A 125,528-nucleotide genomic window follows, 5' to 3' on the forward strand; every position below is an offset into this window, starting at 1 on the left:
TTTTTTCCGCTGAAATCCTTGTAAACCCCATGGATCCGTTCTCCAGCCCCAAAAACAAGCTGCACTCTTTGGTAGATTCATTTATTTATTTTTGTAACAAATACAAAAAAAAACAGAAATACTGCATTTGTACTTTGTTTTACCTTGATTGAATTTGCTGCATATCTTTCTGCCTGTTGGCATGAAATATGCAAAATAGATATCACAAGAGTACAAATTAACAGTAAATCTCAGTGCTTATAAAATTGGAAGGATTCATTTAGATATTCTCAAATTCAACATTATTTGATGACACACAAAGAATGGGACAATATTAAAGAAGCTTCGACTAATTTTGAACAATATTGGACTGAGATAGTTGAGAACAAAATGAACATTAAAAATACAACATCACATATATATGGCAGGATACGTATGGACACTTCACTGGACACACTGGATGTGAAAGCTAAGTGGGAACTGGAATCTAAGTTCCTGGTTGCCCTGGCAACAATGTTTAAGCAGCCCAACATGGGGGGAGTTCAGCTGGACGTTAAGAATATTTTAAACCTCCCTTGATAATAGCTTCTTATGATAATAACTGTTCTCCCCTGTGTTGGAGGGGCTGTGGCATAATTTTTTGGGACTGCCCTAAACTGATGAAACTCTGGGAAGAGGTAAAAAAACAAATAAGTGAGATTTTGAAATGAAACGGACCAATTGATCCAAAATAATTTATTATGGGAGCAGCAGCAACAAGCGATTTAAGGAAAAAACAGCTGTTTTCGCTTTGAGTTCTTCTATTAATTGCACATAAAATGATCCCAGTAAACTGGCTCGAACCCCACCAGCCTACTGGACCAGCAGCATCAGAGGCTTCAGGATGGAAACTGCATGGACTTCAGACACACCTGTATCTTGACAAATGGTCGTCCATTAAAATATACTTGGAGAGTTGAATATATTATCTCTATTTGACTGAGCTAGATGTTTTTTTTTTAATTTTTAAAAAATTTTTTATTTTATTTTTCTACTTCTTCTACAGCTTGCGACCTTTGCATAGTTAGTCGCCCCTTCAGTCACGATCGATGTTGCCTTGTCGTAGTGCTTAGCGAGATCTCTGATAGCAACACCCTTCTCGCGTTTGGCTCATATTTCCTTCAGATGCACCGGAATGCTTAACCTCTTCTTACCACCACAAGCTCCAACACTGTTTTTAAATTCAAATACTAGAGGACCACATATGTAAACAACATGGAGTAGCATGCAAAACTGCCGCTACACTACCAGACCATAATGGCAAAAAGCCTGCCAGTTTCTTCATTTGGGTCCTCATGCACTGAGACTTGTTCAGAAATAGATTCAAAATTGGATTGCAAACGTATAAAATACAAAATGAATGTCCAAAATGAAAAAAACAAGTAACAATAGGCAGCACAGCTTCAGGAACAAGGGGGTTCAGTTCGAGGTACTCGGGGTTTGCAGTTGCCCTTCTACATCGGTTCCTGACTGTTGCGAAGAGCCTGGCTCTTCAACTCCCTGCCAGCGACTCTTGACCCAGTTTATGAACACGATGACCACGATGACCACGATGACCACGATGACCACGATGACCACGATGACAATGGTGATTTTTTTGGACTTGCCAGTGGTGGTGTTGGTGGTTGTGGTGATGCTATTTTTTGCCGTCCCCTCATACGCTGACTCTGGAACTACGAGAAAAGCTGTGTTATCAAAGGGAACGACAGTCTGGAAAGCACCTGTCTGGTCATGTGACAATAACTACATTGTGCAGAAAAAACAAACTGGAGAGACACGATATTTTGGCAGGATTAGCTAACGGGGGTAAATGATGACTCACCGCCGGTCAGTTGAACTCCGTCAAAACTGGAGAGGCACTCGCAATAGTACGTTCCGATGTCTTGTAGTGTCACATTGCAGATATACAACGAGAAGAGGCCTCCAGAAATCTTAATGGAGGTCCTGTGTTGCCACTTCTCTTGGATTTCAGGGTTATGACCTTTCTGATAGATGACGTTGTCTCTTGGGTCACTACACATAAGCTCATTTGTAGCACTGGAACATTTGGACGGCAGAGTGAAGCATCCAGCGACCGGGACAGACACCGGCACCTCGCCTTCAGGGGAGAAAGAAGAAATGTTTTGGTGTCGATCTGTTCCTCTGCTGCGACCAGCATACCAGTCCTGTTCCGAGCTCCAGGCCCCAAAAAAAGAAGCAGAAAACATTGACCGACTCTCTGTTAGCGCAGCAACACAGTTGCCTCAGCGAACACCTTTACCAACTCTTTCCTCTCGGCAGATTCGTTGCTCTTCATCTTCAAGCTCGTTCCCACTTGGGAGTTCACCTCCGCCCCCCCGACACGCTTAGCCCCGATGCTAACCCTGTCAACCCTGTGACGTCGCTGCAGACGGCGTTGCGTCTTAAGCAATAATGGTGGCCGACGAGCGAAAAGTTTTTTTTTTCATTTGTATACAAACATCGAGAGACTTAATTAGCGGTTTCATGTGAACCGTTTGCCCTCCGACAACCAAATTTTGACTCCAAATCAAAACTCACTTGTCCAAACTTGCCCGCTCACGCTAAGAGCCGCTGCCTGCGCCGCCTTTCACCTGCCGCTTCATGTGGACTTTATCCGTTGCCGTTCCATCTGATGCTGTTCTCTCTTTTGTCAAAGAGCCGTCGAGTTTTAAGAAAGGCGCTCAGAAATACGAGGTACCGTTACTACCGGAGTGGTCGAAGGTGCCGAACTCCGCCGTTTCCACCTGAACCCCCTCGAGGCACCAGGCACTGATTTCCAAATCTGGGAGATGTTTTGAGAGACTCTAACTAGCGTAAAGCTGCTGCGCCGGACCATCGACATGCCTGGTGGAGGCCCTCGGGCCAAGGCCTGGCCGGACCCTCGACGGCAGAGCCCGATTTACCGGTCGATCGCAAATGCCGCTCAAAATACGTTCAAAAAACACGGTGAAGTCATGTCGGCGAGACTTACCGGCTCCGTGCGACACCAGAGTTGCCGCCAAAAGGACGGCGCAGGCCAACGAGGTCCAACGAGAGCACATGATCAGGGGAAAAGAGGCGGAGGAGCAGGTGGTACAGCTTTTCTATGCGGATCAGCTCCGCCCTACGGAAGGTGCAAGAACAAGCAAGAACACGTGTTTCCACTTCCGGCACCCATGGTTGTCTTCTGGCTCACCTTCCAGTTTGTGGAAGGAAATGAGTTCCCAGGTCCGCTTTCAAGCCATAAAGATAAATAGAAGAGCAAAGAAAGAAAGAAAAACAAAGAGCAAATGTAAACATTTAAACAAGTAAGAGCAACAGTTTAGTAAAGGCTTAAGTTATCCCCGTTAGCACTAATTTACTTGTGTTAGCATGGATTTCAGCTGTGATTGTTTAAACTGTATGCGGTGCAAGGAGAAGTTGTGAAGACCGGTAGGACCGTGACCAGGTTTCAAGCAGCCGTAGCACAGTTTGTTGTTCTTGGCACGGGTCCTCCTACATTCCAGTGTCTCTTTCAGGAAGTCAGGGCATTTGCAGAGCAGAGGATTATTATTCTGACATAAAAAAAATCCTTTCCCTGTGATAGACGGACAGTTACTTGGCGGTTCCACCGAGATGCTAACCCACACTTAATCCAGCACAGGTGGAAAACTATCGCCCTGTCTCACTCCTTCCATTCCTTTCAAAAATCCTGGAAAGGGCAGCTGCAAAACAGGTCACCAACTTTTTAAATCAGACTGGACCCGAAACAATCTGGCTTCAAAAGTGGGCATTCAACCGAAACTGCGTTACCGGCAGTAACAGAAGCTCTGAGGACGGCAAGAACCGAAGGACGATCATCTGTCCTCGTCCTACTAGACTTATCAGCTGCCTTTGACACAGTCAACCACAGAATTCTCCGCAAGATACTCACATCCATGGGAATCACTGGTGCCGTCCACTCCTGGTTCCACTCCTGGCTCCACTCCTGGTTCCACTCCTGGCTCCACTCCTGGTTCCACTCCTGGTTCCACTCCTGGTTCCACTCCTGGTTCCACTCCTTCCTCTCTGGACGCTCCTTCAAGGTGTCACGGCAAGGGAAATTACCTTCAGCTCTCACCCTCACCACCGGGGTACCCCAAGGATCAGTGGGGCCCCTTCTCTTCACAATGTACACCACCTCACTGGGACATGTCATTAGAACACATGGTTTCTCCTATCACTGCTCTGCCGACGACACACAGCTGCACCCGTCCTTCCACCCGGATGATGCCACGGTTTCGACCGGCATCACAGCCTGCCGCTCCGAACCGTCATCATGGATGAAAGAACGCCACCTACAGTTGAACTGGTCCAAGACTGAACTCCTGGTGATCCCTGCCAAAGAGACAATTCATCACAACATCAGCCTCAAGATGGGCTCCACCACAGAGGCCCCTAACAAAGTGGCAAAAAACCATCGACGATCGGCTGTCATTCTCCAACCGTATCACTTCGACTGCCTGCAGATTTGTGCCGTACAACATTCAGAAAATCAGACCCCACCTGACCCAACAGTCGGCACAGCTATTGGTTCAGGCTACGTTCATCTCCCGCCTGGACGACTGCGATTCCCTCCTCGCTGGACGACCTGCTCGTGCAATAAAACCACTGCAGATGGTCCAGAATGCTGCAGCACGGTTGGTATTCACTCAACCCAGAAGGGCTCATGTTGCACCTCTGCTCATCCGGTAGCTGCCAGGATCAAGCACAAGGTCCTGACCCTGGCCTTCAAAACCACCTCAGGAACAGGTCCAGCATATCTGAACCAAATGATAAGGCCTTATGTTCCTCTAATACAAACCTACTAGCAGCACCTTCTGCTCGCTCTAAGCGATCTCAGGCCAAACTGTTCTCAGTTCTACTACCTCAGTGGTGGAACAAACTTTCAGAAGCAACAAGACCAGCATCATCTCTCTCAACCTTCAAGAAACAGGTAAAAACTCTTCTCTTTCAGGACTTTTTAATGCGCTGATGCCCCAGATCAGGTCAGGCAGCAAGTTAGGCTATGCAGTGTGTGTGTGTGTGTGTCCAAAAAAAAAAAAAAACCCTCGCTAACCCCAGCTTACTGTTCTGTATATTTCCTGTGCATCTTGTATTTGCAAGTGTATTTGCAGTCCTTATGTCCTCTATTGTAAGTCGCTTTGGATAAAAGCGTCTGCCAAATGTAATGTAATGTAATGCAATGTAACCATTCAGGCAGTTTCCTTTTCAACTTCTGATTTTCCTCACAATCATTTAGGATATTCAAACCCCTTACATGAGGCATGGCCTGCAAACAAGCATTTAAGAAATCAGAGAAATGTCTCAGTCCTTCAGCATCCTTTCCCAGGATTTCAGGCCAGTTGGATAACCTTTCTCGGAAGGCCCTTTGAATGATAAAGGTCCGGCCGTATCTCTGGTCGAGTTTTTTCCAGGCATCACCGTAGGCTGCATCATCACTGCGATAGAAAGTACCTTCTAAACACTTCTGAACCGAGCCCACCACATACCGTTTGAGATAATGCAGCTTATCAGCAGAGGGAATATTTTTTCTATCTATGAGTGCTTTAAATGCGGCCTTCCACTCAATGAAGTCAATTGGGTTGCCGTTAAATACAGTGGGTTCTGGTGTTGGCAACCTGTTGATAGCGATGCTGTCCTGGACAGCTTGTGCCAGGCAGGAGATGTCGATGGGAGAAGATGGAGCAACAACTTGGTGAAGCTTGGTGAAAGACAAGGATTTAATTTTTTTAATTAAATGCAATGTAAGATTTTTCCGCTAGGATGCGCACTATTTTGCTCAGAGTAGACGACAATCTGCATGACTGAGACGGACCAATCAGCAGACGGTATCAATGTACCACCTGCTGCTTGTTATGATGTTGTTTCCACCCTGTTCTCCACCTCCTGCTACGCCCTCATCAGCCAAAATGTCATTATCAAAATAGAGAAAAGTAGTTAAAGAGTGTAGAATTTACAAAGAAAAACGGCCTACGTCCTATTTATTTACGGAGATGCAGGGAAACCTTCGTGCTCGGCGTGTTTGCAACAAGTTTCGGTATTTAAAGAATATAATATTCTGCGCCGCTACGTGACTCATCAAAGTGAAAAATATGGCGGCTTGCAAAGAAACAGGAGAGATAAGATCAACCGATCACAGGCAGGTCTGAGGAAACAGCGTCCACTTTCCCAAATAGCAGTGAAAGCAGAGAAGCTGCGGCAAAAGCCAGCTGGCTACTTGCCAGCGAAAATCTGCAATTTAATGTCGGTCAGCAGGTTCACTACAAACGAGTATGATGGAATTCTACTGTTCATGCAACTCCATGCATTTTCAGTACGTGTTGTATATGTATTTATGTTTCCTGGATGAAGTTTACACATTTACAGGTGAGCACTTTCTTCCTTACACATTTAATAGCACTCTTTTTAGTTTGTAAGGTGAAGGCAGGGATTCAATTTAGATTTTATATGCACATGTGGAAATGGTTTAAAAATCCCTTTCTTTATGAGTCTCATTTAATCTTAAAGTACATTATTATATTTTTCAATACCAATTACTTGTTAAAGGTTTGTGCCTTTGTACGATCAGTGGGATCAAATGATCACATGATTGCAATTCAAACATGTCAATGATAAAAGTAAATCGCACTTTTGTCGAAGGAAATATGAGGTGTTTCATTGTCAGAATATTCCGTTATAATACCTCGTGTTTGCACGCATTTGTTGTATTTACTTATTTTTTGCAGTCCTTGTGTGACGTGGGGACGCTCACGTCAAGAGAGGGACTTGCAAAATCTCCTACGTCAAATGATAGAATCTCCAACCTCACATCATTATTTCGCTATCAATTGCAAAGACTGTAAAATGTAACTGCGAGACCCCATCATGTAAGGTGAAGGAATGCGCTTCCCTGCTGTTCCAATGACACCCCGGGGATAATCGACTAGAGCCAGGGGTCGGAGGAAGTCATTATCAGGACTTCTTCCGAACCGCGACTTCGATCAAAGCACGGTTTTACACAACCCAGGTGCTCATATTCCAAGAGAGCGTAAACCAGGGGTCCAACAGCTCTGATCGAAGCGCAGTTTACGAGGCCCCGCAGCCCAGATGGTCGCACTCCTAGAGAGCGTAAAACCGGGGGGGGTCGGGGAAGCCATTGTCAGGACTTCCTCCGACCCTTTTGGCCAAAAGGTATAAAATGAGCCTGATCCTTTGGATCGGGGCCAGAACTTCTTCATCTACACATTCGACCGGACGCGTCTCAGCGGGTGTCTGGAGGAGCCCAACGATCCTTGCGGGGTGACATTCATTCTGGCCCGGGATATCTCCTAAGTGTATTTTCCTGACTTTGAATAAACCATTCTTGCTTGATTAGTTCCTGGCCGTTGTGACGTTTTTCCCTGAATGATAATCTGAACACACCGGGACAACAAAGTCCGGTCCCGTGGCAGGAGCCACAAAAACGGACAAATTGGTGACCCCGACGTGATTATCAAATGTGATGGTCAACCGGTGTGGTCTTCCCGACGGGATTTCTCAGCGGGAAAAAAGCAGGCTCGAAGGTATTCGAGGACGGAAACTGTCGATTCCAAACAGCGCGCGCAACTAAAGGTAAGCGGTTTCCTTTTCCAAAAACTGTGATTGGATATTATAAATTACTGGAATCGACGGGTGACCGTAATCTGATACAGAGTAGAGCCTGGAATTGGGAAAAAACTAAAAACCGAAATTTGAAAATAAATCGGGAAAACAAGAGACGGAGAGGAACTAATCGATCAAAGTGGGGAGTCAGAGGGTTATTGTGTGGGATCCCAAGTGAAGTGAAGTTGAGGTTGAGAGAGAACCTCCGGAGGAGTCGAGGACTCCTGGAGAACGGTGATCAATCCATAACCAGTCGAGGTCAGGAGAACCTCTGAGACGCTGTGAAAGAAGACAGCGGGAGCCGGAAACTCCACCTCGTGGATCAGCGGAACTGATCGCGCCGTGTGGATCGCTAGTGTTCAAAATACCGTTCCCATTATTTATTTTTATTTTTGTTTTGGTAACCAAAAATAATTAAATAATATAGAAAATTTATGGCGGCTGAGTCTGAGACCAGTCGAGATGAAGGAAATCTCTGAGACACCGGCAATAAAGCGCAGTGGGGGTTTTACGACCCCACCTAACAGGGCAGTTATCACTCCGTGCTGACTGTTAGTGTTCAAAAAGCCAAAGAAAGACAAAAAACAATGGAATATTAGGAAGACAAAAAACAATAGAACATCAGAAAAAAAAAAAAAGGGGGGGGGGAAATAAGGGTAAGGGTTATAATATACATATATTGAATTCTGTGTGTGAATGCTGTGCCGGATGGCTGAAGCAGCAGTGTCAGTGGAAACCTAAGGGTGCAAACGTAAACTGGCAGCCTGTTGAAGTAGGCGTGAAAGTGCAGATCGATGTGTGAATGACAAGGAAAACTGATTGTAAGATGGTGCTGGCGGAGGAGGGTAAAGGTGGTTCCCCCACCTTCGCCGATAGATGGAATATGATTGTAGAAACGCTCACGTCCGGGGTGTACACCACCACCCCCAGATGATGACCGTAAAACTTAAACAATTTGAAAAACATGAGAAAAAGCGAACTTATTGGCCAAAACCAGATTACACCGGACCTTTAACAAGAATGTTTAAGACACAGTTATTAAGCGGAAAAATGGAAATATCTTATTGTAAAGCCAGGCGGGAGGAAGAATGTAGCGTGCCTAAATGGAGGCGCAACACTGGGAAGTGGGCCAAGAAAGGTGATATTGCCTCAGAACGAGTAAGTATGTTATCACATATTGCAAACCTGGTGGCAAAAATGGAGGGACAAACAGAGGGCTGCACTGTAGGCGCAGCTGTCACCACCACCCCGACCGCATGTTCAGGAAAGGCAAAACATCAAACTCAGATGAGACGGCAACTCCACCCCAGCCTGCCTCCTCCTTACTCCACCCCCAGCTACTTTAACTCGTCTCCTCCCCATGTTTCAAATTACCGGGACAGTAAAGGGGAGGGGACAACTCCTCCCAACGGACGATGAAGACACTGATAATGAGGGCCGGACGTGAAGAACAGAGCAAGAGAGATGGTCATGCCGTCTGCCCCTCCTTCAGAACCAAGTAGCACTACCCAAAAAGAGAAGAGGAAGTGAATGCAGCATTTCTGTCTTCTCGTAGGCCTGGACCAGACAACGAAAAACCGGACCGAAACGACGAGGCTCTCGACTGGGTGTATGTGAAGAGGTTCAAGAGCGGCCGGTGGACGCCAAGGTGGTACGGCCCCCTCAGAGTGCAACGGCGGACATCGCGCAGCCTACAGGTAGAGGGCCATAAGACGTGGTTCCACCTCAACCACTGCGCCAAGGCAGTTCCCCCTCCTCGGAACATCGCGTTACCAGCAGAAGACTGGACCTCCAAGCAAAAGCAAAGACGAAGAAGAAGAGTCGAAAGGGGCGGTCGGAGACACACCTCCGGCTGTCTGAAGAAAAACACTTATAGAAAAAAGTCGGTGAGGCACGTGTGCACCTCTGCACTCACCGCAACACGATCCTGACGCACAACACGAAGAAGGCACCTGACAGAGGACCAAACATACAGAAAGATCGCAAGGCTAAAACAATCACACAATTAAGAACACTAGAATGATGAAGTCTACACCCTGGCATACTGTACTAGGCCACTCTCAGGAGTTGTGGTGTGACAAAGTCACACCAAGAGAGGGATTGTCAGAATATTCCGTTATAATACCTTGTGTTTGCACGCATTTGTTGTATTTACTTATTTTTTGTAGTCCTTGTGTGACGTGGGGACGCTCACGTCAAGAGAGGGACTTGCAAAATCTCCTACGTCAAATGATAGAATCTCCAACCTCACATCATTATTTCGCTATCAATTGCAAAGACTGTAAAATGTAACTGCGAGACCCCATCATGTAAGGTGAAGGAATGCGCTTCCCTGCTGTTCCAATGACACCCCGGGGATAATCGACTAGAGCCAGGGGTCGGAGGAAGTCATTATCAGGACTTCTTCCGAACCGCGACTTCGATCAAAGCACGGTTTTACACAACCCAGGTGCTCACAGTCCAAGAGAGCGTAAACCAGGGGTCGGAGGAAGTTTATCAAAACTTCCTTCGACCAACAGCTCTGATCGAAGCGCAGTTTACGAGGCCCCGCAGCCCAGATGGTCGCACTCCTAGAGAGCGTAAAACCGGGGGGGGTCGGGGAAGCCATTGTCAGGACTTCCTCCGACCCTTTTGGCCAAAAGGTATAAAATGAGCCTGATCCTTTGGATCGGGGCCAGAACTTCTTCATCTACACATTCGACCGGACGCGTCTCAGCGGGTGTCTGGAGGAGCCCAACGATCCTCGCGGGGTGACATTCATTCTGGCCCGGGATATCTCCTAAGTGTATTTTCCTGACTTTGAATAAACCATTCTTGCTTGATTAGTTCCTGGCCGTTGTGACGTTTTTCCCTGAATGATAATCTGAACACACCGGGACGACAAAGTCCGGTCCCGTGGCCACAAAAACGGACATTTCATGACATGTTTTGTAAAAGGATTGTGCATGAAATTCCAAGATTGTCTAATGTTCTTGTACTTCTTTACACCAAAACAGAGGAAAGACATGATATTTTGGTTATTTATCGCTGAGAATGCCATTATTTTAACGGTCCGGCCCACTTGACATCTACCTCGGCCGAATGTGGCCGCGATAAGAAATGAGTTTGACACCTCTGATCTACATCATATTCACCATCTATGCCATCTAGAGCCTTCCACTGATCATAGCGGTTGATAAGTTTCTTTTCCTTTCTACTCTGTTCTTCTTTACTGTATATAAGCATTTTTTCAGTGGGAATTCGGCAAAATCGCTTTAAGTTCTTGGCTAACATAGCTTGGCTAACATAGCTTGGCTAACATAGCTTGGCTAACATAGCTTGGCTAACATCGCCCCTTTCTGCTTTCCCTCCGAAACATTTCCTTGTCCACTATTTTCCTTCCAAGTGAAGGATCTGCCCCTCCTTATGTGCTCTACGTGGATTAGCATCGCCCTCCATCATTTTCATTTATATATTTACTTACCCTTAATCCTCGGCGTCCTCACCACATCGTCTTCCACTAACCTCCGTAGCCTCGCTTAGAGATTCCGCTTCCTCGCGTAAGCGCCAACGCGATACAACCGTTTTTTCCGGCGGAAGTAAGAAAATAAAATCCTCTTAAAATCTCCGCGAAATCCTCTTCATCAGCTCGGCGGCTGCGGGAGCCTCCATGGTGCGGGGGGCGCGGCCGAAAACACCGGGGACGCTTTAAGATAGAGGAGACCAGAAACGGAAGTAGGTCCGGCGGGGAATGTCGTCCGGGCGGAAACGAGAAAAGTTCCGGGGTTCCGGGGATTCATAGGAACGAGAGGAACTCGGGTGGAACGGTGAGGCTACAGGGAGTGGAGATCAAGAAGCTGGAGGATTTCAGGTACTTGGGGTCAACAGTCCAGAGCGTAGGAGAGTGTGGAGAAGAGGTGAAGAGACGGTCCAAGCAGGTTGGAGTGGGTGGAGAAAAGTGTCAGGGGTACCAAGAGATAGAAGAACATCAGCCAGAATAAAAAGAAAGGTGTACAAGACAGTGGTGAGACCAGCGATGATGTTTGGACTAGAAACTGTTCCAATGACCAAAAGACAGCAGGCAGAACTAGAGGTTGCAGAGATGAAGATGTTGAGGTTCTCTTTGGGAGTGACCAGGATGGAGAGGATCAGGAATGAGTCTATCAGAGGAACGGCACATGTTAGATGTTTTGGAGAGAAGGTCAGAGAAGCCAGACTGAGATGGTTGGGTCATGGACAGAGAAGAGATAGTGAATATATTGGTAGACGGATGCTGGAATTGGAGCTGCCAGGCAGGAGGTCTGGAGGAAGACCAAAGAGAAGATTTATGGATGTAGTGAGAGAAGATATGAAGGTAGTTGGTGTGAGAGAGGAAGATACAGAGAATAGGGTTAGATGGAGAAAGTGGACTCGCTGTGGCGACACCTGACGGGAAAAGCCGAAAGAAGAAGAAGAAATAAATTCCAGATTATTTTAGGTGAGATTACCAAAATAACTGGAAAACAGAGGTTTATTTCTAGGAGATTGTCTGATCTATTTGAAATTATTCAAATCTATTTTGATTCTAAATAACATCTTATGTTCAATCACCCTGTGACCTCAGAGTCCCAAAGGGTATCTGTTAGAGAGAGATCCTAATTCGTGCCGGTCTAAGTTGAAGCCTGTAAAGAGGAGACCGAGGTTATCACAAGAAATAACACAGACAAGTGACTATTCTTCTGAGCTCTGCAGAGGGGGAGACTCAGCGCTCTTTGGAGGCAAGATCCAGAGAATCCCACCGAGTTCCTCCTTGCTCAGCCTTTTATCGTGTGAATGTGTGTTGGTGGTGTTGACAAGATCATATACAGGGAGAGGGTGATTCCTGTTTCCATTCAGGGGGGTAAGTTCCTTATCAGGGGGTAGGTTGCCGTTTGCTTTGCAGTCATTTTGCAGACGCTTTCATCCGACGCCACACAGTGGAGGTGCTGAGGATTGAACCCGGGACCTCATGCTTGCGCTCTACCACTGAGCTGCAACACCTTCATGCTGACTTGAATATACAATCATGGGTGCAGGTTCCTGTTTGAGGACAAAGGCCATTTGTGCTCACACGTCTGGCTGTCTTCATGTGAGTAGTGGAAATAACATCGCTATGAATATAGAGAGAAAACTCGAACATTTCCCTCCTGTTTATGAGACTACGAACAATGTTAAACACTTCGGCATCATCACACCATGTTAGTACAAAGTTTAGAGATAACACTTCATACAACATCATCGTCGTCTTCCACAGTCGAATTATTGCAGTTATGTTTTTCTAACTCACTCACAGGCAGTTGCTCATATGTTTGTCCAGTGTAGTGAGTCCTTGGTCGGGTCTGCACTGCTATCATCGCCATCTGGACAAAGGCTGCGGAAGCCATTTTAGCAATCATGCTTCTCGAACACGGAATAATGCACATAGTGAACAAACAAAACTGGATAAGAATCACAATTACAGGTGTAAGGCATTTTAAAGTTATTTGAGACCAAGTTCCGTTTACAATCCATCCAAGAGGGTCAAACTGTGGAAATGGTGTTAAAGTATCACTGTCCTCTTTACCCTCCAGCTGGTTCTTCACCATTTTGAGATGGTCCTTCTTTCTCCTCAGACTTGTCATCGTTTGTCTCTGCCTTCTCCTGCTGGGTCGGGTTCTCTTGTTTTGTCGGCTCATCCTGGATCCCTCCAAGCTAGACGGCTCGGGATCCGGTGGTTTCTTCACTGACACAGCCGATGCCTTGAGACGAGTAAGACTGTCCTTCTTGCTCCCCTTTGTAGTCAGCCTTCCCCACCAGCCAGTGTCGGTGGGATCCACAGGGAGTACCTTACAGTGGGATCGATGAGTCCAAGTGGATCCTTCCGCAATTTTCACTGCGGTCGGTGTGGTTAGAAGAACTTGGAACGATCCTTCCCGGCGTGCTGAACTCCGACAGCTTCTCTTTATGACTTTCACAAAGATCCAATCACCAACTCGGACCTTCACCTGTGGAGCAGTTTGAGATTCAGGCAGATCATTTGTGTCTGTTACATCTCGTTATCTTTGTGTTTTTCCATTTTTTCTACCATGTATTCCACTATGGAGTCTTCTGTGAGGGCCGTCTCTAGGTCTGGATGTGTAATCAGTAACTTGAATGGTCGACCATGTATTATTTCAAAAGGATATTGTGGATCTGGAAACCCTCCTTTCTTTGGCCTTAAGTTTTCTTGAGCATTATGTTTAACGCATGTTATACATTGTGCACAAAAATGTCCTAAATAGTAATTTAGGTTAATTGTATAGAAGTGTTGTGATATAAGTACCTCCATCCCTCCTGTTGACACATGGCAAGGCCCATGAGTCAAAATAAGAGCTGCTGTTTTAGATAATGATTTCGGTAGGATGGGTTTTTCATTTATCACCAAAATTCCACTGAGGTCTGTTGCTCCTCTCTTGAGCCAGGATGGTCTTTCAGCAGCTGATGCATTCTCCTGAGCATCCTTTAGTACGTCACTGTCAATTAATGATGGTGTGGAAGGTGTTTGTTTTGCTGCTTTCTTTGCTATTTTGTCAGCGAAGGTATTTGCTTTTGTAACACCGTCTGTTCCTGATTGATTTTATTACTGCTAATTTTTGTGGGAGCAGAATAGCTTCTTCTTCTTCTTCTTCTTCTTTTTATTTTTTTATTTTTTTTGTATACTTTGTGTTCGTATAGTGGCTTGTTCTATCCATTTTTCAACTTTTCTTACTTTGTCAAGTTTTTTGTTGCTGTTTTTCTCGTTTTTGCATTTTTGTGTTCATCTATAAGTTTGTCTTGTATTATTTTTAATGATGCCAATCTTAATTTTTCATCCCAATTTGTATTTCTTTTTCCATTTTCTTACATATTTTACATTATCTGGATCCAATCTGTGCATGTATTTCACATCCCCTTCCAGGTCTTGTTCATTTTCTTCTGGAAGAGTTTCCCATTTTACACCACAGGTTGTTGTGGTTAACGATCAGTCACAATGTTCACAGAGATCATCAACTGTCGAGCTTCTACAGAACCTGGTGTTCTGCGGACACAGCCGTCACTGCAAACCAACTTTCTCAATTTTAACCACAACCAAAAAAAACAAAAAAAAACAAAAATAAAAATCAAACTTACTTCAGAGACTGACTCTAATCAGTATAAAAATCTCTTTGAAGTAACAACACACACACACACACCCCAGTGCACTCTACTATACTTTCTTTAATCGGACAAAAGTATAAACCATAACAATCACACACATGTATCAGTCACAGACACACAAACACATACACACACTCACACACACAATCACTCTGCTGTACTTTCTTTTAGTGGACAAAAGTATAAACCACATGTACTTTCTTTAGCGGACAAAAGTATAAACCATCACAATCACACACATGTATCAGTCACACACACACATACAAACCAGTCACTCTGCTGTACTTTCTTTTAGTGGACAAAAGCATAAACCATATCTACTTTCTTTTAGTGGACAAAAGTATAAACCATACTCAGTCTGATAATTTGGTGTTTCCTCCTCGGCCTCCTCGGTCCGTTCAGATCCCGTCAATCCAGCGATGGCAGGTGTGAGGAGGAAGTTCTAACCACCGGCCAGGTAGAGAATTCACTCTCCGGGTCTTTGTCTCAGATCACTAGATCTGGCCGTCGACGGGCTTCGGCGTGTCCTCCTCCACCGGCCACTTGTTGGATGTGTTGGGATCCGGGTCACGGCGCCACACGTCTGGCTGTCTTCATGTGAGTAGTGGAAATAACATCGCTATGAATATATAGAGAAAACTCTAACAGTATCTTCACCAACCTCTTTGTTCCCCACAGACAGGACAGATAATATATTGTTGCAAATCAAATGATTTGAATTCAAACACATATACATATATACATATGAGCTCAGTATTCACCATCAATTAGTTGTTGGTCGAGATTGCTCAGCACATTCATCAGGTTTTTACAGGCTTTCTTTGGCGGGATCTTCCATGTCAGGGCTCGCTTATCGTCATTACTGGAAAAGCAGAAGCATATTGTGAACTTTGACGGGGCAAAGAGGCCAAACACAACATGCACCACAGTCTGGCCAGGGGAGCTCAGACCACCCGGTGTCTGGGTGGTGGGAGGGCTAAAAATGATGTGAACCATTACTGAGCTTACCTGACAAACCAGAAAATTGTATTCTCTACATATTAAAACAAGTCTGACACTACAAAAATAACCATTTCCACCCTAGCGCCAGGAAAGTAACCTAGTCTCTAAACTTAACCATTTAATCTGGCAGTTCTGTGGTGGGAGAACAAAGATATAATGATGTGCATCCCATGTTTAAGCTCCCTGATACTCGCATTCGTGTTGCACCTGGCTGCCTTAAAGTTACCCATTGTAAAGGTCAATGGAGAAGATAAGTGAGATAAAGTTCAGCCAAGGTGTCAGTGTGTTGAATTTCATTCCTTGCACAATCTACTTGACTTGAATACTAGTGAGGAGCCATGGAATGCTATGGAAATTGCACTCACTGGAAGATGGTGTTTGTGTCTAGGTCAACACAGCTGACCTCTGGTGGGGGGTCATGAAGGTCAAAGTAGCGAGAGTCCACTCCACAATGAATGGGCATGGGGCGCTCAATACATCAGCCAGTGCCAGGAGGCACAGGGGAATATCCGGGCATGGCCAGTGGAAAGGAAAGATCATCTGAGAGGGAGGATAAAGAGGTAGTTATAACTTGCTGTATTGCATTGATTTTGTTTTGTTTTTTGCTATTTCCAGCAAAAACTAAACTGTTTTATTTATGGAAATCAATCTAGTTTGTAGAAAATGTACTAGAGAAAAAATGGTATATGGCTATCATGATTTTCATATGTTATTTCATTTCTGTTAACTCTGATTGTTACTATAAACTATCATTGACAAAACAAAAAGTATGTATTAACAAATGCAAAGAGCAGCACGAAGGTCATTAAGTTGTACGTTGAAGGTGGGATAAGCCCCTCGGGATGGCATTCAAACAACAGTAACTTACAGACACCAAAGCTTCTCTGACGCTGGTTAGAACTGCAGGTCGCAACGAGTGAACCAGGATCTTCTGCTCGGTGACAGCAAAGACCAGCAGGGTGACAGCATTCTCTGGCCCAAGGTTCTGCGGCAATGTGGAGAACCGTCCACCACTAGACGGACACACAATGAAGTGATTTATGATTTCACAAAACAATTGAAAAAAAAAACAAACTTCATGATCATTTTTTTGTTTGTTTTTTAACTTCAAATCAAAGTGTCATCACGTGAAAATGCCCATATTTTGTATAACAACTCCATCTAATGTAATTGCTTCTTAGCCATACACAAAATGGACTGAAATTTATTATTCTCACAAATATAGTGTATGATCTCTAACACAGATGTTTATACCTGAGTGGTAAAGGAGATGAACTGGCTGGCTCAGCATCAAACTGTCATGAGGGGAAAGCTGCAGAAAAGCTGGACTGTGAGACAAAACTGATCAAGCAAAACAGGACTTTCATCAAATGATTCCATCATTTATATCATGATGTGAAGAAAATATTGACAGAGCAATTAAACAACTATTATGTCAAACTTGAAATTCCCTCCCAAAATGAAAAAACTAAACTATGCCAACCTTTGCTATACAGTACTTCTATATATCTATATATATATAGAGAGAGAAATAGATAGATAGATAGATAGACAGATAGATAGATAGATAGATAGATAGATAGATAGATAGATAGATAGATAGATAGATAGATAGATAGATAGATAGATAGATAGATAGATAGATAGATAGATAGATTGATTGATTGATTACTTTGCTGGTAATTTAATTTAATTCCCAGAGAAACCTGGTAGCCACGGTTGGCTCTACTCATCCCGTTGTGCAAGAGGACTAACTAACTTACTAATTTAATTTGGCTTAAAAAGGAACAATTAAAACTTTCACCCGTAGCAGAGAAATCAGTGCAGCAGCGGTAAAAGCCAGCTCGTTAATTGCTAGTGAAAATGTGCAATTTAACGTTAGTCACCAGCTTCACTACTAAAGAGTATGTTGGAATTCTACTGTTCATGCAACTTCAGTGTGTATTGTGTGTGTGTTTGCATGTTTCATGGATGAAGTTTACACATTTAGATTACAGGTGAACACTTTCTTCCTTACATATTTAATAGCACTCTTTTTAGTTTGTAAGGTGTAGGCAGGGATTCAATTTAGATTTTATATGCACATGTGGAAATGGTTTAAAAAAAAATTAAGACTTTTTAAGAGGAATTAAAAAGTCTAATAGCCTCTGTAAATAACCACCTGACATGTTTTATTATTTTAGGTAAATTGTTTGATTGTGTTTTCCGAATTTGATACTTAGAGGATTTTATTTTCTTACTTCTGCCGGAAAAAACGGTTGTATCGCGTGGGCGCTTACTGCAGGAAGTGACATCATGAAACAGAATGAAAGTGAGTCACAGCAAGACAGAATATATGTGTGTGAATGAGAGGAACTCGTGTTTGAATGTTTACGTTTGCTCTTTGTTTTTCTTTGTTCTTCTATTTATCTGACCTGGGAACTCATTTCCTTCCACAAACTGTAAAGTCAGCCGGAGGACAACCATGGGTGCCGGAAGCGGAAACACGTGTCCTAGCTTGTTCTAGCACCTTCCATAGGGCGGAGCTGATCCGGAAAAAAAAGCTGTACTAGCTGCTTCTCCGCTCCTCCTCCCCTGATCATGCGCTTTCTTTGGACCTCGTTGGCCTGCGACGTCATTTTGGCAGCAACTCTGGTGTCGCACGGAGCTGGTAAGTCTCGCCGACGTGACTTCACCGTGTTTTTTGAACGTATTTTGAGCAGCATTTGCGATCGACCGGTAAATCAGGCTCTGCCGTCGAGGGTCCGGCCAGGCCTTGGCCCGAGGGCCTCCACCAGGCGTGTCGATGGTGATTTCCCAGATTTGGAAAGTAACAGTAGTAACAGTAGTAACAGTACCTCGTATTTCTGAGCGCCTTTCTTAAAAGACAAAGTCCACATGAAGCGGCAGGTGAAAGGCGGCGCAGGCAGCGGCTCTTAGCGTGAGCGGGCAAGTTTGGACAAGTGAGTTTTGATTTGGAGTCAAAATTTGGTTGTCGGAGGGCAAACGGTTCACATGAAACCGCTAATAAAGTCTCTCGATGTTTGTATACAAATGAAAGAAACAACTTTTCGCTCGTCGGCCGCCATTATTGCTTAAGACGCAACGCCGTCTGCAGCGACGTCACAGGGTTGACAGGGTTAGCATCGGGGCTAAGCGTGTCGGGGGGGCGGAGGTGAACTCCCAAGTGGGAACGAGCTTGAAGATGAAGAGCAACGAATCTGCCGAGAGGAAAGAGTCGGTAAAGGTGTTCGCTGAGGCAACTGTGTTGCTGCGCTAACAGAGAGTCGGTCAATGTTTTCTGCTTCTTTTTTTGGGGCCTGGAGCTCGGAACAGGACTGGTATGCTGGTCGCAGCAGAGGAACAGATCGACACCAAAACGTTTCTTCTTTCTCCCCTGAAGGCGAGGTGTCGGTGACTGTCCCGGTCGCTGGATGCTTCACTCTGCCGTCCAAATGTTCCAGTGCTACAAATGAGCTTATGTGTTGTGACCCAGGAGACAACGTCATCTATCGGAAAGGTCATTCCCGTGCCCGGGAATTCCCGTAAGTGTATTTCTTGACCTCTAATGAACCACTCATCGCTTAAACAGTTCCTGACAGAACTGAGAAAGAAGAACAGAGTAGAAAGGAAAAGAAGCTTATTAACCGCTGTGATCAGTGGAAGGCTCGAGCTCAGACCTGGGCATTTTACGGCCCGCGGGCCACATCCGGCCCATTTAGCTTTTTTATACGGCCCGCCGAACTATTTTCTTTTAATACCGTATTTTCACGACCATAAAGCGCACCTTACTTAAAGGCGCAATCTCGGTTATGTGTGCCATTATTGTATTTCACACACACATAAGGCGGACCAAATGATAGGGCGCGGGTTTTATATTCAATCCACGCCCACGCTTCCCCCCTTTAACGTTCTCATGGTGTCCTCTACTACTTCCGCCTTACAGCAACACACACACACACACACACACACACACACACACACACACACACACAAGGCGCACTGAACGGTAGGGCACACCGCACGTTTTGAAGAAAATCTTTGACTTATATGTGCGCCTTATGGTCGTGAAAACACGGTATTTTAAGAAGTATTCTCAATCAATATTGGAATTAGAAACTCCTTATTTTTTCCCCTTTGTTTAATTTTGTATGGATGATTACATATAAAATAATGTCGGTACATTTATATGATCATTCATGATTCTGAAGTAAAAAAAGAAATAAAATGCCAAAAAATGTAAATAATTAAAATGAAATTTTCATTTTGTTCGATTTACATGGTACCGAGTTGGCCCGCGCGTAAAAATGAAATAAGACGTGCGGCCCACCAGCCAAAATAATTGCCCACCCCTGGTTAAGAAGGTACTTTCTATAGCAGTGATGATGCAGCCTACGGTGATGCCTGGAAAAAACTCGATCAGAGATACGGCCGGACCTTTATCATTCAAAGGGCCTTCCGAGAAAGGTTATCCAACTGGCCTGAAATCCTGGGAAAGGATGCTGAAGGACTGAGACATTTCTCTGATTTCTTAAATGCTTGTTTGCAGGCCATGCCTCATGTAAGGGGTTTGAATATCCTAAATGATTGTGAGGAAAATCAGAAGTTGAAAAGGAAACTGCCTGAATGGTTACATTGCATTACATTACATTACATTACATTTGGCAGACGCTTTTATCCAAAGCGACTTACAATAGAGGACATAAGGACTGCAAATACACTTGCAAATACAAGATGCACAGGAAATATACAGAACAGTAAGCTGGGGTTAGTGAGTTGTTTTTTTTTTGGACAAAGACGTACACAAACGTACACACACACACACACACACACACTGCATAGCCTAACTTGCTGCCTAACCTGATCTGGGGCATCAGCGCAGTAAAAAATCCTGAAAGAGAAAAGTTTTTACCTGTTTCTTGAAGGTTGAGAGAGATGATGCTCGTCTTGTTGCTTCTGAAAGTTTGTTCCACCACTGAGGTAGTAGAAGTGAGAACAGTTTGGCCTGAGATCGCTTAGAGCGAGCAGAAGGTGCTGCTAGTAGGTTTGTATTAGAGGAACATAAGGCCTTATCATTTGGTTCAGATATGCTGGACCTGTTCCTGAGGTGGTTTTGAAGGCCAGGGTCAGGACCTTGTGCTTGATCCTGGCAGCTACCGGATGAGCAGAGGTGCAACATGAGCCCTTCTGGGTTGAGTGAATACCAACCGTGCTGCAGCATTCTGGACCATCTGCGGTGGTTTTATTGCACGAGCAGGTCGTCCAGCGAGGAGGGAATCGCAGTCGTCCAGGCGGGAGATGAACGTGGCCCGAACTGATAGCTGTGCCGACTGTTGGGTCAGGAGAGGTCTGATTTTCTGAATGTTGTACGGCACAAATCTGCAGGTCCGGGCAGTCGAAGTGATACGGTTGGAGAACGACAGCCGATCGTCAATGGTTTTTTGCAACTTTGTTAGGGGCCACTGTGGTGGAGCCCATCTTGAGGCTGATGTTGTGATGAATTGTCTCTTTGGCAGGGATCACCAGGAGTTCAGTCTTGGACCAGTTCAACTGTAGGTGGCGTTCTTTCATCCATGATGACGGTTCGGAGCGGCAGGCTGTGATGCCGGTCGAAACCGTGGCATCATCCGGGTGGAAGGACGGGTGCAGCTGTGTGTCGTCGGCAGAGCAGTGATAGGAGAAACCATGTGTTCTAATGACATGTCCCAGTGAGGTGGTGTACATTGTGAAGAGAAGGGGCCCCACTGATCCTTGGGGTACCCTGGTGGTGAGGGTGAGAGCTGAAGGTAATTTCCCTTGCCGTGACACCTTGAAGGAGCGTCCAGAGAGGAAGGAGTGGAACCAGGAGTGGAACCAGGAGTGGAGCCAGGAGTGGAACCAGGAGTGGACGGCACCAGTGATTCCCATGGATTTGAGTATCTTGCGGAGAATTCTGTGGTTGACTGTGTCAAAGGCAGCTGATAAGTCTAGTAGGACGAGGACAGATGATCGTCCTTCGGTTCTTGCCGTCCTCAGAGCTTCTGTTACTGCCGGTAACGCAGTTTCGGTTGAATGCCCACTTTTGAAGCCAGATTGTTTCGGGTCCAGTCTGATTTAAAAAGTTGGTGACCTGTTTTGCAGCTGCCCTTTCCAGGATTATTGAAAGGAATGGAAGGAGTGAGACAGGGCGATAGTTTTCCACCTGTGCTGGATTAAGTGTGGGTTAGCATCTCGGTGGAACCGCCAAGTAACTGTCCGTCTATCACAGGGAAAGGATTTTTTTTATGTCAGAATAATAATCCTCTGCTCTGCAAATGCCCTGACTTCCTGAAAGAGACACTGGAATGTAGGAAGACCCGTGCCAAGAACAACAAACTGTGCTACGGCTGCTTGAAACCTGGTCACGGTCCTACCGGTCTTCACAACTTCTCCTTGCACCGCATACAGTTTAAACAATCACAGCTGAAATCCATGCTAACACAAGTAAATTAGTGCTAACGGGGATAACTTAAGCCTTTACTAAACTGTTGCTCTTGTTTAAATGTTTACATTTGCTCTTTGTTTTTCTTTGCTCTTCTATTTATCTGACCTGGGAACTCATTTCCTTCCACAAACTGTAAGGTGAGCCAGAAGACAACCATTGGTGCCGGAAGCGGAAACACGTGTTCAAGCTTGTTCTAGCACCTTCCGTAGGGCGGAGCTGATCTGCATATAAAAGCTGTACCACCTGCTCCTCCGCCTCTTTTCCCCTGATCATGGGCTCTCGTAGGACCTCGTTGGCCTGGGACGCCAATTTGGCGGCAACTCGGGTTTCGCACGGAGCCGGTAAGTCTCGCCCACGTGACTTCACCGTGTTTTTTGAACGTATTTTGAGCAGCATTTGCGATCGACCGGTAAATCGGGCTCTGCCGTCGAGGGTCCGGCCAGGCCTTGGCCCGAGGGCCTCCACCAGGTGTGTCGATGGTGATTTCCCAGATTTGGAAATCAGTGCCTGGTGCCTCGAGGGGGTTCAGGTGGAAACGGCGGAGTTCGGCACCTTCGACCACTCCGGTAGTAACAGTACCTCGTATTTCTGAGCGCCTTTTTTAAAACTCAACGGCTCTTTGACAAAAGAGAGAACAGCATCAGATGGAACGGCAACGGATAAAGTCGGCATGAAGCGGCAGGTGAAAGGCGGCGCAGGCAGCGGCTCTTAGCGTGAGCGGGCAAGTTTGGACAAGTGAGTTTTGATTTGGAGTCAAAATTTGGTTGTCGGAGGGCAAACGGTTCACATGAAACCGCTAATAAAGTCTCTCGATGTTTGTATACAAATGAAAAAAAAACTTTTCGCTCGTCGGCCGCCATTATTGTTTAAGATGCAACGCCGTCTGCAGCGACGTCACAGGGTTGACAGGGTTAGCATCGGGGCTAAGCGTGTCGGGGGGGCGGAGGTGAACTCCCAAGTGGGAACGAGCTTGAAGATGAAGAGCAACGAATCTGCCGAGAGGAAAGAGTCGGTAAAGGTGTTCGCTGAGGCAACTGTGTTGCTGCGCTAACAGAGAGTCGGTCAGTGTTTTCTGCTTCTTTTTTTGGGGCCTGGAGCTCGGAACAGGACTGGTATGCTGGTCGCAGCAGAGGAACAGATCGACACCAAAACGTTTCTTCTTTCTCCCCTGAAGGCGAGGCATCAGTGTCTGACCTGCAGATCCCGGTCGCTGGATGCTTCACTCTGCCGTCCAAATGTTTCAGAGCTACAAATGAGCAACTGTGTTGTGACCCAAGAGACAACGCCATTTTTTGGAAAGGTTGTGATCCTGTAATCCAAAAGCATTGGGAAAACAAGACCCCCGTTACCATTCCTGGAGGACTCTCCTCGTTGGATGTCTGCAACCTGACACTGAGCGAAACGTACTATTGCGATTGCCCCTGCAGTTCTGACAAAGTTAAACCGACCGTCGGTGAGTCATCATTTACCCCCGTTAGCTAATCCTGCCAAAATATCGTGGCTCTCCAGTTTGTTTTTTCTGCACAATGTAGTTATTGTCACATGACCAGACAGGTGCTTTCTAGACTGTCGTTCCCTTTGATAACACAGCTTTTCTTGTAGTTCCAGAGCCGAAGTCTGAGGGGACGGCAAAAAGTAGCGTCGCCACAACCACCATAGCCATCACAACCACCAACACCACCAACACCACCACTGGCGACGCCAATAAAACCCCCATTGTCATTGGGGTCCCCGTGGCCATCGTGGTCATCGTGGTCATCGGGGTCATCGTGTTCATCGTGGCCAAAACGACCACCCTGAAAAAAAAAAAAAAAAGGTACAACAGGTCAAGAGTCCCAAATAATGACGAATTTGAGAATATCTAAATGAATCCTTCCAATTTTATAAGCACTGAGATTTACTGTTAATTTGTACTCTTGTGATATCTATTTTGCACATTTCATGCCAACAGGCAGAAAGATATGCTGCAAATTCAATCAAGGTAAAACAAAGTACAAATGCAGTATTTCTGATTTTTTGTATTTGTTACAAAAATAAATAAATGAATCTACCAAAGAGTGCAGCTTGTTTTTGGGGCTGGAGAACGGATCCATGGGGTTTACAAGGATTTCAGCGGAAAAAAATGATTCGGTTCGTCGACGTTTGGTGAGCGACTCTCCAACTTACGGCAAAAGTGAGCTTCTTGGATGATCCACTGGACCGCCGTTGTTCTCCTACGGACAGCAGATCCGGTGAACTAAGAAAAGTCTCCATTGCTGTCTGACCTGCCGTGGTCGCTTGGGTCCGTGGATCTTTCTTCTGCGGTTCAAAGCGTATCCTCTGATTCACTGCAAGCCCTTTGCTTCTTGGGGATCCTAATCCTACACGTCATCTTCTTTCATGGTCATTTCGTCGCCCTTCATCGTCTCATGATGCCTTTGTTTGGTACATTTAAGCTGCTTTTCAATTTCCTCATCATACAAGTCCTGCCCCAAGCGGAGGAGCTCAAGTATCTCGGGGTCTTGCTCACGAGTGAGGGAAGGAGGTGTAGAAGGTCAATTTACCGGTGGATCGACGTCCCGATCCTCTCCTCCGGTCACCAGCTGTGGGTGGAGACCAGAAGAACCAGATCACGGATCCAAGCGTCTGAGATGTGTGTCCTCCTCAGGATGTCCGGGCTCTCCGTCATGAATCCGTCATGTCCGGACGCCTCCTGGTGAGGTGTTCTGGTCAAGTCCTACTTGGAGGAGAGACAGGACACACTTGAAGTGGAGTGGAGGACGGTGGAGGTATGCCTCCTTTGGAAGCCAATGGCGTCATCTTGTGGTCCACACCTGTCACTGCAGGTGGAGCTGGACGCTGAAGATGAACAAGATCAGCAGGCTCGACCCTCGCGTTGGTTGAAAGAACTCCGTCGAAGAAACTCCACGTAAGAATAAACAAGCGAGCTGATTGGCTCCCTGACCTGAGACCTCATCCCTCTCAGTTGGAGATTGCGATCTTCTCAGGGAGTGAGAGTGTGTGTTTGTGTGATGTGTTTAGTGCAAGAAGTGAGAGGGAAGGTCCATGCCTACTTCCTGTCTGGTTGCCACCTCTCGCTTTCAGGGCTGCCGCTGACAAGCCTTGTGGTGAATGAAGAAGCAACTCGTGCATCAGTCTACTCCTGCCGGTTCAGGAGAAGCTCTCCACCACCAAGACTTCTGCCAGGCCTCCTCATGGCACACATGGTGACTGGCTAGCAGGCGAACCTAGCAGGGGATCTGAGAGTAGCAGTGGGTCCCATAGATATAGTGTGCATGCCTACCCTAGTGGGTACACCTTGGGGTGGGTACAGCCCTATTTAGGAGTCGCACTGCGTACCCCGATGGAGGAAGGACCTAGAAAAGAGGCCTGAAAAAGGAGGCTCGGTCAACAAGGAGTGCAGGGAACTTGAGGAGGACCGAAGTGATAAGACAAATGAAGAAACGCATCAGGACACATGAAGCCAACACCGGATTGACACCTCGAGTTTGTGGATCCACCTGCTCTGAAGGCTGCAGACAGCGTGGATCAAGTTTTGGACTCTGTAGGCAAGGCAAGACTCACAAGTAGCAGAAGCAGGACTGTCATCATCGGACACGATGGACCGCCAAGAGGGTGTGTGTGCGAGTGTGTCCATACTTGTATGCTCAAGGCTGCTGTTAGAAAAGTCAATAGGGAGTTGCTGTCAGCTAGCAGTTAGCTGTTTTGCCCCGAAGGAGAAAGAAACACTGGATGGATGAAGGGATGGATGAGCTGAGTTGTCCTGCAGTTTGGCTGCTGGTGGTTCTTCTGCTGATGTTTCCTGGGGTGTGTGTTGGTTCTTCATCTCAGAGGGTTTGACTTTGACAGGTCACACAGCCTGGGGTCGGGGTCGGGGTTCGGGGGCGGAGCCTCTCGATCCCTGCGCCTCACGGCCCACTTTCCACAACACTCTTGCTCAAGAAGATACCTGCTTCCTGGAGGTTTGGGTTCAGCTGACGACACCCTGCTTTCCGTCTGTGTCGTTTCTGGGTCAGGAACGATGGAGATCTTCTGGATGTTCCTGCTGGTCGCCGTGGCCTCCGGCAGCGACTGTGAGTCCTGGCGTCCTCGAAGGCAAACTGGTCTTGTTCCTTCTTCCTGGTTCATCCACGGACACTCAGATGGAAATTTGTTGTCGCGGTTACCCCGCCAGGTACCTTCAACGTGGACCAGGCCGAGGAGAACCAGAACGTGACGCTGGAGTGGAACTTCACGCCCGCCGCCTCTCTGGGCTCGCTAACGGTGCGCTGCGAGCAGACGCCCGCTGCCGGCGGCGCCGCCGTCGTCCTCTTCAGCCTGCAGGGCGGCGTGGAGGACGGCGCCCTGGACCGGCGCTTCGACGGGAGGGTTCGGAGCGACGCCGACGCCCTGGCGGAGGGTCGGCTCCGCCTCCTCGTGTCGGAGCTCCGCCCCCAGGACTCGGGCTGGGTCCGGTGCTGGGTCGCCGTGGGCAACGGCGGCAGGGACGTGGGGAGACGTTACCTGAACGTCACGGGTGAGGACGGACCATCTTCTTCGGCTCTTTGATGTCAGAAGTCTTTGATGAACCAGATCTTTGTTGTCCGTCTGTTCTTCAGAATTTCACCATCTCTTTGATCTCTTCACCCCTGCTCTCGATTCTCCTCGGAGCCTTTGATCTTCATGACTTTATATTTGATCTCAGTGATTTCATTGACATCTTTGATCTCTTAACGATGCACATCTGTGATTCTCTGTCAAGCCTTTGATCTTGATGTTATTGATTTTAACCAAACTCCATATCAATGATCTCTATGATCTACTGAAATCTCTGTGAAGCTTGAGATCTAATGATTTTAATGACTTCTTTGATCTTGGTGATCTAACATCGGATCTCTTTGATTTCAGTTATATCTTTGATCTTTTTGACGACCAGTTACGTTTCTGCGTGTCGTCATAGCGGCGCCCACGGAGGACGCGGCGGCGAGGCCCGGGACCATCAACGCCTCCACCGGGCTGCTGCTGACGGCGATCGCGGCGGCGACGGCGGCGGCGGTTGCCGTGGGTTACCTGGTCTACATGTCGGCCTACGAACGCTGAGGAGCGCCGGGGGCGGAGCTTCCTTCATCAAGTCTGGTCTCTGGCGACAAAAACAGGAAACCAGAATGACAGTCGCCCCTGACAACCAACATGCGGGATCAATCCCATAATTTTGCGCTCAACACCCCGAACGCCATGTGGATTGATCCAAGATGGCCGCCCACCACCCCAGCAGAAACTACACGGACTTCTTCTTCTTCTTCTTCTTCTTCTTCTTCTTCTTCTTCTTCTTCTTCTTCTTCTTCTTCTCCTCCTTCTCCTTCTCCCTCTTCTTCTACTTCTTCTTCTTCTCCTCCTTCTCCTCCTCCTCCTCCTTCTCCTTCTTCTTCTTCTTCATTCGGCTTTTCCCTTCAGGTGTCGCCACAGCGAGTCAACCTTCTCCATCTAACCCTATTCTCTGGATCCTCCTCTCTCACACCAACTACCTTCATATCTTCTCTCACTACATCCATAAATCTTCTCTTTGGTCTTCCTCCAGACCTCTTGCCTGGCAGCTCCAATTCCAGCATCCGTCTACCAATATATTCACTATCTCTTCTCTGTCCATGACCCAACCATCTCAGTCTGGCTTCTCTGACCTTCTCTCCAAAACATCTAACATGTGCTGTTCCTCTGATGGACTCATTCCTGATCCTCTCCATCCTGGTCACTCCCAAAGAGAACCTCAACATCTTCATCTCTGCAACCTCTCGTTCTGCCTGCTGTCTTTTGGTCATTGGAACAGTTTCTAGTCCAAACATCATCTGCTGGTCTCACCACTGTCTTGTACACCTTTCCTTTTATTCTGGCCGATAGTCTTCTATCACATAGTACCCCTGACACTTTTCTCCACCCATTCCAACCTGCTTGGACCCGTCTCTTCACCTCTTTTCCGCACTCTCCGTTGCTCTGGACTGTTGACCCTAAGTACCTGAAATCCTCCAGCTTCTTGATCTCCACTCCCTGTAGCCTCACCGTTCCACCCGAGTTCCTCTCGTTCACACACATATATTCTGTCTTGCTGCGACTAACTTTCATTCCTCTCCTTTCCAGAGCATACCTCCACCTCTAGATGTTCCTCTACCTGTTGTCTGCTCTCACTACAGATCACAATGTCATCTGCAAACATCATGGTCCATGGGGATTCCTGTCTAACCTCATCTGTCAGCCTGTCCATCATCATTGCGAACAAGAAGAGGCTCAGAGCTGATCCCTGATGGAGTCCCACCTCCACCTTGAACTTCTCGGTTACCCCTACAGCACACCGTACCAGTGTCTCACAGCTAGCATACATGTCCTGCACCAGTCTAACATACTTCTCTGCCACTCCAGACTTCTTCATACAATACCAGAGCTCCTCTCTTGGCACCCTGTCATATGCTTTTTCTAGGTCTACGAAAACGCAATGCAGCTCCCTCTGGCCTTCTCTGTACTTTTTTATTAGCATTCTCAACGCAAATACTGCATCTGTAGTACTCTTTCTAGGCATGAAGCCATACTGCTGTTCACAAATGCTGACTTCTGCTCTCAGTCTAGCTTCCACTACTCTTTCCCATATCTTCATTGTATGGCTCATCAACTTTATCCCTCTGTAGTTGCCACAATTCTGCACATCCCCTTTATTCTTAAAAATAGGCACCATCACACCTTGTCTCCATTCTTCAGGCATCTTCCCACTCTCTAAGATCCTGTTGAATAATCTAGTCAGAAAATCTACGGCTGCCTCTCCTAGACACTTCCACACCTCCACAGGTATATCATCAGGACCAACTGCTTTTCCACTCTTCATCCTCTTCAATGCCTTCCTCACTTCACTTTTACTAATTTTTGCTACTTTGTGGTCTACAATAGTCCCCTCTTCTACCCTTGCCTCTCTTTCATTTTCCACATTCATCAGTCCTTCAAAGTACTCTTTCCATCACTCTTCTAGCATCTGTCAATACATTTCCCTCTCTGTCCTTAATCACCCGGACCTGCTGTACATCCTTTCCATCTTTATCTCTCTGTTTCGCCAACCTGTATAGATCATTCTCACCCTCCTTACTATCCAACCGAGCATACAAGTCATCATAAGCCCTTTGTTTTGCCTTTGCTACCTCTATCTTTACCTTTTGCCGCATCTCCCTGAACTCCTGTCTGTTCTCTTCAGTCCTCTCAGTATCCCACTTCTTCTTCGCTAACCGCTTTCTCTGTATAAACTCCTGCACTTCCTCTTTCCACCACCAAGTCTCCTTATCTACTTTCCTTCCAGATGACACACCAAGTACTCTTCTACCTGTCTCCCTGATAACACTAGCTGTTGTTGTCCAATCATCTGGAAGCTCTCCCTGACCACCCAGAGCCTTTCTCAACTCCTCCCTGAAAACCATGCAACACTCCTCCCTTTTCAGCTTCCACCATTTTGTCCTCTGCTCTGCCTTTGTCCTCTTCATCTTCCTTGTCACCAGAGTCATCCTACAGACCACCATCCTATGCTGTCTGGCTACACTCTCACCTACAACTACTTTGCAGTCACTGATCTCTTTCAGGTTACCTGGTCTATACAAGATGTAGTCTACCTGCGTGCTCCTACCTCCGCTCTTATAAGTTACCCTATATTCCTGTTTTTTCTGGAAAAAGGTGTTCACTACAGCCATTTCCATCCTTTTTGCAAAATCTACCACCATCTGTCCCTCGGCATTCCTATCCTGTATACCAAATCTGCCCATCACTTCTTCATCCCCTCTATTGCCTTCACCGACATGTCCATTGAAGTCTGCACCAATGACCACTCTCTCATTTCTGGGAATATTCTGCATCACTTCATCCAACTCATTCCAGAACTTCTCCTTCTCCTCAGATTCACATCCCACCTGTGGTTCATAGCCACTAACAACATTGAGCATCACACCTTCGATTTCCAGTTTCAGACTCATAAGTCTATCTGACATTCTTTTCACCTCTAGGACGTTCCTAACAAACTCCTCCTTCAAGATAACTCCTACTCCATTTCTCTTCTTGTCAGTACCATAATAGTACAACTTAAAGCCTGCTCCTCTATCTATCTATACATATACCTATTAATCCCCGGAACCCCGGAACTTTTCTCGTTTCCGCCCGGACGACATTCCCCGCCGGACCTACTTCCGTTTCCGGTCTCCTCCATCTTAAAGCGTCCCCGGTGTTTTCGGCCGCGCCCCCCGCACCATGGAGGCTCCCGCAGCCGCCGAGCTGATGAAGAGGATCGTCACGGAGAAGCTGAGCACCGCCGCCGCGGAGATCCTGGCGGCGGTGGAGCAGGTGGTGGCCGAATACGAGGCCGCGGCAGCGGGTTTGACGCTGGAGCTGGAGCGGCAGCGGCAGCAGATGGCGCTGCTTCAGCCGCGGGTCAAAGTGGAGCGGGCAGGTCCGAGTTTTCTACCTTTTCTTCCTCTTCAAATTCTTAAAAGGTCGGGGTTAAAGAGAAAGTAAAGGCATTAAATGTTTAATCTGTGTTTAAGCCGTTTAGATTGGTGAACCTGACTTTATCCGTTGCTACACCTCAGGTGAGGCACGGCGGCTCCTGCCTCACGGACACAACAGGGCATTTTTATCCATGCGACCCCAAAGTTTTGGTAACTACGAAACTATCTGGTCCTCCTGCCTCGGTGCAGAGCTGGATGAATAATCTGACTGCAGATGTTGGAGTATATTTTCTTGAAACAGTCTTGAAGTTGACCCGATTTAATCCAGTGTTACACTTCAGGTGAGGCACGGCGGCTCCTGCCTCACGGCCAGAACAGAACATGTTATTCATGCGACCCAAAAGTTTGGGTAACTACGAAAACATCTGGTCCTCCTGCCTCGGTGCAGCGCTGGATGTGTAATCTGACAGTAGATGTTGGAGTATATCTTTTCAAAACAGTCTTGAAGTTGACCCGATTTAATCCAGTGTTACACCTCAGGTGAGGCACGACAGCTCCTGCCTCACGGCCACAACTGGGCATTTTTATCCATGCGACCCCAAAGTTTGGGTTATTACGAAACTATCTGGTCCTCCTGCCTCGGCGCAGAGCTGGATGAATAATCTGACAGCAGATGTTGGAGTATATCTTCTTGAAACAGTCTTAATAATAATAATAATAATACATACGATTTGTATAGCGCTTTTCATGGTACACAAAGACGCTTTACAAGTTGACCACAGAAAAACATAGAACATAAACATTGTTAATGGGAAGAGCTGTAGGTGTTGTAGGTGGTTTGGAAGAGGTGGGTCTTGAGGTTATTTTTGAAGGAAGACAATGAGTTTGACTCTCGAATGGCTGGGGGGAGGGAGTTCCAGAGGGTGGGGGCGGCGATGGCGAAGGCTCTGTCTCCCAGGGTGCGGTACTTGGACTTACAGATTGGAGTTAGTCTTGAAGTTGATCCAGTGTTACACCTCAGGTGAGGCACGGCAGTTCCTGCCTCACGGCCAGAACAGAACATGTTACCCATGCGACCCAAAAGTCTGGGTTACCATTAAGGCATCTGGTCCTCCTGCCTCGGCGCAGAGCTGGATGTGTAATCTGACAGCAGATGTTGGAGTATATCTTTTCAAAACAGTCTTGAAGTTGGATGGCAGCGTCCAAATCTTTGTGCCTCACAGTGGACTTGGTTGTTTTAATGTGGGGTCTGTTTGTTAGAAACCTTCCCTGATGTTTCTGGAAACTCTCGATCCGTCTTTAGCATCCGTGCGCCACATGTGCACATCTCCAACTGTCTGCTGTCCCTCTAGACCACCATCTGCTCCCTGTGAGTCCGCCCGAGGTGCCGGCGGACCAGCAGTGCAACTTGGAGCCAGGTTGGTCCTTGGACGTGCCGCTCCTCGGCGAGGATCCTGGCTGGACGCCGTCAGGGAGCGTATGCTCCGCAGGTCCAGGTGCCGTCCCGCTGGCTGAAGGAGGCGGGGCCAGGGAGGAAGACGGCAAGGATGAAGATCGATGCTCGCAAAACGATGCCAAAGTCGATCACATGACACCTCCGGACCAATCCCAGCAGCCCCAGCAATCCGCCGTCTCCCAGTGAGTAACAGGAAGTGGTCTGTCCGCTGCTTCCTGCCGCTGATGACCCTGCGACTGTTTCAGGTATTCGGTGTGGTGCCCTGGATCTCCGTGGACCAATAACCTGCAGGACTTTGTGGACCTGAAGATCCGGATCCTGGGGAAGTCGCAGTCCAATGTGCTCTCAGCTAAAGGTGAGGAGCCGCTCATTCCTCCACCCGCCTCCCCACCCCGGTCTGGTTGACGGCGTCTTCTCCACCTCAGTGCTTCGGAAATGTCCCATTGTGGAGCTACAGTTCCCCCGTGGGCTACAGGAGCCCGAATTCCACAAACTGCTGAGCACCGCCTTCCCTAAGCTGGCCCACTGCCGGGCCGACTTCTTCACCTGCAACAAGAGGCAGCTGCATCCGCTAGGTCTTCAGACGCTCACACCAGAGAACGTCCTCGCCACCATGGAGGCACTTGGCGTCTCCATCCTCTACATCCGGCCCAAGGTGCGTGTCAGCCCTCTGGTCATCCCCCCCCTGGTTTTCAAGACAAGAGCTTCCGGTTTCCTCGGCTCGCGGTCACCGGTTGTCTTTGGTCCTCCAGCCTGTTGAGGACGTCCATGTGGGACAGGAAGTCCTCTCGCTGACAGAGAAGGAGGTGGAAGAAGCCTTACCGGCAGCACCCGAGGAGGATATAATGGTCAACAGGTAGATCCAGGAAGACTTTTTTTTAATTTTTGTCGTTCGTCTTTTTGCGCTTTGGGTTTAAATCCGTGTGTGTCAGTTCTGGAAAGACCAGAGTTCGGGGATACGAGTCTTGCTCCGGCCAGCCGCTTGTGTGCCAGACCGATGACCTAGTGCCCCTGAGGATCCAGATCTTGGAGGACCACGTGGATGATCTGTCCCTCGATGGTGGGTTCTCCTCAGGGCACTTCCTGTTTCCTGTCTAAAACTGACCTCTCAAAGCGATCTGAAGGGCCGTGGTGGCCGATTTGATTTCAGAGGCCTTTAAGTGCCATTAACCCCCACCTCATGAGTGTCTTAAGAGTTGTGCGACGTCGTTGGTCCGCTGACCTCGCCTTTCTCCTCCAAGTGCACCAGCACTGTCCGATTCAGCGCCTGGACTTCCCCCGCGGCCTGCAGGAGGACGACTTCCTGCACCTCCTGCGCTGCTCCCTCCCCCAGCTGGCCCAGCACCGGTCCTTTGACCTCCTCATCTGCAGCACCAACAGGCGGCTGTGCCCGCTGAGTGTGAGCGCGCTGACGCCCGAGGAGATCTACAACACCATCAAGCACGTCGGCAACTCCACCCTCTACATCCGGGTGAAGGTCAGGAAAATGGGTCCTGCCAGCCTGGCGCTGACGCCTTTACTCCACTTCTACTTCTCCCTAGACTTCCATTCCTGCATCTTCCTTGTCTGCGTGTCACTGTGGAGTTGATGATCGATAAAGTGGCACCCTTACAAACAGTAGTAGAATATTTCCATAGAAACAAAAAGTTACAGTCCAAAAGCACAAAACAAATTGGGCCAAAGTTTATATTTTTTTCTCTCTGGGTACTTTTTTCCCATTGGCACTTTTAAGTATGAATACCTACCTAAGAGATCTCGCTTTATGGTGATGATGTTAAATATGGGTAGACTGGTAGCCAGGTTAGACTGGTAGTTATGTTGCCTCTGACCTCCTGATGACTTGACTACCTTACCTGACCATGAGGCTACCTGACCACCAGACCACGAGACCTCCTGACTACCACACCACCTGACTACTTGATTACCAAACTCCCTCACTACTAGGCTACGAGACCACCTGACAACCAGGCTACCAGATTTCCTGACTACTAGACCAGATTTCCTGACTACTTGACTACCAGACTACCCGACTACTTGACAACCAGACCAACCGACTACTTGACTACCAGTCCACCTGACTACTTGACTACCAAACTCCCTGACTACTGGGCTACCAGACCACCTGACAACAGGCTACCAGATTTCCTGACTACAGGACTTCCTGGCTCCTTGACTACTAGACCAGCTGACTACTTGACTAACAGACCTCCTGACTACCAGGCCACCTGACTACTTGACTACCAGACTTCCTGACTACTTGACTACCAGACCTCCTGACTAATTGACTACAAGACCACCCGACTACTTGACTACCAGACTTCCTGACTACCTGTCTACCTGACTACTAGGCTACCACAATCCTGACCACCAGACCCCCTGACTTCTATGTCATCTGGTATTTTCTACCCATCTGATGACTACCCATCTTCCTTCCACCCCTTTCAGTCTCCAGAGCCCAGAAGAGAAGCTTCTCCATGTTTGGATCCCTCAGCGTGAGTACCATTCCTTGGTCCAGACCTCTCCTAGTAAAGTTGCTGCTCTCCGGTCGTTTAGTGCAGTCATCTCTGCTAACACCCATGTGATCTAGTTTCCATAGTTGAAGCTCCTGTTGTTTATGTGCCTTTACCATGGTTACCACCCATACTGGTCTAGCTTTCAACTAACTTTCCGTGTCCTCATTGTCCCCGCAGCCCTGCGCTTCTGCAAGCCGTGGAAGCGGGCAAGGGTGGCGATGATGTTGGAGACTCCAAGTCCTTGATCGAGGAGCAGATGACGGCGGAATCCTCGCCACTCTTCCCAAAAGCATTCGTGAGAACCAGGAGTGGACGGCGGTGCTCTTCGGCCATTACAAAGCCCAAGGTTCAGAGAGTGACGGGCAACGGCTGCTTCACCTGCCTCGTGTGCGGTGCGGATCGGCGCACCTTAACCATGCTGATCAAACACGCCGCCATCCACTGCAGCGAGGCAAAGGAGACCCCATGCGGCATCTGCGGCGAGACGGTGCCCAAGCTGCTGACCCACCTGCAGGACCACAAGAAGACCTTCCGCTGCAGCCTCTGCAAGAAGTCCTTCATGTCCAACAAAAGCATGAAGAGGCACATGAACCGACACACCCACGACTCCACCTTGAGGAGCGAGGTCTGCTCCAGCGGCTTCGCCCTGGACCCACCGCTGACCGAACCCCCTGCCATCTGCGCTGTGGAGTCACCGCACATGACGATTGATGAAGTGGCTTCCTCACAATCAGTGGTAGAAAAAATACATATTTCCATGGAAACAAAAAGTATTAGTCTAAAAGCACAAAACCAATTGGGCAGAAATTACTTTTTTTTTTCTATGGGTACTTTTTACCCTCTGGCACTTTTGGGTATAAATACCTACTTAAGAGATCTCTCTCTATGCTGATGATGTTAAACAAGGGTAGACTGGTAGCCAGGTTAGACTGGTAGTCATGTTGCCTCAGACTTCCTTACGACTTGACTACCTTAACTGACCATGAGGCTACCTGACCACCAGACCACCAGACCTCCTGACTACCACACCACCTGACTACTTACTACCAAACTCCCTGACCACTAGGCAACTAGACCACCTGACAACCAGGCTACCAGATTTCCTGACCACTAGACCAGCTGACTACCAGACTACTTGACTACCAGACTACCCGACTACTTGACAACCAGACCTCCTGACTACTTGACTACCAGTCCACCTGACTACTTGACTACCAAACTCCCTGACTACTAGGTTACCAGACCACCTGACAACAGGCTACCAGATTTCCTGACTACAAGACTTCCTGGCTACTTGACTACTAGACCAGCTGACTACCAGACTACTTGACTACCAGACCACCCGACTACTAGGCAACTAGACCACCTGACAACCAGGCTACCAGATTTCCTGTCTACTCGACTTCCTGACTACTTGACTACCAGACCTCCTGACTACCAGTCCACCTGACTACAAGGCTACCACAATCCTGACCACCAGACCTCCTGACTTCTGTATCATCTGGTATGTCCTACCCATCTGATGACTACCCATCTTCTTTCCACCCCTTTCAGTCTCCAGAGCCCAGAAGAGAAGCTTTTCCATGTTTGGATCCCTCAGCGTGAGTACCATTCCTTGGTCCAGACCTCTCCTAGTTATGCTGCTGCTCTTCAGCCGTGTAGTGCGGTCATCTCTGCTAACACCCATGTGATCTAGTTTCCATCGTTGAGGCTCCTGTTGTTTATATGCCTTTACCATGGTTACCACCCATACTGGTCTAGCTTTCAGCCGACTTTCCGTGTCCTCATTGTCCCCGCAGCCCTGCGCTTCTGCAAGGCGTGGAAGGGGGCAAGGGTGGCGATGGTGGTGGAGACTCCAAGTCCTTGATCGAGGAGCAGATGAAGGTGGAATCCTCGCCACTCTTCCAAAAAGCAATCGTGAGAACCAGGAGTGGACGGCGGTGCTCTTCGGCCATTATAAACCCCGAGGTTCAGAGAGTGACGGGCAACGGCTGCTTCACCTGCCTCGTGTGCGGTGCGGATCGGAGCAGCCTTTGCATGCTGATCAAACACGCCGCCATCCACTGCGGCGAGGCAAAGGAGACCCCATGCGGCGTCTGCGGCGAGGTAGTGCCCAAGCTGCTGACCCACCTGCAGGACCACACAAAGACCTTCAGCTGCAGCCTCTGCAAGAAGTCCTTCTTGACAAACAAAAGCTTGAAGAAGCACATGAACCGCCACACCCACGACTCCACCTTGACAAACGAATTCTGCTTCAGCGGCTTCGCCCTGGACCCAGCGCTGACCGAACCCCCTGCCATCTGCGCTGTGGAGCCACCGCACATGACGATTGATGAAGTGGCTTCCTCACAATCAGTGGTAGAAAAAATACATATTTCCATGGAAACAAAAAGTTACAGTCTAAAAGCACAAAACAAATTGGGCGGAAGTTTTTTTTTTTCTCACTGGGTGAACTGACAGCTCTTGGTGTGACGGGCACTTCGTCGTGTGTCTTCAGATTTTAATGCTTTCGGTTTCTGATTAATTTGCAAAAAGGGTGGAAATGGCTGTAGTGAACACCTTTTTCCAGAAAAAACAGGAACATAGCGTAACTCATAAGAGCGGAAGTAGGAGCACGCAGGTAGACTACATCTTGTATAGACGAGGTAGCCTGAAAGAGATCAGTGACTGCAAAGTAGTTGTAGGTGAGAGTGTAGCCGGACAGCATAGGATGGTGGTCTGTAGGATGACTCTGGTGACAAGGAAGATGAAGAGGACAAAGGCAGAGCAGAGGACAAAATGGTGGAAGCTGAAAAGGGAGGAGTGTTGCATGGTTTTCAGGGAGGAGTTGAGAAAGGCTCTGGGTGGTCAGGGTGAGCTTCCAGATGATTGGACAACAACAGCTAGTGTTATCAGGGAAACAGGAAGAAGAGTACTTGGTGTGTCATCTGGAAGGAAAGTAGACAAGGAGACTTGGTGGTGGAATGAGGAAGTGCAGGAGTTTATACAGAGAAAGCGGTTAGCAAAGAAGAAGTGGGATACTGAGAGGACTGAAGAGAACAGACAGGAGTTCAGGGAGATGCGGCGAAAGGTAAAGATAGAGGTAGCAAAGGCAAAACAAAGGGCTTATGATGACTTGTATGCTCGGTTGGATAGTAAGGAGGGTGAGAATGATCTATACAGGTTGGCGAAACAGAGAGATAAAGATGGAAAGGATGTACAACAGGTCCGGGTGATTAAGGACAGAGAGGGAAATGTATTGACAGATGCTAGAAGAGTGATGGGAAGATGGAGAGAGTACTTTGAAGAACTGATGAATGTGGAAAATGAAAGAGAGGCAAGGGTAGAAGAGGTGATTATTGTAGACCACAAAGTAGCAAAAATTAGTAAAAGTGAAGTGAGGAAGGCGTTGAAGAGGATGAAGAGTGGAAAAGCAGTTGGTCCTGATGATATACCTGTGGAGGTGTGGAAGTGTCTAGGAGAGGCAGCGGTAGATTTTCTGACTAGATTATTCAACAGGATCTTAGAGAGTGAGGAGATGCCTGAAGAATGGAGACAAAGTGTGATGGTGCCTATTTTTAAGAATAAAGGGGATGTGCAGAATTGTGGCAACTATAGAGGGATAAAGTTGATGAGCCATACAATGAAGTTATGGGAAAGAGTAGTGGAAACTAGACTGAGAGCAGAAGTCAGCATTTGTGAACAGCAGTATGGCTTCATGCCTAGGAAGAGTGCTACAGATGCAGTATTTGCGTTGAGAATGCTAATAGCAAAGTACAGAGAAGGCCAGAGGGAGCTGCATTGTGATTTTGTAGACCTAGAAAAAGCATATGACAGGGTGCCAAGAGAGGAGCTCTGGTATTGTATGAGGAAGTCTGGAGTGGCAGAGAAGTATGTTAGACTGGTGCAGGACATGTATGCACGCTGTGAGACACTGGTACGGTGTGCTGTAGGGGTAACAGAGAAGTTCAAGGTGGAGGTGGGACTCCATCAGGGATCAGCTCTGAGCCCCTTCTTGTTCGCAATGGTGATGGATAGGCTGACAGATGAGGTGAGACAGGAATCCCCATGGACCATGATGTTTGCAGATGACATTGTGATCTGCAGTGAGAGCAGACAACAGGTAGAGGAAAATCTAGAGAGGTGGAGGTATGCTCTGGAAAGGAGAGGAATGAAAGTTAGTCGCAGCAAGACAGAATATATGTGTGTGAACGAGAGGAACTCGGGTGGAGCGGTGAGGCTACAGGGAGTGGAGATCAAGAAGCTGGAGGATTTCAGGTACTTAGGGTCAACAGTCCAGAGCGTAGGAGAGTGTGGAAAAGAGGTGAAGAGACGGTCCAAGCAGGTTGGAATGGGTGGAGAAAAGTGTCAGGGGCACCAAGAGATAGAGGACTTTCAGCCAGAATAAAAGGAAAGGTGTACAAGACAGTGGTGAGACCAGCGATGATGTTTGGACTAGAAACTGTTCCAATGACCAAAAGACAGCAGGCAGAACTAGAGGTTGCAGAGATGAAGATGTTGAGGTTCTCTTTGGGAGTGACCAGGATGGAGAGGATCAGGAATGAGTCCATCAGAGGAACGGCACATGTCCGATGTTTTGGAGAGAAGGTCAGAGAAGCCCGACTGAGATGGTTGGGTCATGGACAGAGGAGGGATAGAGAATATATTGGTAGACGGATGCTGGAATTGGAGCTGCCAGGCAAGAGGTCTGGAGGAAGACCAAAGAGAAGATTTATGGACGTAGTGAGAGAAGATATGAAGGTAGTTGGTGTGAGAGAGGAGGATCCAGAGAATAGGGTTAGATGGAGAAAGTGGACTCGCTGTGGCGACACCTGAAGGGAAAAGCCAAAAGAAGAAGAAGAAGAAGAAATAAATTCCAGATTATTTTAGGTGAGATTACCAAAATAACTGGAAAACAGAGGTTTATTTCTAGGAGATTGTCTGATCTATTTGAAATTATTCAAATCTATTTTGATTCTAAATAACATCTTATGTTCAATCACCCTGTGACCTCAGAGTCCCAAAGGGTATCAGATCCCGACTTCACCAACCTCTTTGTTCCCCACAGACAGGACAGATAATATATTGTTGCAAATCAAATGATTTGAATTCAAACACATATACATATATACATATGAGCTCAGTATTCACCATCAATTAGTTGTTGGTCGAGATTGCTCAGCACATTCATCAGGTTTTTACAGGCTTTCTTTGGCAGGATCTTCCATGTCAGGGCTCGCTTATCGTCATTACTGGAAAAGCAGAAGCATATTGTGAACTTTGACGGGGCAAAGAGGCCAAACACAACATGCACCACAGTCTGGCCAGGGGAGCTCAGACCACCCGGTGTCTGGGTGGTGGGAGGGCTAAAAATGATATGAACCATTACTGAGCTTACCTGACAAACCAGAAAATTGTATTCTCTACATATTAAAACAAGTCTGACACTACAAAAATAACCATTTCCACCCTAGCGCCAGGAAAGTAACCTAGTCTCTAAACTTAACCATTTAATCTGGCAGTTCTGTGGTGGGAGAACAAAGATATAATGATGTGCATCCCATGTTTAAGCTCCCTGATACTCGCATTCGTGTTGCACCTGGCTGCCTTAAAGTTACTCATTGTAAAGGTCAACAGAGAAGATAAGTGAGGTAAAGTTCAGCCAAGGTGTCAGTGTGTTGAATTTCATTCCTTGCACAATCTACTTGACTTGAATACTAGTGAGGAGCCATGGAATGCTATGGGAATTGCACTCACTGGAAGATGGTGTTTGTGTCTAGGTCAACACAGCTGACCTCTGGTGGGGGGTCATGAAGGTCAAAGTAGCGAGAGTCCACTCCACAATGAATGGGCATGGGGCGCTCAATACATCAGCCAGTGCCAGGAGGCACAGGGGAATATCCGGGCATGGCCAGTGGAAAGGAAAGATCATCTGAGAGGGAGGATAAAGAGGTAGTTATAACTTGCTGTATTGCATTGATTTTGTTTTGTTTTTTGCTATTTCCAGCAAAAACTAAACCTGGTATAGTATTTATGTACTGTTTTATTTATGGAAATCAATCTAGTTTGTAGAAAATGTACTAGAGAAAAAATGGTATATGGCTATCATGATTTTCATATGTTATTTCATTTCTGTTAACCCTGATTGTTACTATAAACTATCATTGACAAAACAAAAAGTATGTATTAACAAATGCAAAGAGCAGCACGAAGGTCATTAAGTTGTACGTTGAAGGTGGGATAAGCCCCTCGGGATGGCATTCAAACAACAGTAACTTACAGACACCAAAGCTTCTGTGACGCTGGTTAGAACTGCAGGTCGCAACGAGTGAACCAGGATCTTCTGCTCGGTGACAGCAAAGACCAGCAGGGTGACAGCATTCTCTGGCCCAAGGTTCTGCGGCAATGTGGAGAACCGTCCACCACTAGACGGACACACAATGAAGTGATTTATGATTTCACAAAACAATTGAAAAAAAAAACAAACTTCATGATCATTTTTTTGTTTGTTTTTTAACTTCAAATCAAAGTGTCATCACGTGAAAATGCCCATATTTTGTATAACAACTCCATCTAATGTAATTGCTTCTTAGCCATACACAAAATGGACTGAAATTTATTATTCTCACAAATATAGTGTATGATCTCTAACACAGATGTTTATACCTGAGTGGTAAAGGAGATGAACTGGCTGGCTCAGCATCAAACTGTCATGAGGGGAAAGCTGCAGAAAAGCTGGACTGTGAGACAAAACTGATCAAGCAAAACAGGACTTTCATCAAATGATTCCATCATTTATATCATGATGTGAAGAAAATATTGACAGAGCAATTAAACAACTATTATGTCAGACTTGAAATTCCCTCCCAAAATGAAAAAACTAAACTATGCCAACCTTTGCTATACAGTACTTCTATATATATATATCTATATATATATATATATATATATATATATATATAGATATATATATATACAGTGAGAGAGAGAGAGAGAGAGAGAGAGAGAGAGAGAGAGAGAGAGAGAGAGAGAGAGAGAGAGATAGATAGATAGATAGATAGATAGATAGATAGATAGATAGATAGATAGATAGATTGATTACTTTGCTGGTAATTTAATTTAATTCCCAGATGGAGAAACCTGGTAGCCACGGTTGGCTCTACTCATCCCGTTGTGCAAGAGGACTAACTAACTTACTAATTTAATTTGGCTTAAAAAGGGAACAATTAAAACTTTCACCCGTAGCAGAGAAATCAGTGCAGCAGCGGTAAAAGCCAGCTCGTTAATTGCTAGTGAAAATGTGCAATTTAAAGTTAGTCACCAGCTTCACTACTAAAGAGTATGTTGGAATTCTACTGTTCACGCAACTTCAGTGTGTATTGTGTGTGTGTTTCATGGATGAAGTTTACACATTTAGATTACAGGTGAACACTTTCTTCCTTACATATTTAATAGCACTCTTTTTAGTTTGTAAGGTGTAGGCAGGGATTCAATTTAGATTTTATATGCACATGTGGAAATGGTTTAAAAAAAAATGTAAGACTTTTTAAGAGGAATTAAAAAGTCTGATAGCCTCTGTAAATAACCACCTGAAATGTTTTATTATTTTAGGTAAATTGTTTGCTTGTGTTTTCCGAATTTGATATTTTATTTTGGTAAGAGGATTTTATTTTCTTACTTCCGCCGGAAAACAGTTTTATCACGTGGGCGCTTACGCGAGGAAGCGGAAGCTTTAAGCGAGGCTACGGAAGTTAGTGGAAGACGATGTGGTGAGGACACCGAGGATTAAGGGTAAGTAAATATATAAATGAAAATGATGGAGGGCGATGCTAATCCACGTAGAGCACATAAGGAGGGGCAGATCCTTCACTTGGAAGGAAAATAGTGGACAAGGAAATGTTTCGGAGGGAAAGCAGAAAGGGGCGATGTTAGCCGAGCGATGTTAGCCGAGCTATGTTAGCCAAGCTATGTTAGCCAAGCTATGTTAGCCAAGCTATGTTAGCCAAGAACTTCGAGCGATTTTGCCGAATTCCCACTGAAAAAATGCTTATATACAGTAAAGAAGAACAGAGTAGAAAGGAAAAGAAACTTATTAACCGCTATGATCGGTGGAAGGCTCGAGCTCGTAAGACACGACAAGAACTCAAGCATGAGCTTTCGGAGAAGCACCCAGCATCTCTTGCAGATGAAATAGAGAAAACAAAGACGGACGTTTTGAAAATGTTTGATGAACTTAGAATGCTTAGTACACCTGATACAGAAACAAGACGCAAAGTTGATGCCTGCGGAGCAGCAACAAGTGATATAATGAGAATCCTAAAGGAAAGATTGACAGGCATAGATGGTGAATATGATGTAGATCAGAGGTGTCAAACTCATTTCTTATCGCGGCCACATTCGGCCGAGGTAGATGTCAAGTGGGCCGGACCGTTAAAATAATGGCATTCTCAGCGATAAATAACCAAAATATCATGTCTTTCCTCTGTTTTGGTGTAAAGAAGTACAAGAACATTAGACAATCTTGGAATTTCATGAACAATCCTTTTACAAAACATGTCATGAAATGTCCGTTTTTGTGGCTCCTGCCACGGGACCGGACTTTGTTGTCCCGGTGTGTTCAGATTATCATTCAGGGAAAAACGTCACAACGGCCAGGAACTAATCAAGCAAGAATGGTTTATTCAAAGTCAGGAAAATACACTTAGGAGATATCCCGGGCCAGAATGAATGTCACCCCGCGAGGATCGTTGGGCTCCTCCAGACACCCGCTGAGACGCGTCCGGTCGAATGTGTAGATGAAGAAGTTCTGGCCCCGATCCAAAGGATCAGGCTCATTTTATACCTTTTGGCCAAAAGGGTCGGAGGAAGTCCTGACAATGGCTTCCCCGACCCCCCCGGTTTTACGCTCTCTAGGAGTGCGGCCATCTGGGCTGCGGGGCCTCGTAAACTGCGCTTCGATCAGAGCTGTTGGTCCCCTGGTTTACGCTCTCTTGGACTGTGAGCACCTGGGTTGTGTAAAACCGTGCTTTGATCGAAGTCGCGGTTCGGAAGAAGTCCTGATAATGACTTCCTCCGACCCCTGGCTCTAGTCGATTATCCCCGGGGTGTCATTGGAACAGCAGGGAAGCGCATTCCTTCACCTTACATGATGGGGTCTCGCAGTTACATTTTACAGTCTTTGCAATTGATAGCGAAATAATGATGTGAGGTTGGAGATTCTATCATTTGACGTAGGAGATTTTGCAAGTCCCTCTCTTGACGTGAGCGTCCCCACGTCACACAAGGACTACAAAAAATAAGTAAATACAACAAATGCGTGCAAACACAAGGTATTATAACGGAATATTCTGACAATGAAACACCTCATATTTCCTTCGACAAAAGTGCGATTTACTTTTATCATTGACATGTTTGAATTGCAATCATGTGATCATTTGATCCCACTGATCGTACAAAGGCACAAACCTTTAACAAGTAATTGGTATTGAAAAATATAATAATGTACTTTAAGATTAAATGAGACTCATAAAGAAAGGGATTTTTAAACCATTTCCACATGTGCATATAAAATCTAAATTGAATCCCTGCCTTCACCTTACAAACTAAAAAGAGTGCTATTAAATGTGTAAGGAAGAAAGTGCTCACCTGTAAATGTGTAAACTTCATCCAGGAAACATAAATACATATACAACACGTACTGAAAATGCATGGAGTTGCATGAACAGTAGAATTCCATCATACTCGTTTGTAGTGAACCTGCTGACCGACATTAAATTGCAGATTTTCGCTGGCAAGTAGCCAGCTGGCTTTTGCCGCAGCTTCTCTGCTTTCACTGCTATTTGGGAAAGTGGGCGCTGTTTCCTCAGACCTGCCTGTGATCGGTTGATCTTATCTCTCCTGTTTCTTTGCAAGCTGCCATATTTTTCACTTTGATGAGTCACGTAGCGGCGCAGAATATTATATTCTTTAAATACCGAAACTTGTTGCAAACACGCCGAGCACGAAGGTTTCCCTGCGTCTCCGTAAATAAATAGGACGTAGGCCGTTTTTCTTTGTAAATTCTACACTCTTTAACTACTTTTCTCTATTTTGATAACGACATTTTGGCTGATGAGGGCGTAGCAGGAGGTGGAGAACAGGGTGGAAACAACATCATAACAAGCAGCAAGTGGTGCATTGATACCGTCTGCTGATTGGTCCGTCTCAGTGATGCAGATTGTCGTCTGTTCTGAGCAAAATAGTGCGCATCCTAGCGGAAAAATCTTAAATTGCATTTAATTAAAAAAATTAAATCCTTGTCTTTTATGCATTTTTTCACTTTCAAAATTATCCTGCGGGCCTGGTGGAACCCCTTTGCGGGCCGTATGTTTGCCACCCCTGGTCCAGCTCGTAAGACACGACAAGAACTCAAGCATGAGCTTTCTGAAAAGCTCCTAGCATGTCTTGCAGATGAAATAGAGAAAACAAAGACGGACGTTTTGAAAATGTTTGAACTTAGAATGCTTAGTACACCTGATACAGAAACAAGACGCAAAGTTGAGGAGCAGCAACAAGTGATATAATGAGAATCCTAAATGAAAGACTGACAGGCATAGATGGTGAATATGATGCAGAATATGAAGGTCAGCGCTTGCTGAGCTGCTTGAACCACACTCTGCTCGCTCCATTTATGCCACTGACTGACTGACTCCAACACAGCTTCACCAAGTTGTTGCTCCATCTTCTCCCATCGACATCTCCTGCCTGGCACAAGCTGTCCAGGACAGCATCGCTATCAACAGGTTGCCAACACCAGAACCCACTGTATTTAACGGCAACCCAATTGACTTCATTGAGTGGAAGGCCGCATTTAAAGCACTCATAGATAGAAAAATATTCCCTCTGCTGATAAGCTGCATTATCTCAAACGGTATGTGGTGGGCTCGGTTCAGAAGTGTTTAGAAGGTACTTTCTATCGCAGTGATGATGCAGCCTACGGTGATGCCTGGAAAAAACTCGATCAGAGATACGGCCGGACCTTTATCATTCAAAGGGCCTTCCGAGAAAGGTTATCCAACTGGCCTGAAATCCTGGGAAAGGATGCTGAAGGACTGAGACATTTCTCTGATTTCTTAAATGCTTGTTTGCAGGCCATGCCTCATGTAAGGGGTTTGAATATCCTAAATGATTGTGAGGAAAATCAGAAGTTGAAAAGGAAACTGCCTGAATGGTTACATTACATTACATTACATTACATTTGGCAGACGCTTTTATCCAAAGCGACTTACAATAGAGGACATAAGGACTGCAAATACACTTGCAGATACAAGATGCACAGGAAATATACAGAACAGTAAGCTGGGGTTAGTGAAGTTTTTTTTTTTTTTTTTTTTTTGACACACACACACACACACACACACTGCATAGCCTAACTTGCTGCCTAACCTGATCTGGGGCATCAGCGCAGTGAAAAGTCCTGAAAGAGAAGAGTTTTTACCTGTTTCTTGAAGGTTGAGAGAGATGATGCTCGTCTTGTTGCTTCCGGAAGTTTGTTCCACCACTGAGGTAGTAGAAGTGAGAACAGTTTGGCCTGAGATCGCTTAGAGCGAGCAGAAGGTGCTGCTAGTAGGTTTGTATTAGAGGAACATAAGGCCTTATCATTTGGTTCAGATATGCTGGACCTGTTCCTGAGGTGGTTTTGAAGGCCAGGGTCAGGACCTTGTGCTTGATCCTGGCAGCTACTGGATGAGCAGAGGTGTAACATGAGCCCTTCTGGGTTGAGTGAATACCAACCGTGCTGCAGCATTCTGGACCATCTGCAGTGGTTTTATTGCACGAGCAGGTCGTCCAGCGAGGAGGGAATCGCAGTCGTCCAGGCGGGAGATGAACGTGGCCTGAACCAATAGCTGTGCCGACTGTTGGGTCAGGTAGGGTCTGATTTTCTGAATGTTGTACGGCACAAATCTGCAGGTCCGGGCAGTCGAAGTGATACGGTTGGAGAACGACAGCCGATCGTCGATGGTTTTTTGCAACTTTGTTAGGGGCCTCTGTGGTGGAGCCCATCTTGAGGCTGATGTTGTGATGAATTGTCTCTTTGGCAGGGATCACCAGGAGTTCAGTCTTGGACCAGTTCAACTGTAGGTGGCGTTCTTTCATCCATGATGACGGTTCGGAGCGGCAGGCTGTGATGCCGGTCGCAACCGTGGCATCATCCGGGTGGAAGGACGGGTGCAGCTGTGTGTCGTCGGCAGAGCAGTGATAGGAGAAACCATGTGTTCTAATGACATGTCCCAGTGAGGTGGTGTACATTGTGAAGAGAAGGGGCCCCACTGATCCTTGGGGTACCCTGGTGGTGAGGGTGAGAGCTGAAGGTAATTTCCCTTGCCGTGACACCTTGAAGGAGCGTCCAGAGAGGAAGGAGTGGAGCCAGGAGTGGAGCCAGGAGTGGAGCCAGGAGTGGAGCCAGGAGTGGAGCCAGGAGTGGAACCAGGAGTGGAACCAGGAGTGGAACCAGGAGTGGAACCAGGAGTGGAACCAGGAGTGGAACCAGGAGTGGAACCAGGAGTGGAGCCAGGAGTGGAACCAGGAGTGGACGGCACCAGTGATTCCCATGGATGTGAGTATCTTGCGGAGAATTCTGTGGTTGACTGTGTCAAAGGCAGCTGATAAGTCTAGTAGGACGAGGACAGATGATCGTCCTTCGGTTCTTGCCGTCCTCAGAGCTTCTGTTACTGCCGGTAACGCAGTTTCGGTTGAATGCCCACTTTTGAAGCCAGATTGTTTCGGGTCCAGTTGTCCAGTCTGATTTAAAAAGTTGGTGACCTGTTTTGCAGCTGCCCTTTCCAGGATCATTGAAAGGAATGGAAGGAGTGAGACAGGGCGATAGTTTTCCACCTGTGCTGGATTAAGTGTGGGTTAGCATCTCGGTGGAACCGCCAAGTAACTGTCCGTCTATCACAGGGAAAGGATTTTTTTTATGTCAGAATAATAATCCTCTGCTCTGCAAATGCCCTGACTTCCTGAAAGAGACACTGGAATGTAGGAAGACCCGTGCCAAGAACAACAAACTGTGCTACGGCTGCTTGAAACCTGGTCACGGTCCTACCGGTCTTCACAACTTCTCCTTGCACCGCATACAGTTTAAACAATCACAGCTGAAATCCATGCTAACACAAGTAAATTAGTGCTAACGGGGATAACTTAAGCCTTTACTAAACTGTTGCTCTTACTTGTTTAAATGTTTACATTTGCTCTTTGTTTTTCTTTCTTTCTTTGCTCTTCTATTTATCTTTATGGCTTGAAAGTGGACCTGGGAACTCATTTCCTTCCACAAACTGGAAGGTGAGCCAGAAGACAACCATGGGTGCCGGAAGCGGAAACACGTGTTCTTGCTTGTTCTAGCACCTTCCGTAGGGCGGAGCTGATCCGCATAGAAAAGCTGTACCACCTGCTCCTCCGCCTCTTTTCCCCTGATCATGTGCTCTCGTTGGACCTCGTTGGCCTGCGACGTCCTTTTGGCGGCAACTCTGGTGTCGCACGGAGCCGGTAAGTCTCGCCGACATGACTTCACCGTGTTTTTTGAACGTATTTTTTGAACATATTTTTTGAACATATTTTGAGCGGCATTTGCGATCGACCGGTAAATCAGGCTCTGCCGTCGAGGGTCCGGCCAGGCCTTGGCCCGAGGGCCTCCACCAGGTGTGTCGATGGTGATTTCCCAGATTTGGAAATCAGTGCCTGGTGCCTCGAGGGGGTTCAGGTGGAAACGGCGGAGTTCGGCACCTTCGACCACTCCGGTAGTAACAGTACCTCGTACTTCTGAGCGCCTTTCTTAAAACTCGACGGCTCTTTGACAAAAGAGAGAACAGCATCAGATGGAACGGCAACGGATAAAGTCGGCATGAAGCGGCAGGTGAAAGGCGGCGCAGGCAGCGGCTCTTAGCGTGAGCGGGCAAGTTTGGACAAGTGAGTTTTGATTTGGAGTCAAAATTTGGTTGTCGGAGGGCAAACGGTTCACATGAAACCGCTAATAAAGTCTCTCGATGTTTTTTTCCAAATGAAAAAAAAACTTTTCGCTCGTCAGCAGCCATTATTGCTTAAGACGCAACGCCGTCTGCAGCGACGTCACAGGGTTGACAGGGTTAGCATCGGGGCTAAGCGTGTCGGGGGGGCGGAGGTGAACTCCCAAGTGGGAACGAGCTTGAAGATGAAGAGCAACGAATCTGCCGAGAGGAAAGAGTCGGTAAAGGTGTTCGCTGAGGCAACTGTGTTGCTGCGCTAACAGAGAGTCGGTCAATGTTTTCTGCTTCTTTTTTTGGGGCCTGGAGCTCGGAACAGGACTGGTATGCTGGTCGCAGCAGAGGAACAGATCGACACCAAAACGTTTCTTCTTTCTCCCCTGAAGGCGAGGTGCCGGTGACTGACCTGCAGATCCCGGTCGGTGGATGCTTCACTCTGCCGTCCAAATGTTCCAGTGCTACAAATGAGCTTATGTGTTGTGACCCAAGAGGCGACGTCATCTATCGGAAAGGTTCTATTCCTGAAATCCAAGAGAAGTGGCAAAACAGGACCTCCGTTAACATTTCTAGAGGCCTCTTCTCGTTGTATATCCGCAATGTGACACTACAAGACATCGGAACGTACTATTGCAAGTGCAACTCCAGTTTTGACGGAGTTCAACTGACCGTCGGTGAGTCATCATTTACCCCCGTTAGCTAATCCTGCCAAAATATCGTGGCTCTCCAGTTTGTTTTTCCTGCACAATGTAGTTATTGTCACATGACCAGACAGGTGCTTTCTAGACTGTCGTTCCCTTTGATAACACAGCTTTTCTTGTAGTTCCAGAGTCAGCGTATGAGGGGACGGCAAAAAGTAGCGTCGCCACAACCACCAGCACCACCACTGGCGACGCCAATAAAATCCCCATTGCCATCGGGGTCATCGGGGTCATCATGTTCATCGTGTTCATCGTGGCCAAAACGACCACCCTGAAAAAAAAAAAAAAATGGTACAACAGGTCAAGAGTCCCAAATAATGACGAATTTGAGAATATCTAAATGAATCCTCCCAATTTTATAAGCACTGAGATTTACTGTTAATTTGTACTCTTGTGATATCTATTTTGCACATTTCATGCCAACAGGCAGAAAGATATGCTGCAAATTCAATCAAGGTAAAACAAAGTACAAATGCAGTATTTCTGATTTTTTGTATTTGTTACAAAAATAAATAAATGAATCTACCAAAGAGTGCAGCTTGTTTTTGGGGCTGGAGAACGGATCCATGGGGTTTACAAGGATTTCAGCGGAAAAAAATGATTCGGTTCGTCGACGTTTGGTGAGCGGAGTCTCCAACTTACGGCAAAAGTGAGCTTCTTGGATGATCCACTGGACCGCCGTTGTTCTCCTACGGACAGCAGATCCGGTGAACTAAGAAAAGTCTCCATTGCTGTCTGACCTGCCGTGGTCGCTTGGGTCCGTGGATCTTTCTTCTGCGGTTCAAAGCGTATCCTCTGATTCACTGCAAGCCCTTTGCTTCTTGGGGATCCTAATCCTACACGTCATCTTCTTTCATGGTCATTTCGTCGCCCTTCATCGTCTCATGATGCCTTTGTTTGGTACATTTAAGCTGCTTTTCAATTTCCTCATCATACAAGTCCTGCCCCAAGCGGAGGAGCTCAAGTATCTCGGGGTCTTGCTCACGAGTGAGGGAAGGAGGTGTAGAAGGTCAATTTACCGGTGGATCGACGTCCCGATCCTCTCCTCCGGTCACCAGCTGTGGGTGGAGACCAGAAGAACCAGATCACGGATCCAAGCGTCTGAGATGTGTGTCCTCCTCAGGATGTCCGGGCTCTCCGTCATGAATCCGTCATGTCCGGACGCCTCCTGGTGAGGTGTTCTGGTCAAGTCCTACTTGGAGGAGAGACAGGACACACTTGAAGTGGAGTGGAGGACGGTGGAGGTATGCCTCTTTTGGAAGCCAATGGCGTCATCTTGTGGTCCACACCTGTCACTGCAGGTGGAGCTGGACGCTGAAGATGAACAAGATCAGCAGGCTCGACCCTCGCGTTGGTTGAAAGAACTCCGTCGAAGAAACTCCACGTAAGAATAAACAAGCGAGCTGATTGGCTCCCTGACCTGAGACCTCATCCCTCTCAGTTGGAGATTGCGATCTTCTCAGGGAGTGAGAGTGTGTGTTTGTGTGATGTGTTTAGTGCAAGAAGTGAGAGGGAAGGTCCATGCCTACTTCCTGTCTGGTTGCCACCTCTCGCTTTCAGGGCTGCCGCTGACAAGCCTTGTGGTGAATGAAGAAGCAACTCGTGCATCAGTCTACTCCTGCCGGTTCAGGAGAAGCTCCCCACCACCAAGACTTCTGCCAGGCCTCCTCATGGCACACATGGTGACTGGCTAGCAGGCGAACCTAGCAGGGGATCTGAGAGTAGCAGTGGGTCCCATAGATATAGTGTGCATGCCTACCCTAGTGGGTACACCTTGGGGTGGGTACAGCCCTATTTAGGAGTCGCACTGCGTACCCCGATGGAGGAAGGACCTAGAAAAGAGGCCTGAAAAAGGAGGCTCGGTCAACAAGGAGTGCAGGGAACTTGAGGAGGACCGAAGTGATAAGACAAATGAAGAAACGCATCAGGACACATGAAGCCAACACCGGATTGACACCTCGAGTTTGTGGATCCACCTGCTCTGAAGGCTGCAGACAGCGTGGATCAAGTTTTGGACTCTGTAGGCAAGGCAAGACTCACAAGTAGCAGAAGCAGGACTGTCATCATCGGACACGATGGACCGCCAAGAGGGTGTGTGTGCGAGTGTGTCCATACTTGTATGCTCAAGGCTGCTGTTAGAAAAGTCAATAGGGAGTTGCTGTCAGCTAGCAGTTAGCTGTTTTGCCCCGAAGGAGAAAGAAACACTGGATGGATGAAGGGATGGATGAGCTGAGTTGTCCTGCAGTTTGGCTGCTGGTGGTTCTTCTGCTGATGTTTCCTGGGGTGTGTGTTGGTTCTTCATCTCAGAGGGTTTGACTTTGACAGGTCACACAGCCTGGGGTCGGGGTCGGGGTTCGGGGGCGGAGCCTCTTGATCCCTGCGCCTCACGGCCCACTTTCCACAACACTCTTGCTCAAGAAGATACCTGCTTCCTGGAGGTTTGGGTTCAGCTGACGACACCCTGCTTTCCGTCTGTGTCGTTTCTGGGTCAGGAACGATGGAGATCTTCTGGATGTTCCTGCTGGTCGCCGTGGCCTCCGGCAGCGACTGTGAGTCCTGGCGTCCTCGAAGGCAAACTGGTCTTGTTCCTTCTTCCTGGTTCATCCACGGACACTCAGATGGAAATTTGTTGTCGCGGTAACCCCGCCAGGTACCTTCAACGTGGACCAGGCCGAGGAGAACCAGAACGTGACGCTGGAGTGGAACTTCACGCCCGCCGCCTCTCTGGGCTCGCTAACGGTGCGCTGCGAGCAGACGCCCGCTGCCGGCGGCGCCGCCGTCGTCCTCTTCAGCCTGCAGGGCGGCGTGGAGGACGGCGCCCTGGACCGACGCTTCGACGGGAGGGTTCGGAGCGACGCCGACGCCCTGGCGGAGGGTCGGCTCCGCCTCCTCGTGTCGGAGCTCCGCCCCCAGGACTCGGGCTGGGTCCGGTGCTGGGTCGCCGTGGGCAACGGCGGCAGGGACGTGGGGAGATGTTACCTGAACGTCACGGGTGAGGACGGACCATCTTCTTCGGCTCTTTGATGTCAGAAGTCTTTGATGACCCAGATCTTTGTTGTCCGTCTGTTCTTCAGAATTTCACCATCTCTTTGATCTCTTCACCCCTGCTCTCGATTCTCCTCGGAGCCTTTGATCTTCATGACTTTATATTTGATCTCAGTGATTTCATTGACATCTTTGATCTCTTAACGATGCACATCTGTGATTCTCTGCCAAGCCTTTGATCTTGATGTTATTGATTTTAACCAAACTCCATATCAATGATCTCTATGATCTACTGAAATCTCTGTGAAGCTTGAGATCTAATGATTTTAATGACTTCTTTGATCTTGGTGATCTAACATCGGATCTCTTTGATTTCAGTTATATCTTTGATCTTTTTGACGACCAGTTACGTTTCTGCGTGTCGTCATAGCGGCGCCCACGGAGGACGCGGCGGCGAGGCCCGGGACCATCAACGCCTCCACCGGGCTGCTGCTGACGGCGATCGCGGCGGCGACGGTGGCGGCGGTTGCCGTGGGTTACCTGGTCTACATGTCGGCCTACGAACGCTGAGGAGCGCCGGGGGCGGAGCTTCCTTCATCAAGTCTGGTCTCTGGCGACAAAAACAGGAAACCAGAATGACAGTCGCCCCTGACAACCAACATGCGGGATCAATCCCATAATTTTGCGCTCAACACCTCAAACGCCATGTGGATTGATCCAAGATGGCCGCCCACCACCCCAGTAGAAACTACAAGGACTTCTTCTTCTTCTTCTTCTTCTTCTTCTTCTTCTTCTTCTTCTTCTTCTTCTTCTTCTTCTTCTTCTCCTCCTTCTCCTTCTCCCTCTTCTTCTACTTCTTCTTCTTCTTCTTCTTCTTCTTCTTCTTCTTCTTCTTCTTCTTCTTCTTCTTCTTCTTCTTCTTCTTCTTCTTCTTCTTCTGGCTTTTCCCTTCAGGTGTCGCCACAGCGAGTCAACCTTCTCCATCTAACCCTATTCTCTGGATCCTCCTCTCTCACACCAACTACCTTCATATCTTCTCTCACTACATCCATAAATCTTCTCTCTGGTCTTCCTCCAGACCTCTTGCCTGGCAGCTCCAATTCCAGCATCCGTCTACCAATATATTCACTATCTCTTCTCTGTCCATGACCCAACCATCTCAGTCTGGCTTCTCTGACCTTCTCTCCAAAACATCGAACATGTGCCGTCCCTCTGATAGATTCATTCCTGATCCTCTCCATCCTGGTCACTCCCAAAGAGAACCTCAACATCTTCATCTCTGCAACCTCTAGTTCTGCCTGCTGTCTTTTGGTCATTGGAACAGTTTCTAGTCCAAACATCATCTGCTGGTCTCACCACTGTCTTGTACACCTTTCCTTTTATTCTGGCCGATAGTCTTCTATCAAATAGTACCCCTGACACTTTTCTCCACCCATTCCAACCTGCTTGGACCCGTCTCTTCACCTCTTTTCCGCACTCTCCGTTGCTCTGGACTGTTGACCCTAAGTACCTGAAATCCTCCAGCTTCTTGATCTCCACTCCCTGTAGCCTCACCGCTCCACCCGAGTTCCTCTCGTTCACACACATATATTCTGTCTTGCTGCGACTAACTTTCATTCCTCTCCTTTCCAGAGCATACCTCCACCTCTAGATGTTCCTCTACCTGTTGTCTGCTCTCACTACAGATCACAATGTCATCTGCAAACATCATGGTCCATGGGGATTCCTGTCTAACCTCATCTGTCAGCCTATCCATCATCATTGCGAACAAGAAGAGGCTCAGAGCTGATCCCTGATGGAGTCCCACCTCCACCTTGAACTTCTCGGTTACCCCTACAGCACACCGTACCAGTGTCTCACAGCTAGCATACATGTCCTGCACCAGTCTAACATACTTCTCTGCCACTCCAGACTTCTTCATACAATACCAGAGCTCCTCTCTTGGCACCCTGTCATATGCTTTTTCTAGGTCTACGAAAACGCAATGCAGCTCCCTCTGGCCTTCTCTGTACTTTTTTATTAGCATTCTCAACGCAAATACTGCATCTGTAGTACTCTTTCTAGGCATGAAGCCATACTGCTGTTCACAAATGCTGACTTCTGCTCTCAGTCTAGTTTCCACGACTCTTTCCCATAACTTCATTGTATGGCTCATCAACTTTATCCCTCTGTAGTTGCCACAATTCTGCACATCCCCTTTATTCTTAAAAATAGGCACCTTCACACTTTGTCTCCACTCTTCAGGCATCTTCTCACTCTCTAAGATCCTGTTGAATAATCTAGTCAGAAAATCTACCGCTGCCTCTCCTAGACACTTCCACACCTCCACAGGTATATCATCAGGACCAACTGCTTTTCCACTCTTCATCCTCTTCAACGCCTTCCTCACTTCACTTTTACTAATTTTTGCTACTTTGTGGTCTACAATAGTCACCTCTTCTACCCTTGCCTCTCTTTCATTTTCCACATTCATCAGCTCTTCAAAGTTCTCTTTCCATCTTCCCATCACTCTTCTAGCATCTGTCAATACATTTCCCTCTCTGTCCTTAATCACCCGGACCTGTTGTACATCCTTTCCATCTTTATCTCTCTGTTTCGCCAACCTGTATAGATCATTCTCACCCTCCTTACTATCCAACCGAGCATACAAGTCATCATAAGCCCTTTGTTTTGCCTTTGCTACCTCTATCTTTACCTTTTGCCGCATCTCCCTGAACTCCTGTCTGTTCTCTTCAGTCCTCTCAGTATCCCACTTCTTCTTCGCTAACCGCTTTCTCTGTATACACTCCTGCACTTCCTCATTCCACCACCAAGTCTCCTTATCTACTTTCCTTCCAGATGACACACCAAGTGCTCTTCTACCTGTCTCCCTGATAACACTAGCTGTTGTTGTCCAATCATCTGGAAGCTCTCCCTGACCACCCAGAGCCTTTCTCAACTCCTCCCTGAAAACCATGCAACACTCCTCCCTTTTCAGCTTCCACCATTTTGTCCTCTGCTCTGCCTTTGTCCTCTTCATCTTCCTTGTCACCAGAGTCATCCTACAAACCACCATCCTATGCTGTCTGGCTACACTCTCACCTACAACTACTTTGCAGTCACTGATCTCTTTCAGGTCACCTCGTCTATACAAGATGTAGTCTACCTGCGCGCTCCTACCTCCGCTCTTATAAGTTACCCTATATTCCTGTTTTTTCTGGAAAAAGGTGTTCACTACAGCCATTTCCATCCTTTTTGCAAAATCTACCACCATCTGTCCCTCGGCATTCCTATCCTGTATACCAAATCTGCCCATCACTTCTTCATCCCCTCTATTGCCTTCACCGACATGTCCATTGAAGTCTGCACCAATGACCACTCTCTCATTTCTGGGAATATTCTGCATCACTTCATCCAACTCATTCCAGAACTTCTCCTTCTCCTCAGATTCACATCCCACCTGTGGTTCATAGCCACTAACAACATTGAGCATCACACCTTCGATTTCCAGTTTCAGACCCATAAGTCTATCTGACATTCTTTTCACCTCTAGGACGTTCCTAACAAACTCCTCCTTCAAGATAACTCCTACTCCATTTCTCTTCTTGTCAGTACCATAATAGTACAACTTAAAGCCTGCTCCTCTATCTATCTATACATATACCTATTAATCCCCGGAACCCCGGAACTTTTCTCGTTTCCGCCCGGACGACATTCCCCGCCGGACCTACTTCCGTTTCCGGTCTCCTCCATCTTAAAGCGTCCCCGGTGTTTTCGGCCGCGCCCCCCGCACCATGGAGGCTCCCGCAGCCGCCGAGCTGATGAAGAGGATCGTCACGGAGAAGCTGAGCACCGCCGCCGCGGAGATCCTGGCGGCGGTGGAGCAGGTGGTGGCCGAATACGAGGCCGCGGCAGCGGGTTTGACGCTGGAGCTGGAGCGGCAGCGGCAGCAGATGGCGCTGCTTCAGCCGCGGGTCAAAGTGGAGCGGGCAGGTCCGAGTTTTCTACCTTTTCTTCCTCTTCAAATTCTTAAAAGGTCGGGGTTAAAGAGAGTGTAAAGGCATTAAATGGTTAGTCTGTGTTTAAGCCGTTTAGATTGTTGATAACCTGACTTTATCCGTTGCTTCACCTCAGGTGAGGCACGGCAGCTCCTGCCTCACGGACACAACAGGGCATTTTTATCCATGCGACCCCAAAGTTTGGGTTATTACGAAACTATCTGGTCCTCCTGCCTCGGTGCAGAGCTGGATGAATAATCTGACTGCAGATGTTGGAGTATATTTTCTTGAAACAGTCTTGAAGTTGACGCGATTTAATCCAGTGTTACACTTCAGGTGAGGCACGGCGGCTCCTGCCTCACGGCCAGAACAGAACATGTTATTCATGCGACCCAAAAGTTTGGGTAACTACGAAAACATCTGGTCCTCCTGCCTCGGTGCAGCGCTGGATGTGTAATCTGACAGTAGATGTTGGAGTATATCTTTTCAAAACAGTCTTGAAGTTGACCCGATTTAATCCAGTGTTACACCTCAGGTGAGGCACAACAGCTCCTGCCTCACGGCCACAACTGGGCATTTTTATCCATGCGACCCCAAAGTTTGGGTTATTACGAAACTATCTGGTCCTCCTGCCTCGGCGCAGAGCTGGATGAATAATCTGACAGCAGATGTTGGAGTATATCTTCTTGAAACAGTCTTAATAATAATAATAATAATACATACGATTTGTATAGCGCTTTTCACGGTACACAAAGATGCTTTACAAGTTGACCACAGAAAAACATAGAACATAAACATTGTTAATGGGAAGAGCTGTAGGTGTTGTAGGTGGTTTGGAAGAGGTGGGTCTTGAGGTTATTTTTGAAGGAAGACAATGAGTTTGACTCTCGAATGGCTGGGGGGAGGGAGTTCCAGAGGGTGGGGGCGGCGATGGCGAAGGCTCTGTCTCCCAGGGTGCGGTACTTGGACTTACAGATTGGAGTTAGTCTTGAAGTTGATCCAGTGTTACACCTCAGGTGAGGCACGGCAGTTCCTGCCTCACAGCCAGAACAGAACATGTTACCCATGCGACCCAAAAGTCTGGGTTACCATTAAGGCATCTGGTCCTCCTGCCTCGGCGCAGAGCTGGATGTGTAATCTGACAGTAGATGTCGGAGTATATCTTTTCAAACAGTCTTGAAGTTGGATGGCAGCGTCCAAATCTTTGTGCCTCACAGTGGACTTGGTTGTTTTAATGTGGGGTCTGTTTGTTAGAAACCTTCCCTGATGTTTCTGGAAACTCTCGATCCGTCTTTAGCATCCGTGCGCCACATGTGCACATCTCCAACTGTCTGCTGTCCCTCTAGACCACCATCTGCTCCCTGTGAGTCCGCCCGAGGTGCCGGCGGACCAGCAGTGCAACTTGGAGCCAGGTTGGTCCTTGGACGTGCCGCTCCTCGGCGAGGATCCTGGCTGGACGCCGTCAGGGAGCGTATGCTCCGCAGGTCCAGGTGCCGTCCCGCTGGCTGAAGGAGGCGGGGCCAGGGAAGAAGACGGCAAGGATGAAGATCGATGCTCGCAAAACGATGCCAAAGTCGATCACATGACACCTCCGGACCAATCCCAGCAGCCCCAGCAATCCGCCGTCTCCCAGTGAGTAACAGGAAGTGGTCTGTCCGCTGCTTCCTGCCGCTGATGACCCTGCGACTGTTTCAGGTATTCGGTGTGGTGCCCTGGATCTCCGTGGACCAATAACCTGCAGGACTTTGTGGACCTGAAGATCCGGATCCTGGGGAAGTCGCAGTCCAATGTGCTCTCAGCTAAAGGTGAGGAGCCGCTCATTCCTCCACCCGCCTCCCCACCCCGGTCTGGTTGACGGCGTCTTCTCCACCTCAGTGCTTCGGAAATGTCCCATTGTGGAGCTACAGTTCCCCCGTGGGCTACAGGAGCCCGAATTCCACAAACTGCTGAGCACCGCCTTCCCTAAGCTGGCCCACTGCCGGGCCGACTTCTTCACCTGCAACAAGAGGCAGCTGCATCCGCTAGGTCTTCAGACGCTCACACCAGAGAACGTCCTCGCCACCATGGAGGCACTTGGCGTCTCCATCCTCTACATCCGGCCCAAGGTGCGTGTCAGCCCTCTGGTCATCCCCCCCCTGGTTTTCAAGACAAGAGCTTCCGGTTTCCTCGGCTCGCGGTCACCGGTTGTCTTTGGTCCTCCAGCCTGTTGAGGACGTCCATGTGGGACAGGAAGTCCTCTCGCTGACAGAGAAGGAGGTGGAAGAAGCCTTACCGGCAGCACCCGAGGAGGATATAATGGTCAACAGGTAGATCCAGGAAGACTTTTTTTTTTAATTTTTGTCGTTCGTCTTTTTGTGCTTTGGGTTTAAATCCGTGTGTGTCAGTTCTGGAAAGACCAGAGTTCGGGGATACGAGTCTTGCTCCGGCCAGCCGCTCGTGTGCCAGACCGATGACCTAGTGCCCCTGAGGATCCAGATCTTGGAGGACCACGTGGATGATCTGTCCCTCGATGGTGGGTTCTCCTCAGGGCACTTCCTGTTTCCTGTCTAAAACTGACTTCTCAAAGCGATCTGAAGGGCCGTGGTGGCCGATTTGATTTCAGAGGCCTTTAAGTGCCATTAACCCCCACCTCATGAGTGTCTTAAGAGTTGTGCGACGTCGTTGGTCCGCTGACCTCGCCTTTCTCCTCCAAGTGCACCAGCACTGTCCGATTCAGAGCCTGGATTTCCCCCGCGGCCTGCAGGAGGACGACTTCCTGCACCTCCTGCGCTGCTCCCTCCCCCAGCTGGCCCAGCACCGGTCCTTTGACCTCCTCATCTGCAGCACCAACAGGCGGCTGTGCCCGCTGAGTGTGAGCGCGCTGACGCCCGAGGAGATCTACAACACCATCAAGCACGTCGGCAACTCCACCCTCTACATCCGGGTGAAGGTCAGGAAAATGGGTCCTGCCAGCCTGGCGCTGACGCCTTTACTCCACTTCTACTTCTCCCTAGACTTCCATTCCTGCATCTTCCTTGTCTGCGTGTCACTGTGGAGTTGATGATCGATAAAGTGGCACCCTTACAAACAGTAGTAGAATATTTCCATAGAAACAAAAAGTTACAGTCTAAAAGCACAAAACAAATTGGGCCAAAGTTTATATTTTTTTCTCTCTGGGTCCTTTTTTCCCATTGGCACTTTTAAGTATGAATACCTACCTAAGAGATCTCGCTTTATGGTGATGATGTTAAATATGGGTAGACTGGTAGCCAGGTTAGACTGGTAGTTATGTTGCCTCTGACCTCCTGATGACTTGACTACCTTACCTGACCATGAGGCTACCTGACCACCAGACCACGAGACCTCCTGACTACCACACCACCTGACTACTTGATTACCAAACTCCCTCACTACTAGGCTACGAGACCACCTGACAACCAGGCTACCAGATTTCCTGACTACTAGACCAGATTTCCTGACTACTTGACTACTTGACTACCAGACTACCCGACTACTTGACAACCAGACCAACCGACTACTTGACTACCAGTCCACCTGACTACTTGACTACCAAACTCCCTGACTACTGGGCTACCAGACCACCTGACAACAGGCTACCAGATTTCCTGACTACAAGACTTCCTGGCTCCTTGACTACTAGACCAGCTGACTACTTGACTAACAGACCTCCTGACTACCAGGCCACCCGACTACTTGACTACCAGACTTCCTGACTACTTGACTACCAGACCTCCTGACTAATTGACTACAAGACCACCCGACTACTTGACTACCAGACCTCCTGACTACCAGGCCACCCGACTACTTGACTACCAGACTTCCTGACTACTTGACTACCAGACCTCCTGACTAATTGACTACAAGACCACCCGACTACTTGACTACCAGACTTCCTGACTACCTGTCTACCTGACTACTAGGCTACCACAATCCTGACCACCAGACCTCCTGACTTCTATGTCATCTGGTATGTTCTACCCATCTGATGACTACCCATCTTCCTTCCACCCCTTTCAGTCTCCAGAGCCGAGAAGAGAAGCTTCTCCATGTTTGGATCCCTCAGCGTGAGTACCATTCCTTGGTCTAGACCTCTCCTAGTTATGCTGCTGCTCTTCGGCCGTGTAGTGCGGTCATCTCTGCTAACACCCATGTGATCTAGTTTCCATCGTTGAGGCTCCTGTTGTTTATGTGCCTTTACCATGGTTACCACCCATACTGGTCTAGCTTTCAGCCGACTTTCCGTGTCCTCATTGTCCCCGCAGCCCTGCGCTTCTGCAAGCCGTGGAAGGGGGCAAGGGTGGCGATGATGGTGGAGACTCCAAGTCCTTGATCGAGGAGCAGATGAAGGCGGAATCCTCGTCACTCTTCCCAAAAGCATTCGTGAGAACCAGGAGTGGACGGCGGTGCTCTTCGGCCATTACAAAGCCCGAGGTTCAGAGAGTGACGGGCAACGCCTGCTTCACCTGCCTCGTGTGCGGTGCGGATCGGCGCACCTTAACCATGCTGATCAAACACGCCGCCATCCACTGCAGCGAGGCAAAGGAGACCCCATGCGGCATCTGCGGCGAGACGGTGCCCAAGCTGCTGACCCACCTGCAGGACCACAAGAAGACCTTCCGCTGCAGCCTCTGCAAGAAGTCCTTCATGTCCAACAAAAGCATGAAGAGGCACATGAACCGACACACCCACGACTCCACCTTGAGGAGCGAGGTCTGCTCCAGCGGCTTCGCCCTGGACCCACCGCTGACCGAACCCCCTGCCATCTGCGCTGTGGAGCCACCGCACATGACGATTGATGAAGTGGCTTCCTCACAATCAGTGGTAGAAAAAATACATATTTCCATGGAAACAAAAAGTAATAGTCTAAAAGCACAAAACCAATGGGGCAGAAATTACTTTTTTTTTTCTATGGGTACTTTTTACCCACTGGCACTTTTGGGTATAAATACCTACTTAAGAGATCTCTCTATGCTGATGATGTTAAACATGGGTAGACTGGTAGCCAGGTTAGACTGGTAGTCATGTTGCCTCAGACTTCCTTACAACTTGACTACCTTAACTGACCATGAGGCTACCTGACCACCAGACCACCAGACCTCCTGACTACCACACCACCTGACTACTTACTACCAAACTCCCTGACCACTAGGCAACTAGACCACCTGACAACCAGGCTACCAGATTTCCTGACTACTTGACTACCAGACCTCCTGACTACCAGATTTCCTGACTACTAGACCAGCTGACTACCAGACCACTTGACTACCAGACTACCCGACTACTTGACAACCAGACCTCCTGACTACTTGACTACCAGTCCACCTGACTACTTGACTACCAAACTCCCTGACTACTAGGTTACCAGACCACCTGACAACAGGCTACCAGATTTCCTGACTACAAGACTTCCTGGCTACTTGACTACCAGACCTCCTGACTACCAGTCCACCTGACTACTAGGCTACCACAATCCTGACCACCAGACCTCCTGACTTCTGTATCATCTGGTATGTCCTACCCATCTGATGACTGCCCATCTTCTTTCCACCCCTTTCAGTCTCCAGAGCCCAGAAGAGAAGCTTTTCCATGTTTGGATCCCTCAGCGTGAGTACCATTCCTTGGTCCAGACCTCTCCTAGTTATGCTGCTGCTCTTCAGCCGTGTAGTGCGGTCATCTCTGCTAACACCCATGTGATCTAGTTTCCATCGTTGAGGCTCCTGTTGTTTATGTGCCTTTACCATGGTTACCACCCATACTGGTCTAGCTTTCAGCCGACTTTCCGTGTCCTCATTGTCCCCGCAGCCCTGCGCTTCTGCAAGGCGTGGAAGGGGGCAAGGGTGGCGATGGTGGTGGAGACTCCAAGTCCTTGATAGAGGAGCAGATGAAGGTGGAATCCTCGCCACTCTTCCAAAAAGCAATCGTGAGAACCAGGAGTGGACGGCGGTGCTCTTCGGCCATTATAAACCCCGAGGTTCAGAGAGTGACGGGCAACGGCTGCTTCACCTGCCTCGTGTGCGGTGCAGATCGGAGCAGCCTTTGCATGCTGATCAAACACGCCGCCATCCACTGCGGCGAGGCAAAGGAGACCCCATGCGGCGTCTGCGGCGAGGTAGTGCCCAAGCTGCTGACCCACCTGCAGGACCACACAAAGACCTTCAGCTGCAGCCTCTGCAAGAAGTCCTTCTTGACAAACAAAAGCTTGAAGAAGCACATGAACCGCCACACCCACGACTCCACCTTGACAAACGAATTCTGCTTCAGCGGCTTCGCCCTGGACCCAGCGCTGACCGAACCCCCTGCCATCTGCGCTGTGGAGTCACCGCACATGACGATTGATGAAGTGACTTCCTCACAATCAGTGGTAGAAAAAATACATATTTCCATGGAAACAAAAAGTTACAGTCTAAAAGCACAAAACCAATTGGGCGGAAGTTTTTTTTTTCTCACTGGGTACTTTTTACCCACTGGCACTTTTGGGTACAAATACTTACTTAAGAGATCTCTCTCTATGCTGATGATGTTAAACATGGGTAGACTGGTAGCCAGGTTAGATTGGTAGTCATGTTGCCTCAGACCTCCCGACAACTCAACTACCTTACCTGACCATGAGGCTACCTGACCACCAGACCACCAGACCTCCTGACTACCACACCACCTGACTACTTACTACCAAACTCCCTTACTACTAGGCAACTAGACCACCTGACAACCAGGCTACCAGATTTCCTGACTACCAGACCACCTGACTACATGACTACCAGACCTCCTAACTACCAGTCCACCTGACTACTTGACAACCAATCTCTGACTACTAGGCTACCAGACCACTTGACAGGCTACCAGATTTCCTGACTACAAGAATTCTTGACTACTTGACTTCTAGACCAACTGACTACCAGACTACTTGACTACTAGACCACCTGACTACTTGACTACCAGACCTCCTGACTACCAGGCCACCCAACTACTTGACTACCAGACCTCCTGACTACTTGACTACCAGACCTCCTGACTACCAGACCACCCGACTATTTGACTACCAGACCACCCGACTACTTGACTACCAGACCTCCTGACTACCAGACCACCTGACTACTTGTCTACCAGACCTCCTAACTACTTTGACTACCAGACCTCTTGACCACCAGACCTCCTGACTTCTGTGTCATCTGGTATGTCCTACCCATCTGATGACTACCCATCTTCCTTCCACCCCTTTCAGGCTCCAGAGCCCAGAAGAGAAGCTTCTCCATGTTTGGATCCCTCAGCGTGAGTACCATTCCTTGGTCCAGACCTCTCCTAGTAATGCTGCTGCTCTTCAGCCGTGTAGTGCGGTCATCTCTGCTAACACCCATGTGATCTAGTTTCCATGGTTGAAACTCCTGTTGTTTATGTGCAGTTACCATGGTTACCACCTTTCAACCAACTTTCCGTGTCCTCATTGTTCCCGCAGCCCTGCGCTTCCGCAAGCCGTGGAAACGGGCAAGGGTGGCGATGATGGTGGAGACTCCAAGTCCTTGATCGAGGAGCAGATGAAGGTGGAATCCTTGTCCCTCTTCCCAAAAGCATTCTTAAGAACCAGGAGTGGACGGCGGTGCTCTTCAGCCATCATAAAGCCCGAGGTTCAGAGAGTGACGGGCAACGGCTGCTTCACCTGCCTTGTGTGCGGTATGGATCGGCGCACCTTTAGCATGCTGATCAAACACGCCGCCATCCACTGCAGCGAGGTAAAGGAGACCCCATGCGGTGTCTGCGGCGAGATGGTGCCCAAGCTGCTGACCCACCTGGAGGACCACAAAAAGACCTTCCGCTGCAGCCTCTGCAAGAAGTCCTTCATGTCCAACAGAAGCATGAAGAGGCACATGAACCGTGAGGTCTGCTCCGGCGGCCTCGCCCTGGACCCACAGCTGACCGAACCCCCTGCCGTCTCCGCTGTGGAGTCGCCGCACATGGCGATTGATGAAGTGGCTCCCTCACAACCAGTGGTAGAATAAAAACATATTTCCATAGAAACAAAAAGCTACAGTCTAAAAGCACAAAACAAATTGGGTGAAAGTTACTTTTTTTTTCTCTCTGGGTACTTTTTACCCACTGGCGCTTTTAGGTATAAATACCTACTTAAGAGGTCTCTCTCTATGCTGATGATGTTAAACATGGGTAGACTGGTAGTCATGTTGCCTCTGACCTGCTGATGACTTGACTACCTTACCTGCCCATGAGGCTACCTGACCACTAGACCACCAGACCTCCTGACTACCACATCACCTGACTACTTACTACCAAATTCCCTGACTACTAGGCAACTAGACCAACAGTCTAGTTGCCTGAAAACCTGACAACCAGGCTACCAGATTTCCTGACTACCAGTTCACCTGACTACTGGACCACCAAACTCCCTGACTTCTAGGCTACCAGACCACCTGACAACAGGCCACCAGATTTCCTGACTACAAGACTTCCTGACTACTTGACGACTAGACCAGCTGACTAGCAGACTACTTGACTACCAGCCACCCGACTACTTGACAACCAGACCTCCTGACTACTTGACTACCAGTCCACCTGACTACTTGACTACCAAACTCCCTGACTTCTAGGCTACCAGACCACCTGACAACAGGCCACCAGATTTCCTGACTACAAGACTTCCTGACTACTTGACGACTAGACCAGCTGACTAGCAGACTACTTGACTACCAGCCACCCGACTACTTGACAACCAGACCTCCTGACTACTTGACTACCAGTCCACCTGACTACTTGACTACCAAACTCCCTGACTTCTAGGCTACCAGACCACCTGACAACAGGCCACCAGATTTCCTGACTACAAGACTTCCTGACTACTTGACTACCAGACCACCGACTACTTGACTACCAGACCACCCGACTACTTGACTATCAGACTTCCTGACTGCTAGACCACCCGACAACTTGACTACCAGACCACCTGACTACTTGACTACCACAATCCTGACCACCAGACCTCCTGACTTCGATGTCATCTGGTATGTTCTACCCATCTGATGACTACCCATCTTCCTTCCACCCCTTTCAGGCTCCAGAGCCCAGAGGAGAAGCTTCTCCATGTTTGGATCCCTCAGCGTGAGTACCATTCCTTGGTCCAGACCTCTCCTAGTAATGCTGCTGCTCTTCAGCCGTGTAGTGCGGTCATCTCTGCAAACACCCATGTGATCTAGTTTCCATGGTTGAGACTCCTGTTGTTTATGTGCCTTTACCATGGTTACCACCCATACTGGTCTAGCTTTCAGCCGACTTTCCGTGTCCTCATTGTCCCCGCAGCCCTGCACTTCCGCAAGCCGTGGAAGCGGGCAAGGGTGGCGATGATGGTGGAGACTCCAAGTCCTTGATCGAGGAGCAGATGAAGGTGGAATCCTCGTCACTCTTCCCAAAAGCATTCGTGAGAACCAGGAGTGGACGGCGGTGCTCTTCGGCCATTACAAACCCCGAGGTTCAGAGAGTGACGGGCAACGCCTGCTTCACCTGCCTCGTGTGCGGTGCGGATCGGAGCACCTTTAGCATGCTGATCAAACATGCCACCATCCACTGCAGCGAGGCAAAGGAGACCCCATGCGGCGTCTGTGGCGAGATAGTGCCCAAGCTGCTGACCCACCTGGAGGACCACAACAAGACCTTCAGCTGCAGCCTCTGCAAGAAGTCCTTCATGACATACAGAAGCATGAAGAGGCACATGAGCGGCCACACCCATGACTCCACCTTGAGGAGCAAGGTCTGCTCCGGTGGCTTCCCCTAGACCCACTGCTGACCGAACCCCCTGCCATCTGCGCTGTGGAGTCACCACACATGTGCTGAGAGTGCGGCAAGTCCTTCTTGTCCGTGAAGAATCTGGTCATCCACATGGTGCAGCATGAGCAGGAAGAGTTTCACTGCAGCTTCTGCCGCTGTTCCTTCGGCAGTCAGGAGAAGCTGGTGCAGCACCACTCCTCCAACAAGACAAGCTTTAAAATCTGCGCCAAGGTGCTCCCCAGCGACCAGAAGCTGCGCATCCACTGGCTCCACTGTCATAGCGACTGCAAGAGGCCCAAACCCTGCCAGGGCACCTTGTGCAAACGGAGCAGGAAGTGGGGCCACGTGAGACCCACCTGCAGGTTCAGGGGTCTGGCTTGGACTCCTGATGGCCTCCAGGTCATTCCCTCCGAAACCCTTGATTGTTTTGAACAGCTTTTTTCTCTTGCCATGGTAACAGCCGACTTGTAGCCTATGTGGTCAATTTTTTGAAGCCTTGCCGTCGCCTGACCAGAATATAGGGACCTGGAATTAGCAAACACGGCTCTCCAACCTGCATGCAAACCTGTGGATCGTCCAGGCGAGACCCTCTGGACCGCCCCCTTCAGAAGAATTGGGGGTTAATGATCTCTTTGTGCCTTTTGCTTGTTTTTATAGTGTGGACGTTTTTCAGTAAAGTTCTTAAAGATCACCCTGGTGGCATCTTTCTCTTTTTAAAAAAGAAATCGCTTATTTTGCAGGCTGCTGAACTGACAGCTCTTGGTGTGACGGGCACTTCGTCGTGTGTCTTCAGATTTTAGTGCTTTCGGTTTCTGATTAATTTGCAAAAAGGATGGAAATGGCTGTAGTGAACACCTTTTTCCAGAAAAAACAGGAACATAGCGTAACTCATAAGAGCGGAAGTAGGAGCACCCAGGTAGACTACATCTTGTATAGACGAGGTAGCCTGAAAGAGATCAGTGACTGCAAAGTAGTTGTAGGTGAGAGTGTAGCCAGACAGCATAGGATGGTGGTCTGTAGGATGACTCTGGTGACAAGGAAGATGAAGAGGACAAAGGCAGAGCAGAGGACAAAATGGTGGAAGCTGAAAAGGGAGGAGTGTTGCATGGTTTTCAGGGAGGAGTTGAGAAAGGCTCTGGGTGGTCAGGGTGAGCTTCTAGATGATTGGACAACAACAGCTAGTGTTATCAGGGAAACAGGAAGAAGAGTACTTGGTGTGTCATCTGGAAGGAAAGTAGACAAGGAGACTTGGTGGTGGAATGAGGAAGTGCAGGAGTGTATACAGAGAAAGCGGTTAGCAAAGAAGAAGTGGGATACTGAGAGGACTGAAGAGAACAGACAGGAGTTCAGGGAGGTGCGGCGAAAGGTAAAGATAGAGGTAGCAAAGGCAAAACAAAGGGCGTACGATGATTTGTATGCTCGGTTGGCTAGTGAGGAGGGTGAGAATGATCTATACAGGTTGGCGAAACAGAGAGATAAAGATGGAAAGGATGTACAGCAGGTCCGGGTGATAAAGGACAGAGAGGGAAATGTATTGACAGATGCTAGAAGAGTGATGGGAAGATGGAAAGAGTACTTTGAAGAGCTGATGAATGTGGAAAATGAAAGAGAGGCAAGGGTTGAAGAGGTGATTATCGTAGACCACAAAGTTGCAAAAATTAGTAAAAGTGAAGTGAGGAAGGCATTGAAGAGGATGAAGAGTGGAAAGGCAGTTGGTCCTGATGATATACCTGTGGAGGTGTGGAAGTGTCTAGGAGAGGCAGCGGTAGATTTTCTGACTAGATTATTCAACAGGATCTTAGAGAGTGAGAAGATGCCTGAAGAATGGAGACAAAGTGTGATGGTGCCTATTTTTAAGAATAAAGGGGATGTGCAGAATTGTGGAAACTATAGAGGGATAAAGTTGATGAGCCATACAATGAAGTTATGGGAAAGAGTAGTGGAAACTAGACTGAGAGCAGAAGTCAGCATTTGTGAACAGCAGTATGGCTTCATGCCTAGGAAGAGTACTACAGATGCAGTATTTGCATTGAGAATGCTAATAGAAAAGTACAGAGAAGGCCAGAGGGAGTTGCATTGCGTTTTTGTAGACCTAGAAAAAGCATATGACAGGGTGCCAAGAGAGGAGCTCTGGTATTGTATGAGGAAGTCTGGAGTGGCAGAGAAGTATGTTAGACTGGTGCAGGACATGTATGCTAGCTGTGAGACAGTGGTGTGGTGTGCTGTAGGGGTAACAGAGAAGTTCAAGGTGGAGGTGGGACTCCATCAGGGATCAGCTCTGAGCCCCTTCTTGTTTGCAGTGGTGATGGACAGGCTGACAGATGAGGTGAGACAGGAATCTCCGTGGACCATGATGTTTCAAATTGTTTAAAACTGGCAATGAAATTCACTAAAAAATTAAATTAGTTCCCTCAAAGTTATACCAAAATTTCACCAGATTAAATTGTGAACTTCCCTCAAATTTACTGTGAGATTCTCATCAGTTCTTCACAAAATCCCATAAATGTTCGCATGAAATTTCATAGCAGTTGCCCTGAAATTCCCCCAAATTTGCTGTAAAATTCCCTAAAATTTACTGTGAAATTCCCTGAAAATGTCACCATATAATTCCCCCGCCAGTTCATGACAAAATCCCATTTTTCTAATTTTCTTTAAAATAAAGTCAGTTTTCTGTTTGAGAGGGAAGTGGTGGAAATTACTACACAATAATTCCTTGAAATGACATTGAAATTTCCTTCAAATTTAATTTAAATTCTGTTAAAATGACACTGAAATTTCCTTAAAATATCCTTTGAATTCCTTAAAAATGAAAATGAAATTCCATAAAAATACCATTAAATTCCCTTAAAGTTGCCCCCTGACTTAATTGAGAAATTCCCGAAAACATTTTCTTAAAAAAGAACCTACAAAGTTGTAGGTTAAAGTGACAAGTTAAAGTGAAATTGTAAAAAAAAAATTATTTGAAATTAAACACAAGTAAAATTACGTAAAATTGATTGAAATAAATTTGAAATTGAGAAGAAATAAATCAAAGTGGATTAAAACAAAGTTAAATAAATAGAGTACAAATTGAGAAATTTCAAAGAAATTTGAGTGAAATGAAGCAGAAATTAAATTGAAATTAGAAGAAAGAAGAAATGTAAAAAAATTAGAGTGCAATTAAAAACTAAATTAAAAATGAACGTCAGAGAAATTTAGAAAATTGAAGTGAAATGAAACAGAAATGAAAGTGAATTTTAAATGTAATGGAAAGATTACAGAAATCAAAGAAAGAACTGTAATTGAAATTAGGAAATTGAAGTATCATTTTAATTGAAATTAAGTGCAATAAAATTGAAAAACTAATTGGGATCAACAAAAGAAACAAGACATGAATGAAGACGTCGTCGAAATAAAGAAACTAAAAGTGAGCAACCCGTGTTTGTTTACAACCAGGATGACCTCTGACCCCTGCGCCGTTCAATTTAACTTCCGGCTTCATGTTTACATTTTTGCAATCTCAGTCCACCGATGCGTCCCCGGACGTAGCGACGCCTTCACGGGAGCTCCAGCATGCCGTGGCGCTCCAGGATCCGCTGGGTGCGGCCGTGCACGAGCGCCAGCGCACGGATGACCACGCGCAGGACGGGCGCCGGGTCCTGGCCGTCCTCCACGCACACCAGCCGCAGGAAGTGGTTTCGATCCGGCAGGGCGAGGAAGACGAGCTCGGCGGCCTGGCGTAGCAGCCACGGGTGGTGCGGCGCTAACGCTACCGCGTAGGCGTCCCTGGAGGGAGGGAGGGAGGGGGCGTCGACACGCAGAACTCCATTTAGAAAACGGGTGTTTTTAATTTGCACGCCGTCCACGGGCTCGTCGGGTCAAACCGAGTCAGAAGTCGTTACTCCCCTGGCTTTTGCTTTGCCACGGCCAGACTTCGGCATTACAGTTGTCAGTTTGCCGCAACGAGGCTAATAGTTACCATAGGCTGCCATTCATTGTGCTAAGCTAACTGGTTTCTGACTACCTGTGCCCCTGAGCGTTGGGGGCTTGGCCTGCTACCTTCACAGGAAGAGGTCGATTTTCAATTTGACCATCTTGTTTGCAAAGTGAAGAGGTAGGCTAATAATTACTTAAGCTAGCTATTCATTGTGCTAAGCTAACTTGTGAGAGTTTCAATCATCTCTTTGACAGTTTGGGTTTCAGACTACCAGCCCTATTCTTGCATCGTCAGGTGTTGGGGGCGTGGCCTACGACATGCAAAGCTCGTCAGGAAGTGAGGAAACATGACAGGAAGTCAAGAAGTCTGGAAATATGACAGGAGGGAAGGTAGAGGCTAATAGGAGGTAAGCTAATAGTTACCATAGACTGCCATTCATTGTGCTGAGCTATAACTTCTTATATTCACATCTCGGCAGGAAGTAAAGAAACAAGACGAGTGAGTTAAGAAGGATGGCAGGAAGTCAGGGGACACAACAGGAAGTCCGGAAACATGACAGGAGGGAAGGGAGAGGCTAATAGGAGGTAAGCTAATAGTTACCATAGACTGCCATTCATTGTGCTAAGCTCACTTGCAACAAGAAGCCTGGAAATATATCAAGAGGGAAAGGTAGAGGCTAATAGGAGGAAGGCTTATAGTTACCATAGACTCCCATTCATTGTGCTAAGCTCACTTGCAACAAGAAGCCTGGAAATATATCATGAGGGAAAGGTAGAGGCTAATAGGAGGAAGGCTAATAGTTACCATAGACTCCCATTCAATGTGCTAAGCTCACTTGCAACAAGAAGCCTGGAAATATATCATGAGGGAAAGGTAGAGGCTAATAGGAGGTAAGCTAATAGTTACCATAGACTGCTACTCATTGTGCTAAGCTCACTTGCAACAAGAAGCCTGGAAATATGTAAAGAGGGTTAAGGTAGAGGCAAATCGGAGGTAGGCTAATAGTTACCATTGACTCCCATTCATTGTGCTAAGCTAACTTGGTCAAAACCGGCCTTCCCCAGTGTCTATGTCCGACCTCCAGCGTTGGGGGCGTGGCCTCCTACCTGCACAGCTCGCCGGGCGTCCTGTAGCGTCCCTGCCCGTCGGGCCCCCGGCTCAGACCCTCCAGCAGCAGCTGGAGCCACAGCAGCGAGCGGTGCAGCCGCAGCAGCGTCCTGCAGCCCGAGTCCGAGCGCCGCGAGAAGTCCACCACGCCGTCCCTAAGCTCCGCCTCCACCATGGACCGCACCGAGCGGTACTCCTGCTTTGGGAGGCATACGGACGTCTTTACTCCACCCGGACTCCCCCTTCGACGCCCCGCTGTTAGCCTTAGCCTCACCTTGCTTTTCAGGCTAGGCGCCGGCGCCATCCGGTGGTCAGGTGACGTCCGGGCGCCGTCTTTGATTGACAGCTGTCGTATCAGCACCACCTTTTCCCTCACCTTCTGGGAGAAGAAGCCCACCATCGACCCGAGAGACTCCATGAAGCTGGAGAGGAAGGAGCACGGCAGGAAGTGAGGCATCAAGACAGGAAGTCGAGACGGCCGGGTGTCGGGGAACACGACAGGATGAAGAAACAAGACAGGAAGTGATGAAATCTGACTGGAAGTCAAGAAAAACATGACAGACGGTTAAGAAACAAGACAGGAAGTAAACAAACATAACAGGAAGTGAAGTCACAAAACAGGAAGTCTGGAAAATATACAGGAAGTTTGGAAACAAAGCAGGAGGTTAGGGAACACGACAGAAGGTTAAGAAACAAGACAGGAAGTTAGGAAACATACAGGAAACAAACAAACATGGCAGGAAGTCAAAAAACACAACGGGAAGTTGACGAAAAGCGACAGGAAGTAAACAAATACGACAGGAAGTCAAGAATCTCAACAGGAAGTCTCGGAAACAAAACAGGAAGTTAGGAAACAAGACAGGAAGCAAACAAACATGGTAGGAAGTAAATAAACTCAACGGGAAGTCTTGGAAACAAAACAGGAAGTGAGGGAACACAACAGGAAGTGAAAAAAAACAAGACAGGAAGTGGCGTCCCGTCCCCACCGGAGCAGCTGGTCCCAACTCTGAAGGTACGGCTCCAGGAGGACGTCGTCCTGGTCCTCCGGCAGGCTGGACCTCAGGAAGCCCAGCAGCAGCGCCGCCTGGAAGGGCCGCCCCGGGCACGCCGGGATGGGGGGCGTGGCCTCGCCTGGCTCCGCCCACTCCTCGGGAACCGGGCCGGGGAAGAAGCTTCCGGACGGCGTGGCGGGCGGAGGATCCCGGAGCTCCTCCACGCCGTCCTCGGCTGGAGGGAGGAAGGTCAAAGGTCAGTTCACACATCCAGAACCTTCTCTCACACGACGACAAGAAGAAATAACGTGTGAATGATTTACGAACTCAATAAATTGTTATATTACATAAATGAATGAGTGAATGTTGTTTTATGATGTGAAAAATGATTATATTACATAAATGAATGAACGAAATAGTTAATGTTATACGTCTCTATGTGACCCAAATGAATGTGTGAATGAATTAATGAAAAAGTGAATGAATATATTATGAGAATAAGAATAAGAACAACTTTATTCATCCCGTAGGAAATCGTTGTGCCAGAGTTACAAGAAAAACATACCAGTATTAAAAAATAGTGGGAAATTGTATAAACAGTGAAAAAAAAGGGAAAATAAGAAATACAAATAACATGAAAAAATACAAATATAAAGTGTTTTAAGGTCTTAAGTATCAAGTGAAAGGTAAGGAATGCACAAGAGTATGAAAAAATATTGTACAATCTCAAAATCCTTGTATTTAAAACCTTAAAACACTTTATAGCCTCGACTTTGACACTTTATAGTTTTATTAAATTTGACCATTTTTATTAAATTTGTATTTCTTATTCTCCCCCTTTTGTTTTTTTTTGTTTTTTTTCTTACTGTTTATACAATTTCCTACTATTATTTATTATTGTTATGTTTTACACGAAACTCTGGCACAACAATTTCCTTCGGATAAATAAATAAAGTTGTTCTTCTTCTTATTCGAATGAGTAAATTAATATGACATAAATAAATGGCTGTTTGTCAACAGGATGAAAATGAACAAGTGAATTCATTTATAACATGACTAAGAGTGAACATCTGTGATTGGTCCACAGCAAGCTCCGCCCCTCGTCCAATCACAGCAGAGATAGGCCCCCGAACGGCGGACAATGAATGAATGCATGAACGAATAAATAAATGAACGACAGCTGACATTATCTGGCTAAGTTAGCCAGATTCAAATCCCTGGGCTCTGATTGGCTCAGGATGTCAGGTGACAGGAAGTAAAGCGAAGCGGAGACTCACGTAGCCACAGGGCGCTGAGGAGGAGGACCAGCATGGCCGCCGTGGTCGCCATGGCGGCCAGAAGCAGGCGGCGGCGAGGCCACAGCCGCCGCCGCACAGCCATGGCGACGGAGAACCCCTCGTCAAACACGCTAATATCCAAAAAACACACGCATGCCGGCGACGCTCATCACACACTGCTGCCTCTTAACACACACACACACACACACACACACACATAAGCATACACACCGGCACACACCCCTCAGCACAACCTTTGAATTTGACTTTTGACCAGCATGTGCTTATCAGGCCTTGTTTGTTTCACACACACACACACACACACACACACACACACACACACACACACACACACATATATCCTTCCACTCAAACATTATTGATAAAACGGCAGAAAAACATGGATGCCAGGAATTTGTTGTTGGTTGAACAGAGGCACCTGATTGGCTGAGTCAGATGGAGGCCAGTGATTGGTTAAGAGTTAGATGGAGGAAGCTGATTGGCTGTTGGTTATGAAAGTAGCTGATTGGCTGTTGGCTTGGTGGAGAAAGTTGACTGATAGGGAGTTAGATCGGGCTTCTGATTGGCTGTTGGTTAGATGAAGTATCTGATTGGCTGTTTGTTGAACAGAGGTAGCTGATTGGCTGTTGGTTAGACAAAGAACTTTACACCTATTTACACCAGGTTGGATTATTTGCTTCAGGTTGGGTTTATTTAGATCACTTTCAGATTATTTAGATCACTTTGGGATTATTTGAATCCTGGGATTAGTTGGTTCACTTTAGGTTGAGTTAGCTCAATTTAGGATCATTCACTTCAGGTTGGGATTATTTACATCAGGTTGGGATTACTTAGATCATTTTCAGATTATTTAGATAACTTTGGGATTAGTTAGATCACTCTAGGATTAGTTAGATCACTTAAGGATTATTTGGATAATTCTTGGATTTGTTAGTTCACTTTAGGATCATTCACTTCAGGTTAGGATTATTTACATCAGGTTTGGATTACTTAGATCAGGTTGGGATTATTTCCCGGTGCTTCTGTCACAAACTACCTCCGTTTGTAGTTACCTTGTCGTCTCCTGGGTTCTCCAAGTTCTCCAAACTCCTCCAACACTTGATTAAAAACTCAGTGGTTGTATGATTGACAGGTGGCCATGTGATTGACAGCTGACAGGATGATTGACAGCTAACCGAGTCAAGCCCCGCCCTTATGAGCCAAGGGGCCGTGTGATTGGCTGCCGGGTAAAAAGTGAATCTTGAAGAAGAAGAAGAAGTAGAGGAAACCCAACTCCCAGATAAATGAACTTTTGCCCACGGCGACCTCTGACCTCCAGGGGGCGACAATCCCCCGCCCAAACATGGCTACTGGTAATCAATTAATCTCGACCAATCAAAGCATCAGCCGGAGGTTCAAACCCAAGCTTTATTGGACGTTCAGGGTGAAGGCGTGAGGAGGAGGAAGAGGGACAGGAAGCCGACCCGCTCCCACTTCCTGTGTCTCGTCCAATGACGTCGTCACATTCGGAGAGCGAAACAATCAAAAGAGAATTAACCTGTTCGAAAATCGGTAATCGATAATCAATAATCAACGACAGTGGGAGTGTTCTTACCGATAATACGTAACACCTACATGCACATTCATTCATATTAAGGCTTCAATTTTTACTTTATTGCTTTCGTTTTTGAAACTTTTTTTTTTTTTGGGGGGGGGGACAATCATCGTCATGACGACCGCCGACATTTGGCGCGGGACGTTTCCACGGCGACACGATCCCGTGGTCTGGTGGTGGTTAGCCCCGCGGCTACAAAGGGCGGTGTTAGCATTCGGGGGAAAAACCAAATTAGCGACGTAGCAACGCGACAAGGTTCTAATGAAGAATAAGGTTCTTTTGAAGAACCAGAGATGGAAGGCAGTGGAGCTTACCTTCTCCAAATGGACTGGAGTTTGAGAAGAAAAAGGAAATTAAAATCATGTATTGTTTCAAAGAGCAGAGATTAGCGGCGAGCCATTAGCGGAAATGTTCTGGTGGTTTTCAGTTCCTGCTTTATACATGAGTAGTTACACATGACTAGCGCATCGTTGCTTTTTTTTTTTAGCGACGCTTTTTTTTTTTTTTTTTCATCTGAGCTCAAACTTACAATTGACGAACATCTTTTGTCTTTCCGGAATGTTTTTTTCCCATTTTGAGCGAAAAGAAACAAAAAAGTTATTGTCGTGAACCATGAGAGGACGGATTAGCTAACAACTATCTGATGCTAAACCCGTCTGTTGTCAAGTGAAGGCTTTTTAATCCGACTTCGGAAAGTCCCTCAGTCAAGGACGGCTTTCTGAACCCCTTTTGTGAACGGCTCGCTAACGCTAGCTAGCCAGGTTCAGCCCAAGTTGCGCAATAACAAAGGTACAACAGCCTGGAAAGCAAAGTCCATCATTTGCTGCATTTAGCACGGCATGACAAGAGAACCGGAAGCTCGTTTTGATCGCTAGCTAGTTGTACACCTGCCTTGTTCCGCGTGGAAATCCATTACTTTGGAGAACCGAAGTGCAGCAATCAACTCAACACTAACTGAGAGGACCGTGGGGTCAGAGGTCAGTGAGAAGCTTCTGGGTTCTTGTGCCGTCCTGTCCGGGTTCTCCAGGTTCTCTGTCTTCCCACCACAGTCTCAACAAGTCAGCAGGTTCATTGAAGACTAAATTGAAGACAAGCGACCTTGTAGTTGATAGGTAACCTAGTGGTTGACAGGTGACCGGTCTAGGTCCAGGCTACACCCAACCGTTCGCCCCAGAGGGGTCTGACTCTGCTCCCTTAGTGAAAGTACTCAAAGGTTGGAACCGTCGTCCCTGTTTGGCTCTGAAGAACCTGGTCCTGGTTTGATGCTTGTGACCGCCAGCTAGCCGTTAACCTTTAGTGGCTGTTGAGTCAAGGCGCCGACGGATGGGGTACAGCTGTTGACTATTATTGTGTACTAAGAATATTAGCGGTAGCGCAACTATGTCCAGAACTTTGATCACTTCCTGTTAGCATCATGTGGTGTCACTCCTTTGGGCGTCGACTCACTGGATCCTCGGAGGCGTCGTTGTAAGTCACTGTTCTTCTTCACGACCTCTGACCCCTGTAAGATGCAGTTGTGGCTAAAAGCATAACCAGGAGCTAATTGGAGCCTTGCTGACTCTCATGACCGTTGCGCAAAACAGACAGAAGAGTTTCCCGACGTGGTGAAGTGATGTTCAAGACCTGCTCAGCAAAAAAACAAAATAAAAAAAAATTAATCATGTTTCTGCTGTCGACTGTGGGAACAACTTGTACCAGAAAACAACTGCGATGTGCCAGCTAGCGTTAGCTCGATGCTAAAATAATTGACCGAAACGCACAAGTCGAATATCTGACTCGTTGTCAGTTTAGGCAACTTTGAACTTCCTGCTTCCCCTCCGTTCCAAGAAGCTTCTGGTTCCACGGCGTGGACTGATTCTACCTTTGATTGGACGCTTTAGAAGGTCAACAAGTTTGAAAGGAACACGCGCGAGTGACCTCTGGTGGCCGAATATGGCGAAACCAGAACCAGAACCCGACCGCCCTGGTTTCGTCCATCCGTGAGGATTGAAGAGAAGAACATCGTGAATCCGTGCGTCGCTCCGCTGTCCATTCCTGAGGTTGTCACTCAAATTTCCTGGATCCTCCGTCCACCGTGACTCTAAGGCTCTGACACTCTTGCTCATCCAAACGGAGAACATGCCACGGTCAAAAGGAAAATAAATGCATCCAAGGTTATAGTAATGGTCGCTCCCTCGTCCTCTGTCGAGCAGGCGGCCGTCGAGGTTCATGCAAGCGCTCCTTAGCATCTTGACAACGTGCATCAGGTCCCGCCCTTCCCCTTCTCTCGCCTCCGCCACCGCCGGCCTCCGTCATTGCAGGTAGCGGTAGACTTTGAAGCAGTGGTTGCCCGAGTCGGCCACCACCACGTGTCCATCGGAGGTGAGGGCCAATCCCTGGGGTCCGTAGAGAGGGTCAGCAGAGGTGTTGATGTAGGACAGGAAGGAACCGCTTCCGTCGAACACCTGGGGGACAGTCCAATGATGCTCAAATAACATTCAAGTGATGGTACTTGTTGGTACACTGTGGTGGCCCGGTACCTGTATCCTACTGTTTCCCCAGTCGGCCACGATGATGTTCCCATTGACGTCCACGGCGACGCCGGTCGGGGCGTTGAACTGGCCGTTCCCTTCGCCGTTGGAGCCGAACTTTAGGACCAGTTCACCTTCAGGGGTGAAAACCTGCACCGGGAGAGAGCGATAGTGAAAGGACGTTCACGTCGGGACCAGTCGCTCGACACGAGTCGGCCGGTACCTTGACGGAGTGGTTGTGAAAGTCTGTGACGATGATCTCGTTGTTGTGGTTCACGGCTGCAAAGTGAGGACCTTCAGGATAGGAGAAGGCAGAGAACCCAAGATTAGTAGTACCAGAGGAGCAGGAGCCTGACATGAGGGCCCCCACTGGCCAAACAGTAGAACTGTAAGTAAGAACTACAAGTTTATCCTGTTCTGATACCTCAAAGATTCTAGTGTGCCTTTCCAGGACACCACTTCCCATTCTGTCAAACTACCCTTGTCTAGGGACCCACCTGGATCCGGTCACCATCAGGGGTACAGAAGTGGACATTGTGGACACCTACAAGTACCTGGGTACGACTGAAAGAGCTCTGACAGGACGTCAGTGTCCATGCAGGAGGTGATGGACGTCCATGATGCTGAGGAGCTTCCTCAGCATCCTTCTCTCTGGACAACAGTCTCCAGCTCCACTCCCAGGACAGATCCAGCTCTCCTGATGAGCTTCTTAAGTCTGTCTTGATCCTGCTGCCCAGCACACAACAGCGTAGAAGATGACTCTGGACACCTCTTTCAGTCGTAGACTGATCCCACCAAGGAGCTCCACTGAACGCCACAGGAGGTCTTTCCTACCTGAGGCTATCAGACTTTTTAATTCCTCTTCCTTCAGCCGAAGGGAATCTTCAAATCTTTGTAGTTAAGACCTTAAAACACTTGATAGCCTTAACCTTGACAATGTATATTATATTGTATTTCTTATTCTCTCTCCTTCCTACTATTATCTATTATTGTTATGTTTTGCTTGAAACTCTGGCACAACAATTTCCTTCGGGATAAATAAAGTTGTTCTTATTCTTATTCTTACAGCAACAGGAATCAGGTCGGACGAAAGGACCCCAGAAGATCTTATAACATACGACCCACATTACCATGCTGACGGGTTGAGGAACATTTGGTCCAAATTTGGGTAACCAATCACAAGACAAGCCTCCGAGTTGGTTTTATTTTAGATCAAATTCAGTAGCGCCATGGAGAGCTGCGCTAATTTGTTCAGCACCAGGGGGGCTGAGTTCAGGAATCTGAAAGCAGGTTCTGTACCACATGATGCCCCCATCCAGGAAGTAGCAAGTGTCACCTGCAAATTGTTTGTCCCCGTTGCCACGACTACCGAACTTGGAGATGAGCTTGCCGCTCAGCTGGAAGATGAAGACGGTGCAGGCCTTGTTGTCCACCACGATCACGTGACCGTTGCGGTCCACGGACACGCCCTTGGGCCCCATCAGCCGCCCCGAGCCCAGCTTGGTCTGGGGAGGAGCGGGAGAACATTGCTTGGAACCCCGGGAGGCGGAGATCCCAAGGGCGTAGACGACGGGAACCTACCTTGTACTTTCCGTCGGAGGAGAAGATGCTGACCCACTTGTTGTCGTAGTCCGCGATGATGATGTCGCCGCTAGGGTGCACAGCTACGCCCGTGGGTCGCTGCAGTTGCCCCGGCGACCGGCCCCGAAGCCCAAAACGGTTTTTGAATTCTCCTTCATTGGAGAAAATCTGGAATGAAGAACCCAAAGGCAGAGGTTCACATGCCGCTGTCATGAGGTTCTTGCCTCAAATTTCGAGTGTCTTTTCTGAAAAACAATTTGGAATGTGAGGAGATACCAGAAGTGACCTCATCTCAGCACTGACCTCTTAGTACTGACCTCATCTCAGTACTAACGTCTTCTGAGTACTTACTTTATCTCAGTATGGACCTCCTCTCAGTATACAAGTCATCACAGTACTGGCCTTCTCTTAGTGCTGCCCTGATTTTGGTGCAATGCTTTTTTCTTCGTACTAAAGTTGTCTCGGTACTGATCTCCTCTTCGTATGGACCTCCTCATAGTGCTGAAGTCATCTCAGTGCTGACCTTCTCTTAGTACTGCCCTGATTTTGGGACTAGGTACCAACTTTGGTACCGACCTCCCCTGAGAATTGACTCTATCTCGGACCATAAAGAAACCAGTCCAGTTGGGTTCTGTGGAGTCTGACCCGTCCCAAGCTTGTCTTACCTGGACACACTGGTTGTTGCTGTCAGCGATGAGGATCCTGCCGGTGGAGGAGGCGGCGACGCCCTGCAAGTTTGTGAACTCGCCCTTGTTCCTCCCTTTTGTCCCTGAACGCAGTAAAACCAACAACGACAGAAGTCACAAACAACGGTTTTACCCTTCAGTTGCTCCCTGGTCCAGAGAGGCCAGGTCAAAAACACCAGGGGGTACTTCAGAGGCTCTGGATTTCGCCTGACTGACCCTTGACTGACCTCGGGGTCCACTGTTCTGCACAAAACAAAGTTCTCTGCCAGTTTCTGTTTTCATGTTTGTTTATTGACAATCCCCAGTTTTTCCCCGCCGCCGTGTCCTTCCTCACCGATCCTGAAGATGAGATCATCCTCGATGGGGTTCTGCGTCTTGCGGCGAGGGGTACCCAGGGCGCTGCTTGCCCGCTTGGAGCCCTTCTTCTTCTGGCCAGGGGACTTTCCCCGTCTCTTGGCACCCTCGGAGGAGCCGGTGGACGGGGTGGCGGCCGCCGCGGAGTTGGTGGCGGTGGTGGTGGAAGGGGACACCTGAAGCGAGAGGGACGGTAATGGGGTTTTCTAAATATCCAAATTGTGAGGAATTTTTCAACTGCTGACAAAGAGTCTTGGCTCCGGTAAGGTAAGGGGGTGGGTTGAGTTAAGGCAAGCTAATTCAAGGTATGGTGGTTTGGACGTATGATGTTGAGGGTATCTTGATGAGTTAAGGTAAGCTAAGATAAGTAATGGAGGTTTGGACGCAGGAAAGTAAGCTGAATTATGGTAAGAAGGTTTGGATGGGTTCAGGGAAGCTAACTCACGATAAGGAGGTTCGGAGAAGTTAAGGTTAAGGAGGTTATGATGGGTTAAGGTAAGGTGCTTTGGGTGAGTTAAGGTAGGGGGTTGGATGGGTTAAGGAACGCTAACTCAAGGTAAAAAGGGTTTGAATTAGTTAAGGGAAAGAGTTTTAGATCGGTAACTAATGGTGGTTTGATGAATTAAGGTAAGCAAGAGTTAAGATTGGGAGGTTGTGATACGTTACAGTCGGGGTATTTGGATGAGTTAAGCTAAGCTAAGTTGAAGTAAGGAGGTTTGGACAGGGAAGGCAAGCTAGGATAAAGAGGTTTTGACGGGTTAAGGTATGCTTCGGTAAGCTAGGGAGTTTTGGGCGAGTTAAGGTCGGGCCGGTTAGAAACAGGACGTATGTTTCTCTGCCTCTTGCCGTGGCACTGCAGCCGATGGTCACGTGACAAGAGGCGGAGTCCCTCAGAAGCTAGGATTCTGTTTTCAGGAAGTTGTTCCAGGGTGCGCACCTCCACGTCGATGTCCGGTGGCCTGGCGACCATCAGCTTGAAGGGGCTCCCCTTGATGTGCTGGTCATACAGGCGCAGGGCCAGCGAGAAGTCGCCCTCCTTCGGCACCATGTACACAAACTCGTAGGTCCCGTTCTTGTGGTCGACTATTTCTCCGTCCACGATGCTGCCGTCCGGCGTGAACACCTGCAAGCACATGGTGCCGACGGTTCAGTTTCCACCCGAGAAAACAAGACGCACCGCACTTCCTGCTAGCACAGGCGCCGCCGACCCACCTCGGCAGACAGAATAGCGTTGCCGCTCTTGCAGGCGCCACCGGACTTGTCTCTCGTCACTATGGTAACCGAGGCAGGATGACCCACGATGCACTGCTCCAGGCCGGTGCCCATGGCCTCGCTCTGGCTTGCCACCGCACTGAAAACAACAACAACAAAAGGGGCTTGGATGACTTGAGGTTTGATCACTGTGGTGAGTTCAGGGAAGGGAGTTGAGATGCCTCAAGGTAAGACGGTTAGTATGGGTTAAGAGATGGGGTCAGGGTTGGGTTAAGGTAAGCTGGTTTACATGAATTAAGGTAAGGGAGTTTGGATGGGTCAACAGAAGTTGATTTGGGTGACTCAAGTGAAAGGGTTTTGGATGAGCTAGGGTTTGTATGGTTGGAGGTAAGGAAAGGCATGTTTGGATGAGTTGAGGGAGGCTAAGTTACGATAAGGGTATTTAGATGATTTAATGTAAGGAGGTCTGAATGGGTCAGGGGCCTAGTATGAGTTAAGGTAGTGAAGTTAAGGGAGGAGTTAGGGTAAGGAAAGTGTTTGGAAGTTAACCCTTGTGTTGTCTTACGGGTCAAAAGTGACCTACTACCATGAACCTATTTTCTTCCAACTTGAAATTTTATGACGTTTCCTAAAGAGACCCTATAATTAGAAAAAGTGATACTTCTTTTTTGTTTGTTTCCATGTGGGCTGTACATCACTAGGGTACAAAGGTTGTCTTATGGGTCATTTTTGACCCGTCGGACAAGGGGAGTAAACACAATGTTAAGATCGCACGAGGGTTAAGGTAAGGGGGTTTGGATGGGTTAAGGGTTGGTATGAGTTGAGTGAAGTAAAGTTAAAATAAGTGAAGTTAAGGGAAGCAAAGTTGAAGGTAAAGGTGTTTAGAAGCGTTAAGGTGGTTTAAGGGTTGGTGTGGGTTCAGTGAAGTGAAGGCGAGGGTGTCAGGAGGAGACACCTGGTGGTGACGATGGTCCCCAGGTTGTGAATGGACTTGCGCAGCCCGTCGGTCTCCAGCAACAGGTCCAGCTGGTCGTTCTCCTGCGGCTGGAAGGGAAGCCCGAGGCCGGCCAGCTCCTCCAGACGTCCCGCCAGGCGGCGCTCCGGCTCCCAGGCGGCCGCCCCGGCCTCGCCAGCTAAAGCCTCCTCGGCCTGGGCGCAAGTGGAGTTGAGCTCCTCCTCCCCCTGGAGGAGGCCGTCCACCTGAGCCTGGAGGACCTGGAGGTGATAACGGTTGGTAGTTCCTCTCCTGAAGGGACGTTCCAGCGACGCTCCCAACTCCTGGGAGGATTTTCCCTCCGCCTACCTTCTGCTTGAGGCCGAAGGTGACCTCCAGCTCCATCAGCAGGACGCTCTTCCGCACATCCAGCTGCTTGTGGAGGTCCTCGAAGCTGGACACCACGTCCTCCTCAATGGAGGCCCTCTGGTTGGTCAGCTGCTGCAGGATCTCCCGGACCAGAGACAGGGCATCAGACACCTGCGGGAGTCTGGAGAGACGGTACCTCCCAGAGGTTATCATTCTTATTATTAGCAATATTATCAGTATTATTATTATTATTTCTAGTACTATTATTAGAAGTGGTATTTTAAGTGTTGAGTATAAAGCACTTAAACTGTTGTTATGGTGACATAAAACAACTGGTACTGCTGCGCTTGTTCTTGTCATTGTCTGTTGCTATGGTGGTTGTTGTGGTGGTTTATATGTTGTTGTTGTTTTGGTTGTGATTGTAGTGCTGGTTATGCGTTGTGTTTGTTGTTGTTGTGGTTGTCGTCGTCATCATCATCATCGTAGTGGTGGTGGGTTATATGTTGTTGTTTTGCTTGTGTGAGGGGTGCTGATCTAGTCCTTGTTGAGGTGGTGGCGGTGTTGGTGCTGGTCTATATGTTGTTGTTGTTGTTGTTGTTGTTGTTGTTGATGTTGTTGTTGTGTTAGTGCTGGTCCATGTGTTGTGGTTGTTGTTGTTATTAGTGTTATGTTGGTGCTGGTATATGTGTTGTTGTTGTGTTGGTGCTGGTCTATCTGCTGTTGTTGTTGTTGTTGTTGTTGTTGTTGTTTTAATGCTTGTCCATTCGTTGTCGTTCTTGTTGTTATTAATGCTATGTTGGTGCTGGTATGTGTGTGCGTTGGTGCCGGTCTATGTGTTGTTGTTGTTTTTTGTTGTCGTTGCTGCTGCTGTTGTTGTTGTTGTTATTGTTGTTATTTTGGTTCTGGTCTATGTGTTGTTGTTGTTGTTGTTGTTGTGTTATTGGTGTTATGTTGGTGCCGGCCTATACATTGTTGTTGTTGTTGTTGTTGTGTTATTGGTGTCATGTTGGTGCTGGTCTAAGTGTTGCTGTGCAGGCAGAGTCGGGGTCCCACCGGCCGGCGGCGGCCCCCAGCCTCTCCTGCAGGTCCCTCCTGCTCTGGTCCAGGACCCGGTCCAGGGGCAGCCGGGGGTGGGACTCATGCTCAGGGACGCAGTCGGCGCAGACGGGACGCTCGCAGGACGAACAGAACAACAGCGCCACCTGCAGGACGAGCGGATGGATTCACACATCCTCAGCCTTGACACACACACACACACACACACACACACACACACACACACAAGGTTGACCCGACCTGCCCGGGGTGCAGGGGGCAGCTGTTCCTCCCGGGCGGCGCCTCCAGGACGGTGCACTCCTCGCTGCTGCTCTCCGGGGACGGTTGGCGCGCCTCCATCTGGCGGCGGCGGCCTGAGGGGGCGGAGCCTCCAAACACCCCCCCGATCCCACCTGGTGGCCAGAAGGGGGAGCCGGCGTTCCCGCGGCAACCTGGCCGGGATGGTTTCCGACGTCGGCGGCGACCGGGGTCACCTTCCTCCTCCGGGTCACGTCGGAAAAACCAAGTCGTCTTTATTTCTGGTTTCAGGGAAGAAACAGAAAGAAAGAGCGACGCTTTCATGGAAAGACTGCGACTTACTGGGGGTTTAAGGGGTCAGGTGACGCTGGCGAGAATTCTAAGGGGTTTTGGGTGATGTTAAGGGGGATTCTTAAGGCTGATTCATAATTCATATTTCATATTTCATTGTATTTCTTATTCTCCCTCCTTCCTACTATTATCTGTTATTGTTATGTTTTGCTTGAAACTCTGGCACAACAATTTCCTTCGGGATAAAGAAAGTTGTTCTTATCTTATCTTATCTTATCTTATCTTATCTTGTAAGGGTTCTGTATGACTTTCAGGGAATTCTCAAAGGTTTTGGGTGATGATGAGGAGAATTCTTAAGGGTCCTGGAAGATGTTAAAGGGAATTCTTACGGGTTTTGTTGATGTTAAGGGGAGTCCTTAAAGGTATTGAGAGATGTTCCTAAGGGTTCTGGAAGATGTTCTGGAAGAATCTCAAGGGTTTGGGTCCTTTGGGTTCTTCCATACGGCCCCAAACACATGAACCCCCCCGAATGAACACAGAATGGTTCAATCCGGCGGGACGACGGCTCGCAGCAGGAAGAAAAGTGTCGGAAGTGAAGGAGTGAAGGAGTGAAGGAGTGAAGGAGTGAAGGAGTGAAGGGAGGGAAAATGAAGAGCAGGAATGTAGGTCAGCCTGGCGTCTTCAAAGCAACTTCGGAGAGGAGGCTGCGGTTGCCACGGTAACAGGCTGCGGAGGGGGAGGAGCCCCGGCGGCGTCGCAACACCAAAAACGATTTCGGTCCCAAATTTAGCATCACCGCGTTCAAAGAGAAGGAGAACCACCGAGGGAGGCTGACCCCTGACCCCTCACCCCTGACCTTTGACCCCTTGACCCCTGGGGCCCAACACCACTTATCAATACACACGATTGTGTTGATCAGTATCTTATCAACCCTGTTTGTTCCCATCTCTAATATTTTGGCTGTAAAGGGACGACCGCGGCCCCTGATTGATTCCCGATCACTGGAAACTGATCACTGATCGCAGAGTATTGACGACCCAGGCTGGGTGTTGCCGTGGCAACCCACATCACCCCCCCCCCGACCCTCATTAATATTTTATGAGGGGAGGGGGTTATGGATATGAGTCTTCTTTGATGGTCGTTATAATCCTGTTTCACACACACACACACACACACACACACACACACACACACACACACACACACACATGCGCTGCAATGCCCTCATTCAGTGATTTTCTGCAGAGCCACATAGTGCGACTGTTGTTACCGTGGCGACAATCTGTAACTGCCACGTAGTGACAATTGCGTCGTTCTTTTTTTTTTCCTCCACAATTTTGCCCCCCATGACAAAGTTAAATAACACACACACACACACACACACACACACACACACACACACACACACACAACACACACTTACAAATTGGGAAACACTTTAGCAGGGTATCAGTCGAAAGCTAACGGAAGTTAGCCTCAACTCCCCCCATAAAAAAAAGAAAAGAAAAGAAAAGAAAAGAAAAGAAAAGAAAAGAAAAGAAAAATGAAATAATACAAAATAAAATAAAATAAAATGAAATAAAGAAAATTAAAACCAAATAAAAACTAAATTAAACTAAATTAAATTAAATTTAATTCAATTTAATTAAACAGTTAAAATAATAAAGATATTTTGGTTTGGGGATTTTTTTTCCCATTGAGGGTGTTTCAAAATTCCCGCCCCTGTTTCTTAAGGATTCTTGACAGGGAAGGATTTACTTACATCACAAAAAGAGTAAAACTTTGACATCATATATATTTTGTAATTTTCACCTAAGCTGGAAAGAAAAAGGGAAATAAAACAAATATTGAAAAGATTTCTGTGACACTTTTTGTTTTCTAAAATTCAAAAATACAATGAAACATTTGAATTCATTTGAACATATAGACATGTGTATATATTTATATCCATATATATTCATGAATAGAAACGACATTGTTTTTCCTGCAGATAAATAATATCCCATGCAAATATTCCCTGGTTTTTAGCAGAATAATCCTCGGCTGTGATTACGATGGGATGGATGAATGAATGAATGTGTTCCTGGAACAGGTGGCGACTGCAAACTGATCCTAATCCAAATTTGAGATTGCGGAAAATATCTTTATTTATCTTTGTTATTTTTTTCTTTTCTTTCTTTTGTTTTTTTTCCCCTTCAGAGGATCCTGGCAGCCCCGGATCAGCTGCGCCGGACAGCGTCATGTTGCCGTTAGCAGACGGGAGGCTAAATGGCAGCACATGCAGGCCTGGAAGCACGCAAACACACACACACACACACACACACACATACACACACACACACATACACACACTCACATACACACTCCATCATCCTGCAGTCCTTCCGCCTCTTCTCTCCCAGAAAAAAACATGCTGCAGATGCTGCTGTCAAATCCCCCCCTCCATCTCTTCATCCTTCCATCCCTCCATCCCTCCATCCTTCCATCCCTCCATCCCTCCATCCCTCCATCCCTCCATCATCCAAAACCAGGAGAAACGACACTCACCATGTTTGTCAAACGTCTGTTTTCCACCCTGAAGCGTCACGTCATGATCCCTCTGCTTTGCTGTGTGTGTGTGTGTGTGTGTGTGTGTGTGTATGTGTGTATGTGTGTGTGTGTGTGTGTGTGAGCGGATGGGGAGGGGGTATCATCGTCACGGCAACACCACCAGCAGCAGCACCAGACTGAAAGGGAGGCAGGGAGGGAGGGGCCGGGGGAGGGGAGGTCAGGAGGAAGCTGATTGGACGGTTGGACTGTCAATCATGCTTCCAATACACCTTCCTTTCTTTATTTTTAAAAATTCCTTATTATTCCTTATTATTTTATTTATCATTCTATTATTTCTCATTATTTCTTTCATTTTTCCTCTATATATTTCCTCTATTATTCCTTATTAATTTTTCAATTATTTATGTATTTTACCCATATGATTGTTTTATTGATGTGCTTTTTGAATAATATGTTTTAATGATATTGCTGATGTTTTTTGTGCCTCCTTTATCATTGTTATCATAGCTTTTTGGTGATTTATCCACATTTCCCTTCAAATATTATTGTTCTTGATTTATTTTCACACTTTTTTGCTGAATATCACCAAAATTAGTGTAAAGTTCTATTTTGATTTTCATCTGAAAAAGTCAAAAAACATGTTTTTTTTCATTTCAACTTTTTTTAAATGAAAAATTTTGAATTCACTTGCTTTACAAATTTGAATGTCTTTTTTTTAAAACAATTCCAATTACATCACTTGTTGACTTTGCATGTGTAATCGAATTGAATTGAATTTATTTATATTTAGTTTCGAGTATGTTTTATTTTATTTTATTTTATTTTATTTTATTTTATTTTATTTTATTTTATTTTATTTTATTTTATTTTATCCGGGTACTTGCCACCCTGTAGTTCCTCTCCGGGCCGCTAGGTGGCGACGGTGAGTCACACTCGGGGTTGATGACGTCAGCCACCAGAAGAAAACCGCGATGCGGAAGCAGAGCGGCCTATTCAGCGGCTGAGGCGAGACGACGGCGGACACATGGAGGCAGCTTCTCGCCTTCTGTGGTTCGTCCACTTTTTCGGTAAAGAGAAAGAAACAAAGCAACTTTATTCTTTATAGATTTATAGTTGACTATCGGAAATGGCGGCGCCACCGTTTAGAGGTTTCTCGATTTTCCGCCGACATCGCGAGCCACACGGGGCCGCCTGAGAACGGTCATCACTTTGAAGTAGTTAACGTCTTTTTTGTTTTTTTTTCAATGCAATTTAGCACTGAATCGGGGTCAAATTGACCACATATTCGTTTGTAAACTAGTAAAAGTGACTTATAATAAAAGTAAACGATGGACGCCGTAAATCGGTTCGGTGTAGTTGCACGTGACATGCTAACCGTTCCGGTCAAACCGTTCTCCTTGCTTTTTTTTTGTTTTTATTTGTTTTATTGTTTTTATCGCAATTATCATAAAAATAATATTATTTTACTTATTATACAATTGATTCTACATATTATTGAAAAATTGCCTTAGGTTTGTGGCAGCGTATCCCTGCTTTTCGACCGGAGACCACGTGGTGCGCAGTCTCCACTAGTTTTATTTTACCGGCTCACTTCTTTATCTATTTAAAAATTGAAGAATTTGACAGTGAAATGAGTAATAAACGATGGCATAACCGGATTTTATTTAAGAATCAATGCATACACAAACTAGTTGGATGTAGTGAAGCATGAGTTAATGTAATTACTTTTTTGATCGAAATTTACTTCTTACTTCTATCCACCTTTTAAACAAGCTGTTTTGCTTAACTGCTGATCCCTTTTTCCTCAGACTTTGACCAAGTGAAGCTGACTCCCTGACCTGATGGCAAGGTGTGTATGACCCTCGTTTGGATGCTGTTTCCTCTTGTTCGCTGTGATGATGTTTTTCCTGCCATTCGTAGTTTCCACCGGAGGTTTAACGACCAAAGACGGCCCAATCCTTCCTTGGATGTCTGAGCGAACCCTGGTCTTATTTGGATGCGGCCCTTTATATGGTTCTGTTCCAAGGTTGCTCTTTCTCTCTTCCAGGTCAACTCCCCGCACACGTCTATCTGGCTGTCTCCATACATGTCGGATGGATGATGACAGTCTGAAATAGGTGTGACCTTGTTTGAAATTAAATGAAGCTCAAAATTTCTGAGGACAACCACAGAAGCTACAAATGCCAATGTGGTTGAGGATTCGCTGTGATGACGTTTTTCCTGCCATTCGTAGTTTCCACCGGAGGTCTGACGACCAAAGACGGCACAATCCTTCCTTGGATGTCTGAGCGAACCCTGGCTTTCTGTGCTTGGTCATCTTGTGCTGTTCCAAGCTAACATTCTTGCTACTTGTTCCCTCTCAGGTGAGCCATGATGATAACCATCCTCAGGGAAGACAGTTGTGGCGATGCCTCAGAGGCCTTGTAAGTATTGTCATTTTCTGAAAGTGGATATTTTGTGAAGGAATTCATTTGGAACAACAGTCTCCAAGTATCTGCTGTACATAGATGCTGCTTCCTCTTGTTCGCTGTGATGATGTTTTTCCTGCCATTCGTAGTTTCCACCGGAGGTCTAACGACCAAAGACGGCCCAATCCTTCCTTGGATGTCTGAGCGAACCCTGCTCTTCTGTTGTTGATCATCTTGTGCTGTTCCTCGCTAACTTTCTTGCCACTTGTTCCTTTCAGATGTGCGGAGGCCGTCCTCAGGGACGATGAACAACCTCCGTGACATTGTAAGTGTCTTGATCTAGACTTTCTGAGAAAGGTCAGGGTTTAGCTCGAACTATACACCGGGAACCAGAATCCTTACAGACACTGAAGAGTTCGCTGTGATGATGTTTTTCCTGCCATTCGTAGTTTCCACCGGAGGTCTAACGACCAAAGACGGCACAATCCTTCCTTGGATGTCTGAGCGAACCCCGCTCTAAATCTGATTTTGACTGTTTTTGCTACTCTGTTCTAAGTCTTCCATCTGTCTTCAGGTGAACATCTTGTGAGCCTCACCACCTTACAGGACTTCTTACCAGGTGAGGCAGGTACCTATTTACTAGGCCTTTGGGGGTGTCGCTGTGATGACGTTCTTCCTGCCATTCGTAGTTTCCACCGGAGGTTTAACGACCAAAGACGGCACAATCCTTCCTTGGATGTCTGAGCGAACCCTGGTCTTCTCTGCTTGTGACTTGTTGCTTTTCTGCGCTAAATCTTCCATCCGTCTTCAGGTGAACCCTGGTACCAGTCGTCTTGAGGTGACCTTCAAGAACTTACCAGGACCTAACCAGGTGAGGCAGGTACCTTTTTTATAGGCTTTTGGGGGGAGGTGGTCGCTGTGATGACGTTTTTCCTGCCATTCGTAGTTTCCACCGGAGGTTTAACAACCAAAGACGGCACAATCCTTCCTTGGATGTCTGAGCGAAGCGCTCTGCTTTCTGGGCGTCCTCGTCTCCTTTTCCCTCCGCTGACATGTTTGTCCACCTGCAGGTCAGAGGTCAAGGGGAACCTCATCAAGGAACCATCTGGAAAAAGACGAAGAAGTGTGAAGGGATTCAAACTTTTAATAAACGTGACCTGTCCTAAAACCTCACTGGTGCACGTTGCTTTTATTTTTTCCACCAAACACGAACTGATAATTTCCCTTCCCGATCCCTTTCCTCTGCCGTTCCCAGTCGGTCTATAATTAGCGGCGGCCGCTGGGCAAAGCGCAGCTGCCACTTCTGTCCCTCCACAGCGGCTACCTCCACCGGAAGCGGCCGGTGGAGGTATATTATTCCCGCTGCAGCGGCTACTGAACACCGGCAGACTCGCCGCCGTTCCCCGGCTTCACATGCTCTGAGAAGCCGGCAATGGGCCAGGTAAGCGCGGCTGCCGCGGCCGGTGTTTACCGTTATGCTACCGGTGAGCTAACTCCCCAGCTAGCATGCTAACTCCCCAGCTAGCATAAGCCGCATCGCTAGCAAGGTAACTCTCCATCTAGCATAACCCGCATCGCTAACATGCTAAATCCCTAGCTAGCATATCCTTATCGCTAGCATGCTAACTCCATAGCGTAGCTTAAGCCGGGTCGCTAGCAGGCTAAGCGGTAAGCTAGTGGCGCTGTCGCTGGGGCTCAGACGTGGCACTTATTCCGAAGAGTCTGGAGGGAATTAAGTGAAAGAAGCACTCGTTTGGCGTTTTATTTATTTCCGTTATTGTGATGAACGAAGTGACCGAGATCTGCCGGTCCGCTGAGACCCAACCTAGCTATTTGTGACCGTTTCAGGACGAGCTGCTGAGGATGAACCCGAGGGAGAGCTGGAGGTGAGGCACGCCGGCACGGACAAGGTTCCACAGAAATACAAAATAAATCCTTTTTGTTTCAATTTTTTGAACGATAGAACAGTCCGGGTTAGGATAAACCTGCACTACTTAGCTTTCTCGACCTGCTCGAAACGTTAATTATGCTGGTTTTCATAATCTACCTGAAGCAGTCAATTCACCTGGAATACCTGACAGGTCTTTAAAGTGTCTAAGCTGCAATATTGTCCAATGCATTTATAATTCTCTTTATTTGCAATATCTGCAAGTTTCATGTGGTCTCTTCCATCTGATTTCACTCTATGATAACATACAGGTGTTAAATCACTCATTTCTTGCTGAAATAACCTTTTTTCAACTAAAACAAGATGTTTTCTTTAGGTTTTTTGGAGGATTTTGGCCCCTAAACCTCTATCTTTTTGCAGGATGCAACATGAGCGCCTCCACGCGCGGCACCGGGGCCACGAGGCCATGCACGCCGAGATGGTCCTGATCCTGGTGGCCACGCTGGTGGTGGCCCAGATCGTCCTGGTGCAGTGGAAGCAGAGACATCAGCGCTCCTACAACGTGGGTACACGTATATGTGCAGTGAATACACCCAGACCAAAAACTATAGGCACGAGACGTAAACAATGCAATGAAAATAGTATTAACAGGAAGTTGGAGAATGCAAAGTGAAATGTAAACAGTTTTTTGGAAAGTGTGCAAGTCGAGAAGGTGTTGATCAGGGGTGTTCAATTTTTTGGTGTAAAGAAGTACAGGAACATTAGGAAAATCTTGGAATTTAATGAACAATTATACAAAACATTTCATGAAACACCTCATATTTTCTTAGACAAACATTTACTTTTATCCTTCACATGTTTGCAGTGCAACGGATCCCACTGATCGTACAAAGGCACAACACTTTAACAAGTAATTGGTATTGAAAATATAGTAATGCACTTTAAGATTAAATGAGACTTATAAAGAAAGGGATTTTTAAACCATTTCCACATGTGCATATAAAATCTAAATTGAATCCCTGCCTTCACCTTGCAAATTAAAGAGAGTGCTATTAAATGTATAAAGAATAAAGTGTTCACCTGTAAATGTGTAAACTTCATCCATGAAACATGCAAACACACACAATACATACTGAAAATGTATGGAGTTGCATGAACAGTAGAATTCCAACATACTCTTTAGTAGCGTAGTTGGTGACTAACATTAAATTGCACATTTTCACTAGCAATTAACTAGCTGGCTTTTACCGCTGCTGCACTGATTTCTCTGCGATGGGTGAAAGTGGACGCTGTTTCCTCAGACCTGCCAGTGATTGGTCGATCTTTTCTCTTCTCAGTTTCTTTGCAAGCTGTCATATTTTTTGCTCTGATGAGTCTCGTAGTGGCGCCGTATATTATATTCCTTAAATCCCGAAACTTGTTGCAAACACACCGAGCACAAAGGTTTCCCGTGCGACTCCGTCAATAATAAGGAGGTAGTCCATATTTCTTTACAAATTCTACATTTAAAAAAGAATAATAAGAATAAGAACAACTTTATTTATCCCAAAGGAAATTGTCGTGCCAGAGTTACAAGTAAAAAATAACAATAACAAATAAATAATAATAGAAAATTGTATAAACAGTAAAAAAAAAGGGGGGGAATAAGAAATACAGATAAAACTATAAAATGTCTAAGTAACAAGTCAAGGCTATAAAGTGTCTTAAGGTCTTAAATACTGTGCAATATTCAGAACTGTGCAACATTTCATTTCATAACAGCTACACTACAATTTTTCCTTATCATACTATTGTGCACTCCTTACCTCACTTGTTTACTAAGACACTTTATAGTTTCACTGAGACACTTTATAGTTTATAGTTTAGAACCAGGTGAAAGATAAGGAGTGCACAAGAGTAGGAAAAAATATTGCAGCTGTTATGAAATGAAATATTGCAGTTTTTATTTACTTTTCTCTGTTTTGATAACAACATTTTGGCTAATAAGGGAGTAGCAGGAGGTGGAGAACAAGGTAGAAACATTACAAGCAGCAGGTCGTACATTGATAACATCTGCTAGAAGTGCGCCCCCTAGTGGAGATTTCTTGAATTGCATTTAATTAAAAAATCAAATCCTTGCTTTTAAGCATTTTTTCACTTTCAAATTATTCTGCGAGGCCTGGTTGAACCTCCTTGCTCCGTTTGGTTCACACCCCTGGTGTAGACGGAGGCAGTGAGTCCGAAGCAGAAGTTTGGTGATCTTCTCTGCCTGAACATACAGGCGATAACAGCAACGAAGCTGTAGATCTTAGCTGAGGATCTCAGGTGAAAATGCCAAACCTCAGGAAGTACAGCTGCTGTTGAGGAACGAGGCGAGGTCATCACTAGTGGACGCCCAGGTATCTGGGCTTGGAGATCCTGGAGGTCAGGAGGTGGTTGTCCTCACGCCTCCTGTTGGTCTGCAGCTGGTGACGCTGGTCCAGATGTGGGTCGTCCCGCTCTACTTCACCCTCAAGCTCTACTGGTGGAGGTTCCTGTCCATGTGGGGGACGTTCTCCGTCGTCACCAGCTACGTCATCTTCAGGGCCACCAGGAGGCCTCTGTCCTGCAAGACGCCGAGGTGAGGAACCAGAACTTGCCTGAACACCCTTGGGCTTATCAGCTGATCAGCCAATCCATGGATTTCGTGTGTGTGTGTGTGTGTGTGTGTGTGTGTCAGGATGGTTTACAAGTGGTTCCTCTTGATCTACAAGCTAAGCTACGTGGTCGGCGTCCTCGGGTACCTCGCCATCATGTTCACCATGTTCGGCTTCAACGTATTCTTCAGGTGAACCACTTCCTGTCTCTACTCTTTGTTGGAGAACATCTAAGTTCATCAGTCCGGTCCAGACGGGAACCCGTTTCTCCTCCAATCCTGTTCCCAGGATCAAGGCTGAGGACTCCATGGACGTGGGTGTGGTCCTGCTCTTCTACGGCCTCTACTACGGCGTGATGGGCAGGGACTTCGCCGAGATCTGCTCCGATTACATGGCCTCCACCATCGGGGTGACGTACCAACCTCCACCCGCCTGGTCCCTCCCCGTCGGGCAGGAACTAATACCAAGGAGTGTGTGTTTCAGTTCTACAGCCAAGGCGGGATCCCGGCCCGCAGCCCGAGCACCGACATCTGCGCCGTCTGCGGCCAGAAGATCCTGGTAGAGGTGGAGGAGGAGGGTCTGGTGGAGGACACCTATCAGCTTTCCTGTGGCCACATGTATCACAACTTGTTGGAGTCATTTGACTCGCTAGCAAAGCTCTGCTCCCCCCCTAGATCAGGAAGTGGAACAGTCACACTTGCTGATTGGGCCAAAACCTTTTTTTCCCCTTTCTGATTCTGATGTATCTAAATGTCACCAATAATCAGAAGGTAATGAATAATCAGCCACAGTGGGCGCGGCGTTGGCAAAGGGGAAAAAGATGCAGAAAGGTATTGAAGTTTGTTGTTTGGCCTCGACTACGACTTCAGCTTCCACGAGTTCTGCATCCGGGGCTGGTGCATCGTGGGTAAGAAGCAGACGTGTCCGTATTGCAGCGAGAAGGTGGACCTGAAGAGGATGATGAGCAACCCGTATCCTTTACCCTGTTCACCGCAAGACCTCGTGTACGGTTCCCCAGACGCCCACAAGCATCCCCTTCGACACCTGCAGCAAGACTCGTACACATCCGATGAATGGCCAGTAGGTACCTGCAGGAACATCCACAAGCATCCCCTTAAACATCTCCCACAAGGCTCCTAGACATCCACTGACTGGCCATCAGACATCCACAAGAAGTCCTTCAGACACATGTACAGAGGCCCCTTGACAACCACAAGCATCTCCTCAGACATCCACAAGCAGGCCTTTGGACACCTGTTAAAAGGTGCCTAGACACCCACAAGCATCCTTTCAGACATCCACAAGAAGGCCTCCTTGACATCGACAAGCATCCCCTTAGACATCCACAAGAAGGCCTTAGGACACCTATTAAAAGCCCCCTAGACACCCACAAGCGTACCCTTAGACCTGCACCAGAAGATCCATATACTGTCACACGATGGTCCTTAGACACCCACAAGCATACCTTAGACCTCCTCAAAAAGACTTTTGGAAACATGTAAGAAGGCCCAAGACATCCACAAGAAACCTTTAGTTATCCAGATGACTATTAGACCCCTGCAAGACAATCCTTAGACATCCACAGGCAACCCTTAGACATCCACAAGACACCTGCAAAAACATCCGCAAGTACTTCCATCAAGAGTCATGAGGACTTTGACCCAAAGTGACTAAGAAATGTGATAATCAAACAGGAAGTGTGTAGCTCCTTGACTTCCTGTCAGCTGGGAGAAGACGCACGTCCTGTACGGGCAGCTGCTGGACTGGCTTCGCTACCTGGTGGCCTGGCAACCCATCATCATCGGCATCGTCCACGGCATCAACTTCTCCTTGGGCCTGGAGTAGCTGGAGCTCCTGGTGACACCTGGTGAGGAACGCGGAACTCCGGAGAACTCTGGGAAGGAAAAATGTAGCTTTTTCTTCTTCTTCTCTGATTTGGAATCTCTGCTCCTCCAAAGGAGAGGACAAAAGATCAAATCCAGATGGAGAGACGCTTACAAGAACATTTGACTTGAAAGGGGAAAATACAGTCGCCCTTTTGCAAGACGGACCTTGGATTTATTGGAGCTGCTCCACTTTGTATTTATTAAAGTGTTATTAAACAGAATTAATGCTGGTAAATGAATCAGCAGGCGGAAATCATTTCTAGTAGCAGCAGTTGTAGTCGGAGGGAAGGCATATCGCCCACTTGTATCAGTGATCTGGTTCTTCTGGTCGCCTCTCACCGCTGGGGACCAGAAGCGAGGGTGGGAACGTAGCTTGAACGGTAAATCGAGAGGCGAGTTCCTTCTTTACCGTGACGGGCCTTAGGCGACCTCTGCTCCTCAAGGCCTTAGGCAACCTCATCATCTGCAAATAATTGATGTTTTAGAGCCATTCCTGAGGGGGACAAAGAAAATACCCTATTTTCTGGCGATGTTTTCTGATACATTCTTAAGTATGTCATCGTGTTGATATTAAACAGTAACTGATTAGTCCACATCCTACTCGTCTAGGTTTTTGGATCCTCCGACAGCAATACCAAGAGTGTTATTGAGTTCTTCCAGGTTGCTTGTGGTTGACCCCTTTTTAATACTACAGATAGTCTTAACCTGCGGGCTGTGTTGATGCAAAACCTGTCAGGAGACTTTGGACAAAGGTGCTGAAAATTTGCTTGTGTGCTGCCCATGCTTGTTGACCAAATGAAGGGATGGATCACTTAAGTGAGCATTTACTTGCTTGCCATCCTCTATGTGTGTGAGGTGGAGTTGCAGCAGCCCATCCTGCAAGGAACAGATTGGGCCGAGCAACTGTGAGGACAGGTGGTTTTGTAGTCTTTAAATAGGAATAAATGTCAATGTGTTTTGAAGGAGCAAGACTTGTATTGCAAGTCATCAAAGTTTTGTGCAATATGGGTTCATGCAGTTATGCAAGGTACCCCAACATACATTGGTGTACATTGAGGAGAAGTCAGGAAGTGGAGCTGGAGGTTCTCTTTGGGCGGGAGGAGGATGGATAGCATCAGGAATGAGTCCATCAGAGGGACAGTACGTCTTCAGTTTTGGAGATCAAGTCACATGGAGATGGTTTGGACATGGACAGAGGATGGATGGTGAAAGTCTGGGTCAAAGACTGGTTGGGTTGGAAGGTCTGGAGGAAAACCAGAGGAGGTTTATGGATGGAGTGAAGGAGGACAAGAAGCCAGAAAAGGTTATTGTTATTGTCAAGAAAGTTTTAATTCAAAAAACGAGTCAACACAGAACTATGTTCCTCAATCTTTATTGAGTATCGGAGGACAGGGCGCAATGCCGTCCCGTCCTGCCCGGAGGGTGGGAACAGGGCAGCAGCGTGGGAGGGACGCAACCAGAGAGATAAGCCTTTGGTCGAGCACCATAGTGGAGTCATCATCGGATCACATCTCTGTTTACTTTTATTCTTGTGTACAACTGGCAGGCTGCACTTCAGAGTACCTCCAGGGGCAGGTAAGACTCCTCATCTGTGTTTGATGAAATAAAACTAGCTACAAATGCTCCCCTTCAAATTAAGATCCACAGTTCATTAGCTCATGGTGTCTTTTCTTTCGGCGGCTCCCTGTCTTGCGTCACAAGCGCTGAAGCCCCTCCCCGTCCTCCCCCAGGGAAGAGCTTGTTAGTTGAACACCGGACGGATCTTGATGCTCATGGTCTTGAGCGAGTACCAGCTGCCCTTCCAGTTCATCCACACCATGCCGTCGTCCGTCCCGTGCTTCGCCATCTTGGACGTGTACTCCCCGCCTATGTAGTAGCGCCCATTGGGATTGGCCGAGTGGCAGCGGTTGTACCACCAGCCGCCGCCGTCCTCCCTGGAGCACTGCTTGCTGGGGTCGCCTGGGTTCCTGGCGATAGACGGATCAGAAGGTTAGAAACCAGATGTGCTATCGATCATGATCTGCGCGATCTCTGAAGTCCCCTGATGTTCTCTCAGGCGTGGACATCAACAAGAGGGTTAATCAGACCTTCCATCTCGGACTTGAGTAGGGAGACTGTCAGTGGCACCAAAGTTCTTGCTCTAGAAACTTCTTGTGCTCCATCTCAAACATTGAATTCGCGTTTTCCCTCACAAAAGGTGCTCCGAGGTTCCACGCCTTGGTTTTGGACTCATCTAAGACCGAACGAGGACCGCGGTCAAGACGGCAGATCGTTCCGGGGATCCTACCAGTTGTCGTTGTCGCGGTCGTAGGTGCTGAACATCATGCCGTTGTGGATGGTCATCGTGCGGTTCACCCCAAACAGCTGCAGGGAACCTTCCAGAAGGCCGTTGCCAGCATTGCCTGAGTATTCATCCACCGCCAAGACGAAGTTGGACAATTTCGACTGGACCGTGAACTTCTTGTACCTTGCGGAGACCTGTGGGGGGGTATACCCGTAGTCACGAACTCTTCCGGGTAGCCTGACGTTCCCGGACCCCGGCCTCTGGGGTTTGGGGGTACTCACCTTAGCTCCGGTCCAGTCCTGCATCTCAAATAGAACCTCCGTCTGGCCCGTCTTTGTCAGGTCACTGATGCGGTCCAATCCGAGCCAGTACTCGCCTGTCACATGACCAGACAGAGTGCAATGCCTTTGAAAGACGGACTCAGACTAAAGGTCTGCTGAAGCTTTTGAAAAGGCTACAATTTGAAATCCATTTGAGAACAAGAACGAGAACCAGAACCCACCGGCGGTCTCACAGTGACCCTTGCCGACATCGAAGGCGATGTTCCCGAAGCCGCTGCGGTATGCGTCCCAGCGGCGGCCGAAGTCCACGCTGCCGTCCAGTCGGTTCTGGATGAGGAGCCAACCTGAGGAGGGAGGAGTCAGATTTTATGCAGAAGATACCCTGGTGTACAACATAGGGAGCAGAAGCTGGCCCTTGCCGAAGTCACCGAAGGTCACCTGAGCAAGACATCCTTCCCTGAACTATGTTTTCTGCTCTTGCAAAGTTGTCTCTTAACATATTACCGCCCCCAAAAGGCGTCGTTTGGCCGACAGGTCGGTAGTGCCGAACCCGTGCATGTATGTCGGATCTCTAGGCCTGGCGCTCACCTCCGTTCTCGGTGGTCTGGTCGCAGAAGACCCGGTACGGCATGACGGATGGATCCGTCCGGACCAGGTACATCTGGGACTCCCGCCCTCCTTTTCGGAAAATGTCCTCGCACTCCATCCCTACATGGGGCGTCAAGATACGTCAATGAACACCTCGGTGGATGAAGGTACCTTGTGGACCCGCCTGGATCCCTGCAACCCCTTCGGCCCGGGACTCACCGGACACCACGGGCACCGGGCAGCGGGTCGTGCACGGCTCCGAGCAGCCGTCCATCTGGATCCGGATGGCTTTTTCCAACTTTTGGATCTTCTGGCGGATTCTGTCCAGGACGCCCTGCAGACGCCACAGGTCACATGACTACGCGCTCTAACGTGATTGGACCGTGTCGGAAAGTGTCCCGCCCCTCCCGCCAGAACCCTCAGCTGCGGGGAATCTGAAGTCCAAACTTAAACCAAACGTCTAAAATGACCTCACTAAATAAGATAAAATGTAAAAAAAAATATAATATAATTAAAATAGACTAACTAGGGAGCAAGGAAAGATAGAAACCCAAATAGATAAAAATTTAAGAATAAATTCAATGTAATAATAATAGATAAAAATGAAGAGATAGGCTAAAATTAAATTGATTTAAATGACATTTAATTGAACTGAAATGAAAAATGAAATTGAACACAATAAAAAAGACCAAGTTTAAAATAGAATAAAAAAATCAGAGCGAAATGAGACAAAGTGATAAAATATTAAAAAAGATTAAATTGAATAAAATTAGCTAAAAATGCAAATATTCAAGAAATTCGATTCCAGCTGCCAAGAAAAGTTTTTGAGAAATAATCAGCGAAAATAATCTTATTAAATAATAATAAGATTTAATAATAATCTTATTTAATAAGATTAAATTGAATAAAATTAGCTAAAAATGCAAATGTTCAAGAATTTCGAGCCAAGAAAAGTTTTTGAGAAATAATCAGCAAAAATAATCTCATTAAATAATAATAAGATTTAATAAATATCTTTTTAAATAAGATTAAATTGAATGAAATTAGCTGAAAATGCAAATATTTGAGAAATTCGAGTCCAGTTACCAAGAAAAGTTTTTTGGAAAATAATCAGCAAAAATAATCTTATTAAATATAATAAAACTTAATAATAATCTTATTAAATAATACTAAAACTTAATAATAATCGTATTAAATAATAATAAGATTTAATAAAAATCTTTTTAAATAAGATTAAATTGAATAAAATTAGCTAAAAATGCAAATATTCGAGAAATTCGAGTCCAGTTGCCAGGAAAAGTTTTTGAGAAATAATCAGCAAAAATAATCTTATTAAATAATAATAACATTTAATAATAATCTTATTAAATAAGATTAAATTGAATAAAATTAGCTGAAAATGCAAATATTCGAGAAAAGAAAAGCCAAGAAATGTTTTTGAGAAATAATCGGAAAAAATAATCTTATTAAATAATAATAAAACTTAATAATAATCTTATTAAATAATAATAAGATTTAACAATAATCTTATTAAATAATAATAAAACTTAATAATAATCTAATTGAATAAGATTAAATTGAATAAAATTAGCTGAAAATGCAAATATCCGAGAAAAGAAAAGCCAAGAAAAGTTTTTGAGAAATAATCTAAAAAAATAATCTTATCAAATAAAAATCTAACATAATAACCGGCGCCCCTTGGCCGTCCTCACCTGCATCACCCTCATGTTGGAGGGGAAGAAGGTGTCCACCATCTCCTTGATGTAGTTGTGCTGATCTTCCACCCGGCCGTTGTACTGACCCATCACGTTTACGTTTCCTGCCGGCGACAGAGAAGGAAGTCTTCAGAAAGACCCGGAACCTTCTGTTTGTCCCAGAAAAAGGGTGGACGTCGCTCACCGTCCTCCACGCGCTGACGTTCTCGCAGGGAGTTGTGCATGTGGTTGACCCTGGTGTAGATGCTGTTGGACGACTCCGACAGCTTCGCCACCTGCGGCTTCAGATCCCGAACAATCTGCAGGGCGAGAAGACGAGATGGTGAACCTCGTTTACGGCGCCGGCCGAGTCGCGGTCGACGTCGATTCCCGACGTTGACTCACCCCTCTGATGTTGGTCTCCTGCTTCAGGAGCTCCGTCTTCAGGCTGCAGCCGTTTGGACAAAGCACCCCCTGGAGGACACGGGCCAGAACGTGAAGGATCACCACGAGGAACTGGACTCACCGGCCACTTTATTAGGTACACCTGTCCAACTGCTGGTAAACACTTAATTTCACTTAATGGCGGCAACTCAGTGCATTCAGGCATGTAGACGTGGTCAAGACGATCTCCTGCAGTTCAAACTGAGCATCAGTTTGGGGAAGAAAGGTGATTTGAGTGACTTCATTGTCGTTGGTGCCAGAAGGGCTGGTCTGAGTATTTCAGAAACTGCTGATCTACTGGGATTTTCACGCACAACCATCTCTAGGGTTTACAGAGAATGATCCGAAAAAGAAAAAATATCCAGCGAGCGGCAGTTCTGTGGGCGGAAATGCCTTGTCGATGCCAGAGGTCAGAGGAGAATGGCCAGACTGGTTCCAGCTGATAGAAAGGCAACAGTGACTCCAATAACCACCCGTTCCAACCAAGGTAGGCAGAAGAGCATCTCTGAACGCACAGGATGTCCAACTCTGAGGCAGAAGGGCTACAGCAGCAGAAGACCACGCCGAAACTTAGGCTACAATTTGCAAAAGCTCATCGAAATTGGACAATAGAAGATTGGAAAAACGTCGCCCGGTCTGATGAGTCTCGATTTCTGCCGCGATATTCGGACGGTCGGGTCAGAATTTGGCGTCGACAACATGAAAGCATGGATCCGTCCTGCCTTGGATCAACGGTTCAGGCTGGTGGTGGAGGTGTAACGGTGTGGGGAATATTTTCTTGGCACTCTTTGGGCCCCTTGGTACCAATGGAGCATCGTTGCAACGCCACAGCCTACCTGAGTATTGTTGCTGACCACGTCCATCCCTTTATGACCACAATGTACCCAACTTCTGATGGCTACTTTCAGCAGGATAATGCACCGTGTCACAAAGCTGGAATCATCTCAGACTGGTTTCTTGAACATGACAATGAGTTCACTGGACTCAGAAGGCCTCCACAGTCACCAGATCTCAATCCAATAGAGCATCTTTGGGATGTGGTGGAACGGGAGATTGGCATCACGGATGTGGAGCCGACAAATCTGCGCCAACTGTGTGATGCCATCATGTCAATATGGACCAAACTCTCTGAGGAATGCTTCCAGCACCTTGTTGAATCTATGCCACCAAGAATTGAGGCAGTTCTGAAGGCAAAAGGGGTCCAACCCGTTACTAGCATGGTGTACCTAATAAAGTGGCTGGTGAGTGTAGATGACACCCTAAGGCGTTCGGGACCCACCATCTCCTCGGATATGTGCTTGCAGCCGCCGCTGTCGGGCTGCTCCACCTTCACCTCCACCTCCTGGGTAGTGGTGGTGGGGCCGCGACGCCTACCATACCTGGACAAAAGGGAAATTTTGGTGAAATCCCGGCTTTCTGCTTTGGGTTGTTCGCGCTTCAAAGCGAACCCGGGTTCTCCGAAGGTTCTCCGCGGGCTGGGGTTCCCCTACCTGCTGGTACCGATGGCGGAGGGGTTGAAGGATGGGTTGTTGAAACGGTCCCGTCTTCCCGTCATCTGTCGGTGACCTCGAGCGCCGAGCGATCCGGTTGAGTTCTGCGGATGGAAGCGGCACGAAAATGAATCCAATACAAGAGAAGAATCAGGTAAATTGAATCCAAAGAAAGGTGAGAGTCACTCACTCCATCATCAGTAGCCTTCACATCCTGCCAAGAGAAGAAAACAGGAAATAGCTTTGAACATAAGAATTATAACTTTTCCGGATAAAAAATCAGAAGTCTCCATTGCAGAGTTACAGAATTGATCTAAATTCATAAGTGATCCTGTCAAGATCTGTCACACTTTGGGACATCGAAGGGAAAGGGACCTTCCTCCTGCTGGCAGGGCATTCTAGTTTGTAAATCTAAAGTACTTCGGGCCTTGGGAGTAGTACTCGGTGGTACTCGACAGTAGTACACCAAAGTACTCGGTATCCAGGGCTCGGCGGCACCACCTCACCGTAGTGTAGTCGTCATAGTCCAAGGGGTCATGGGCCAAAGTGGTTGCCAAACTCAGAAACATCAACAGCAGCAGCTTCATCTTGCCCGTCTTCTTCTTGCTCTTCTGCGAGCACGACTGCCGAGACGCTATTTAAGCCCCCGGTCCACTCGGCCCACGGACCCGGTCAGCGACCGCCAGGACACGGGCATGCGCCGTTTTCCGGGACGCCCTGAGTCAACCGGCTCCTCCCTCCCGGGGGCCAAGTCCATGTTTGGGTAGACGGACATGTCAACAAGCAGGAGCTTTGAGGGGGTGGACAGGGAGGCACCCTGGAAAAATACCCCTCTGGACCTTTGGAACTTCAATCTGGAGCACTTGAACTACATTTTAGAACTTTTAGAACTTTTTGATCTACATTGAAGAGCAGCAGAGCTTTAAGATAGAAAATTGGGAATATACATTTGGGGACACAAGGTGCTTCATCTAGATCATTAAAGTTCTAAAACTCTAAAATGTGAGCACTTTAAAGTAAAAGCATTACAACTGCAATCCAAAATGTTGAAACTACATTTCCAACGTTGGATCTTTAATCTGAGGTTCAATTCAGGACATCTGGGCAATGATTTGGAACTGTAATCTGGGCCATTCTAGAGCATTAAAAACACGCATCTGAGAGCGTAAGAGGTCTAATCTAGAGTGTTAGAACTACATGTCCAAACTGTAGAACCTTAACGTACACCTCCAGCCACTGGTGACGTTCCTGGGCCTGATCAAGGACAACCATGAGTCAGCTTACAGGAAGGTGGTGGGCGGCCAACAACTCATGACCAATCGTACTCACAACGTGTGCTCTTCTTGCTAAGCTAAGTCGTATTTATCTTCTTTAAAGGTGCTGGACATGCCGAGACAAACCCCTTACATTTGGCGGAGACTCTGATTCCTCATTCGAACTATGTTGGAGTGTGCTGGTCCAGCATATCGGAACTTCAGAATTTAAAGTTTTAAGAAAACTTATTCAGAGCAATGGAACTGCATTCTAGAAGAGTGTTTCCTAACCTTTTTTGCTGCTGCAGCAGGTAGACCCACAGCTTCCTTCACTTCTTGTTGCCATCTAGTGGAAGAGCAGTTCATTGCTCTGCCTGTCACTGCATGCTGCCCCCATAGACAGACCTACCAAGACATGTTATTTGCGTTTTTGGACCAATCAGGTGAAAGTGGACATTTTTCCACGGCACACCTGATGATCTCTCGTGGCATAGTGGTTGGAAACACTGCTCTAGAACATCAGAAATCTACATTTTAGAAGATAAGATGTATAATGTCAGTGTACGTCTTCAGTGGTCAGGGTCATGGCAACTTCTGGTCCAAGTCTTTAAGTGGCAACTGGAGTTGGGTTTCTTCTCTTGTAGATGTTTTCTTTGTCATCTGAGAGGCGCCATCAGGTGTGCCTCTACCTTTACCTGATGCTGTATCTTCCTGTACTCTTGTTTGTTCTCTTCAGTCCCCTCATTATCCCACTTTCCCACTTTGCTAACTGCTTTCTTTGTATGTACTCCCGCACTCCACGACCAAGTCTCCTTACCTACTTTCCTTCCAGACCACACACCAAGTACCTTTCTACCTGTCTCCCTGATCACATTAGCTGTAGTTGTCCGATCATCTGGAAGCTCTCCCTGACCATCAAGAGCCTTTCTCAACGCCTCCCTGAAAACCATGCAACACTCCTCCCTTTTCAGCTTCCCCCACTTTGTCCTCTATATCTTCCTTGTCACCAGAGTCATCTTACAAACCGCCATCCAATGCTGTCTGGCTACACTCTCACCCACCAATACTTTGTGGTGACTGATCTTCTTCAGATGACCTCATCTATACAAGATGTAGTCTACTTTTTTTACTCCTATCGCTGCTCTTAAACGTTACCCTATGTCCTGTCTTTTCTGGAAGATATTATTCTCTGATGCCATTTCCATCCTTTTTGCAAAGTCTACCACCATGTGTTCCTACCCTGGAGACCAAACCTGCCCTTCACTTCTCCATCACGTCTATTGCCTGCACCAACATGTCCACTGAAGTCTGCACCAGTTACCACTCTGTCACCTCTGGGGATATTCTGCATCACTTCACCCAACTTGCTCCAGAATTTCCAGGGTTATTTTTTATTTGCAGTGATAACGAAAGGGGCGCAAGATCATACGTGTCTATAGTGCCCGATTCACAGTCGTATATTCTGAGACAATTGTCTCTGGAGTTGCCAGTAAGTGGATAATAATAGAGTGTATAATCACGTCCTGGTGGGTAGAAGTCGCTCCAGAGATCTATCACCACAGGTTCCAGTTAGTGACTGTTTTTTTAGGCATACATCCCAGAAACTCTTGCAAACATCGAAAGAGGAGCATGACATGATTGGAACAAGGAAGAGATTCTGAACCAAATGTCTTTTTACCGTCTCTTGCTTCCAATGTTGAGGCATGTTCTGCACAAGGAATCTTTTCCCTTTCCCGGAAGTTGTTGTTGGACGCACACAGTTAGCAATGGTGTTGCCACTCAGGCTCACATTTGAACATGCTTTCCCTTTTTCTGGGGCACACAGCGCCACAAACTTTAATCAGTGGTTGTTTGGCTGATTCTTCAAGCTCTTGTGCCACCATAGCAGCCTCGCTTCCTAATTTGGCTTTTGTGTTGTGACACCCTGCTTCTTCTGAACTCTTCTCCCTTGTTTTGTATCAAAATGCTTGGATCTGTTGTGAAACTTCGTTTCATAGTGCCCTTCTATGTTGTATTATTTCATGACGGCCACACTGTCGTCGCCTCAGCTTTGCCCTTTACGCCTGCAAACACTTTGGCTCTTGTCAACACCTTGTTTTCAAAGTCCATTTTTGGGGGGAGGGGCATGAGACTACCAGGCGTGAGACCACCAGTAAGACTACAAGTCCCAAAATGCACTTGCAGTGCATTTTGGGACTTGTAGTCTTACACTGGTGCGTGCATACCGGCTCTGATAGTTTTTAGATATCATCCCCATGGGCCAAAGATTATTCATTCCCTGGCCAGATGTGTTTGACACACCTGTTCTAGAACATTATGAATAAAGAAGCCAATCAAGACATCGGGAAACTCTTTGACCAGAGCCTCAGAGAGGTCAGTGCCGCGCTGCTGGCTCGGCATAGCAGTCAAGTAAGGACTTTTGGGGAAGTTCTAGTCCTGGGTCTTCCAGCACGGCATTCTGCCTCGATATCATCTGGCCTCTGCTTGTCCATGATGTCTGCACCGCATCGGTGGAGCCAGTGGAATTAGCTTATAACACCCTGCAGCTTGTGGTCTCCCGGACCAGAGAGGCACTCGAGGCTTAAAGGAACCCAAAGGGCTCAGAGGCCTTTCTTGAGGTCCACAGCAGAAGCCACACTTAGGCATCTGAGGGAAATCTTTGATCAGATAGTGGAAAACCTACATTTTAAGATGAAAACCTGAATTTCACATGGAACTTGGAGTGGATGGTGAAACCTGGATTTAAAGAGACAACCTGGATTTAAGATAATACCGGCACTGAAGGTGAAATCCAGGAATAAAGACGAGAACCTGGAATTAAACTGAAACTTGGGATTTAAGGTAAAATCCTGGATTTAAGATGAAAACCTGGATTTTAGGTGAAACTAAAGGAAGACCGGCTCCGTCCTGGGTGTTGAACTGGACTCCTCGGTGTCGGCATCATCTTCTTCAGGAAGGTCTACAAACACTTTCATTCACCTTCTTCTCCGTCTCGCTCATCTTCTCCTTGAGCTTCTCGCATGTGTCGTCCATTTCTTGACCAAACAAACTGCCAGCAGGAGGCAATATAATATCACATTTAAATGGCTCCATTCCATCTGACGCCATGTGCTGTTTTGCCACTTTTATGGTTTTTATTATTTCTTTTTAATCTGCATTTTGTGTATGTGTCTGCATAGTGTCCTTGAGTGTCGAGAAAGGTGCCTTAAATAATATGTTTTATGATAATATAACTAGAAGTTTTGCATTTGTTGGAGACATCTAATGTTAATTTAATGATAAGCCCAATGAGTCTCTGGGCTTCTTCACTCCTTGTCCTCCAGAACCATCCGGTTCAGCTCCACGTCCTCAAACTGGGTCAGCACTTCCAGTTGGAGTGCCCAGAACGTCTGGTATCCAGCAGGTGGCGTCGCCGCCATGTCCACGTGCTGTAGATTGACCCTGGGCGCGTGTCCAGGGGACGGGAACGCTGCCCTCCTCCGCTCCCTGGACAGCCGGTCCACCTCGGTCTCCAGCTCCTGGTAGGCCAAGGTGTCCGCGGAGAATGGCTGAGACCAGCGGCAGGAACCCCGGCACGCTCGCAGCTTGATGTCCAGGTCCACCTGGGGACGGAAAGCCCACGGACAAGAAGTCAGGATAGGGGACAGGAAGCCATGGAAGCAAGAAGTCTGGAGGACAGGGAGTCCGGTTGAAAGAAGACAGGAAGTCATGAAGGCAGTAAGTTTCAAAGTATGGAGACTGGAAGTCTGGAGGACGGGAAGGTGAGAAAGCGGGAGGACAGGAAGTCAGTGAACAGGAAATCACAAAGACATACAGGTATGTCAACTCCAGAGAAGGGCAGGAAGTGAGGCCGTGAACTGCAGGGGAAGAAGCCAAACGGTACCATTTGAATCGGCCTATCGGGAGGCGAGTGTCCTCACCTCGATGCGTAGCAGGTCCTGGATCTGCTTCCGCACTCGTACCTTCAGGTCCTCCAGCCGCTGCCGCAGACTCTCCGCCTTCTCCCGGGCGCCGGAAAGGAGGCGCGACAGCCGGCTGGTGAGCTCAACCCACCTCTGCTCGGATGCTGGAGAAGAGATGCGACGTTACCTCTGGCGGTAGCGCCTGCTAAGAACACCTCTGCTTCTTACCGTGTCTGCCGATCACTTCCTTGCGGGTCCGCCGGTACAGGAAGTGGACTCCGCCCAGCGAGCGCTCGCCTGCCTCACGATGCCTCCCCATCGCCTCGCACACCTTCCCCAGCCTCCTGTCGGCTTCCGCCGCCGCCCGCTCCATCAGTCCGAGGAGCCTGCATCCCGACGGACACCTGGACCCCTGCAGGTGAGCAACGGCAAGCTCAGAGTAGCGGAGAACCTGAGTGACCCGAAAGGGATGCGTCGGTTCCTACCCAATCGTCGTCGGAACACAGGGGTGATCTGTCAACCGCCGGACACGACCGTCCAACGGAGCTGCTGCGGCGCCAGCCGTCATACCTCCGGCCGTCATACCTCCGGATGTCATGCCTCCGGATGTGATGCCTCCGGATGTCTTGCCTACGACTGTCTTGCCTCCGGCCGTCTTGCCTCCGCCTGGAACACACTGTGGGTCAGAGCAGAGGATGGGGTCAAAGGTCAGCATACTCTTTCTTTGGAACGCGGGATCTCAAATCAATCAATAGTATCGACTAGTTACAGGTTTAAGTGATCCGTCAGGATTGCAGTTCAACGGAAAGCTGACTGTTGTTGTTGGAGGAAAACAACGAAAGTTAGCTTTGAGTTGTTTCTTTTTGTGCCTAAGCTAGTACATCTATAGGGTATAGATGTTAGCCAGTCATTGTTCATCCTGCACTCAGGGTCCCCTATGACGGTGGTCATTGGACAAGAGGCGGGGAACTCCTGGACCAATCACAGGACCACGGATGGAGACACACTGCTATTAATTTGCTAATTTAGAGACATACCGCCGTCCTTCACAAGACATTTAGTCGCGTGAAGCACGACTTCACACCAAGTTCAAGCATCTGGACAATGTCTCCACTGAACCTCCTGCATGGGTTTGGACTTTGCCAGGAAACCCAAGCAGACACGGCGAGAACATGATGACTCCACACAGGAAGGGATCCAACTCTATATGAACATGTATGCTTTTGTTAGCTGATGCTACTTTAGCTCACATTTTTCTCCTGTTTTTTTTATATAAACCTTCATTGAAAGGGTTACAAGCCACTGGATGCTACCTTCCAGGGCTGCGCAAATAACCTCCTGCGCGTCCCCTGGAAGACCTCCAGGTCTACCTGGACAGCAGTGGAATCTTCAGCCCAAAACTTTTCCATGGTTCTTTTAAATTTGGCAACGTATAACAGTGAGTCGTCTGCGAAGGGTTTGGTCGCGTGCGAATCCACGGCTAGCACAACACAACGTGAAGGTGTAAAAGTGTATAAACATGTTAATTACATAAATTTATTGATTATATGATTAAGGAGTTGCATTATTTGTTTTTCTCTAAGGGTACTTCTGTGGTCCAGGGGGCAATGGCTGTGCTCGCTGAACCCGTGAAATCATCAGCACAGGACAACTGCTAGGGTGAACAGTTTAGATCTTTATTGACAGAGCAAAAGTCCCGCTTTCTGGAAACACCCGATCGCAGCAGCTGGATGGAGGCGTTTACAAAAGCAGGTCAGTGGAATTTACATAGACAGGAAAGCACACTGCTCAAATATTTGTGAACTCTGGACTATGAGCAGTAGAACATTGGATTCTTTGGTACTCTCTATTTTCCCCCCGGCCTTCCGGTTCCACCACCAATGGGTAGTTCTGGTTTGGACTGAAAACTGTTGGACCGCAAGGCTAAAAGGTAGCTGGCCGGATCAACATCCTCACTTTTTTGAGGCGTTTGGGTTTCTGCGCCCGAGGTGCCCACAGTACACCCTGCCGGTCCTGCAACAGGGTCTGTTGATCGGGGTTGCTCCCCTACCTGCCGGTACTGATGCGGGAGGGGTTGTAGGATGGGTTGTTGAAACGGTCCCGTCTTCGTGTCATCTGTCGGTGACCTTGAGCGCCGAGCGATCCGGTTGAGTTCTGCGAATGGAAGCGGCACGAAAATGAATCCAATACAAGAGAAGAATCAGGTAAATTGAATCCAAAGAAAGGTGAGAGTCACTCACTCCATCATCAGTAGCCTTCACATCCTGCCAAGAGAAGAAAACAGGAAATAGTTTTGAACATAAGAATCATAACTTTTCCGGATAAAAAATCAGAAGTCTCCATTGCAGAGTTACAGAATTGATCTAAATTCATAAGTGATCCTGTCAAGATCTGTCGCACTTTGGGACATCAAAGGGAAAGGGACCTTCCTCCTGCTGGAAGGGCATTCTAGTTTGTAAATCTAAAGTACTTCGGGCCTTGGGAGTAGTACTCGGTGGTACTCGACAGTAGTACACCAAAGTACTCGGTATCCAGGGCTCGGTGGCACCACCTCACCGTAGTGTAGTCGTCATAGTCCAAGGGGTCATGGGCCAAAGTGGTTGCCAAACTCAGAAACAACAACAACAACAGCAGCAGCTTCATCTTGCCCGTCTTCTTTTTGCTCTTCTGCGAGCACGACTGCCGAGACGCTATTTAAGCCCCCGGTCCACTCGGCCCACGGACCCGGTCAGCGACCGCCAGGACACGGGCATGTGCCGTTTTCCGGGACGCCCTGAGTCAACCGGCTCCTCCCTCCCGGGGGCCAAGTCCATGTTTGGGTAGACGGACATGTCAACAAGCAGGAGCTTTGAGGGGGTGGACAGGGAGGCACCCTGGAAAAATACCCCTCTGGACCTTTGGAACTTCAATCTGGAGCACTTGAACTACATTTTAGAACTTTTAGAACTTTTTGATCTACATTGAAGAGCAGCAGAGCTTTAAGATAGAAAATTGGGAATATACATTTGGGGACACAAGGTGCTTCATCTAGATCATTAAAGTTCTAAAACTCTAAAATGTGAGCACTTTAAAGTAAAAGCATTACAACTGCAATCCAAAATGTTGAAACTACATTTCCAACGTTGGATCTTTAATCTGAGGTTCAATTCAGGACATCTGGCCAATGTTTTGGAACTGTAATCTGGGCCATTCTAGAGCATTAAAAACACGCATCTGAGAGTGTAAGAGGTCTAATCTAGAGTGTTAGAACTACATGTCCAAACTGTAGAACCTTAACGTACACCTCCAGCCACTGGTGACGTTCCTGGGCCTGATCAAGGACAACCATGAGTCAGCTTACAGGAAGGTGGTGGGCGGCCAACAACTCATGACCAATCGTACTCACAACGTGTGCTCTTCTTGCTAAGCTAAGTCGTATTTATCTTCTTTAAAGGTGCTGGACATGCCGAGACAAACCCCTTACATTTGGCGGAGACTCTGATTCCTCATTCGAACTATGTTGGAGTGTGCTGGTCCAGCATATCGGAACTTCAGAATTTAAAGTTTTAAGAAAACTTTTATTCAGAGCAATGGAACTGCATTCTAGAAGAGTGTTTCCTAACCTTTTTTGCTGCTGCAGCAGGTAGACCCACAGCTTCCTTCACTTCTTGTTGCCATCTAGTGGAAGAGCAGTTCATTGCTCTGCCTGTCACTGCATGCTGCCCCCATAGACAGACCTACCAAGACATGTTATTTGCGTTTTTGGACCAATCAGGTGAAAGTGGACATTTTTCCACGGCACACCTGATGATCTCTCGTGGCATAGTGGTTGGAAACACTGCTCTAGAACATCAGAAATCTACATTTTAGAAGATAAGATGTATAATGTCAGTGTACGTCTTCAGTGGTCAGGGTCATGGCAACTTCTGGTCCAAGTCTTTAAGTGGCAACTGGAGTTGGGTTTCTTCTCTTGTAGATGTTTTCTTTGTCATCTGAGAGGCGCCATCAGTTGTGCCTCTACCTTTACCTGATGCTGTATCTTCCTGTACTCTTGTTTGTTCTCTTCAGTCCCCTCATTATCCCACTTTCCCACTTTGCTAACTGCTTTCTTTGTATGTACTCCCGCACTCCACGACCAAGTCTCCTTACCTACTTTCCTTCCAGACCACACACCAAGTACCTTTCTACCTGTCTCCCTGATCACATTAGCTGTAGTTGTCTGATCATCTGGAAGCTCTCCCTGACCATCAGGAGCCTTTCTCAACGCCTCCCTGAAAACCATGCAACACTCCTCCCTTTTCAGCTTCCACCACTTTGTCCTCTAGATCTTCCTTGTCACCAGAGTCATCTTACAAACCGCCATCCAATGCTGTCTGGCTACACTCTCACCCACCAATACTTTGTGGTAACTGATCTTCTTCAGATGACCTCATCTATACAAGATGTAGTCTACTTTTGTATTCCTATCGCTGCTCTTAAACGTTACCCTATGTCCTGTCTTTTCTGGAAGATATTATTCTCTGATGCCATTTCAATCCTTTTTGCAAAGTCTACCACCATGTGTTCCTACCCTGGAGACCAAACCTGCCCTTCACTTCTCCATCACGTCTATTGCCTGCACCAACATGTCCACTGAAGTCTGCACCAGTTACCACTCTGTCACCTCTGGGGATATTCTGCATCACTTCACCCAACTTGCTCCAGAATTTCCAGGATTATTTTTTATTTGCAGTGATAACGAAAGGGGCGCAAGATCATACGTGTCTATAGTGCCCGATTCACAGTCGTACATTCTGAGACAATTGTCTCTGGAGTTGCCAGTAAGTGGATAATAATAGAGTGTATAATCACGTCCTGGTGGGTAGAAGTCGCTCCAGAGATCTATCACCACAGGTTCCAGTTAGTGACTGTTTTTTTAGGCATACATCCCAGAAACTCTTGCAAACATCGAAAGAGGAGCATGACATGATTGGAACAAGGAAAAGATTCTGAACCAAATGTCTTTTTACCGTCTCTTGCTTCCAATGTTGAGGCATGTTCTGCACAAGGAATCTTTTCCCTTTCCCGGAAGTTGTTGTTGGACGCACACAGTTAGCAATGGTGTTGCCACTCAGGCTCACATTTGAACATGCTTTCCCTTTTTCTGGGGCACACAGCGTCACAAACTTTAATCAGTGGTTGTTTGGCTGATTCTTCAAGCTCTTGTGCCACCATAGTGGCCTCGCTTCCTGATTTGGCTTTTGTGTTGTGACACCCTGCTTCTTCTGAACTCTTCTCCCTTGTTTTGTATCAAAATGCTTGGATCTGTTGTGAAACTTCGTTTCATAGTGCCCTTCTATGTTGTATTATTTCATGACGGCCACACTGTCGTCGCCTCAGCTTTGCCCTTTATGCCTGCAAACACTTTGGCTCTTGTCAACACCTTGTTTTCAAAGTCCATTTTTGGGGGGAGGGGCATGAGACTACCAGGCGTGAGACCACCAGTAAGACTACAAGTCCCAAAATGCACTTGCAGTGCATTTCGGGACTTGTAGTCTTACACTGGTACGTGCATACCGGCTCTGATAGTTTTTAGATATCATCCTCATGGGCCAAAGATTATTCATTCCCTGGCCAGATGTGTTTGACACACATGTTCTAGAACATTATGAATAAAGAAGCCAATCAAGACATCGGGAAACTCTTTTGACCAGAGCCTCAGAGAGGTCAGTGCTGTGCTGCTGGCTCGGCATAGCAGTCAAGTAAGGACTTTTGGGGAAGTTCTAGTCCTGGGTCTTCCAGCACGGCATTCTGCCTCGATATCATCTGGCCTCTGCTTGTCCATGATGTCTGCACCGCATCGGTGGAGCCAGTGGAATTAGCTTATAACATCCTGCAGCTTGTGGTCTCCCGGACCAGAGAGGCACTCGAGGCTTAAAGGAACCCAAAGGGCTCAGAGGCCTTTCTTGAGGTCCACAGCAGAAGCCACCCTTCTGAGGGAAATCTTTGATCAGATAGTGGAAAACCTACATTTTAAGATGAAAACCTGAATTTCACATGGAACTTGGATTGGATGGTGAAACCTGGATTTAAAGAGACAACCTGGATTTAAGATAAATACCGGCACTGAAGGTGAAATCCAGGAATAAAGACGACAACGTGGAATTAAACTGAAACTGGGGATTTAAGGTAAAATCCTGGATTTAAGATGAAAACCTGGATTTTAGGTGAAACTAAAGGAAGACCGGCTCCGTCCTGGGTGTTGAACTGGACTCCTCGGTGTCGGCATCATCTTCTTCAGGAAGGTCTACAAACACTTTCATTCACCTTCTTCTCCGTCTCGCTCATCTTCTCCTTGAGCTCCTCGCATGTGTCGTCCATTTCTTGACCAAACAAACTGCCAGCAGGAGGCAATATAATATCACATTTAAATGGCTCCATTCCATCTGACACCATGTGCTGTTTTGCCACTTTTATGGTTTTTATTGTTTCTTTTTAATCTGCATTTTGTGTATGTGTCTGCATAGTGTCCTTGAGTGTCGAGAAAGGTGCCTTAAATAATATGTTTTATGATAATATAACTAGAAGTTTTGCATTTGTTGGAGACATCTAATGTTAATTTAATGATAAGCCCAATGAGTCTCTGGGCTTCTTCACTCCTTGTCCTCCAGAACCATCCGGTTCAGCTCCACGTCCTCAAACTGGGTCAGCACTTCCAGTTGGAGTGCCCAGAACGTCTGGTATCCAGCAGGTGGCGTCGCCGCCATGTCCACGTGCTGTAGATTGACCCTGGGGGCGTGTCCAGGGGACGGGAACGCCGCCCTTCTCCGCTCCCTGGACAGCCGGTCCACCTCGGTCTCCAGCTCCTGGTAGGCCAAGGTGTCCGCGAAGAATGGCTGAGACCAGCGGCAGGAACCCCGGCACGCTCGCAGCTTGATGTCCAGGTCCACCTGGGGACGGAAAGCCCACGGACAAGAAGTCAGGATAGGGGACAGGAAGCCATGGAAGCAAGAAGTCTGGAGGACAGGGAGTCCGGTTGAAAGAAGACAGGAAGTCATGAAGGCAGTAAGTTTCAAAGTATGGAGACTGGAAGTCTGGAGGACGGGAAGGTGAGAAAGCGGGAGGACAGGAAGTCAGTGAACAGGAAATCACAAAGACATACAGGTATGTCAACTCCAGAGAAGGGCAGGAAGTGAGGCCGTGAACTGCAGGGGAAGAAGCCAAACGGTACCATTTGAATCGGCCTATCGGGAGGCGAGTGTCCTCACCTCGATGCGTAGCAGGTCCTGGATCTGCTTCCGCACTCGTACCTTCAGGTCCTCCAGCCGCTGCCGCAGACTCTCCGCCTTCTCCCGGGCGCCGGAAAGGAGGCGCGACAGCCGGCTGGTGAGCTCAACCCACCTCTGCTCGGATGCTGGAGAAGAGATGCGACGTTACCTCTGGCGGTAGCGCCTGCTAAGAACACCTCTGCTTCTTACCGTGTCTGCCGATCACTTCCTTGCGGGTCCGCCGGTACAGGAAGTGGACTCCGCCCAGCGAGCGCTCGCCTGCCTCACGATGCCTCCCCATCGCCTCGCACACCTTCCCCAGCCTCCTGTCGGCTTCCGCCGCCGCCCGCTCCATCAGTCCGAGGAGCCTGCATCCCGACGGACACCTGGACCCCTGCAGGTGAGCAACGGCAAGCTCAGAGTAGCGGAGAACCTGAGTGACCCGAAAGGGATGCGTCGGTTCCTACCCAATCGTCGTCGGAACACAGGGGTGATCTGTCAACCGCCGGACACGACCGTCCAACGGAGCTGCTGCGGCGCCAGCCGTCATACCTCCGGCCGTCATACCTCCGGATGTCATGCCTCCGGATGTCATGCCTCCGGATGTCATGCCTACGACTGTCTTGCCTCCGGCCGTCTTGCCTCCGCCTGGAACACACTGTGGGTCAGAGCAGAGGATGGGGTCAAAGGTCAGCATACTCTTTCTTTGGAACGCGGGATCTCAAATCAATCAATAGTATCGACTAGTTACAGGTTTAAGTGATCCGTCAGGATTGCAGTTCAACGGAAAGCTGACTGTTGTTGTTGGAGGAAAACAACGAAAGTTAGCTTTGAGTTGTTTCTTTTTGTGCCTAAGCTAGTACATGTATAGGGTATAGATGTTAGCCAGTCATTGTTCATCCTGCACTCAGGGTCCCCTAGGACGGTGGTCATGGGACAAGAGGCGGGGAACTCCTGGACCAATCACAGGACCACGGATGGAGACACACCGCTATTAATTTGCTAATTTAGAGACATACCGCCGTCCTTCACAAGACATTTAGTCGCGTGAAGCACGACTTCACACCAAGTTCAAGCATCTGGACAATGTCTCCACTGAACCTCCTGCATGGGTTTGGACTTTGCCAGGAAACCCAAGCAGACACGGCGAGAACATGATGACTCCACACAGGAAGGGATCCAACTCTATATGAACATGTATGCTTTTGTTAGCTGATGCTACTTTAGCTCACATTTTTCTTCCGTTTTTTTATATAAACCTTCATCGAAAGGGTTACAAGCTGCTGGATGCTACCTTCCAGGGCTGCGCAAATAACCTCCTGCGCGTCCCCTGGAAGACCTCCAGGTCTACCTGGACAGCAGTGGAATCTTCAGCCCAAAACTTTTCCATGGTTCTTTTAAATTTGGCAACGTATAACAGTGAGTCGTCTGCGAAGGGTTTGGTCGCGTGCGAATCCACGGCTAGCATAACACAACGTGAAGGTGTAAAAGTGTATAAACATGTTAATTACATTTTATTGATTATATAATTGAGGAGTTGCATTATTTGTTTTTCTCTAAGGGTACTTCTGTGGTCCAGGAGGCAATGGCTGTGCTCGCTGAACCCGTGAAATCATCAGCACAGGACAACTGCTAGGGTGAACAGTTTAGATCTTTATTGACAGAGCAAAAGTCGGCTCCCGCTTTCTGGAAACACCCGATCGCAGCAGCTGGATGGAGGCGTTTACAAAAGCAGGTCAGTGGAATTTACATAGACAGGAAAGCACACTGCTCAAATATTTGTGAACTCTGGACCATGAGCGGCAGAACATTCGATTCTTTGGTACTCTCTATTTTCCCCCGGCCTTCCGGTTCCACCACCAATGGGTAGTTCTGGTTTGGACTGAAAACTGTTGGACCGCAAGGCTAAAAGGTAGCTGGCCGGATCAACATCCTCACTTTTTTGAGGCGTTTGGGTTTCTGCGCCCGAGGTGCCCACAGCACACCCTGCCGGTCCTGCAACAGGGTCTGTTGATCGGGGTTGTCTCTAAGGTAGATCCCGTTCGGATTCGCCTGGTGGCAGTCGTTGTACCACCAGCCGCCGCCGAACGTCACCGCGCAATTATGCCCCGAGTTACCGTTGCCCGAGTCAAAAGTGGAGAATTTCATACCGTTGTTTGAAATCAGCGCATCCCCGGCGTCCCCGCTGTACATGGACACCTGGAGCGGGTAGCCCTCCCCTTCCGGACCCACGCGGACCGTGTATTCGGCCATGGCCTCGCCCCCTTCCACGTCCTCCATCTCCACCTTCAACAGGGACTCACCCTGACCGGTCAACAAGTGGAGGTACTTGTTGCCGAGCCACAGCTCCCCGTTCCCCCGAGCGTCGATCGAGCCGAACCCGTCACGGTAATCGGACCAAGACCGGTTGAAGTCGACTGCGCCGCTTTCCCGCTGCTGAACTAACAACCACCCACCCAGCAGGCCCTCCTGGCGGCAGTAAACCTCAACTATGTCCGTGGAGTGGCCGGTGCCGAGTTTGATCCTAAAGAGCCCGTTCGCTTCCCCGTTCAGGTGGTTCTGGAAGGCATCGACGCAGTCTGCGGATGAAAAAAAAAAGGGGCGAACAGCAGGGCCGCGGATTAGCGTGGACCCGCTTGGGCTAGGGTACTTTAAAGTTTCTGCACCACCAACACACCAAATGAATCCTTCTACAAGGTCCTTCAAGGCTACCAAATCTGTGGCTAATTTTTGTCGGGAGTGCTGAAAACAGCGGCTTACTTTTGCCACCCGAATGTTCAGAAGTCCAGATTGAGTCTCTGCGCTGAAACCCCGCCCACCCAGTCAAGCGTCTCCAATCGGTAACCTTCCAGAGGCAAAATGTGGTTGGACCTCTGCTCTACCAGTAATATCTGCTACTGCGTCACTACACTTTGTTTTTGTTACTTTGGGCTAGCTAGCTGACTAGCTGATGCTAATCAAAATAAATCCCGCCATCTAGCTAATCGCCCTGATCGAAGGTTAGATTTTACTCAGATGTTTCGGTACCTTTTCCTACATAATCGGCTTGTCGCTCGACGCGCATCGGCATCAAACTCCGGGCCTTCAGGTCAGGAATGTCTTCATCGACGTCTCGTCCGCTGAATTTTCCGAAGTCGTGAAAGGTAAGGAAGGGGTTATCGAACCCTCCGCCCCCTAGTTTTGTATCTCCTAAAAGGCTTCCTTTGGACGAGTGACTAGACGAGGAATGTGTGGAAGAGGAGGAGGAGGAGGAGGAGGAGGAGGAGGAGGAGGAAGTGAAGGCGGAGGACCCCGAAGGGGTGTTGATTGTATCGCAGTTAGGGCCTCCTTCATACACCACCTCGACATGCTCCACCGGCCCGTCCTTGGTGTTGACGATGGTCTTCTTGATGGTCTTGTGGCAGCTAACAGATGAGGTGCTACTTGTCAAGAAGTCCTGGTGGAAATCTCCACCCTTGATGCCGCCCTTGGTGCTGTCGAAGTGCCCAGTTTGGTGTGACCAAGATGTAGTACCTTTTGAGACGTCCTTGGAGATGGTTGCCGGGGCCGTCTCTGATCCCTCCGTCTCCAGAACCAGCTTCGTGGTGTTCACCTGGGGAGCGAAGAAGGACAACTTTCCCTTCAGCTCAAATGGATCTACGATGGTAACTTATTGATGATTTTCAGGCGACTTCTTTCCGACTGGAAGGAACTCGCCTCCCGACCCGTCTTTCTCAAGTCCACTAACACTTAACCATGTAAAGAAAACTGTGCTCACATCAGCGAAGGGGTCTTCTCTCTCATCCGGCATCCTCTGAGCGGGATTCTGGATTCCCTTCCAGGTGGTCTGCTTGATGGCTTCGGTCAGCTCCTGTTTCTTGATGTACTGCAGCTTCTCAGGTGAGCTGCTGACCTGCTGCTGGAGCAGCTGGTTGAGCTGCAAGAGGCGACACCGACATTCCCGCTTGAGAAAAGCACCTTCTGTCGATGTCGGTCTGGAACCGACACCAGCTTTGAGTGAAACCGTCGTCCAAAAAGTCAAAGTTCTACCTTTTCTACCTCGATAGGAGGTTCTCCGATGTAGTCCAAGCCGTGGATGATGTAAGACTAACGGTTCTCTGACATTAGCTTGATGTTTTAAGTGATGTTTTCACAACGGTTGCCGGATAAACAAACCTTAGCTTGATCTGTTCCCGCGATGTTAGCTTGACATTCCCTCAATTTGTTTGCAACACTTAGCTGGACATAAATTAAGAGTTTCTCCAATGCTAGCTTGACATCAAGTGAATGCTTCTCTCATGCTAGGCTAATGTGACGTAGATATTTCTTCAGGGTTCGCCAGACATTAGCGTGACAGGTCATTAGATAGACATGAAATGCATATTTTTATTCAAGCCTGACATTGGACAGATGTGTCTTCAATGTTAGCCTGACGTCAAACGTATGTGCCTGCGATGCTAGGCTAACATTGACCAGTTGTGTTTACCGAGCTAGCTAGCCGTTGCTAGCTGAATAAGGAACTTTGCTCACCTGTTTGTCCAGCGACACGTAGCTTCCGGCCTCCATCGTGTACTCGGAGTAGACTTTGCAGGATCCCTTGCAAGCGCGCAGCTTGATGTCGATGTCCACCTGAAGGGGGAGACGAAGAGTTACACTTTCACTCACTAAGGTTTGGATTTGTTTTGTCAAGTTCCCTGATTTCAGTCGAACGTTATTTTTCAGCCGGGAATATTCTATTCTATTCTTGCCAATGGTCTCATACCAAACGATCTAAGAACGTTAGCAACAGGGGGATAGTCTACATCTCATGGACACAAGATGGTGGTTTGCTTTTCGTTCTTGGGAACCTTCCAAGGAGGTTCATCTGTTGGCCTTCTTGTCCTGTAACCTGGAGCGGTCAGGATGAGGATTGGCACCTAGGAATTCGAGATCATGGTTCTCAGCCTGAAATGGGTTGAGCGCCTGCTCCGGGTCGGGGAGGAGGTCCTGCCCCGAGTGGGGAAGTTCAGGTATCTCGTGATTCTGTTCACGAGTGAAGGCAGGATGGACCAGAAGATCCACAGGACTCTGCGCCGGTCTGTCCTGGTGAAGCCAAAAGGCAAAGCTCCCTATTTACCGGTGGATCTACGTTCCCTACCTACCCTCACTTATGGTCACCAACTGTGGGTCGTGACCGAAAGAACAAGGTCACGGTCACCTTCTTCTCAGGAGCTCAGAATAGGGTCGCTGCTGCTCCATGTGGAGAGGAGTCAGATGTGGTGACTCGGGCATCTGGTTAGGATGCCTCTTGATGAGGAGCACCTCACAGGGAGGTTCCTGTGCCCAGAACAAGCTGGAGGGACTATGTCTGGACCAAGTGGACCCGGATGAGCGGTCGACAGTGGATGGACGGATGTTTGGAACCATGCAGGAACTTCGCCAGGAAGAAAGCGCCTGTGACAGAAAGGCTTACATACCTCCAGTCGCTGCATTTGGTCCACCTGGTCCTTGATCTGCTGCTTCAAGGAGTTGAGAACCGTCAGCTGCTGGTTGATCACGATCTGCAGCTTGGTGATCCGGTTCCGCAGGTTGTGAGCCACGTCGAAGTACTTGTTGGAGGCGTCTGGGATGAAGAGCGGAACATCGTCAGCAAACAGGTGGACTTTTCATGACTTGATCCCTCAAAGGGACGCAGCAACTGTATACAGTATACTGTTTACAGAAAATGTGTACATTTTTACATATATATAAAACCTTAAATAAGAAGTAAATACTTGCTAAAATGTTTTTTTTTTACATCTTACATGTTGCCTTATGGAAGCGCATTTAAATTCATCTCCACTTAACCCACCCCACGTAGACCATGGTGGTCCCGAACCCGAAGTGAAGACCCAAAGGTCCAGAAGACCTCGTACCATGTTCAGAAGTGAGCTGCTCCTTCAGGTAGTCGTAGGTCTGTGAGGTGGTGTGTGCGGTGTGTTGGTAGCCGTCTTTGTTCCGAGCCAGAAGGTTGCGGATCTTGTCGATTCTCTTCAGCAGGTCGTGGTCCTTCTTCTCCAGCAGGCCCTGGATCCTGCAGCCTGACGGGCACTTGGGTCCCTGAGGGCAACGACCGAGAAGTCAGTCACACCCCGATCACAACGCTTTGCTCCGAGTAAATGTGGTCTAAGCTAACGTCGGAAAAGATGGCGCGACGCGTTATCGTAGCGAGGACTTTCTACAAGTTCCTGCGATGGTGTGACCGTCCAGCCCACCTTGTTGCCGATACCGTAGACTAGCCACAAACCTGTGTTAGCATTTCATTGTATCCTGCGAGCAATTCCAAAACTACAATGTTATATTATCGTAACCTTCCGCCGAAACTGTCCCCGCCGACTTATCGTTATCGTAGCATTTAGAGCTACTTCCTTCTGAGTCGGTATTCAATCGTAATATTTTACTGTGGTTTGTAGTATCTTTTGTGTAGTTATGAAAGACGGTATCGTTCAGAAGCTACAACAGAGCAACAGCATCCAAAGTTGCCATGCTAGTTTAGCGTCGATTTGACAGCCTGCTAGCCAAATGGTAATAACAGCACAGCTTCGGGAGTTCCGTCCCGTGGAGCGGCGTAGTCCATGTTCCGGTACATTCCCCTGGCGGATTCGTACCCAGTCCTCCTCATAGCACAAAGCCCACTCCTTCTGGTTCTCACAGTTGGCCCTGGTACCCGGTTCCATCGGCCGGGTCCCCCTGGGGTCTATCGCAGGCTGAAAAGAACATCAGGAGAACATCTTAGTTCTTCCAATATAACCATGCAGACGGGGTTCTTGCGCCCGAGGGCTGATGGACTCACCTGTCCCAGCGCCATGCAGACCAACGCCAAGATGGCGAAGGAGAGAGAAGGTGCTCGCTGCATCATGGATGTGGCCGTCGTTCAATGATCGCCGAGCCGTCGCCGGACGAGCTTTGAAGCCCCCGAGGCCTGAGTCACAGTTGGGGGCGGAGCCAGACGACCTCGGACAGGGGGCTGTTTGCTTCAGGACTTAGTGGACTTTGTGTCTGCAGAACAAACAGATGAATCACCCGACGTTCAATCAACTCTCCCCCCTCAGGTTTGTTTGGACTCGTCTGAACGTCCTGCCTCTTAGTCTACTCTTGGCAGCTTCTTGCTCCTCTCTGATGTTTCCCTCCTGAGCATCACTTGTGAACTCTGATTTTCAAGGTCATTTGAAAGTCAAACTCTTTTTGGGTTCCTTCACGTCCTTGTTTTGGGTGCTTCGGGCAGGTTCTTGCAACATTGACCCTTTATCTCTTCTAAATAAACACCCGGAGTCTGGGAACACCCGCCCCCGGCCACCATCCCGGATCTGGACTGCTCAAATATGTACTCGTCATTTGTCATCGCCGAGGTATTGATCGGTTATTGGTCATCGCAGCCCAGAGAGACGGCCATCAGAGGAGACTCCTCTCGAAACAACATCAGGTAACATTCTGAACACCCACTCATCAACTAGACCTTTTCTCCAGCACTCAAAGGGGCTGAAGCTACTTGTCAATGAGCAAGAGCAGGCATGGGCAAACTACTCGTTGGATTCCACCTTTTCTTTGAAATACCAGGTTCCTCACACACTCTGACTTGTTGGAGTGTAATGTGTTACTCTTTTCCCTTTTGCCCTTGATTGGACTGTGGAAGGAACCTGGAGGAACCCCCAAATGAGCATGGAGACTCCACCCAGAAAGGCCTCCAGTGGGACCTTCTCACAGTGAGGAGGAAGCGCTAACACCTGCACCGCCTTGTTACCCTATGGAGATTAAACCATTGATTAAAAATCGTTTTCTAAGAAATGGCCCAAGAGGCCAGTCAGAGTTACACCCTGTCCTTCACTTGTATGCCTCAAAGGAACATCCTGGAAAAAACGTCACTTTTAGCGTACCTGAATCTCCCCGCGAGAAAACTTTATTGATTCGTGAAGTCGGGGGTTCAGAAGTCACAGAGGAGGTTCCAGCTTCCATGTGGGCAGGTGACAGACAGATGACTTCATATTTAAAGTACTTCAAAGAGGTGGCAACTCTTGGAACCCAAAAGAACAAATGAATGAGACGGGAATGATGGTTTTTGGTGTTTCACGACTTTGAGGAGAGAAAGATCTAAACGTTGGTGTCAGATCTTCACCTCCGTCCTCCTGCTCCTCTTCCTGTGTCCACCTGCTCAAGGTGGTGTCCTCAGGAGGCACGCTGTCCACCAGCATCGTCACATGACCGGAGCTCGGCCCCCCACCCCTTAAAGGTGGGTTAGTCATGTGACCTCACAATGCTAACAGTGGGTTAGTCATGTCCCCTTAGCAAGATAAGGGTGGTTTAGTCATGTACCTTTAACAAGTTAAGGGGTGTTTAGTTATGTACCCTTCGCTAGTTAATGACGGTTTAGTCATGTTCCCTTAGCAAGTTAAGGGTGTTAAGTCATGTACCTTTAGCGAGTTACGGTATGTTTAGTCATGTACCTTTAGCAAGTTAAGGTTGGTTTGGTCATGAACCCTAAGCAAGTTAAGGGTGTTAAGTCATGTACCTTTAGCAAGTTAAGGTATGTTTAGTCATGAACCCTTAGCAAGTTAAGGGTGGGCTAGTCACATTACCCTGTCAATTAAGACACAGGGTAGTCAGCAAGTTAAAGGTGAGTTAGTCATGTGACCTTGTCAAGTCAGCCTCTCCTTGGGTCTGGTCTGGGTTGACCATGACCAGGAGACCCCTCAGTCATTTTTTCCACATTTATAGATGATTTCTAGCAAATTCTTGAATAAACATCCTGAATTTAATCAAACCTAAATCAATTTTCAGGTCATTTTTAAAGATGACATTTAGGTTATTTTCTTTGAAATGTTTTTTGATTTATTTTCAGAAATGTTTCTCGCCCACCTTGCAGATTCCGATATGGACTTTCCATATCGTAATAATCTTCATTTATTCAAGTAAAAAAAAAAAGTTTTATAAATATCTCTAAAATCAAAGTCAGAATCAGGAGATTTTAATCACAATTGTTTGGCCTCTGAAAATCTCAAGTGCGGTAATCAAGGCCATGTTTAGCTTAGCATTTAGCATTAGCATGGTGCTAATGGTTTCAGCGGAGAGTTAAATCGCTGCATTTCTTTTCTTGCGTTTAGTGACTCGACTTCCCTTGAAATTCGATGAAGCGCGTCACGACTGGAATCTTGAGGTATTTTATTTGAATGCCAGAAAAATAGACGAATAGATAATCGTATCGATCACTGATCACTCGCGGACGCTTAAAGACGCACAAAAAGAGGAACGGATGCATGTGAAGCCAGAAAGATGCAAAACTTAAAACTGCAATAGCTCCTCCTCACCACTAGAGGGCGTCACAAGCACACTTTGCAGCGTTCAGCTGCATTTCATTTGCAGCAAAGCAGCGAATCTGTGATCAATAATTCTCTTATTTAATTAAACTAATTTCCTCAAATGACACCTTGGTAGAAACAATTTTAGGAATAACTGTTTTTTACATCCAAACCATTTTCTTCTCATTGTTTAAACTAAAAAGATGTTTTTGTTGAAGTTAAAAATATGATTATTTTATTTTCTTTTGATGCAACGTCAAAGGATGCGCACAAGAGGATTCAAAAATTTCAATTTTTTTGCACAGGGTTCATTTCTGACACTTTATCCGGTATTTTCTTCAAAAGTCCCAGGTTTCTCCTCGTCAGATCTGGCCGAGCCTCTGCTGTCCTAGCATCCAGCTTCCCCAACTCAACTATAAACTTGTCCAAATTTGCATTTGCCTCCTGGAACAAACCTCTCCCAGTGGTTGTCCCTTGGACAACTGGAAGCACATAAGATAAGGAGTGGCAGATCAGTGTGGACAACATCCCGGCTTAGTTGATAGCTCCAGGGTTTCCTGTGAGTTCCTCTCCTGGAGAGGCAAACTCCTGTTCTCCGGGCATACAACTCCTGCTCCTTGATGAACTCTGTCTGAAGACGCCCTGTTTTAATTTCCGCAGATTCTCTGCGATGTGACGGAACTTGTCTTGACAGGTGCATTTCCAGGAGTGTGAAAAAACAGTCCATGTTGGTTTTGCAGCTTTGCTAGCACAGCATCTGACTCCCTCTTTGCGTCTCATCCACTCCCCCATGTGCAGCCTGGGGAGGCAAAACAATAACGTAAGATAAATATTAAAATTTTTCGATTGATCTGATTCATAAATATATTTTAAGTACAATTCCAATCTTTGTTTTTAAATGTTCTCAGGTACAAATCACTGAATTTGCGCATTTCCTGATCAAATGTTAGCCAACCTCTGCACATGCATTCCTTCACAAACTGGGGCGAGATTGTTTGTTGAAATATTTATGATATTATTACAAACAGCACCATCTTCTACACGCTGTGTGATGTCTGTAGCAGAAGTGTGTGTGTGATACAATTATTCTCGCTGATCAGAAAATAAACCGTAGATAAAAGTCATGAGGTGAGGCAGGCAATACCGTGCCTCACCTGCAGGGGGCGCATGTGAGTTTGCAGCCGTCCCTCAAAAAGCAATGGAGGATAAATTAAATAAGATAAATGCTACATCTATCAGTGTGTGTGTGTGTGTGTGTGTGTGTGTGTGTGTGTGTGTGTGTGTGTGTGTGTGTGTGTGTGTGCTGGGGGGTATCTATGACATATCTTTGTGTGTCGGTACATCTATGAGTGTGTGTGTGTGTGTGTGTGTGTGTGTGTGTGCTGGGGGGTATCTATGACATATCTTTGTGTGTCGGTACATCTATGAGTGTGTGTGTGTGTGTGTGTGTGTGTGTGTGTGTGTGTGTTTAGGTATCTGTGTGTTTGTCGTCCCATAAGTTTGCAAGTGTTTGTCTCTTCATGTGTGTTGGTACATCTATGAGT

The 125,528-nt window shown here is 47.5% G+C and overlaps 10 protein-coding genes, 4 long non-coding RNA genes and 6 other non-coding genes across 32 annotated transcripts; 12 read left to right on the plus strand and 8 right to left on the minus strand.

Annotated features, from left to right (window-relative positions):
- Window positions 1-56: 56 nt before the first annotated feature.
- Window positions 57-11,323, minus strand: LOC147223282 (uncharacterized). Of its 2 annotated transcripts, XM_086166051.1 has the most exons (6): window positions 11,102-11,323; window positions 4,157-4,353; window positions 3,911-4,054; window positions 2,990-3,230; window positions 1,841-2,116; window positions 57-1,691 (listed from the first exon to the last, which is right to left on the minus strand). In XM_086166051.1, exons 4-6 carry the CDS (start codon window positions 3,057-3,059, stop codon window positions 1,438-1,440), a joined length of 600 nt encoding a protein of 199 aa, XP_086022177.1. In that variant the 5' UTR covers window positions 3,060-3,230; window positions 3,911-4,054; window positions 4,157-4,353; window positions 11,102-11,323; the 3' UTR covers window positions 57-1,437. The 2 variants fall into 2 exon arrangements, with proteins under 2 accessions (XP_086022177.1, XP_086022178.1); XM_086166052.1 differs by lacking the exon at window positions 4,157-4,353.
- A 6,990-nt stretch (window positions 11,324-18,313) lies between these two features.
- LOC147223283 (uncharacterized) lies at window positions 18,314-24,289 on the plus strand. Of its 4 annotated transcripts, none has more exons than XR_015107596.1 (5): window positions 18,314-18,442; window positions 19,175-19,316; window positions 21,288-22,575; window positions 23,409-23,687; window positions 23,837-24,289. It is a non-coding gene; the product is annotated as an uncharacterized LOC147223283 (long non-coding RNA). The 4 variants fall into 4 exon arrangements; XR_015107593.1 differs by having other exon boundaries at window positions 22,372-22,575; XR_015107594.1 differs by having other exon boundaries at window positions 18,394-18,442; window positions 19,098-19,316; window positions 22,372-22,575.
- Window positions 24,290-30,455: 6,166 nt separating this feature from the next.
- LOC147223284 (uncharacterized) lies at window positions 30,456-37,216 on the plus strand. Its single transcript, XM_086166098.1, has 11 exons — window positions 30,456-30,677; window positions 32,028-32,313; window positions 32,377-32,486; window positions 32,557-32,786; window positions 32,884-32,987; window positions 33,064-33,191; window positions 33,373-33,608; window positions 34,577-34,623; window positions 34,822-35,380; window positions 36,199-36,245; window positions 36,444-37,216. The coding sequence occupies exons 1-11, from the start codon at window positions 30,479-30,481 to the stop codon at window positions 37,099-37,101; spliced, it is 2,604 nt and encodes an 867-aa protein (XP_086022224.1). The 5' UTR covers window positions 30,456-30,478; the 3' UTR covers window positions 37,102-37,216.
- Window positions 37,217-39,498: 2,282 nt separating this feature from the next.
- Window positions 39,499-49,848, plus strand: LOC147223285 (uncharacterized). 4 transcript variants are annotated; one of them, XR_015107598.1, is made up of 7 exons: window positions 39,499-39,513; window positions 40,404-40,575; window positions 42,318-42,414; window positions 47,003-47,218; window positions 47,907-48,147; window positions 49,007-49,291; window positions 49,441-49,848. It is a non-coding gene; the product is annotated as an uncharacterized LOC147223285 (long non-coding RNA). The 4 variants fall into 4 exon arrangements; XR_015107599.1 differs by lacking the exons at window positions 39,499-39,513; window positions 40,404-40,575 and adding an exon at window positions 46,704-46,900 and having other exon boundaries at window positions 42,360-42,414; XR_015107600.1 differs by lacking the exons at window positions 39,499-39,513; window positions 40,404-40,575 and adding an exon at window positions 46,704-46,895 and having other exon boundaries at window positions 42,360-42,414.
- A 6,205-nt stretch (window positions 49,849-56,053) lies between these two features.
- Window positions 56,054-66,708, plus strand: LOC147223286 (uncharacterized). The gene is made up of 13 exons (XM_086166442.1): window positions 56,054-56,275; window positions 57,627-57,912; window positions 57,976-58,085; window positions 58,156-58,385; window positions 58,483-58,586; window positions 58,665-58,792; window positions 58,974-59,209; window positions 61,838-61,884; window positions 62,083-62,641; window positions 63,503-63,549; window positions 63,734-64,265; window positions 65,339-65,385; window positions 65,584-66,708. The coding sequence occupies exons 1-13, from the start codon at window positions 56,077-56,079 to the stop codon at window positions 66,053-66,055; spliced, it is 2,997 nt and encodes a 998-aa protein (XP_086022568.1). The 5' UTR covers window positions 56,054-56,076; the 3' UTR covers window positions 66,056-66,708.
- A 2,061-nt stretch (window positions 66,709-68,769) lies between these two features.
- LOC147223287 (ceramide-1-phosphate transfer protein-like) lies at window positions 68,770-73,568 on the minus strand. 3 transcript variants are annotated; one of them, XM_086166377.1, is made up of 5 exons: window positions 73,341-73,568; window positions 72,058-72,298; window positions 71,346-71,493; window positions 71,071-71,267; window positions 68,770-69,813 (listed from the first exon to the last, which is right to left on the minus strand). In XM_086166377.1, exons 1-5 carry the CDS (start codon window positions 73,441-73,443, stop codon window positions 69,585-69,587), a joined length of 918 nt encoding a protein of 305 aa, XP_086022503.1. In that variant the 5' UTR covers window positions 73,444-73,568; the 3' UTR covers window positions 68,770-69,584. The 3 variants fall into 3 exon arrangements, with proteins under 3 accessions (XP_086022503.1, XP_086022502.1, XP_086022500.1); XM_086166376.1 differs by having other exon boundaries at window positions 71,071-71,270; XM_086166374.1 differs by having other exon boundaries at window positions 71,071-71,493.
- Window positions 73,569-75,434: 1,866 nt separating this feature from the next.
- trim2b (tripartite motif containing 2b) lies at window positions 75,435-86,856 on the minus strand. Its single transcript, XM_086166373.1, has 14 exons — window positions 86,733-86,856; window positions 83,898-84,175; window positions 83,655-83,803; window positions 82,602-82,782; window positions 82,254-82,513; window positions 81,299-81,437; window positions 81,024-81,209; window positions 80,067-80,262; window positions 79,712-79,815; window positions 79,047-79,214; window positions 78,802-78,970; window positions 77,689-77,759; window positions 77,475-77,615; window positions 75,435-77,399 (listed from the first exon to the last, which is right to left on the minus strand). Exons 2-14 carry the CDS (start codon window positions 83,994-83,996, stop codon window positions 77,247-77,249), a joined length of 2,016 nt encoding a protein of 671 aa, XP_086022499.1. The 5' UTR covers window positions 83,997-84,175; window positions 86,733-86,856; the 3' UTR covers window positions 75,435-77,246.
- Window positions 86,857-87,689: 833 nt separating this feature from the next.
- Window positions 87,690-90,316, plus strand: LOC147223289 (uncharacterized). Of its 3 annotated transcripts, none has more exons than XR_015107601.1 (8): window positions 87,690-87,802; window positions 88,544-88,584; window positions 88,783-88,852; window positions 89,099-89,158; window positions 89,422-89,468; window positions 89,718-89,762; window positions 89,955-90,014; window positions 90,214-90,316. It is a non-coding gene; the product is annotated as an uncharacterized LOC147223289 (long non-coding RNA). The 3 variants fall into 3 exon arrangements; XR_015107602.1 differs by having other exon boundaries at window positions 89,955-90,019; window positions 90,214-90,291; XR_015107603.1 differs by lacking the exon at window positions 90,214-90,316 and adding an exon at window positions 90,090-90,135.
- LOC147223290 (small nucleolar RNA SNORD14) lies at window positions 88,623-88,714 on the plus strand. The gene has a single exon (XR_015107659.1). It is a non-coding gene; the product is annotated as a small nucleolar RNA SNORD14 (small nucleolar RNA).
- Window positions 88,936-89,027, plus strand: LOC147223291 (small nucleolar RNA SNORD14). The gene has a single exon (XR_015107660.1). It is a non-coding gene; the product is annotated as a small nucleolar RNA SNORD14 (small nucleolar RNA).
- LOC147223292 (small nucleolar RNA SNORD14) lies at window positions 89,260-89,351 on the plus strand. The gene has a single exon (XR_015107661.1). It is a non-coding gene; the product is annotated as a small nucleolar RNA SNORD14 (small nucleolar RNA).
- On the plus strand, window positions 89,560-89,651 carry LOC147223293 (small nucleolar RNA SNORD14). The gene has a single exon (XR_015107653.1). It is a non-coding gene; the product is annotated as a small nucleolar RNA SNORD14 (small nucleolar RNA).
- LOC147223294 (small nucleolar RNA SNORD14) lies at window positions 89,800-89,891 on the plus strand. The gene has a single exon (XR_015107646.1). It is a non-coding gene; the product is annotated as a small nucleolar RNA SNORD14 (small nucleolar RNA).
- Window positions 90,057-90,148, plus strand: LOC147223295 (small nucleolar RNA SNORD14). The gene has a single exon (XR_015107645.1). It is a non-coding gene; the product is annotated as a small nucleolar RNA SNORD14 (small nucleolar RNA).
- Window positions 90,317-90,414: 98 nt separating the features above from the next.
- Window positions 90,415-97,467, plus strand: rnf175 (ring finger protein 175). Of its 2 annotated transcripts, XM_086166380.1 has the most exons (10): window positions 90,415-90,584; window positions 90,992-91,029; window positions 91,452-91,593; window positions 93,476-93,630; window positions 93,730-93,837; window positions 93,935-94,055; window positions 94,130-94,263; window positions 94,516-94,617; window positions 95,371-95,513; window positions 95,605-97,467. In XM_086166380.1, the coding sequence occupies exons 1-9, from the start codon at window positions 90,576-90,578 to the stop codon at window positions 95,489-95,491; spliced, it is 930 nt and encodes a 309-aa protein (XP_086022506.1). In that variant the 5' UTR covers window positions 90,415-90,575; the 3' UTR covers window positions 95,492-95,513; window positions 95,605-97,467. The 2 variants fall into 2 exon arrangements, with proteins under 2 accessions (XP_086022506.1, XP_086022505.1); XM_086166379.1 differs by having other exon boundaries at window positions 95,371-97,467.
- fgb (fibrinogen beta chain) lies at window positions 96,889-102,970 on the minus strand. The gene is made up of 13 exons (XM_086166378.1): window positions 102,820-102,970; window positions 102,504-102,527; window positions 102,314-102,417; window positions 102,103-102,202; window positions 100,785-100,853; window positions 100,585-100,699; window positions 100,398-100,504; window positions 98,905-99,019; window positions 98,686-98,805; window positions 98,319-98,441; window positions 98,098-98,192; window positions 97,820-98,010; window positions 96,889-97,499 (listed from the first exon to the last, which is right to left on the minus strand). Exons 1-13 carry the CDS (start codon window positions 102,898-102,900, stop codon window positions 97,274-97,276), a joined length of 1,470 nt encoding a protein of 489 aa, XP_086022504.1. The 5' UTR covers window positions 102,901-102,970; the 3' UTR covers window positions 96,889-97,273.
- Window positions 102,971-106,678: 3,708 nt separating this feature from the next.
- On the minus strand, window positions 106,679-108,140 carry LOC147223298 (uncharacterized). The gene is made up of 4 exons (XM_086166381.1): window positions 107,954-108,140; window positions 107,697-107,880; window positions 107,487-107,632; window positions 106,679-107,168 (listed from the first exon to the last, which is right to left on the minus strand). Exons 2-4 carry the CDS (start codon window positions 107,839-107,841, stop codon window positions 106,872-106,874), a joined length of 588 nt encoding a protein of 195 aa, XP_086022507.1. The 5' UTR covers window positions 107,842-107,880; window positions 107,954-108,140; the 3' UTR covers window positions 106,679-106,871.
- A 1,395-nt stretch (window positions 108,141-109,535) lies between these two features.
- Window positions 109,536-110,139, minus strand: LOC147223299 (uncharacterized). The gene is made up of 3 exons (XR_015107628.1): window positions 110,025-110,139; window positions 109,709-109,732; window positions 109,536-109,622 (listed from the first exon to the last, which is right to left on the minus strand). It is a non-coding gene; the product is annotated as an uncharacterized LOC147223299 (long non-coding RNA).
- A 3,747-nt stretch (window positions 110,140-113,886) lies between these two features.
- LOC147223300 (uncharacterized) lies at window positions 113,887-115,305 on the minus strand. The gene is made up of 4 exons (XM_086166382.1): window positions 115,162-115,305; window positions 114,905-115,088; window positions 114,695-114,840; window positions 113,887-114,376 (listed from the first exon to the last, which is right to left on the minus strand). Exons 2-4 carry the CDS (start codon window positions 115,047-115,049, stop codon window positions 114,080-114,082), a joined length of 588 nt encoding a protein of 195 aa, XP_086022508.1. The 5' UTR covers window positions 115,050-115,088; window positions 115,162-115,305; the 3' UTR covers window positions 113,887-114,079.
- Window positions 115,306-116,327: 1,022 nt separating this feature from the next.
- Window positions 116,328-121,642, minus strand: fga (fibrinogen alpha chain). The gene is made up of 8 exons (XM_086166383.1): window positions 121,485-121,642; window positions 121,300-121,398; window positions 120,568-120,751; window positions 120,130-120,275; window positions 119,204-119,302; window positions 118,452-118,610; window positions 117,722-118,286; window positions 116,328-117,273 (listed from the first exon to the last, which is right to left on the minus strand). Exons 1-8 carry the CDS (start codon window positions 121,548-121,550, stop codon window positions 116,600-116,602), a joined length of 1,992 nt encoding a protein of 663 aa, XP_086022509.1. The 5' UTR covers window positions 121,551-121,642; the 3' UTR covers window positions 116,328-116,599.
- Window positions 121,643-125,528: the final 3,886 nt, after the last annotated feature.

The sequence above is a fragment of the Fistularia commersonii genome, chromosome 19 (genome assembly GCF_037954325.1).
Source record: "Fistularia commersonii isolate RoL2024-O1a breed Wild chromosome 19, RoL_Fcom_v1.0, whole genome shotgun sequence".
NCBI lineage: Eukaryota > Metazoa > Chordata > Actinopteri > Syngnathiformes > Fistulariidae > Fistularia > Fistularia commersonii.

What these genes read in the sequence shown, in the direction of transcription:
- LOC147223282 (XM_086166052.1), bottom strand. Translation starts at nt 3,059, where the DNA reads ATGTGCTCTCGTTGGACCTCGTTGGCCTGCGCCGTCCTTTTGGCGGCA. An exon ending in TCTGGTGTCGCACGGAGCCG is followed by an intron (nt 2,117 to 2,989) that starts GTAAGTCTCGCC and finishes TCTCCCCTGAAG; the next exon opens with GCGAGGTGCCGGTGTCTGTC. An exon ending in CGGAGTTCAACTGACCGGCG is followed by an intron (nt 1,692 to 1,840) that starts GTGAGTCATCAT and finishes CTTTTCTCGTAG; the next exon opens with TTCCAGAGTCAGCGTATGAG.
- LOC147223284 (XM_086166098.1), top strand. Translation starts at nt 30,479, where the DNA reads ATGGAGGCTCCCGCAGCCGCCGAGCTGATGAAGAGGATCGTCACGGAG. An exon ending in CCATGTTTGGATCCCTCAGC is followed by an intron (nt 34,624 to 34,821) that starts GTGAGTACCATT and finishes TTGTCCCCGCAG; the next exon opens with CCCTGCGCTTCTGCAAGCCG. An exon ending in CCATGTTTGGATCCCTCAGC is followed by an intron (nt 36,246 to 36,443) that starts GTGAGTACCATT and finishes TTGTCCCCGCAG; the next exon opens with CCCTGCGCTTCTGCAAGGCG.
- LOC147223286 (XM_086166442.1), top strand. Translation starts at nt 56,077, where the DNA reads ATGGAGGCTCCCGCAGCCGCCGAGCTGATGAAGAGGATCGTCACGGAG. An exon ending in TGACTTCCTCACAATCAGTG is followed by an intron (nt 62,642 to 63,502) that starts GTAGAAAAAATA and finishes CACCCCTTTCAG; the next exon opens with GCTCCAGAGCCCAGAAGAGA. An exon ending in TGGCTCCCTCACAACCAGTG is followed by an intron (nt 64,266 to 65,338) that starts GTAGAATAAAAA and finishes CACCCCTTTCAG; the next exon opens with GCTCCAGAGCCCAGAGGAGA.
- LOC147223287 (XM_086166374.1), bottom strand. Translation starts at nt 73,443, where the DNA reads ATGGCTGTGCGGCGGCGGCTGTGGCCTCGCCGCCGCCTGCTTCTGGCC. An exon ending in AGTTGGGACCAGCTGCTCCG is followed by an intron (nt 71,494 to 72,057) that starts GTGGGGACGGGA and finishes CTTCCTCTCCAG; the next exon opens with CTTCATGGAGTCTCTCGGGT. An exon ending in ACGCCCGGCGAGCTGTGCAG is followed by an intron (nt 69,814 to 71,070) that starts GTAGGAGGCCAC and finishes CCCTCCCTCCAG; the next exon opens with GGACGCCTACGCGGTAGCGT.
- trim2b (XM_086166373.1), bottom strand. Translation starts at nt 83,996, where the DNA reads ATGGAGGCGCGCCAACCGTCCCCGGAGAGCAGCAGCGAGGAGTGCACC. An exon ending in CACCGGACATCGACGTGGAG is followed by an intron (nt 80,263 to 81,023) that starts GTGCGCACCCTG and finishes CTCTCGCTTCAG; the next exon opens with GTGTCCCCTTCCACCACCAC. An exon ending in GGGGAAACAGTAGGATACAG is followed by an intron (nt 77,400 to 77,474) that starts GTACCGGGCCAC and finishes ACTGTCCCCCAG; the next exon opens with GTGTTCGACGGAAGCGGTTC.
- rnf175 (XM_086166379.1), top strand. An exon ending in GACATCAGCGCTCCTACAAC is followed by an intron (nt 91,594 to 93,475) that starts GTGGGTACACGT and finishes GTTGGTCTGCAG; the next exon opens with CTGGTGACGCTGGTCCAGAT. An exon ending in ACATGGCCTCCACCATCGGG is followed by an intron (nt 94,056 to 94,129) that starts GTGACGTACCAA and finishes TGTGTGTTTCAG; the next exon opens with TTCTACAGCCAAGGCGGGAT.
- fgb (XM_086166378.1), bottom strand. Translation starts at nt 102,900, where the DNA reads ATGAAGCTGCTGCTGTTGATGTTTCTGAGTTTGGCAACCACTTTGGCC. An exon ending in CCAACATGAGGGTGATGCAG is followed by an intron (nt 99,020 to 100,397) that starts GTGAGGACGGCC and finishes TGGCGTCTGCAG; the next exon opens with GGCGTCCTGGACAGAATCCG. An exon ending in AGGACTGGACCGGAGCTAAG is followed by an intron (nt 98,011 to 98,097) that starts GTGAGTACCCCC and finishes ACCCCCCCACAG; the next exon opens with GTCTCCGCAAGGTACAAGAA.
- LOC147223298 (XM_086166381.1), bottom strand. Translation starts at nt 107,841, where the DNA reads ATGGAGCGGGCGGCGGCGGAAGCCGACAGGAGGCTGGGGAAGGTGTGC. An exon ending in GGAAGTGATCGGCAGACACG is followed by an intron (nt 107,633 to 107,696) that starts GTAAGAAGCAGA and finishes TCTCTTCTCCAG; the next exon opens with CATCCGAGCAGAGGTGGGTT. An exon ending in AGGACCTGCTACGCATCGAG is followed by an intron (nt 107,169 to 107,486) that starts GTGAGGACACTC and finishes TTCCGTCCCCAG; the next exon opens with GTGGACCTGGACATCAAGCT.
- LOC147223300 (XM_086166382.1), bottom strand. Translation starts at nt 115,049, where the DNA reads ATGGAGCGGGCGGCGGCGGAAGCCGACAGGAGGCTGGGGAAGGTGTGC. An exon ending in GGAAGTGATCGGCAGACACG is followed by an intron (nt 114,841 to 114,904) that starts GTAAGAAGCAGA and finishes TCTCTTCTCCAG; the next exon opens with CATCCGAGCAGAGGTGGGTT. An exon ending in AGGACCTGCTACGCATCGAG is followed by an intron (nt 114,377 to 114,694) that starts GTGAGGACACTC and finishes TTCCGTCCCCAG; the next exon opens with GTGGACCTGGACATCAAGCT.
- fga (XM_086166383.1), bottom strand. Translation starts at nt 121,550, where the DNA reads ATGATGCAGCGAGCACCTTCTCTCTCCTTCGCCATCTTGGCGTTGGTC. An exon ending in TGTGCTATGAGGAGGACTGG is followed by an intron (nt 120,752 to 121,299) that starts GTACGAATCCGC and finishes CGTTGCCCTCAG; the next exon opens with GGACCCAAGTGCCCGTCAGG. An exon ending in GAGAAGACCCCTTCGCTGAT is followed by an intron (nt 118,287 to 118,451) that starts GTGAGCACAGTT and finishes TTCGCTCCCCAG; the next exon opens with GTGAACACCACGAAGCTGGT.